The sequence below is a fragment of the Scyliorhinus torazame genome, chromosome 9 (genome assembly GCF_047496885.1).
Source record: "Scyliorhinus torazame isolate Kashiwa2021f chromosome 9, sScyTor2.1, whole genome shotgun sequence".
Taxonomy (NCBI): domain Eukaryota; kingdom Metazoa; phylum Chordata; class Chondrichthyes; order Carcharhiniformes; family Scyliorhinidae; genus Scyliorhinus; species Scyliorhinus torazame.
Window position 1 is genome coordinate 124,592,841 of NC_092715.1, and position 144,179 is coordinate 124,737,019.

General features: G+C 44.1%; 1 protein-coding gene across 4 annotated transcripts; it reads left to right on the top strand.

Annotated features, from left to right (window-relative positions):
* The first annotated feature begins 5,087 nt into the window (after positions 1-5,087).
* On the top strand, positions 5,088-115,034 carry LOC140429465 (AP-3 complex subunit sigma-1). 4 transcript variants are annotated; one of them, XM_072516492.1, is made up of 7 exons: positions 5,104-5,349; positions 46,121-46,212; positions 46,746-46,857; positions 73,608-73,679; positions 90,533-90,640; positions 107,415-107,473; positions 113,623-115,034. In XM_072516492.1, the coding sequence occupies exons 1-6, from the start codon at positions 5,281-5,283 to the stop codon at positions 107,448-107,450; spliced, it is 489 nt and encodes a 162-aa protein (XP_072372593.1). In that variant the 5' UTR covers positions 5,104-5,280; the 3' UTR covers positions 107,451-107,473; positions 113,623-115,034. The 4 variants fall into 4 exon arrangements, with proteins under 4 accessions (XP_072372594.1, XP_072372592.1, XP_072372593.1 ...); XM_072516493.1 differs by lacking the exon at positions 73,608-73,679 and having other exon boundaries at positions 5,088-5,349; XM_072516490.1 differs by lacking the exon at positions 107,415-107,473 and having other exon boundaries at positions 5,115-5,349.
* Positions 115,035-144,179: the final 29,145 nt, after the last annotated feature.

Genomic DNA, 144,179 nt, shown 5'->3' on the forward strand with positions numbered 1-144,179 from the left:
TTTCGGCTCCATAGAGGGACAAGGCAGGGATGTCCTCTGTCCCCATTACTGTTTGCACTGGCGATTGAGCCCCTGGCGATAGCGCTGAGAGGTTCCAAGGGATGGAGGGGAATACTTAGGGGAGGAGAAGAACACCGGGTATCTTTATATGCGGATGATCTGCTACTATATGTGGCGGATCCAGCGGAGGGGATGCCAGAAATAATGCGGATACTTGGGGAGTTTGGGGATTTTTCAGGGTATAAATTGAACATGGGAAAGAGTGAGCTGTTTGTGGTGCATCCAGGGGAGCAGAGTAGAGAAATAGAAGACCTACCGTTGAGGAAGGTAACAAGAGACTTTCGTTACCTGGGGATTCAGATAGCTAAGAATTGGGGCACATTGCACAGGCTAAATTTGACGCGGTTGGTGGAACAGATGGAGGAAGATTTCAAGAGATGGGACATGGTAGCATTGTCAATGGCAGGGAGGGTGCAGGCAGTTAAGATGGTGGTCCTCCCGAGATTCCTTTTTGTGTTTCAGTGTCTCCCGGTGGTGATCACGAAGGCTTTTTTCAAAAGGATAGAAAAGAGTATTATGGGTTTTGTTTGGGCCGGGAAGACTCCGAGAGTGAGGAAGGGATTCTTACAGCGTAGTAGGGATAGGGGGGGGCTGGCACTACCGAGCCTAAGTGAGTATTATTGGGCCGCTAATATTTCAATGGTGAGTAAGTGGATGGGAGAGGAGGAAGGAGCGGCGTGGAAGAGATTAGAGAGAGCGTCCTGTAGGGGGACCAGCCTGCAGGCTATGGTGACAGCCCCATTGCCGTTCTCACCAAGGAACTATACCACGAGTCCGGTGGTGGTAGCTACACTGAAGATTTGGGGACAGTGGAGACGACATAGGGGAAAGACCGGAGCACTGGGGGGGTCCCCGATAAGAAACAACCATAGGTTTGCCCCGGGGGGAATGGATGGGGGATATGGAATGTGGCAAAGAGCAGGTATAACGCAATTGAAAGATCTATTTGTGGATGGGAAGTTTGCGAGTCTGGGAGCGCTGACCGAGAAATATGGGTTGCCCCAAGGGAATGCATTCAGGTACATGCAATTGAGGGCTTTTGCGAGGCAGCAGGTGAGGGAATTCCCGCAGCTCCCGACACAAGAGGTGCAGGACAGAGTCATCTCAAAGAAATGGGTGGGGGACGGTAAGGTGTCGGATATATATAGGGAAATGAGAGACGAAGGGGAGACTATGATGGACGAACTAAAAGGGAAATGGGAAGAAGAGCTAGGGGAGGAGATTGAGGAGGGGATGTGGGCAGATGCCCTAAACAGGGTAAACTCGTCGTCCTCGTGCGCCAGGCTAAGCCTGATTCAGTTTAAGGTATTACACAGGGCACATATGACTGGAACACGGCTCAGTAAATTTTTTGGGGTGGAGGATAGGTGTGCGAGGTGCTCGAGAAGCCCAGCGAATCATACCCATATGTTTTGGTCATGCCCGGCACTACAGGGGTTTTGGATGGGGGTGACAAAGGTGCTTTCGAAAGTAGTAGGAGTCCGGGTCGAACCAAGCTGGGGGTTGGCTATATTTGGGGTTGCACAAGAGCCGGGAGTGCAGGAGGCGAAAGAGGCCGATGTTTTGGCCTTTGCGTCCCTAGTAGCCCGGCGCAGAATATTGCTAATGTGGAAAGAAGCCAAGCCCCCGGGGGTGGAGACCTGGATAAATGATATGGTGGGGTTCATAAAGTTAGAGCGGATTAAGTTCGTCCTAAGGGGGTCGGCTCAAGGGTTTACTAGGCGGTGGCAACCGTTCGTCGAATATCTTGCGGAAAGATAGATAGGGGAGAACAAAGAAGGCAGCAGCAGCAGCCCAGGACTTGGGGGGTGGGGGGTGGGGGGTGTGGCCTGAGACAAGGCAGTTGCCAATTAGGGCTAGTTTTTATTTTTTGTTATTTAATATTTATTTATTTGTTGTTGTTTTCTTTTGTTCTTGTTTAAATAAAAAAGGTCATTATTATCTGTATTGTTATAATGTTGTGTAAAGGATGCACAATGTACTGTGTTGGTTGACCAAAAATTTTCAATAAAATATTATTTAAAAAAAAAAAAAGAAATTTGGGTCAGACCCCTGCAATCTCTTCCCTTGCTTCCCACAGCATCCTGGGACACAATTCATCTGGAATCAGGGATTTGTCCTCTTTTAAGCCTACCAACACCTCCAATTCCCTATCACTCCCAATAACAACTTGCTCAAGAACCTCACAGTCTCTCTCCCTGTGTTCTATATCTACCCCCTCATTCTCTTGGGTGAAGACAGATTTCAATGTTGGTCCTAATGGGCCCTACTCTTTCCCTGGTCATCCTCTTCCCAATGATATACTTATAGAATATCTTGGGATTTTCCCTACTTTTACCAGCCAGAGCTTTCTCATAGCTCCTCTTTGAATCATAGATTCATAGAATTTACCGTGCAAAAGGAGGCTATTCGGCCCATCAAGTCTACAGCGGCCCCTGGAAAAAGCACCCCACTCAAGCCCATGCCTCCATCCTATCCCCGTAACCCAGCAACCAAACCAACTTTTTGGACTCTCATGGGCAATTTATAATAATAATCTTTATTGTCACAAGTAGGCATACATTAACACTGCAATGAAGTTACTGTGAAAAGCCCTTAGCTGCATTCTGGTGCCTGTTCGGGTACACGGAGTGTCATGTGAGAGTACCTTTAAGAAATGGGTGTTTATCAGTGATGTCAGAGTGTGGGTGAAGCTGGGCTGTCTGTCAGCTTTTTACTTTCGTTTTAGGCTGTTTGCTGCAGGGTGTGTTTTAGTTTTGTTTTCAGTGTTGGAGCTGAAGCCAGACCAAGCAGGTGTACTTCTGTTCTCTCTGCCATCAAAAGACTATCTCTTGATCATTTGGTGAATTCAGAATTATAAATCTTCTCAGTAGGGAATGTAAACCTAATGTGCTTCTGTTCAAAGGTTTCTTTTGTCTTCTGGATGTTGTTTGGGAAGTTATTAAGGATGACTTATTGTTAGGAAACCTAATGTGCTTCAGTTTAAAGGTTTTTTTGAAAGTCTTCTGGATGTTAAAAGGACAGCTTAAGGATTATGTTGTATTCTTTGGCGGTTGTATTTGAATTGATGGTTGCTAAGATGTTCACTGTATTTTTTAAAAAGGTTAACTTGAGTTCATAGAATAAACATTGTTTTGCTTTAAAGAATACTTTTCCATTTCTGATGTACCACACCTGTAGAGTGGGCCGTGTGCTCCCCATACCACAATTTGTTAAAAGTTGTGGGTCAGGTGAACTCCATGATACACTTTGGGGTTCTCTAAACCCTGGCCCATAACAGGAGGGAGAATTCAGAATGCCCAAATTACCTAACAGCCCATCTTTCGGGACTTGTGGGAGGAAACCAGAGCACTCAGAGGAAACCCATGCAGACATGTGCAGACCCAGCACAGACAGTGACCCAAGCCGGAATCGCATTTGGGACCCTGGCGATGTGACACAATAGTGCTAACCACTGTGCTCATGCCGCCCAATTGCTCTCCTAATACTTTCCAATCCACCTAACCTGCACATATTTGGACTGTCGGAGGAAACTTGAGCATCTGGAGGAAACCCACGCAGACATGGGGAGAAAGTGCAAACCCTACACAGTCATCTGAGACCGGAATTGAACCTGGGATCCTGGAGCTGTGAGGCAACAGTGCTAACCATGGTGCTACCGTGCAGCCCAATTGCTTTCCTAATTGCTTTCTCAAACTCCATCCTGCACTTTATGTACTCCACTAATGCCTCAATTGATTTGCTCCCCTTGCACTTTCTAAAATCCTTCTCATCGTATCCTGAATGTCTCTGGTCATCCTTGGTTCTCTGGGTTTGTTACACCTTCCTATTCCCTAGAGGGAACATGTTGGACCTGTACCCTCCCCACTGCTCTTCTGTAGATTTCCCCACAAGGAACTCTTTCCAGTCTGCCTTGGCCAGATCTGGCCTTATTTTACTAAAACCCGCTCTCCCCCAATCCACAACCTCTTCCACTGTTACAATTGAGATTCTTGTATTCAGGACATTTTTAAAAAACATGTCAGTTACTCTGGAAGTATCAGCCATATATGTTTGGTTATGATTACAGTAAAAGAAAGTATGCAACACAACCTGTTAATTTTTTAGGTATTGTTGATGAGCATTTGGTCATATTTGGATATTGATGAAAAGAAAGACATATCACCAAAGCTTTCCATCTTGTATTAATCAGGAAAAACACAGTAATGCCAAATTTCAATTAATCAGAACCATTTATACTACAGGCCAAAAAGGGTGCTGATTTGCACCATGGCACCGACATGCTAAATGGTTATGATCGTTTGAAATTTGGCATTCGTCCGTTTGTCCTGATGAATGCAAGACAAGCTTCAGCAACATGTCTCTCTTTCCAACAATATTCAAGTTCTGTACTGACAAACCACCTGTTTGGTCACATTGTATTCTGGGAATACATATACATCTACCATTTTATACTTTAATGCATAACATTTTTAAGATGTGGAGATGCCAGCGTTGGACTGGGGTGAGCACGGTAAGAAGTCTTATAGCACCAGGTTAAAGTCCAACAGGTTTGTTTTGAATCAATAGCTTTCAGAGCATTGCTCCTTCCTCAGGTGAATGAGGAAGGAGCTATGTTTACGAAATAAACCTGTTGGACTTTAACCTGGTGCTGTAAGACTTCTTACTGTAACGTTTTTAAGTCAGGGACAGCGCTGCGTATTGCAAGATTTTGTTATATGGCCTCTCTTTTGGAGAAGTGTAAATAAAATTGCCTGCAGTTGAGTACTTGTTAGTTTTACTTAGTGCAATACACAACACTCAGAGGATCACGAAGTCACTTCCAGCCTGGATAAGTGTAATGACGAGGAGGGTACAGCCCACTGCTGCAATTGTGGTTTAATGCGTGTGGCACGCTTTAAGCAAGCTGACCAAACGACGAATAAACGCTGCCTAATTTAGGTAGATATTTTTTTTTTTGTTGAAGATTCCCATTTCGAAACGAAATCAGGCATGCCAAAAATAACGCCCGCATGCCACTCGGTCGTTGGCATTTCGAAATAGCACAATTACTTTCTGCGGCCGGTCTTGAACGTTCGCGGCTGCCATCGCCATTAAAGGCCTTACGGATGGGGGAGTTTCCTGTGGATTCCGTTCCACCCACTCCTGTCCGTTCGTTCATGTTTCGGAGAAATTCCCTTTCGCTTCCCGCTGTCACGGGAGAAAAGCAGTCCAGTCGTCATGATTAAAGCCATTCTGATATTTAACAACCACGGCAAGCCGCGCCTCTCCAAGTTCTATGAGCACTATGTGAGTATAAGGGGAGCCGGCAGAAAGGGGCCGTTAAACTGTCAACTTCCGCGTGCGATCCGTCAGGAGAGTGACCCCCCCCCCCCCCCCCCCGCGGGGGACACGCGCTCCAGGCCACATTCCAAACCAGGGTTCGCGGCAAGAACAGCCGGAGGTGAGGATAAGGATAAGGAAGGCATCTGGCGCTTTTAAGGGGGATCGTCAATATTGGGCAATCACAGGGGACGAGCAGAGCCTCTCCACTTCACTCCAGCACTCTGCTCAAATCCCACTTGGCGTGTTTTGATTCCCAGGATTGTTTGTGCGCGTGTAGTTATTTTGTGGGATTTTTTTTTTTTTAAAGCATGCAGCATATTTTTCAAAATTGCTGAATTAATCCTGTAGTACTGTTCGAAACATTACAGAGTGTAGAATTACACAGAATACGGGACTGTTTCGAAATGCTGCTGTTCAGGTCCGCTTGCCAGCAATTCCCTTGATCTCGCAGCCCAGGGTGCACGAAATGAGACATCAGCTGCACCAAGAGTTTGTTTGACAAAGCAGCTCATGAAACATACGTAGAGGCCAGGGAAAACGAAGATCAAATTAGCTCGCGAGTTTTGAATTTATCGAAAGTTTTCGAACTTGAGTATTTTGGAAAGATACTGTGATCTTAAAGACAACAGTGGCTACCCTGTATCAGTTTGGTTTTTAATTGGGGTGAGAAGAGCGACCCAGCGACAGCAAAGTCTGATACAATGGTACATTAATAGTTAATGTTGAATTGTGTTGATGAGCGAATTGGAAAAACTCCATTATTCCTGCCAAAATAATGTTTTGGGAGACCCCAATTAGTATTACAAACAAAGCCGTGCCATTCACAAATCTAAACTGGGGATAGGGTGGAGGTGTGGACTTAAGTAGGATGTGCTTTCCAAGGGCCGTTGCAGACTCGATGGGCAGAATGCACTGTAAATTCTATGATTCTTTGCTGGCACAGTCAATGACATAAAATAGCTCTAAACTGTCCCAAAACACTTTCAGCCAATGAGATATTTCTTCTTCACTGCAGGAAACATGGCAGTCAATTTGAGCACAATTAGATAATCTGGCCTTGAATTTGTTGATGTTTGAGGATTGAATGACTTGAGCACCACAGATAACTTCCTTATCTTCAAAATAGTGCTTCGGGATCTTTTATATCCCACCTTAGAGAGCAGATATTAACATTTTTCAGTACCTCTGACAGTGCAGCATTCCCTTTGTAATCATAGATTATCATAGAATTTACAGTGCAGAAGGAGGTCACTCGACCCATCGAGTCTGCACCAGCTCCTGGAAAGAGTACCCCACTCAAGGTCAACACCTCCACCCTATCCCCACAACCCAGCAACCCCACCCAACACTAAGGGCAATTTTGGACACTAAGGGCAATTTATCACGGCCAATCCACCTAACCTGCACATCTTTGGACTGTGGGAGGAAACCGAAGCACCCGCAGGAAACCCACCCACACACGGGGAGGATGTGCAGACTCCGCACAGACAGTGACCCAAGCCGGAATCGAACCTGGGACCCTGGAGCTGTGAAGCAATTGTGCTATCCACAATGATACTGTGCTGCCCCGTACTGGAGTGTCAGCCCAGGCTTTTGTGCTCGGGTCTCTGGAGTGGGATTTGGACTCTAAACCATCTGACTGACTGAGGGAGAGTCGCTGAAATCATTCTGACAGGGTACAGAGTAGTTGAGTGATTCTGTGCAACTGCTGTTTTTGGAACAGATATAATTAGATAGGAAGATTCCAGAATGGAACCCTGGCTCAAATGGCTGTAATGTTTTTCTTTATAAAACGTGGAGGAATGGAGTAAAAGGCCTGCTAACTAGTTTTAAAACAAGAGGAAAAAAAACATTTATTAAACATGGAAAAATTGGATTATGAGATAGTACTTCTTTACGCCACCCCTTGTTTAGCAAATACACAACGATTTTAAGATTAACATGATTATGAAGTATATCTTAAGCTACAACGGTCTTAGTAACACACATTCCCTTTAAACACACATGATGGCTGTGGCCAAAAAGACTCTCCACTCCGAACCTCAGTGAATGTGGATTTCTCCTCCGAATCTCACCCCTCCCTCCCTCGATGATTGTCATGAGATTTTCTAAACTGCACTTCCAAAAGAGAACATGCTTTGAAATCTTTGTTCGCAATCATGCTCTCAAGTAATGGTTTCCATTCCAAAATACAATTCAGGCTCTCCAAAAGACACTTTTTAAACAAAGCTGGCACTCCACTTTTAGCAGAAAAATCCAGTCAAAGATTTTGCACCAACTCCTTTATGATTTCCTTGACTTGACTGCTGTACCAACTGTTCGTAATTGCTTTAACTCGCGGTTCCCAGACTGCATTAAAATGGCATCAAGCATTTAATTTACCTCTGATGTCTGCTGTCCTCTTTTAATTCTGGTTATTGCATTGTCTCTTTAACTTCTAGAATTCCCACAGTGCAGACTGAGGCCATTTGGCCCATCAAGTCTGCACCAACCCTCCGAAGGAGCACCCCATCCACGCCCTCCCTGTAACCCCACCAACCTTTGTTTGGACACGAAGGGACAATTAGCTTAACAAATCCACATCACCTACACATGTTTGGACTCTGGGAAGAAACCGGAGCTCCCGGAGGAAACCCATGGTGACACGGGGAGAAAGTGCAAACTTCACACCACACACAGTCATCAAAGGCTGTAATTGAACCCTGGTGCTGTGAGGCAGCAGTGCTAATCACTGTGGCACCAAGCTCGTCGTTAAATTCTTCTGAACAATACCTTGGCCTTTTTCTCTTAACTCCAGTAATCTGAGACAGCTTTGCTGTTTCAATTCCTGGTTATCTGAATTGTATCTTGTTTCTTAGGAAGCCTGCATCTTGCTTATTCCCATGTCCTGCCCAGTCTTTCTTTTGGTAGAGTTGAGAGATGTTCACTCCCCAGTGTTCTGTCTGCAACTGCAATATATCCAGCTAAAACTAAACTTTAAAATACTTTTTCTCCTAAAAGGGCCCTCAGTTGCTGAGCAACACCCACATGCTATACCTTTTATTTATTCTTCACACTGTAGCCCCCTCTAAACACAACAGTAACACATTTGGAACTTAACCAATCCCCGCACGTACAAACGCCTTAGTCCAGTATGAATCTAAGAAAAACATTTTTTAAAGGCAGAGCTAGACATATAATATGGCAACCATAAATGCACGCAGTACTCCAGCTATGGCCTCACCAAAGTTCCATACAGCTCCATCATTACCTCCCTGCTTTTGTAATCTATGCCTCGATTCATAAAGGCAAGTCCCATATACCTTTTTCACCACCCTATTAACCTACCCTTCTGTCTTCAGAGATCTATGAATAAACACGCTGGGGTACTGTGTGCAATTTTGGTCGCGGCATTATGTGAAGGATGTGATTGTACTGGAGGGGGTGCGGAGGCGATTCACCAGGATGTTGCCTGGGATGGAACATTTAAGTTATGAATAGAGATCCGATAGGCTTGGGTTGTTTTCACTGGAGCCGAGAGGAATGAGCCTGATCGAAGTGTACAAGATTATGAAGAGCATGGACAGGCTGGATAGGGAGCAGCTGTTTCCCTTAGTTTAAGGGTCAGTTAAGAGGGGACACAAGTTCAAGGTGAGGGACAGGAGGTTTAGGGAGGATTTGAGGAAAAATCTTTTTAACCCAGAGGGTGGTGAAGGTCTGGAATGCACTGCCTGGGAGGGTGATAAAGGTGGGTTGTCTCATATCCTTTAAAAAGTACCTGGATGAGCACTTGGCATGTCATAACATTCAAGGCTATGGACAAAGTGGGACTGACAAATCGGACTAGATAGACAGGGAAGGTGTCTTTATACAGCGTCTGTGCAGACTCGATTGGCCGAAGGGCCTCTTCTGCACTATTATTCTGTGATAAGTTTTAGCCTTCAAGGCACAGAAACATTAAGTTAAACATCCATATTTACCTTTATTTTCTGAACAAATGCCATTTAGTCTGAGACATTGTGTTGTAATTCAGGTCTTTTACACTAGTGATATCAGCTACTTTTTAACATTATGTCACTACTCAATTCATAAATTATTGTCTTATTTTATTCTTCTTAATCATTAAATTATATAACTGCATACAACTGCTCAAAATTGCTGTTTGAGTTCCCTGTGTTAGCTGTGAAAATCAAATGTTTGTGGATGTTTGCAGTTGATTTAATTTTCAATGTTTGGTGCAAATAATTGTGTGGACATAATCATCATTTTGTTTGGAGCCAAGCCATTTCTGTGAAGCACAACTTTTAACTGATATTTCCTTACTGTTTTGATGCGCATTATTTTTTTCTTTTTCTTGGGTAAAACATTACTGGATTCAAATTATCAGTTGATTGAGAATAGTTGTATGGCATGGTTTTAGAATGCTGAGCTCATTAAATTTCAAATGATCACTTTGAAATTGGAACAATTTGAGCTGATGCACAGTGTTGCTCTCCAGCATAATGTTAGGCGAGTTGGTTCTGCTGTTTCCTCTGGTCTAACATTCAGAACATTTGGAAGTTTCAAAAGTTCTTGGGTGATCCAATGTCCTTGCATATCTTGCCCACATTCACTTTAGCTGAGTTCCGCTTCTATGCTCCTCAGCCCTTATTTTTTCTCCTATTCACTTTAGTTCTGAAATTGTGGGTTGGCAATTGCAGAAGAAGGAAACCCTGGTGGTTATTTCCAAATTGGGCTACACTGCTTACATCAATTTGAATAGGGAGGTGCTGTGCATTGATGCCAACTATATAATATCACTTACTGTGACCTCAACTATTTGAACAATTTTGCTTCTATAAATAATTGGATTTTAGCTCCAGGCTAACCAGGAAAAGGTTTTGATTCCTATTGTTAATTATCATAAAGGTGCTTATTTGGTTTCCGTGATCAACGAAGGCGCGTTTTCCTATTTTTGGTTTGACGCTTGAGATGGATTATTGCACAAAATTAAGTTGGTTTTAAAAGGTATTGCAGTTATAGTAAAAATATATTTTCTCTTTTGATCAGTTTTGGATCTGTTCAATTCATTTGTGGTTTGTTTCTTTACAGTTAAGAAAACCAGTTAATTACAACAATGGCTGAAACAGCCATTAATTATTTAAGAATTAGTTTGTGCTGTAATAAGTAGCTGAATTCTGTTTCAATGTCTGCACTTTTTCATAGCATCAGTTGCGCAGATGGCAAATTATTTTGGTTTATTTCAGTTTTATTTCAAAAATTCAAAACTATTTGTTTAGTATCTGCAGAAACTGCTTTGTTAAATGGGATTTCAGAACTACTGTGATCTCTTGGATTATATTGCATTTATATTATGGGAATTATAATAGGGATGATATAAAAAGTAATCAATGCAAAGATCAGTATTACTCCAAATACAGGTGTCTGGTTCGTGCCATATTTATACTGCAGCTTCAGTGTAAACCTGAATGAGTGAGGAGTGCATTCTCTGAATTCCCCTCAAATGGATAATACTTTAAAACATGCCACCTGTTCAGTGGATGTTGAAGATTCTTTTATGTCATTGTTAGTAAGTTTTAAAAAACTGCATTAATGAGATGCAGGCATTGCTAGAAAGGCCAGCATTTATTGTCACTAATTACACTGGAGCAGGTGGTGGTAAAACCCCACAGTGCTGTTAGGTAGATAGTTTTGGAATTTTGATCCAGCGACAAAGAACTGCAACCTGTTTCTGAGGTGCATAACCTGAAGGGGAATGTGGAGGTGATTGTATTCCCATGCATCTGCTGCTCTTGTTCTTCCGGGTGATGGAGAGTCCGGGTTTGGGAGGTGCTGTGAAAAGAATTTTCGGCAAGTTGCTGCATCTTGTAGATACACACTGCTGCTCCTGTGTGATGTTGTTGGAAGAATTGCAAGTTTATGGTGGTCGATGGGGTACCAGTCAAGTGGACGGCTACAAAATCCTTAGATAACTTCTTAGTGGTATTTTTCTGCGTGCAGTTCAAACAAATCGCTCAGTAAAAGAAAAGAAAATACGTAAAAGGGCAACATAAGGTAGATTAGTACGGTTATAGGAGATGTAAGAAGAGAATCTGTGAGAGAGCTCGCAGAGTGCCATGCTCCGGCGCCATCTTGGGTTGATCGTTGCAGAATTCTCAGTCTCTGACCTGCTCTTGTAGCCGCAGTATTTACGTGGCTGGTCCCATTCAGTTTCTGGTTAGTAGTGATTCCCAGGCTGTTGGGTAATTAAGGATTCAGTAGCAATCTCATTAAATGTCCTGGGGGAGATGGTTAGACCCTCTTATTGGATATGCTTATTACCTGACCCTTGCATGGTATGAATATTACTTTCAAGCCTATCATCCCAGTCCTGTATTTTGTCCAGGACTTCCTGCAAGTGGGCTCAGACTGCTTTAATATCTGGCGAGTTATAAATGAAGCTAAACACTGCAATCATGAGCAAACACTCTTACTTTTGACCCTGTGGTGGAGGGCCGATTATTCACGAAGGAGCTGCAGGTGGTTGGGCATCAGACACCATTAGCAATGTCTTCGGACTGAAATGGTTGCCTCCAACAACCACAGCAGTTATCTTCTTCCTTTATGCTAGCTATGACCAGCTAACCACCCTCTCTCACTCTCTCTCTCTCTCTCTTTCCCCCCCCCCCCCCCCCCCCCCGGCCGACCTCCATCGCGTACTTGTTTATATTTACCAGGACTATAGAGGTTGAGCCGATCTGTTGAATGGGATATCTTATCTCTGTTTAGAGCATGCTGCTTCTGCTTTTAGTATGACGTTCTCAAGTATGTTATGGTATAGCCTCGAAGTTGATGCCTAATTTTTAGGTATGCCTGATGCTGTTCCTGCAATGTTCTTCTATTCTCCCCTGGCTTGATGGTTTGATAGCGGTAGATAAAGGGATATGCCAGACGAATTGGCTGCAAATTATATTGGGATACAATTCTGCTGATGCCCTCAGTGCCTCATGGATTTGAACTGTTAGATCTATTCTGAATCTAACCAATTCGGCACCATAATTCTGCCACACAAGATGAAGGGTGAAGACAGGATTGTCTCCATGATGACTGTGCAATGGTTACTGCTATTCATGCTTACATCATGGACAGATACATCTGTGACAGGTGGGTTGGTGAAAATTAGGTTGTGTAAGCTTTTCCTCATATTTGTGTTCACACCATAGAATTAAAAAAAAAAATAGAATTTACAGTGCAGAAGGAGCCCATTCGGCCCATCGAGTCTGCACCGGCTCTTGGAAAGAGCACCCTATCCCCATAACCCAGCAACCCCACCCAACACTATGGGCAATTTTGGACACTAAGGGCAATTTAGCATAGCCAATCCACCTAACCTCCACATCTTTGGACTGTGGGAGGAAACCGGAGCACCCGGAGGAAACCCACGCACACACGGGGAGGATGTGCAGACTCCGCACAGGCAGTGACCCAAGCCGGAATCGAACCTGGGACCCTGGAGCTGTGAAGCAATTGTGCTACCCACAATGCTACCGTGCTGCCCTGACCATCTGCCATGGTCAAGCCTGGCAGCTATGTCCATCAAGATTCAGCCATTAGTGATGCTACCATCCAGCTAGTCTTGGTGATGAGCATTGAAGTCTTTTGCCCAGAATACATTTCTTTTGTGCCCTTGCTATCCTTCGTGCTTCTTCCAAGTGGTGTTTAACATTGAGGGCAATTGGTTCATCACCTGGAGGAGAGTGAGTAGTTTAATCAGCAGTGGTTTCCTGGTCTGTCTTTGACTCGATGGGGTAGGCCATAATCAATAATTGTAATGGAGGAGTCTGGAATGTTGGCTGATTCTTTGTGTATAACTAAGGCAGGCTTTTGCTTAGTGAGACTATTGGGGCAGCTCTTCCAATTTTGACACAAGTACCCAGATGTCAGTAGAGAGAACTTAGCAGGTTCGACTGGCTGGATGCATTTTCTTCTTCGCTGATGCCAGGTACTGTGATGAATGTCACGTTCGCCGCAGAATTCGTTTTGAAATAAGGCAACAGAAATTAATACAATCAGAATTTTAATTCAAAGTGGAATAAAACCACTTCAGCTAAAGGTCATGTAGAAGTTACCACCTGCTGGGAGAAACTCGGAGCTGGTTTCAAAGGATCATTAATACAGGATAAGAAAGACCTTCCTTTGACACCATAAATTCTTTGGGATTACTCCCCTGCACCTAATAAGTATTCAAACCATGAGGACAGGAAATTCTTCAGATAAATAAATACACAAATCCTTCCTTAACTATATAACTCTTGATACTTAGAATAACATCCTCAAATAAGTGTTTGTTTTGATATCTAAGATACGTGACAGCACTGAAAAAAGCTAGATCTCTATACGAGTCCCTCTTTGCCAGTATATCTTAAGACACCTGACATTCACGCAGACACTAAGATCATTAAAACATATATTGATGATAATACATCAAATTAGCTATTTGGCTATAGGCAATTAACCAACAATAAGTGATAAGATAACAGAAGCAGTCCTTGACCGATTAGAAGATTTTATGTATAAAAAGAGGGGCATTTTGGCAGAGAGGTACCTTCTCACTCCCCTGCGGGAGTGTGGGTCAAAGTTCTGTTCTTCAAGCTTGCCTCGTCAAACAAAGACCATCATGGTTTTGTAAGTATGTTTCTGTTAAGCTTCCTGGAAATGTATTAGAAATTGATAGGAGATACTTTAGGATTTTCCATGTTTTGGATATCACATTCTCTTAAGTTAATGCGTTAGCAGATAACCAAGGACTGTTAATGGGTTTTTATATTATTAACAGATAACTAAAGACTGTTAATCAATTTATATTTTTAACTCTGCAATTCTGTATGTATCTATTGGGAGTATTTTACAATAAAAATACTTTGATTAAAATTATACTGTGCAGTCTTACTCTCAAAGTTTAAAATCCTAGACACTCATTTAGGAAGTCTTAAATGACTTGGACCCACGACGACAGAGGTAACGATTTAGTTATGAGTGACATATCTGAACTTTTCCCGTAAAAAGTAACTGAAATCCTGTTTAACTGTCTGAGACCCGGAAAAGCATTCTGCCTTCGTGAGATCTATTTTGAGTCTTAGCAGAGAAACGGATTTCCCTCTTTTGGTGGGTTAACCTAGAGCATAAGTTATTAATAAAGTATTATCAGGTCCGGAATAACTTAAATCCGTCACAGTGCTTATTATTCTTTGACTTTTCCATAGTGGTTGGATTATGATTTGAGTGGTTTGCTAGGCTATTTTAGACAGCAGTTAAGAATTAGCCATGTTGTGGGTCTGGAGTCATGTGATGGGCAAATTGAATAAGATCAGCGGACTTTCTTCCCTAAAGAGCATTAGTGAACCACAAGGATGTTTATGGTAAGCCAGTCATTATTATTGAGACTGATTTTTCCCCAAATTTAATTGAATTTGAATTCAGCAGCGACGGTGTTGGGATTTGAACTCCTGTCCCTAGATCATGAGTCCAAATCTTTGGATTACTAGTCCAATAACATAATGCTGTCTACCCATCTGGTAAAGAACTTCAGCTGCACTTGGCTACACAAAATGCAAACAATAAAAAAAATAAATAACCTTCTAAAATTTTTAAGACATTCTTGAGTGCAAGAATAAGAATACAATCGCATTTGTTATGGAATGGAAGAAAAGTCACTCTCCAAGTAATATTTAAAAATAATGTAACTTGAATAATTCAGCCTGAGTGCTCTAATGGAGATGGAATGTGGTGTTCACTGTGCTTGTTTACAGATGGAGTCATTGATAATGGTGGTTGGTAGGAGAATGTTGATGGTAATTTTAAAGGCATAATGCACAAACAGTAAGGATACATTGACTAATGTTTTACAGTAATGATGGTGAAATTGTCAGCATTCACCGTCCGTATTCTCTGAAACTGGCAGGGGCTGGTTTAGCACGGCTGAATCGCTGGCTTTGAAAGCAGACTAAGGCAGGCCAGCAGCAAGGTTCAATTCCCGTACCAGCGTCCCCAAACAGGCCCTGGAATGTGGCGACTAGGGGCTTTTCACAGTAACTTCATTTGAAGCCTATTTGTGACTAGCAATTTTCATTTAATTTCATTTCAAATTACGGAGTCCACACGTGTGGAGTTGAGCATGGGAATTGAGGGGCGTCATTCTCCGACCCCCCGCTGGGTCGGAGAATGGCCGTTGGCCGCCGTGAATCCCGCCCCCGCCCCCGCCGAAGTCTCCGCTCCCGGAGATTGGGCGGGGGCGGGAATCCGGCCGCGCCGGTTGGCGGGACCCCCCTCTGGATTCTCCGGCCCGGATGGGCCGAAGTCCCGCCCAGGAATTGCCTGTCCCGCCGACGTAAATCAAACCTGGTATTTACCGGCGGGACCAGGCGGCGTGGGCGGGCTCCGGGGTCCTGGGTGGGGGGCGTGGGGCGATCTGACCCCGGGGGGGTGCCCCCACGGTGGCCTGGCCCGCGATCAGGGCCCACCGATCCGCGGGCGGGCCTGTGCCGTGGGGGCACTCTTTCCCTTCCGCCTCCGCCACGGCCTCTACCATGGCGGAGGCAGAAGAGACTCTCCCCACTGCGCATGCGCGGGAAACTGACAGCGGCCGCTGACGCTCCCGCGCATGCGCCGGGAAACTGACAGCGGCCGCTGACGCTCCCGCGCATGCGCCGCATTTCCGCGCCAGCTGGCGGGGCAACAAACGCCATTTCCGCCAGCTGGCGGGGCGGAAATCCCTCCGGCGTCGGCCTAGCCCCTCAATGTTGGGGCTAGGCCGCCAAAGATGCGGAGACTTCCGCGCCTTTGGGCCGGCGCGATGCCCGTCTGATTGGCGCCGGCTTTGGCGCCAGTCGGCGGGCATCCCGCCGTTGGGGGAGAATTTCGCCCCTGAAGTCAGAATGTTCTGGGCAGAATGTTCATCTTCACCTCTTGGACTCTCCCTGGCAAAGTCAAGCTTATTGTGAGGTGTGCTGTTGAAGTCCCTAGAGACTGCAATCAAGTAGAAATCACTAAATTAATGAAAAGTACCCTTTTATACTTAATTTTGCACTGTAAATGGAAAGAAAATCTTGTAGCGCCTTATTGAATATGATCTAACTGGATTTTTAAAAGCTTAAGTTCATAATTACTGCTGTACACGTACACCGGTACTGAAAAACTAATTTACAATTTGTAGAATGCTAAATTTTTCATTGATAATGTTAATTTTCAAATAAAGGTTTGTGATATTTAACTTTTAAAAAAAAATGTATTTTATTCCAAACATATATGAAAAGTTACAGCACATAAACAGTTCGGGAAACAGACTTCCCAACATACAACGATGCAGTTTGTACAAATGTTTCCCCTTTTTCATCCTCTTCTCCCCCCCCATCCCCCCCCCCCCCCAACCTCGCTCCCCCCCCCCCCCCCCCCCAGCGACGAACAACTCCTCAAACACAGTCACTAACATCCCCCACCTTGCCTCAAAACCCTCCGCTGAACCCCTTAACTCATATTTAATCTTTCCCAGCTGAAGAAAGTCATATAAATCACCCAGCCAGTCCGCTACCCCCGGTGGCGTTGCTGACCTCCACTCCAATAAAATTAGTCGCTGGACAATCCGAGAAGGAAGACCACAACATCGACCTTCCTCCCCTCCATCAGCTCCGGCTTCTCCGATTTCCCCAAATATCGCCACCAAAGGGTCCGGCTCAGCCTCTTCCCCCACTATCCTTGCTAGCACCGTGTAAACTCCCGCCCAGAATCTCTCCAACGTTTCACAGCCCCAGAACATATGTGCGTGATTCGCTGTATCCAGCCCACGATCCTCTCTCTCACTCTTGCCAGTATCATATGTACCCTGTGTGCAACCTTGAACTGTATCAGGCTCATCCTTGCACACAAGGAGGTCGCATTTACACTTTGTAGAACCTCACTCCATACTCCCCAGTTTATCTCTCCTCCCAGCTTCCCTTCCCACTTCTCCTTAATCTTCACCACCCGCTCACATCCCTGTTCTCCCAGCCATATGTATATGTCTCCAATCCTGCCCTCCTCTTCCACATCCGGAAGCAGCAGTTGCTCCAGCAGGGTGTATCTCGGCAACCTGGAGAACTCTTTCCAAACCATCCGTGCGAAGTCCCTGACCTGCAGGTACCTAAACTGACTTCCTCTTGGGAGCTCTACCCTCTCCTTCAATTCATCTATACTGGCAAACCCTTCTTCAGAATACAATCCCTCACCTGAACCAGCCCCTTCTCTCCATTTCCTATACATAGATCATAGAACATAGAACATTACAGCGCAGTACAGGCCCTTCGGCCCTCGATGTTGCGCCAACCTGTGAAACCACTCTAAAGCCCGTCTGCACTATTCCCTTATCGTCCATATGCCTATCCAATGACCATTTGAATGCCCGTAGTGTTGGCGAGTCCACCACTGTTGCAGGCAGGGCATTCCACGCCCTTACTACTCTCTGAGTAAAGAACCTACCTCTGACATCTGTCCTATATTTATCTGTCCTATATACATGTCATCTATCCCCCACCGACAGAAAACCGTGGTTTTCACACAACACCATGAACACTGACATCGCCTCTGTCCTAAAGTGCCTCTTCAGCTGGTTCCAGATATTCACCGTGGACTGCACCACCGGGCTCCCTGAGTATCTGCCCGGCACCAATGGCAATGCTGCCGTCACCAGACCCCTTATGCTGGACCCCCTACAACATTCCTCCTTAACCCTAATCCATTCTACCCCCTCTCCTTCCCACCATCGCCTCACATTCTCCACGTTCGCTGCCCAATAATAATATTGCAGGGTTCGGCAACACCAACCTTCCCTGCTGCTTCTGCCTCTGCAACAGGGCACCTTCCCTGACCATGCAAAGTCTGAAATAATAGTGTCCAGTTTCTAAAACAAGGCCTTCGGTATAAAGATTGGGATGTGTCTGGAATATGGACAGGAACCTGGGCAGAATGTTCATCTTCGCCTCTTGGACTCTCCCTGGCAAAGTCAAGTACAGCGTGCCCCACCTCTTGAGATCCTCCCTAGCCTCCTCCACCAGTTTGTTAAATTCCATTTGTGAAGCATCGCCCATTCCCTCGCTACCTGAATCCCCTAGTATCTAAACCTGTCTCTAACCATCTTAAATGGCAGCCCCCCCACTAAATTGGCTCGCCGACCCAACTCATTCACCAGGAACACTTGGCTTTCCCCTACATCCCGAGATGCCCCAAACTTCCCCAACAGGCCCATTTATTCTCTCCATGCTCTCCAACGGGTTCGAAACATGCAAAGTAGGTCGTCAGCATAGGGCAACGCCCGATGCTCCTTTGTCCCCTCGTAATCCCTCTTCACTCAGCCGACCCCCTACGAGCCATTGCCAGAGGCTCCATAGCCAGCGCAAACAGCAGCGGCGACAGCGGGCATTCCTGCCTTGTTCCCCTGTGCAGTTCAATGTTTTGTCAACCCATGTCATTGGCCTGCACACTCTCCCTTGATGCCACATATAACAGGCACCCCAACCACAAACCACCCCGGGCTCAAACTCAAACCTTCCCAGGACCTCAAACAGGTACCGCCACTCCACCCGGTTGAATGCCTTCTCCGAATCCATGGACACCACTACCTCGGGTACTGAGCTCCCGATGGGGTTATAATCACGTTTAACAGCCTCCTTACATTACTAGAAAGCTGCCTGCCCCTTATGAATCTGTTTAGTCCTACGCAGCCACCCCCAGGACACAACCTTCCATCCTTCCCACCACCAACTTAGCCAGCACGTTCATATCTGTATTTAACAGCGATATGGTCTTTTCCCTTTTTTGGTATTAATGTGATCGTTGTCTGCATCATCGTCTCTGGCAGCTCCTCCTTCTCCAACGCCTCATTAAATGCCCCAAGAAAAGTGGTTCCAGATTGGTCGCGGCCTCCTTATAAAATTCTGCCGGGTAGCCGTCGGGCCCCGGGGCCTTCCCCGACTTCGTACCCCTTATACTGTCCAATACATCCCTTAGCCCCAGGAGCTCCTTTACCACCTGCCTCTTCTCTTCCTCCAACTGTGGAAACTCCAGTTTGTCTAAGAACCATCCCATGTTCTCCTCTTCACCCCCGAGGTCCGCCCTGTACAGCTCCTTTATAATAATCCCTAAACGCCTCGTTTATCTGCCCCAGCTCCAACACCACATCCCCTGCTCCAGTCTGTTTCTTCAATATTTTCTTGGACGCGACCTGCGTCTGCAGCTGATTCACTAACATTTGACTCGCCTTCTCCCCATACTCGTACTGCACCCCTCTTGCCCAACGCAGCTGTCCTACCGCCCTCCCCGTTGTCAATCCATCAAATTTCCCCTGTTTTGTTTTTCTTCCTCGCCACTCCCTCCGTGGTGGGTGCCCTCGAGTACTCCCGATCTACCTCCACTATCTCGATTATTAGCCGTTCCTATTTCTCTCTCTTCCTAAACGCTTGTGCCTTGAACGGGATAATCACTCCTCGGACCACTGCTTTTAGTGCTTCCCAAAAAGTGGCCGCTGATCCCTCCCCGTTTTGGTTCAATTTACATAACTTTAATCACAGCCCGCACTTTGTCACAAAACCCTCTATCTGTCAACAACCCCGAATCGCGCCTCCACCCTGGTCTCTGCTCCCATCCCGTTCTGTGAATGTCCAGCCATTGGAGCGCATGATCCGAGATTACTATCCCTGCATACGCTGCCCCCTCTACTCCAACCAAAAACTCCTGGCTCACCACAAAAAAGTTAATTCTGGAATATACACTGTACACATGTGAAAAAAGGAATACTCCCTTCCCTCTGGGTTCTTGGAAGTACCGCGGGCCCACCATACCCATCTTTTTGATGCACCCACCCAGTTCCTTTGCCATTCGTATCCTATCCATTGACCTGGGGCTTGATCTATTTACCCTTGACTCTAAGATACAATTTAAAATCTCCTCCCACACTCAACCGGTGTGTGGCCAAGTCCAGGATTGCTGCCACCAATCCCCTCATAAAACCTATATCATCCCAATTCGGTGTATACACCAGCACCACCGGGGTCCATTCTAATACCCCACTCACAATCACATATCTCCCACCTGGGTCTCTCACTTCCTTCGGTTTCACAAACCCCGTTTTTTTTAGTCATCAAAATTGCCACTCCGCGCAACTTTGAATCAAACGCGCAATTTTGAATCAAATCCCGAGTGGAAAACCTGACTCACCCCCCCCCCCCCCCCCCTTCCTTAGCCTAACCTGATCCTTCACGAGGAGGTGCATCTCCTGCAGAAAGACCCACCTCCGCTTTCAAGCTCCTAAGGTGCGCAAAGACCCGAGATCTCTTCACTGGTTCATTGAGCCCTTGCACATTCCACGTTATCAGCCTTACCGGGGGCTTACGCCTCCATTCCTCTCTACCGTCCGACATCCTCCCCTTTTGGCTCCAACCCCGTTTTAATTTCACTCTATACCTGGCCCATCCAAGATGGCCTCTTTCTCTGTCCCTGACACTGTTTCTTCTCCAAACTCGCCGCATTGTGTCACTCCCTCCACGGCCAACTCTCTCGGCCTTCTCCCCCACCTCACTTCCGTTCACCAGCATCACCTGCCAGCTTGGTAACTCCTGCCCAAAACCTTCTCCCACTGACCCCCAGTTTATACCAAAGCATTGCCGGGTAGAGCACCCAAAACCTGATCCGTCATCAATATAGCATCGCCTTGACTTTGTTGAACCCCGCACTCTGTTTTGCCAGCTCAGCTCCAATTTCCTGGTGTATTCGGACCTTCTTCCTCTCCCATTTACAGTTGTGCTTCTACCTGGCCCACTGCAGAATCTTCTCTTTCTCCACGAACTTGTGGAGCCTCACGATCACCGCTCACGGTGGCTCCCCTGCTCTAGGCTTCTTCTTCAGAGACCTGTGCGCTCTGTCTACCTCAGGGGCCTTGACCAGCACCCCCTCTGCCACCAGCCCCACCTGGATCCTCGAAACATACTTTGTGGCACTTGCACCTTCCATTCCTTCAGGCAGGCCCACTATCCGCAGATTCTGCCTTCTTGATGTATTTTCTTGCTGCTCCATCTTTGCTCAACGTCTTGCAAAGGTCTCCTAAGAGCTCCGTCTCCAATGCCACCACCCAATCGGTGTGGTCCGACATCACCCTCTTAATCTCTCGGATCTGTGACCTCTGTGCCTCCATACATTTTTCCACCCTCTTCATCGAGCCCTTCAGGGGTGCCCCTTCGATGGTCTTCGATCAATCCTCCTGCATTTCCTTCCTCTGCTGGCAGAACTCTCCTTGATGAAGGCCATCAACTGTTCCATGGGGGGATTTCCAACTTGCACTGACCCTTCCCCCTCCGCCATCTTTCCACTGGCTGCTGCGTCTCTGGTCTCTTCCAACTCCTTGGCCAGGTCTTTCACCTTCTGCCGAGTTTGGTAATCAGCAGACATACCACTCCTGGGAGGAACTTCTCCTCCGACCTTCAGCTACACATTTCTGTCGAAGTTGCACCCAATTTTGGGTAAAAAGAGCTCTTTTCTATACCTTCAAGCAGGAGATACCCTGTGTGCGACCACTCACACCATAGCTGCCACCTTCAGCTTCAAACTTAAAAAAAAATTTAGAATGCCCAATTATTTTTTTCCAATTAAGGGTAATTTAGCATGGCCGATCCACCTAACCTGCACACCTTTGTGATGTGGGGGTGAAACCCACACCGTCAAGGGGAGAATATGCAAACTCTGCACATGACCCGGGGCCGGGATCGAACCCGGGTGCTCAGCTTTACATTCCATCATTTATTTTGCTCTTTCAAACTTTAATTTATAAGTGAAAATTGAGTGTATTTTCCTTCCTGGATAGCTGCCTGTGAAAACCCTTCACTGCTTACTGTGCTTGATGACATCGCTGTTACTATACACTTGGTCACTTTTTTACTGGGTGCCGGATTCAAACTGACCCTGGGAAATTTATACTACAGTTGTGGGTAAATTTATTGAGGTCTGTGATGAGCGCCACTGATTGATTAGCTGCTGATCATATAACTCTGGCCTTAAATCTCCAGTAGCTTTGGATGTATCCCGACTACTAGTATCTGATATGTTGGTTTGGTAGTGGGAGAACCGTAGATGTTTACAACAAAGGAGACCATTTGGTCTCTGCTGTTTGTTTTTTAGCCAGAGTAGTTTAAAATGAATCATGCATCAATCTATCCCCAATAAGCCCTCAATCATCTTTGCTTTGCTCCATTTCCTCTCAAGTCCTTGCATATATTATCTCCCACATCTCCGCCCACCTTCCTCACAATGATTGACTGCCTCCAATTGGGGTTCTGACCCTACCTCAGCACAGCGATGGTCCCTAAAGTCACAAACGATACACTGTATGACTCGGTCCATGGTAAGCTATTCCTCCTTGCTCTTCTCGACCTATCTGCATTGTTTGACATGGTTATTTAACTCCTGATCTCTGAAGTTCCCTCCCTATTACTTTCCATGTTTTGCTCGCTAAAACCTATTTCTTTGACCGGTGTTTTGGTCATCTGTCGTAATATGTCATGTGGTTTGATGTATAATTTTGTTAATGCTTCTGTGAAGCACCTTGGAACATTAATAATGCTATATAAATGCATGTTGTTTTAAATGTGTATCTGTTTCCTTGTAAAGACATAATAGCCATTCTATCAACTCTGTGCCAAAGCATTCCACGCTTGTAAAGAATCTTTCGTAACATTAAGGGAATCGGGAGAGAGATGGTGTTAATTACAAAATATTGCAGAGTTGTATGGTGCATGTGGCAACTCATTTCTTCATCAAGAAGTATGCAGGATTCTATCAGTGTCCCAGGTCCCACCTATGAAATCCATGAGATTTGCTTTCCCTTCAGTTCTTTTCTCCTCCGATTCAAGATGTAGCTGAGGTTAGGTGTGTGATTATGTGTGTGCAGGCTTCTGGAAACGGAATGAAGCTTTAGGTATAAATCTTAAATATATTAAAATTAATTTGGCTGATTTGTTTTCTGAGTAGACCTGTTTGCATGGCTGTTCTCTGGAATGCTCCATCCCTCCGTGTAACTTGCTGGAAGTGTAAGCAGGGGGCCCTGCAGTGAGGAATCTGGGTCCTTGGTGAATGATGGAGCCAACAGAATAGCACAATTAATTCAATTTAAGGATTGTAATAGGATGAGGGTGAGAAGGAACAGGAACAGGAACAAAGTGAGAGAGAAAATAAGGTTGAGTCGAGAGTGAGGAAAAGATGATGGTGAAGTAAGAAAAGGAGCATTTGCATTTATAAAATCTCAACATTTGCCACATGAAAAAAGCTGTTTTCTGGGCCAGAGAGAATAGTGACATTACAGTCATTAATGCAATACTATTCAAGGGTACTTGTGCTATTAATTGAGTCCTGATTTGAGACCAGTTTAATGGAAATTAATGTGCAAGTCCAAGAAGTTCTAAATAATAGGGAGCCTCAGGGCATTTGTGTGAAACCAGTAATCGGTGATGAAGCGCTAGAGATCTGTAATTTGAGGTGTATTGTTTAACTTCTCCAGATGTGTTCACTGATTGAAGCATACATAAGATCTAGGCGACTTAAAACTGTTGAAGCTTTGGAGGAATATCGGCAAAGTGGGACAAATCTCAAACGCGCAATAAAGAGGGCTAAAAGGGGTCATGAAATATCTTTGGCTAACAGGGTTAAGGAAAATCCCAAAGCCTTTTATTCGTGTATATACGGAGCAAGGGGGTAACTAGAGAAAGGATTGGCCCACTCAAAGACAAAAGTGGGAATTTATGCGTGGAGTCAGATGAAATGGTTGAGATTCTTAATGAGTACTTTGCATCGGTATTCACCAAGGAGAGGGACATGACGGATGTTGAGGTTAGGGATGGATGTTTAAATACTCTAGGTCAAGTCGGCATAAGGAAGGGGGAAGTTTTGGGTATTCTAAAAGGCATTAAGGTGGACAAGTCCCCAGGTCCGGATGGGATCTATCCCAGGTTACTGAGGGAAGCGAGGGACAAAATAGCTGGGGCCTTAACAGATATCTTTGCAGCATCCTTGAGCACGGGTGAGGTCCCGGAGGACTGGAGAATTGCTAATGTTGTCTCTTTGTTTAAGAAGGGTAGCAGGGATAATCCAGGGAATTATAGACCTGTGAGCTTGACGTCAGTGATAGGCAAACTGTTGGAGAAGATACTGAGGGATAAGATCTATTCACATTTGGAAGAAAATAGACTTATCAGTGATAGGCAGCATGGTTTGTGCAGGGAAGGTCATGTCTTACAAACCTAATAGAATTCTTTGAGGAAGTGACAAAGTTAATTGATGAGGGAAGGGCTGTAGATGTCATACATATGGACTTCAGTAAGGCGTTTGATAAAGCTCCCCATGACAGGTTGATGGAAAAAGTGAAGTCGCATGGAGTTCAGGGTGTACCAGCTAGATGGATAAAGAACTGGCTGGGCAACAGGAGACAGACTAGTGGTGGAAGGGAGTGTCTCAAAATGGAGAAAGGTGACTAGTGGTGTTCCACAGGGATCCATGCTTGGACCACTGTTGTTTGTGATATACATAAATGATCTGGACGAAGGTATAGGTGGTCTGATTAGCAAGTTTGCAGATGATACTAAGATTGGTGGAGTTGCAGATAGCGAGCGGGACTGTCAGAGAATACAGCAAAATATAGATAAATTGGAGAGGTGGGCAGAGAAATGGCAGATGGAGTTCAATCCAGGCAAATGCGAGGTGATGCATTTTGGAAGATCCAATTCAAGAGCAGACTATACGGTCAATGGAAGAGTCCTGGGGAAAATTGATGTACAGAGACATCTGGGAGTTCAGGTCCACTGTATCCTGAAGGTGGCAACGCAGGTCGATAGAGTGGTCAAGAAGGCATACAGCATGCTTGCCTTCATCGGACGGGATATTGAGTACAAGAGTCGGCAGGTCATGTTACAGTTGTATAGGACTTTGGTTAGGCCACATTTGGAATACTGCGTGCAGTTCTGGTCGCCACATTACCAGAAGGATGTGGATGCTTTAGAGAGGGTGCACAGGAGGTTCACCAGGATGTTGCCAGGATGGAGGGTGCTAGCTATGAAAAAAGGTTGAGTAGATTAGGATTGTTTTCGTTGGAAAGACGGAGGTTGAGGGGGGACCTGATTGAGGTCTACAAAATTGAGAGATATGGACAGGGTGGATAGCAACAAGCTTTTTCCAAGTGTGGGGGTGTCAATTACAAGGGGTCATGATTTCAAGGTGAGAGGGGAAAAGTTTAAGGGAGATGTGCGTGGAAAGTTTTTTACGCAGAGGGTGGTGGGTGCCTGGAATGCTTTGCCAGCGGAGGTGGTAGAGGCGGGCATGATAGCATCATTAAAGATGCATTTAGACAGATTTATGAACGGGCGGGGAACAGAGGGAAGTAGATCCTTGGAAAACAGGCAACAGATTTAGATAAAGGATCTGGATCGTTGCAGGCTGGGAGGGCTGAAGGGCCTGTTCCTGTGCTGTAATTTTCTTTTTTTCTTGATTTGCGCATTTGACAGTACATTTCTGCTGATTTAATGTTAGCGCACATTTTTAAAATTAAAAAAATATTTTTTAAAAAATTCTCCTTTTTCACATTTTCTCCCAAATTTACACCCAACAATAAACAATAATCAGTAACGAATGTAATGTCAATCCCGATATTAATAACAACGATCCCATCCTCCCACCAAACTAAGCGCACATTTTTTCAAGAAGATTTAGTACTTTAAATGATCACATTTCAGAAAGATGAGTGAGAGACAAGTATGTCTGCTTGCCACTCTGTCTTCAATCTATATACCACAACCCCGTTGAGATGAAAACAAAGCAAGTAAAATGCTGGAAACGAAGTTGGGCAATGAACACCTCTGGAAAGATAAGTGGAGTTGACATTTCAGATGTGGATTTGACACGGATGCACGAAAATTCAATTAATCAATCAAGCCTTCCCACAGAAAACATGGGCGGGATTCTCCCAGCCCTGGGCCGGACCGGAGAATCCCCATGAATGGGCTACGCTGCCCCGATGCTGGCAGGTGATTTTCCGCAGAGCGGAGAATCGGCACCATTGGCACCAGCGTGGTCGGTGCGGCGCTGGTCGCGGGCCGCTCTACGCGGCTGGCCCGCCGATTCTCCGGTCCGGATGGGCCGAGTGGCCATAAGAAAAGAGCCGAGTCCCGCCGGCGCCATTCTAACCTGCTCTGGGCCGGCGGGACCTCGGCGTGGAAAGGCCGGGTGGCGGCCTGTGTGGAGGGGAAGGGGGGTTCCGACCCGGGGGGGACCTCCGATGTGGCCTGACCTGCGATCGGGACCCACCGATCGGCGAGCCGGCCTCTGTGGCTGGGAGCCTCCTTTCCTACACGCCGGCCCCTGTAGTCCTGCGCCATGTTGCGTCGGGGGCGGCGCGTTGAAGGGGGCCACTGCGCATGGCCTTGTTAGCGCCAAAATTAGTACTGGGAGCGGCCGTTCACGTCGTTGTAAAACACAACAGTGTTTACGAGGGCGTGGACACTGCCGCGGGATTGGAGAATCCCGCCCCATATATCTACAGTACTGGGATAGGCAAAAAAAGTCAGTAAGGATGTTGCTTGTGGGGAAAATGGTGCAAAGCTGCCAAAACGTAGAGGAGACGAGGCTAAACAATTAAAGCTGTTTATTTGAGCAGTGTAGTACGTCCAAGGTAACAATTACACAAGAGTTTTTCACGCAATTGTAAAATTAAGCTGATGATAGGGTAATTCATTTGTGATTAGCAGCATTTACGCAATGTGAAAACTAGATGTTCAAAGCACTCGTAAGGGGGCTGAATGTGTTTGCGTTATGGAACTGCATGTATTTGCTGAAATTTAGTTATAAGAATATAAGAACATGAGGAGGAGTAGGCAATTCACCCCCTCGAGACTGCTCCGCCATTCAATATGATCATGACTGATCTCATCTCAGCCTCATTTCCATCTTCCTGCTTGCTGCGAGTTAAAAATCCGTCTTTTGATGCACAAACTATTGCACAAAGACGAGAGTTGAATACAACTGAGGCTTTATTGCTCTACGATGTGTGGCCTCCCACAGCAGCTGGCGAAATGGCTGCTGCACGGAGGACACACACATTTATACTCTGCCTACTGGGCGGAGCCAGCAGGTTGGGACTACCGTCGTACCTGTAGTACAGGTCCTACCATACATCACCGAATATAGGTGCAACAGTGGTTGACCACATTCACCCCCTGTTAAAATTGAGTCCGGCGGGGGTGGTGGAGAATTATATACAACAACTGAATTTTACATGTACAATTTTTGTGAGAACAAAAATGTCTTTTGAAGTCCAGTGTACCAGTTAGAGATTCAACCGGTCTGGGGCCTTGATGTGCCGTAGGGAGCGACGCAGTGGTGGCGACAATGCTGATGCTGGTCTGGTCTTCGGTGACTCCGGGAGCGTGCCGAAATCCTCTTCATCCTCGGGCATGGGCAGGGGGAAGATGGATGGTCCTGGGGGGGTTGCTGCTGGGAGCGCCGGGGGGAGGGTGGTGCCGGGCCGGAGGGGTGTGTGTGTGGGGAACCTGCTGGTGCCAGGTCCCTGAGGGAGGCAGTATCCCGTCGGCCGTCGGGGTACGCCATGTAGGCATACTGGGGGTTCGCATGGAGCACTTGCACCTTCTCCACCAATGGGTCCGCCTTGTGGATTCGGACGTGCCTACAGAGAAGGACGGGTCCTGGAGCTGCGAGCCAAGTCGGGAGCGACACCCCGGATGTGGACTTCCTGGGGAAGGCAAAGAGACACATGGGGTGTGTTAGTGGCGGTGCACAGTAGTGACCGAATGGAGTGTAGTGCATCAGGGAGGACCTCCTGCCAGCGGGAGGGCGGGAGATTCCTGGACCGTAGGGCCAGTTGGACGGCCCTCCATACCGTCCTGTTCTCTCTCTCTACCTGTCCGTTTCCCCGGGGGTTATAGCTTTTGTCCTGCTGGAGGCGATACCCCTGCTGAGGAGGAACTGACGCAGCTCATCACTCATGAATGACGATCCCCTGTCACTGTGGATGTAGGCGGGGAAACCAAACAGAGCTAAGATTGTGTTGAGGGCTTTGATGACGGTGGCAGACGTCATGTCGGGGCATGGGATGGCGAAGGGGGATCTGGAGTACTCATTGACCACACTGAAAAAATACGTGTTACGGTCGGTGGAGGGGCCCTTTGAAATCCACGCTGAGGCGCTCAAAGGGGCGGGAGGCCTTCACCAGGCGCGCACGGTAGAAGTGTGGCTTGCACTCCGCACAGACCTGCCAGTCCCTGGTGATTGTCCGTACTTCCTCGACGGAGTAGGGCAGATTGCGGGCCTTTATAAAATGGTACAACCGTGTGACTCCCGGGTGACAAAGGCTGTCGTGCAGGGCCCGGAGTCGGTCTACTTGTGCGCTGGCACATGTACCTCGGGATAGGGCGTCTGGGGGCTCGTTGAATTTGCCAGGGCGATACAAAATCTCGTAATTGTAGATGGAGAGCTCGATCCTCCACCTCAGGATCTTATCATTCTTGATCTTGCCCCGCGTGTGTTATTGAACATGAAGGCTACCGACCGTTGGTCAGTGAAGAGAGTGAATCTCCTGCCGGCCAGGTAATGCCTCCAATGCCGCACCGCTTCAACGATAGCTTGGGTCTCTTTTTCGACGGATGAGTGCCGAATTTCTGAGGCATGAAGCGTGCGGGAAAAGAATGCCACAGATCTGCCTGCCTGGTTGAGGGTGGCGTCTAAGGCGACGTCTGTTGCGTCCCTCTCCACTTGAAAAGAGCAGCGTCTCGTCTACAGCGTGCATCCCGGCCTTGGCGATATCGGCTCTGATACGGGTGAAGGCCTGTTGCGCCTCGGTCGTCAGGGGAAAATGGGTGGACTGTATGAGTGGGCGGGCCTTGTCCGCATAGTTTGGGACCCACTGGGCGTAGTAGGAAAAGAACCCCAGGGAGCGTTTGAGGGCCTTGGGGCATGGGGGAGGGGGAGCTCCATGAGGGGACGCATGCGGTCGGGATCGGGGCCCAGAACTCCGTTGTGGACCACATAGCCGTGGATGGCTAAGCGGTTCGTGCTGAACACGCACTTCTCACTGTTGTAAATGAGGTTTAGGAGAGTAGCGGTGTGGAGAAGTTTAGCAAGGTTGACGTCGTGGTCCTGCTGTTCATGGCCGCAGATGGTGACGTTGTCTAGGTACGGAAAGGTGGCCCGCAAACCGTACCGGTCGACCATTCAGTCCATCTCCCTTTGGAAGACCGAGACCCCGTTGGTGACGCCGAAGGGAACCCTGAAGAAATGATAGAGGCGATCGTCTGCCTCGAAGGCAGTGTATGGATGGTCCGCTTTACGGATGGAGAGCTGGTGGTAAGTGGATTTTGAGGTCTACCGTTGAGAAGACCCGGTACTGTGCGATCTGATTGACCAAATCAGATATGCGTGGGAGGGGGTTCGCGTCGAGCTGCGTGTACCGATTAATGGTCTGGCTGGAGTCCACGACCATTCTGTGTTTCTCCCCAGTTTTAACTACTACCACTTGGGCTCTCCAGGGACCGTTGCTGGCCTCTGATGCCTTCCCGAAGCAGCCGCTGGACCTCGGACCTGATGAAGGTCCTGTCCTGGGTGCTGCATCGTCTGCTCCTGGTGGTGACGGGTTTTCAATCCTGGGTTAGATTTGCGAAGAGGGAAGGTGGATCGACCTTTAGGGTTGCGAGGCCACGCACAGTAAGGGATGGTAGGGGCCCGCCAAAATAGGCTCTGTAGGTTACACTGGAAGTCCAGGCCGAGTAGTAGGACAGCGCAGAGATTAGGGAGGACGTAGAGGCGGAAGTCGCTGAATTCTACGCCCTGGACCGTGAGTGTGACCGTACAGTACCCCCGGATCGCCACAGAATGGGAATCGGAGGCCAGGGAGATTCTTTGATTGGCGGGGTGTACCGTGAGGGAGCAGCACCTTACCTTATCTGGGTGTATGAAGCTTTCGGTGCTCCCGGAGTCCAGCAGGCAAGAGGTCACGTGTCCATTGATTTAACGCTGGTCGATGCGGTAGCCAGGTTGTGCGGACGAGACTGGTCGATGGTCACTGAGGCGCGTCGTGGTTGGTCGTCGCTGGTGTCGAATGATGGGGTGCCCGGGGGCAGGGGTCCTGGAACACTGGTGGTGCCCAAGTGCCGTGGGGGAGATAAGATGGCGGCACCTGAAGATCTTGGGGAGGACAAAATTGCGGCGCCCATGGGCCGCACGTGGCGGGGTTTGAAAAAGCTGGCAGCTCCCATGGGCCGCACGTGTTGAGCGGAGGGGAAGATGACGGCGCCCACTGGCTGCGCTTGGTCTGAGTGGGAGAAGATGACGGCGCCCACTGGCTGCACGTGGTCTGAGGGGAAGGAGATGGCGGCGCCCACTGGCCGCCAGTGGTCTGAGGGGGAGGAGATGGTGCCCATTGTCCGTAAACGTGGGGGGCGTGTGCGATAGCGGCGGTTGCGCGGGCCTGGCACACCGCGGCGAAGTGCCCCTTCTTACCGCAAGCCTTACAAAGGGCAGCGCGGGCCGGGCAGCGTTGGCGGGGGTGTTTCTGCTGGCTGGAAAAGTAACATCGGGGACCTCCCGGGGTTCGCTGGCTGGTGCGTGGTGCAGGCGTATTGGCTGGGTAAGGCCCCTGCTGGGGCGGCCGTCTGTGGGGTCCATAATGCGTAGGAGGGGTGGGCCGTTGGGGGTGTAGGTCTGGATATTGCGCGAGGCGACCGTCATAGAGAGCGCTAGCTTCTTTGTCTCTGTGAGATCGAGCGTGGCCCCCTCTAGAAGTCGCTGGCGTATGAGGTCCGACCCAGTCCCCGTAACAAAAGCGTCCCGCATAAGGAGGTTTGAATGTTCCGTGGCCGTAACGGCCTGACAGTCACAGTCCCGGACTAGTGGGATTAGGGCCCGCCAGAAGTCTTCTGTGGACTCACCAGGGAGTTGAGAGCGAGTGGCGAGTACGTGCCTGGCGAAGAGTGTAATTTTCTCTGCGTGTAATTTTCTTTGAGTAGCGTCATGGCTTCGGCGTAGTTTGGCGTGTCCTGGATCAGTGGAAAGACGTTGGAGTTCAACCTAGAGTACAGTATCTGTATTTTCTGAGCCTCCGAGTTGATGTACGCCTCGAAACCAGCTAGCCAGTGCTGAAAGTCCTTTTTGGCGTCGCTTGATTGCGGTTCCAGCTGCAGGCGATCCGGCTTGATACGGAGGTCCAGCTTCTGAAAATCTTAGAGCAATAAATTGATGCACGATCAATTGCACAAAGGCGAGAGTTGAATATTTATTGCTCTAAGATGTGTGGCCTCCCACAGCAGCTGGTGAAATGGCTGCTGCACAGAGGACACACATATTTATACTCCGCCTACTGGGCGGAGCCAGCAGGCAGGTACTACCGTCGTACCTGTAGTACAGATCCTACCATACATCACCTAATATAGGTGCAACAGTGGTTTACCACATCTTTGTCAGCCTGTTCCAAAACCTATTTGAGGCCAGCAACGAGGAGTAAGTTAAGAATAAAAAAAACAAGATAGATGAGGAACCAAAAGGCTGCGCAACCTGGGGTGGGGGGGGGGGGGGGGAAGAGAAATGGAAGGAAGGTGGGGAAACCACAAAAGGAGAGGAGGGAGCTTTTCCTGAAAAAGAAAAAGACTGCTGAAGCCAAGAAGGGCGGAGGCGGACTGTAGACCGAATGTATATAAGTTCAATTCAATGAAAGACAAAATACATTTATCTGTACGATAAAGTAAATTAATGGGGGTAAGAAAAATGTGATGTGTGTGTGTGTGTATATACAATTGTTTTTAAATATGAGAAATGCCAGTAAAAAGATTTTAAAAATAAATAAATCTGTCTCAAATTTGTTTAGTGTTCTAGTGTCAATTGCACTCTGGGGTAGAGAATTCCACAGATTTACAACCCTTTGAGTGAAATATTTTCTCCTCATTTCGTTTTGAATCTGACACCCCTTAGCCTAAAGCTGAGGTCTCTCATTCTGGAATATCCAAAAGGCGAAACATTCATTCTATGCCAACCATATCAATCTCCTTTAGCGTCTTGTATACTTCAATTCTGTGTGCAGTACTCCAGATGCGGTCTCACCAATGCGCTCTACAGTTGCAAGAGCACTTCCCTACTTTTATCCATTTGCCTTCCTTATAACCTGCTGCACTTGCATACTAACTTTCTGTGATTCATGCACGAGTTTCCCTGGCACTGAAGCATTTTGAAGTTTCACTCCATTTCGATAATAAGTTGCCTTTTTATTCCTCTGACCACATTAAATCCCATCATACTTTTGTAAATAAAAACTTTGTTTCTTATATTTTAATCAGTGTGGACTCCTCATGTCCTTATTAAACCCACTCTTTCCTTTCTGTTAGTTAGCCAATCCTCCATCCAAACTAATATCCTGTGGGATCTTATAACCTTTTATGCAGCACTTTATCTAATGCCTTCTGGAAGTCCAGATAGATTGCATTTACAGGATACCCATTACCCACTTTGTTTGTTACATCTTCGGAACTCTAGCAAATTTGTCAAACACTATTTTCCCTTCATAAAACCTTGCTGACTCTGATAGATTGCATTTTGACTTTCCAAACATCCTGCTGCTACTTCCTCGATAATGGATTCCAACAAGACATTAGACAAACAGGTCTATAGTTTCCTATTTTCTGCCTTTCTCCCTTTTTTAACAGGGATGTTTTCATTAGCCTTTTTCCAATACACTGGAACCTTTCCAGAATTCAGGAAATTTTGGAATATTATAACCAATAACTCTGCCACTTCCTTTTAAGACCCTAGGATGGGGCAACCAGGCCTTGGAGACTTATTTGCATTTAATCCGAAGAGTTTGCTCAGCGCTTTTCCCCTACTAATGTTTTAAGTTCCTTTGCATACCTGTCACTATTGGATTGGTTCTAGTGTCATCCACCATGAAAACAGGCAAAATATTGATTTAATGTCTGTCATTTCCGCATTCCTCATTAATAACTCTCCAGTCTCGTCCTGAAAGGGACCAACTTTGACTTTAGCTACACTCTTTAATTTTACATACTTATAGAATCTTTTGTTACCTATTTTTATATTTTGTACTAGATTTCTTTCATAATTTACCTTTTTTCTCTTTTATTACTTTTTAAATAACCCTTTGTTGGTCTTTAAAAGCTGCCTAATCCTCCAGCCTGCCACTGACCTTTGCAATATGGTATGCCTTAGTTTTTGCTTTTGCTTTTATCTTATCATTAATCTCCTGCTTAGCCACAGATTTCCCCCCTCTTACAATCATTCTGTTGTCATGTGAGAGTACCTTTAAAAAATGGGTGTTTATTACTGCAGTGATGTCAGAGAGTGGGTGGAGCTGGGCTGTCTGTCAGCTTTTTACTTTTGTTTTAGGCTGTTTCCTGCAGGGTGTGTTTGAGTTTCGTTTTCAGAGCTGGATAGCTGCAGTCACAGCCAGAAGGTGCAGTAGAGTCTCTCTCTGTAATCTAAAGACTGTAAATTGATCCTGGTGATTTAAAACTAATAACAGTAGTGACTTTAACCTGATGTGCTTCTGGTTAAAGGTGTTTTAAGTCTTTTGGATGTTAAAAGGAAAACTTAAAGGATTACTTAGTGTTGTATTCTTTAGGGGTTGTATTTGAATTAATGGTTGCTAAGATGTTCACTATGTTTTAAAAAGGTTAACTTGAGTTCATAGAATAAACCTTGCTTTGCTTTAAAAAATACTTTTCCATTTCTGCTCTACCACACCTGTAGAGTGGGCCGTGTGCTCCCCATACCACAATCTAATAAAAGTTGTGGGTCAGGTGAACTCCATGATATACTTTGGCGTTCTCTAAACCCTGGCACATAAATTGGGGGCTCGTCCTGGATAAAAGTTTATCTCTTGGATTGGCTTTGTGAACTTAAAGACAGTGAGGGGTGAGCATATTGTGGGTGCTTTTCAGGTGTGGTATTTTAGTTTAAGTAGGGAGTGTGTTGTGGACAATGGCTCTTTCAGAGGCTCAGAAGTTTTTGTGGGTGGAGACGGTCACACGCAGTACCTTACGGACAGAGACTAAAAGCAGACTGTTAGATTTGGCAAAAAAACATTGCAGTTAACATTACCTGACAAAATGCGAAAAGGTGAGGTCATTATGACGGTGGCTAAGAATTTAAAGTTGCCTGAGATACAGTTTGACTCATTGGAAATGGCAAAAAGTCAGTTACAAATTAAACAAATGGAATATGAGAAAGATTTAAAGCAGCTTGAGTACAAAAGAGAGAGAGAGGAAAAATAAAGAGAAAGAGAGAGAGAGGTAAAAGTGAGAGAAGAAAGGAAAACAGAAAGAATAGCCTAGCAGAACAAAAAGAAAGAGAAAGGGAAATACAGATCAGGGAAAAAGATAAAGAGAGAGAGTTTGAACTTCAGAAAATGGTCATGAAACATGACAGTCAGTTAAAATTGGCAGACATAAAGGGAAACGTACAGTTGGTGGATAGTAATGAGGATAGTAAGAAAGAATGTCATAGTCGAAGGCTTGGTGGGAATCTATTTAAACATGTCCAAGCATTGCCAAGGTTTGACGAGAAGTAAGTGGAAGACTTTTTCATTTCATTTGAGAAGGTAGCTAAACAAACAAAATGGCCAAGGACATGTGGGTATTACTGATTCAAACAAAGCTGATAGGTAGGGCTAGTGAAGTGTTTGCATCACAACCGGAGGAGGTATCTGGGACGTATGAGGAGGTGAAAAAATCCATCTTGGGTGCATATGAACTAGTGCCTGAAGTTTACAGACAAAGGTTTAGAAATTTAAGGAAAGCATTTGGTCAAACATGCATGGAGTTTGAAAGGCTCAGAGTAATTTTGATAAGTGGATAAGGGCTTTGAAAATAGACCAAACGTATGAAGCTCTCAGAGAAATTATACTTCTGGAGGCGTTTAAAACCTCAATTCCTGATGTAGTGAGAATTCATGTGGAAGAGCAGAGGGTTAAAACTGCGAGATTAGCAGCAGAAATGGCAGATAATTATGAATTAGTTTATAAATCAAACCTTGGTTTCCGACATCAGTTTCAGCCTGTGAGGGATAGAAACTGGAGACTTGAGAAATACTCAAGTGGTAAAGGTCAAGGTGATCTGATTGGAGATAATAAGGAGAGTGTACCTCAGATTAAAAAAGAAATCCAGGAGGGTGGATGAAAAGTTTCAAATGTTTTCACTGTAATAAACTAGGCCATGTAAAGTCACAGTGTTGGTGGTTGAAGAAAAGCACTGGAAAGGCTGATGTGGTAAAACAGGATAAGACAGTGGGGTTTGTTAAAGTGGTAAAGGAAAGCCCAAGTGAAGCGAAGGAGGTGCAAAAGATTGTACAGCCTGATCAAGAGGTGATTGATAAGAAGGTGCCAGATCTCATTAAAGAATTTACTTGTGTGGGTAAAGTTTACTCATGTGTATCAGGAGGAGTAGGTAAAGAAATCACAATTTAAAGAGATACGGGAGCTAGTCTATCTTTAATGGTAAGAGATGAGGAGTTATGTAGTCTGGGAAGAATGTTGCCAGAAAAGGTGGTAATATGTGGAATTCAGAGTGATAGGAGTAGTGTTCCATTATATAAGGTAAGGTTGGAAAGTCCAGTGAAGAGTGGTGAAGTGGTAGTAGGAGTAATAGAGAAACTATCTTGTCCAGGAATACAGTTTATCTTGGGTAATGATATAGGTGGATCGCATGTGGGAGTGATGCCTACTGTGGTTGATAAGCCATTGGAAAATCAGTCAACTGAAGTGTTGAAGGACGAATATCCTGGGATTTTCCGGATTGTGTAGTAACAAGGTCACAAAGTCACAGGTTAAAACAAGAGGAGAAATCAAAGAGTGAAGATGACATTGAGGGCAATTGTCAGAAACAATTTTTGATCAGATGGTTGAAAAAGAACAAGAACAGGTGGAGGATGAAGCGGATATTTTTAGTTCAGGAAAATTTGCGGAGTTACAACAAAAAGATATTGAAATATATATCAGAAAGCTTGCACGGAAGAGGAATATGAGTGTATACCAGAGTGTTATTACCGTAAAAGTGATGTCTTGATGAGAAAATGGAAACCTTTACATATGCAGGTGGATGAAAAGTGGGCAGAAGTTCATCAAGTAGTATTGCCGGTAGGGTATAGAAGGGAGGTGTTGCGAGTTTCACACGAGGTACCAGTGGGAGGTCATTTGAGAATAAGGAAAACTCCAGCTAAAATCCAAAAACATTTTTATTGGCCTGGACTACATAAAGATGTAGTTAAATGTTGTCAATCATGTCACACATGTCAAGTGATAGGGAAATCTCAAGCAGTGATAAAACCAGCGCCCTTAATACCCATTCCAGCATTTGAGGCACCTTTTACAAGGGTCCTAATTGATTGCGTCGGACCGCTTCCTAAAACAAAAAGTGGGAATCAATATCTTTTGATTATAATGGATGTGTCTACTAGGTTTCCAGAGGCCGTTCCAGTACGTAATATTATAGCTAAAAGATTGTGGAGGAGTTCCTTAAATTCTTTACTAAATATGGACTACCCACAGAAATACAATCGGAATTCGAAGAAGTTATGGATAGCTTAGGAATAAAACAATTTAAATCAACTGCGTACCATCCAGAATCGCATGGAGTGTTTGACAGGTAGCATCAGACATGAAAGACAATGTTGAGGGCTTATTGTCAAGATTATCCAGAGGATTGGGATAAAGGAATTTCATTCGTACTGTTTGCAATTAGGGACGCACCTAAGGAGTCAACCAAATTTAGTCCTTTTGAACTAATTTTTGGTCATGAGATAAGAGGACCACTTAAATTGATTAAGGAAATATTGGTGAGTGAGAAATCAGAACTTAGATTGTTGGATTATGTGTCAAATTTTAGGGAACGATTAAATGGAGCAGGTGAATTGGCTAGACGACATTTAAAAGTTGCACAACATGTGATGAAACGGGTAGCGGACAAGAAATCCAAAGTCGTAGTTTTGGCAGTGGAGTTAAAGTTTTTGTGTTGTTACCAGTGTTAGGTGAACCTGTAATCGCAAGGTTTTCTGGCCTTATCAGATTGAAAGGAAATTAAGTGAGCTGAATTATGTTGTAAAAACGCCGGACAGAAGGAAAACTCACCGAGTGTGTCATGTGAATATGCTTAAAAGATACTTAGAAATGGAAGGAGAGAAAAAGGAGGAGATTTTAATGATTCTACCTCAAAGTGACGAACCAAATCCAGATGTCTTGTGAATTTGACATACCTCAAATTCAATTGGAAAACGAGGATGTTCTTAAACATTGGGATAAATTGTTGAGTTACCTTCCGGAGGAAAAATGAGCTGTTCTGAAAGAGTTATTGATATCACATGGGTAAATTTGTGGATATAATTTGGGAAATACTAAAATGGCTATACATGATGTAGATGTGGGAAATGCTGTTCCAATCAAACAACATCCATACAGACTTTAAAATTGGCACAGGTTAACAAGGTGATTGAGAGTATGCTTAAAAATGGCATAATTGAAGTGGGTTGCAGCCAATGGAGCTCACCCATAATGATGGTACCAAAACCAGATGGTACCCAACGGTTGTGTGTGGACTCTAGAAATGTTAATGCAGATACAAGAATGGACTCTTATCCTATCCCATGTTTGGAGGATTGCATGGAGAAAGTGGGACAATCAGCTTTTATTTCCAAACTGGATTTACTTAAAGGTTACTGGCAGGTACCTTTATCCGAAAGGGCGAAGGAGATTTCAGCTTTTGTGACTCCAGATGGTATGTACCAATTCAAAGTTATGCCATTTGGCACGAAAAATGGCCCAGCCACATTTCAACGGTTACCTAACAAAGTTGTTTCAGGATTACCCAATTGTGCGGTATACATCTACGATCTGGTAATTTTCAGCCAGACATGGAAAGAACATTTAAAACATCTGATGGAGTTATTCGATCGACTTCAGGAGGTGGGTTTGGTGATAAACCTAGCCAAAAGTGAATTTGGAAAAGCCCAAGTCACTTTCCTTCGCCATATAATCGGACAGGGTCAAATGGTCACATGAGATGTGAAACCAACAGTTATTGAGGAGTTTTCAATACCCTCGAGACAAAGGGCGATTTCTTGGCATGAGTGGATTTGATCGAACATTTGTGCAAATGTTTTGTAGCGTGATTGCTCCACTGATGGACTTGCTGAAGAAACGTCAAAAATTTCAATGGACAACGGACTTTCAATAGGCATTTGACTGCCTGAAAGTTGTGAGAACCAATGCTCCTTGTGTTGGAGAATTGCAAGGGACTCTGCGATCAGATTGAACTAAAGTATCTGACTTTAAAGAAAAATGCCGATGCGTAGAGAAATGGGCGAATCGTGCAGAGACATTGTTCAAAGAGACTGTCAATCGAGAAGGATTTCAGTTGGAGGAAGGAAAATGGGAAAAAAATGGACTATATTATTATACCGGTTTGCGTGTGTTTTTTTTAAAACGAAAAGTATATTTACTGTGTGTATTTCTTAAAGGATAGTGAAAAGGTGAATAATGAAACCATCTTGAAGTTGATGGGTTTTTTTTTTCTTGGGGGGAGGTGCCATGTGAGAGTACCTTTAATAAATGTGTGTTTATTACTGCAGTGATGTCAGAGTGGGTGGAGCTGGGCTGTCTGTCAGATTTTTACTTTTGTTTTCGGCTGTTTGCTGCAGGGTGTGTTTTAGTTTCGTTTTCAGAGCTGGATAGCTGCAGTCACTGCCAGAAGGTGTATTAGAGTCTCTCTCTGAAATCTAAAGACTGTATATCGACCCTGGTGATTTAAAATTAATAACAGTAGCGACTTTAACCAGATGTGCTTCTGGTAAAAGGTGTTTTAAACCTTATGGATGTTAAAAGGAAAGCTTAAAGGATTACTTAGTGTTGTATTCTTTGGGGGTTGTATTTGAATTAATGGTTGCTAAGATGTTCACTATATTTTAAAAAGGTTAACTTGAGTTGATAGAATAAACATTGTTTTGCTGTAAAAAATACTTTTTCATTTCTGCTGTACCACACCTGTAGAGTGGGCCGTGTGCTCCCCATACCAAAATCTAGTAAAAGTTGTGGGTCAGGTGAACTCCATGATACACTTTGGGGTTCTCTAAACCCTGCCCCATAACACTGTTTACCACTGTTCATCAACTGTCCTACCTTAAGGTCTTTTTGCCCAGTCCACGAGGGCCAAACCTGTTCTCGTGCGTATGTAATCACTTTGAATTAACACTGGAACACCAGTCTGGGATTCCAGTTTATTGCCCTCAAACTGAATTTAAAATCCAAGCATGCAATTTTCACTCTCACCTCGAGGACCCTTTACTAAAGATCATTAATTAATTCCATCTCATTGCACAATGCGACATCCAAAATAGCCTTCTCCCTGGTTGGTTTGGCAACATATTGTTCCAAATATCAATTTTTAATACCCCTATGACCTCTCCCCAGAGGCTACCCTTGCCAATTTGATTAATCCAGTCTGTTTGCATATTACAATCACTCACTGTTATTGTCGGACATTACTTGCACGCTCCTAGCATTTCCTGGTTTATACTGTGTCCTACTGTGGAACTACTATTGGGAGAACTATAGATTATTCCCACCAGCTACTTATTTCCTTTGCTATTTTTTATTTCTACCCAGACTGATTTCACGTCTTGATCTCTAGTGCCAGTATCATTTCGCACTACAGCACTGATCCCTTGCTTTACTAATAAAGCTGCAACACCATCTTTATCTTTCTGTCTATTCCCCCCACTATTTAGTTTGAAGTCCTACTTATTTGATTTGCCACAACACTGGTTCCAGTACAATTCAAGTGGAGCCCGTCCCTATGGTACAGCTCCCTCTTCCCCGGTACTGTTGTCAATTTCCCATCAACTTGAACCCGTTTCTCCCATGCCAATCTTTGAGACGCTCATTTAATTCCTTAATCTTATTGACCCTATGTCAATTAGCTTGTGGCACAGGCAATAATCCGGAGAGTATTACCTTGTGTGGTTCTGCTTTTTTAATTTAGCACCTAGCTTCTCGTATTTCTTCCAGAGAACATCTTTCCTCGTTTTACTATGTCGTTGGTACTTACATGGACCATGACATCTGGATCCTATCCCACCTACTACAAGTTCCTCTGCAGCCCAGATGAGATAACCTTAATCCTGGCACCAGGTAGGCAACACACCTTTCAGGACCCTCAATCCTGGCTACAGAGAACATCGTCTATTCCCCTAACTCTACTAACTACGACTACATTTCTCTCTTCTCCCCCCATTTGAATGACTCCCTGTACCACTGTGTTGTGTCAGTTTGCTCATCCTCCTTCAGTCCCTGCACTCGACCACACAGAGCAAGAATCTCATATCTGTTGGCCAGGTCGGTGGCTGAAGCTCCTGCGGTGCTACCTCTTGAACCCTTTATCTGTTGTGACACTCTCTTGTCACTGTCCGAATTTAAGGTAGTTAATCAAAAGGGTGTGACTGCCTCCTGAAACATAGCATCCAGGTAACTCTTCCCCCTCCCTGATGTGTTGCAATGTCTGAAGCTCGGACTCCAGCTCATTAACTCTGAGCATACGTTCCTTGAGCGACCATCACTTGCTATATGTGTGGTCACTATAAACCACAATGGGGTCCACTAGCTCCAACCTGCTGTAGCCTAGCCTTGCATCCCTATTTTATATAATTAGTTTTTCAATTTGTTTTTAATTTTCCTACTGATCTTTCGTTTTCCTTTGTAATTTTTCCTACCTGTCCTTCAATCTGAAAACAAGTCAGAAGAGGTAGAAGAGAAGAAACCAATAAAAATTGCTGAATGAGTGTCCTTAATGAGTACAAGAAAAGAGGTCATAAAATTCTGAAGGAATATGGTAGCATAATGGTTGTGCTATTGGATCAGTAACCCAGAGACTTGGGAGAATGATCCAGAGGCGTGAGCTTAAATTCCACTATTGGTGAATTTAAATTCCATAATTCTGGAATTCAGTCCAATTCTCAGCTATCTAACTGTAGCCGGGGAATCACTTGCAATGGTTGACTTGTCTTCCTATTAATACTGATTTCACCCAAGGATGTGTCCATGGCACCCTCCTATTTACTCATCTACATACTGTCACAAGAATTACAAGCAAAGTTGATCATATGGCCATCGAGTCTGCTCCACCATTCAATACAATTATGGCTGATCTTGGGCTTCACTCCATTTTCCACCTGCTCTCCATTTCCCTTAATTCCCTGAGACGCCAAAAATTTGTTTATCCCAGCTTTAAATATATTCAGCAATGAAGCATTCACAAACATCTAGGGTAGATAATTCCAAAGATTTACATCCCATTGAGTGATGTTGTTTCTCCTCATCTCAGTCCTAAATGATTAGTCACTTATCCTGAGTCAATGCCCCTGTGTTTTGTTGCTGGTCAGGGAATCTAAAACAATCTCTCAGCAGCTATCCTGTTGAACCACTTTCAGAATATCGGCCCAATTTATTCAGCCTCTCATCATAGAACAATCCCTCACCCCAGGGATCACTTTAGTGTGCCTTCGGTGTACTGCCTCTAATGGGAGTACATCATTTCTTTGGAGAACAAAACTGCACACAGTATTCCACATGTGGTCTCACCAAATTCCTGTACAACTGTAGCTTCTTTGATCCTGTACTCCGATTCCTTTGCAATAAAGGCTAACATGCCATTTGCCTTCCTAACTGCTTGCTGCACCTGCGTGATAAATTTGTGTTCCTTGTATGGGTGCACCTAAGTTGCTTTGAACATAACCACTTAATGCAATATCATCGGAAAACAATGTTAGTTCTCGCATTTACACTAATGACACCCAGCTGCACCTCACCATTACTTCTCTTGATTCTTCCACTAATTTCAAATGATAAGACAGCTCACCTGACACCTAATGCTAGATGAGCAGAAGTTTCCTCCAATTAAATATTGAGAAGACTGAAAGTTGTTTACGGCCTCTGCTCCATCCTGTATTCCCTAGCCATCTACTCCATTCCCCTTTCTATTAAGTGTCTTGGCTGCTTGTAACATGGACATAAACACACATCCCACGTCATCACTAGGTGTCTTGTTCCACCTCCGTAACTGCTTAACTCTGACCTTGTCTTAGCTCATCTGCTGCTGAAACCTTCATTCATCCTTTTATTATCCCCAGACTTAATTATTCAAAAACACGCCTGGTCGACCTTCCATATTCCATCCTCTGTAAATTTGAGGTTATACAAAACTGCTGCCCATGTCCTTGCTTGTGACATGCTCTGTTGACCCATCAACTCTGTACTTGCTGACCTACATAGGTCCCAGTCAAGCAATGCCTCCATATTAAAGTTGTCATCCTTGTTTTCAAGTCTGAGTATGGCCTGGCCCCTCCCGATCTCTGCAAGAATAAAAAAAGCAGGTGAGGCAGCATCCGTGGAAAGAAATAGAGTTTACAAAATCACAAGTGTTATGGCTGTTATGGACCAGGGTTTAGAGAACCCCAAAGTGTATCATGGAGTTCACCTGACCCACAGCTTTTACTAGATTGTGGTATGGGGAGCACACGGCCCACTCTACAGGTGTGGTAGAGCAGAAATAGAAAAGTATTTTTTAAAGCAAAACAATGTTTATTCTATGAACTCATGTTAACCTTTTTAAAACATACAGTGAACATCTTAGCAACCATTAATTCAAATACAATCCCCAAGACTACAAAACTAAGTAATCCTTTAAGCTTTCCTTTTAACATCCATACGACTGAAAAAACAAACCCTTTAACAGAATCACATCAGGTTAAAGTCACTACTGAATATATTTATAATTCCGAATTCACCAAATGATCAAGAGATAGTCTTTTGATGGCAGAGAGAACAGCAGTAGACCTGCTTGGTCTGGCTTCAGCTCCAACACTGAAAACTAAACTAAAACAAACCCTGCAGTAAACAGCCTAAAACAAAAGTAAAAAGCTGACCGCCCAGCTCCACCCACACTCTGACATCACTGATAAACATCCATTTCTTAAAGGTACTCTCACATGACATGGCGCAGAAGGAGGCATTTGGTTATGGTGTCTGCACCGGCTCTCCAATGAGAGTTATGACTTGGTCCTGTATTTTTCCTCTACCGTTACACATTTTTTCTATACAAATAATCATCCAATGCCCTCTTGAATGCCTCTATTGAACTTGCCTCTCCACACTTTCAGGTAGTACATTCCAGACCCAAACTATTATAACTTGTCCTTAGTTAACACCTTTTCCAGCAGTGTCCAGAAACGAGGGTAGTTCTTTGTGTGCAAGGTTTCGGACCTGAATGTATCTAAATTTGTTCTCCATAAGCAATTCAGGTTTCCCATGTAATTCCTCCAGTTTTGCAAATCTTCCTTCAATAAATAGGTCCCTCACCCATTTTATCCCTTCCCTGAATATTGCATCTATCTTTCCTGGCAAAAAACAGATGATTCCTACAAATGGGACCAATGTCGACGTGTCCCTTAACCCGAAGTGCCGCCTCAATTGGTTCCATATTCTAAGCGAAGATACAACCACGGATTCCTAGTATATCTGCCCAGAAAGAATGGGAGTAGGGCTGTCACTAAGGCCCTCAGACTTGCCCCCACACAGGAGGCTGACTGTACCCGAACCCACTCTGATTCCTCTTCCCCTCCCCCCACCAATACCTCACCTCTCCACATTTGCCGCCAAGTAATAGGTCTGGAAGTGCGCCCCCCCCCCTCCCCTACCCCAACCACCATCACCCCACCACCACCTTCCACTCTCTTTGCAAAAGATCTTCTGAATCCTGGGAGTTTTACACGTCCACGCAATTACGAAATTAACCTGTCCAGTTTACAAAAGAATGCTTTTGGGAAGAATATTGGAAGGGTTTGGAAGACGAATAAGAACCTTGGTAGTACGTTCATCTTAACTGTCTGTATCCTTCCTGCCAGGGACAATGGCAGGAAATTCCACCTCTTCAGTTCCCCTTTCACTACCTCAACCAAACTAGACAAATTTTGCATTGTGTCCCAGTCAAGTGTTATTTGTGTGCCAAGTATCTAAATCTTGTCCTGGCCAGTTTGAATTTTAAAAGTCCCAGATTTGTACTCCTTCCCTGGGCATTAACCGGAAATGCCTCACTCTTCAACAAATTTAGCTTATATCCTGAAAACCTCCCAAATTTCCCTAACAGATCCATTATTTTGTCCATGGATTGCAGCAGGTTTGATACATATAATAGTAGGTCGTCGGCATAGATTGATATTCTGTGCTCTCTGTCTCCCCTAACAAAAATTTGCATATGTTCTGGGAGTTCTCAAAGCTGAGGGGTTTCTGGGCTGCAGTGTTTTGACACAATATCGGAGATAGTGGGGGTCAAGCTGGCACCGTGCTCTTTGGTGGCAATCTTTGGGGTTTCAGAATTACTGGAGCTGTTGGAGGGGAGGTGGGCTGACGTAGTAGCCTTCGCCTCACTGATGGCAAGGCGATGAATCCTATTAAGTTGAACGTCGGCGATGCCACCGGGAGATCTGGTCGAATTTTTGAAATTAAATATGCACTCTGGGTCGGAAGAAGGGTTCTTTGTGAGAAGAAATCTTTTTTAAAGAAATCTTTGTCGCCAGAGGGTAAGGGGAGAGGGGAGGTTTATGGGTGTGAGAGGAAAATAAGGGGTTGTTTTGGGGAGTGGGGGGAAAAAGGGGGACATTTTTTAAAAACTGTAACCTGTTGGAAGTTGATTACTTTTGTGAATGTAGCTGTGTTTCAAATACAATATATTTAAAACAAAATCTATGCACATATATACCCAGGTCTCTCTGCTCTTGTACCAGATGAAGAAGAATTGTATCCTGCATTTTAAGTTGTCTGTTCATGTTCTTCCTATCAAAATGCATCACCTCACACATTGAACTTCATCTGACACCTACCAACCCACTCCACAAACTTGTTTCTGTCCTTTGTAAGTTCTGAAGTGTCCTCCTCCCACTTTATGATGCTTCCAAGTTTCTTGTCATTGGCAAACCTTGAAATTGTCCCCTGCACCAAGATCGTATGATGATATACATCAGGAAAAGCAAGGGTCCCAAACTGCCCTCTGGGGAACTCCACTATAAACCTTACTCAAAAAATATCCAGTGACAATTACACACTGTCTCCTATTAGTTAGTGTCAAAAGAACAATAATATATCCTGAGCCAAGTAAAGGTGGTGTGCTGCAATAGGCTGGGCTGGCACAATTATAGATGCAGGCAAATATAAAGTAAGTTGGTTACCTGCCAACTTGTGCATCCTCCTCTCAATGTTTTCCTTAATGAGGCAATATTTCTCTCGAATAAGCATTTTCTTTTTCCATAGGCTTTCGGACTTAAATATTCCATGCAGCAGTGCACTGGTTCCTGCATCATTTTGTTGTGGATTCATATATCATTCTTTTAGCGTCATTCCCCCCCACCACACCATTCCCTTTTCCCTGAATAATATCCAACTAAAACTTTGGTGTTCATGCAGTGTTAAGTGGGGGGGACGGGGGACGGACAGACACTTTTTTGTGTTTGGTATTTGCTACTTTTTCTTTCTTTTGCTGTTCAGTGTTGTCCACTTTGAGCCTTGCAGCTCCAAGTGTCTGCATAAAAGATTTTATTTCAAAAGATGCATTATCCTTTTATGTCATGACAGATGCTTTTAAATAATAAATCATCCTGTTTTAATTTATAGAGTGAAGATACACAACAACAAATTATAAGGGAGACATTCCATTTGGTGTCAAAAAGAGATGAAAATGTCTGTAATTTCCTGGAAGGTGGCATGTAAGTAATGTGAATATTGTTTTGAAAAAGTCGTCTGAGCAAAAACACAGTTTGAGATAAACACTTCATGTGAACCAAAGGCACTGGTAAATTATATCTGTATAGAATATCATTGAAAATGGATACAGTATAACTGCTCACAGAAATTGAGAACCACGCTGCATATTGTGTTACATGATGTTATGCTCAGTACACCTGTTGAAGGTAACCTGATGCTACATATTGTTAAAGCCTTCCGAGTTCGGGGTGACGTTTTTTTCCAAGCCACAAGTTATGTTTACATTTTCTTATGCAAGTGGTAGGTGTGACACAGTTACTCTGTTAAGCAAGCAGCTTATCAAATCAAAAATTGACTTTCAGATCTACCTATCTAAAACGGGGGTTGTGTTTTGACAACAAATGACCTTTTTGGGACCATAGTGGAGATATTTTCAAAGTTCAAGTGCTATGCAGTTTTTGTTCGAAACATGATTTGATAAACGCTGTGCCTCCAAGTAATACATAACTTATATTCTATAATTTTCTTGTTTTAGGTTAATTGGAGGAGCAGATAATAAACTTATTTACAGACATTATGCAACATTGTATTTTGTCTTCTGTGTGGATTCTTCAGAGAGTGAACTGGGTATCCTGGACCTAATACAGGTTTGTGTGCACCTATCTCTATCAGCTTTGAGGTATCTGGTAAAGATCGTGGAGTTGATTATGAAGCACTTCAGCTATGGATGATATTCCCTTGTTGCTGATGCAAATGAGTAGAACTGCAGTAGTTGCCTGTTGAATATAATTAGACAAGTTTCTGTATCAAAACTGTAGGGCGCGATCTTCCTAAAAGGGAACAAAGTCCACATGCGAGCACATTTAGCCATGTGTTTCCTGGCACTCGCAGTGCAGAGAAACAGGTGGCTATTCAATGCTATTCGTGTTGAATAAGGGGCCTGAACCAGGAACATGCGGCCGAGGCCACACACAGCCCCGTTTTTTACAACAGGGAGCTCTGCTCACCGGAACTGGCCGTTGTATTGTAGCGAGAGATTGGGAGGCCATTTTTAAATGGCGTTCTAATCTCCGAGGCCTACAAATAAAATACCCAACCTCCCCCCAGCTCGAACGCAACCCCCCCCCCCCCCCCCAAACCCCCACAATAGGCAACCCCGGCCCAATTGTGCATGCTCAAAGTGCCAGCCTGGCGTTGCCAGGGTATACAGGTGGCACCACCCTGCCTAAAGGGTATGCAGCTGGGGGCCTCCGATTCCCTTGGAGACCCCCCACGAGTGTCGCTCTGCCTGGTCCTGTTTGTGGGGACCACTGCTGAACGGCGCTTGACCGAAGTCTCCGAGGCAATGGGATTGAATCACAAAACCTTAGGTACCTTGGAAATCTGCACATTAGAGTAAGGCTTACTGCCGCGCTCTAATGTGCAGATTTGCCAAAAAGTGATCATACCCATTGTGGGCGGGAATACCCTTGCAACCTCTCGCGAGATTGTGTTGACTCTCGCAAGGCATTGTGAGCCGGGTGGTTCCTGGGAGTGGGGTCTCCCAGCTTTCACCGGCCATGCTGTGCCGCAGCGAGATGCTTTTCTGGCGGAGCATGGCCGGAAGACCGCACTCGCAGTTTGTTTTGGACTGAAATTCTGGAGTGGCGACATTATTAATTCACTTAATAGATTGAGAAGTCTGTGTTTTGATGTTGGGCACAGTATCTGACTCCACTATTAATGCATACCATGAATAATAACACCAGGAGCTAAATACAAAAAAGGGAACCGTTTTCCAATCTTCAATCCAGAGGAAAATGTCTTTGCCGACCTACTTTGCAAGTGATTTTTCCCCTGGATTGGTACTTTGCAACTATTTTCATTGAATTCTTCCTTTTATTTTACAGATACCGTACCAGACACTTATTGTTCTGGGTTTAGTTACAGCATGAAATATTATTTATCCTGATTTCATACTTACTGCACATATAGAAAAGTACATGTGGCCAGTTCAGTGTTTTGGTTGCATTAAAGCATTGTGTGGTCCATGAAGACATTCCAGTTTGGCAGTAATAAACCCATTCCACAAGGTCAATTAGATCATTGTGAACTTTGAAATAAAATGATTCCCAGTGTTTTTGCCGTTTTATTGACTAGCTGATGATTATTGAATTTAATGATCTTTGGGTTGTTGTCAGCCTTGAGGTTTCTCTTATTCTGATGATCTTGGTTGGCAAAGATTGATTGGTTAATCATTGTATTTTGGGGGTTATAGAAAAGTACACAATGGTTAGTTGGTGTTGCAGCCAATGGACCGGTGTTAATCGGATACAGTTGATATATGTTATTGGTGAACACTTTTTCATTGCACAATATTGGATTGAAATGGCCTAAACTCTGATTTGTTCTTCAAGATGCTGATCGAGAAAACTAACTTGTACATGTTCCATGTAGTCTTCTTTCACACTATTCCCGTGAATTTGGTTTGCTTATTCTATATGAAGATTAAAATTCCCCATGATTACCATATTACCCAAAGTAACCTTGGGGAGGTAGCGCTGTGGATCCAGTGGATTGTATATACTACAGCCACAGTGCACCAGCAATCCAGTGTACATTGAATTCAAAACAACAGGAGAAGTATCAAGTGGAGTCCTCTATCCTGAATGCTGTCCATTTAAAGTATTGTTGCAACTGCGCTCATTTAAGCAAGTGGTGAGTGTTCAACCACACTTTAAACTTGGACGGGAGTTTATGGCTGTTAAGTTGAACCCCTTTGCAATATTATATAATTCTGTTATATTGCTCATGGCCCATAATGCCTCCATCTCCCCAGTTTTGGGCTATTGGTTAGGGCTTAGTCTGTCTCAGTTGGCATAGCAGTAGTGTCATACTACACAATGAAGGATGTCCTTGATATAAAGCTGAGAGATTGACATTGTAATTATTGTGAGATGGTCACTTCTACCTCCACCATTGTGCATAGTGCTATCTGCAACAGGGAGATTGTGAGGGTGAAATCCAATAGCTTACCTCCTGTTGGTTCACTCATCAGTTTGTATAAACCTAACCTGACAGATATACCCTTCAGGATGCTAGTAGCTCAGTTAATGGTGATCTAACTTGAGGACATTGAAGTCCTCCATTTAGAGTAAATTCTCTGCCTTTGCTTCCCTCAAGAGTTTCTTCAAAATCATGTTAAATATGAAGGTGTACTGAGTCATCGGTTGACGGGACTTCCGGTTGCGGCTATGCTGAGCTAAGTCGCACGTACGGCAGCTGCCGCCAGAAACTGACTTTTGGGCTCTTTTGAGGGGCCCCAGTGGCATTTGTTCGACGGTTCCCAGTGTGGGAAGGTGACAGTACGATTTCCCTGGCACTGTATGGATTGGACCAGGAGTGGAGCGGTGAAAAAAGTAATTCTGGTGCAGCAAAAAGTGCGAGGGAGGAAAGCCAAGATGGCGGCGGGTGGAGACCAGGCAGCGTGGGCGCAGTGGGTGCAAGAGCAGCAGGAGTTTCTCAAGCGCTGCTTCACGGAATTGAAAGCAGAGCTGCTGGAGCCAATGAAGGCTTCGATCGATAAGCTGGTCGAGACCCAGAAGGCCCAAGGGGCGGTGATCCGGGAGGTGCGGCAGAAGGCCTCCCGAGAATGAGGACGAGATATTGGGCCTGGCGGTGAAGGTGGAAGCGCACGAGGCGCTGCATAAGAAATGGCAGGAGAAGTTCGAGGACATGGAGAATCAGTCGAGGAGGAAGAATCTGCTGATTCTGGGTCTCCCGGAGGGAGTGGAGGGGTCGGATGCTGGAGCATATGTGGTCACGATGCTGAACACGTTGATGGGCGCGGGTGCCTTGCCGAGGCCCCAGGAGCTGGATGGGGCTCACCGAGTCCTGGCGAGGAGGCCCAAGTCTAACGAGCCGCCGCGGGCGGTATTGGTGCAGTTTCACCGCTTGGTGGACAGGGAGTGTGTCCTAAGATGCGCAAAAAAAGAGCGGAGCAGCAGGTGGGAGAATGCAGAGGTCCGTATATACCAGGACTGGAGCGCGGAGGTGGCCAAGAAGAGGGCTGGGTACAATCGGGCTAAGGCGGTTCTGCATCGGAACGGGGTGAAATTCGGGATGCTGCAGCCAGCGCGACTTTGGGTCACGTTTAAGGACCGGCGCCATTACTTTGAGACGCCGGAGGAGGCGTGGACCTTTATTCAGGCCGAAAGGTTGGACACGGTCTGAGGGGTGGTCGCGGGGGGCTACTGTGGTTACTGTGCTTTGGGGGATGTTGGGGAATGTTCTGTTCTGTTCTATATTTTTTCCTTGGGTGCTGAGTGGGGTAGGGTGAATTGGTTCGAAGGGGGGGGGGGGTTTGTGAGAGTGTGGGCGTCGGTGTTTGGAAGGACGGGGCCCCGTTGGGGGGAGGGGAGATGGGAGGCCCGAGGTGGGGGAGCTGGGATTAGGCCGCAAAAGGGAGATGAGCCAGAGAGGGAGGGGCCGGTCTGATGGAAAGCGCGGGCTTTTTCCCACGCTAGGGAAAGAAGGGGGCAGGACCGGGGGGGTGGGGAAGGGCGGTGTTGGAGAGGAGCGCCCGCTGATGGACAGGAGGGGGGTGGGGGGAGAGACTACCACACTGGGGGGGGTCGATGGAGTGGCCGGGGTCAGCAGGAGTCAGCTGACTTACGGGTGTGCTATGGGGGGAGCAACGCAGCTAGGTGGAGACCTAGCTGGGGAGGGGGGGGGGGGGGGAACTGGGTTGCTGCTGCATTGGCCAAAGGTGAGCTGGAGCTCGGAGAGAGAGTTGGGGCGGGGGCCTACCGCTGGGGGGAATGGAGAGTGCGGGAGGCGCGGGCGCGTGGCTGGCCTAGAAAAGGGGATGGCTGATCGGCAGGGGGGAGGAGAGGAGGGAGGAGAAGCCCCCTGATCCGGCTGATAACTTGGAATGTGAAAGGCTTGAACGGGCCGGTCAAGAGGGCCCGTGTGTTTGTGCACCTGAAGGGTCTGAAGGTAGATGTGGTTATGCTCCAGGAGACGCATTTGAGGGTGGCAGATCAGGTTAGGCTGAGAAGGGGGTGGGCAGGGCAGGTTTTCCACTCGTGGTTGGACGCAAAGAATCGAGGGGTGCCAATTTTGGTGGAGAAACGGGTGTCGTTTGAGGCGCTGAACATCGTGGCAGACAATGGAGGTAGGTATGTGATGGTGAGTGGTAAGCTGCAGGGGGTGCGGGTGGTATTAGTGAATGTATATGCCCCGAATTGGGACGATGCCGGATTTATGCGGCGCATGTTGGGCCGGACTCCGGACCTGGAGGCAGGGAGCTTGATAATGAGGGGGGACTTCAACATGGTACTAGATCCAGCATTGGACCGCTCCAGGTCCAGGACAGGTAAGAGGCCAGCGGCGGCCAAGGTGCTGAGGGGGTTTATGGACCAGATGGGAGGATTGGCCCCATGGAGGTTTGTCAGGCCGGGGGCCAGGAAATTTTCTTTATTTCCCACGTCCATGAAGCCGACTCCCGGATAGACTTCTTCGTTATGAGCAGGGCACTAATTCCGAGGGTGGAGGGCCCGGAGTATTCGGCCATAGCCATCTCAGACCAAGTCCCGCATTGGGTGGAGCTGGAGCTAAGGGAGGAGAGGGAACAGCGCCCGCTGTGGCGCTTGGATGTGGGCTTGCTGGCATATGAGGAGGTGAGCGGGTGGATCCGGGGGTGTATTGAAAGCTATCTAGAGACTAACGATAATGGGGAGGTGCAGGTGGGGGTGGTCTGGGAGGCGCTGAAGGTGGTGATTAGGGGAGAACTAATCTCCACTAGGGCCCACAAGGAGAAGAAGGAGAGGAGAGCGAGGGAGAGATTGGTGGGGCAGATTTTAAGGGTGGATAGGAGGTATGCAGAGGTCCCCGAGGAGGGACTACTCAAGAAGCGATGAAGCCTCCAGGCCGAGTTCGACCTGTTGACCGCCAAGAAGGCAGAGGTGCAGTGGAGGAAAGCGCAAGGGGCGGTGTATGAGTACGGGGAGAAGGCTAGCCGGATGTTGGCATACCAGCTTTGGAAGCGGGAGGCAGCGAGGGAGATTGGGGGAGTTAGGGATAAAGGGGGGAAACACGGTGCGGTGTGCGGTGGGAATAAATGTGGTATTTAGAGACTTTTATGAGGGGCTGAATAGGTCTGAGCCCCCCGACGGAGGAGGGGAGGATGCGTCGATTTTTGGATCGATTGAGGTTCCCGAGGGTGGAGGAGGAGCAGGTGGCTGGGCTTGGGGCTGGGCTGGAGGAGCTGACTTAAGGGGCTGGGGAGTATGCAGGCGGGGAAGGCACAGGGGCCAGATGGGTTCCCGGTGGAATTTTACCGGAAGTACATGGACCAGCTGGGCCCTCTATTAGTGAGGACTTTCAATGAGGCGACGATGCCCGACGATGTCCAGGGCGCTGACCTTGAAGCGGGACAAGGACCCATTACAGTGTGGGTCGTATAGGCCAATCTCTCTCCTCAACGTGGACGCGAAGCTGTTTGCGAAGGTGTTGGGTACCAGAATTGAGGACCGTGTCCCGGGGGTGATTCACGAGGACCAGACGGGTTTTGTCAAGGGAAGGCTGCTGATTCCCAATGTGCGGAGGCTCCTTAACGTAATCATGATGCCTACAGTGGAGGGGGATGTGGAGATGGTGGCGGCGATGGACGCGGAGAAGGCCTTCGATAGGGTGGAGTGGGGGTACCTTTGGGAAGTGTTGAGGAGGTTTGGGTTCGGGGAGGGGTTCATTAGTTGGGTTAGGCTACTTTACGAAGCCCTGGTGGCGAGTGTGGCCACGAATCGTAGGAGGTCGGAATACTTTTGGCTGTACCGGGGGACGAGACAGGGGTGCCCCCTATCCTCCTTGCTATTTGCATTGGCAATTGAGCCTTTGGCTATGGCTCTAAGGGAGTCCAGGAACTGGAGGGGGCTGGTCCGGGGGGTGGGGGGGGGGGGGGGTGGGGGGGGGTGGGGGGAGGAACGCCGGGTTTCGTTGTATGCCGATGACCTGTTACTGTATGTGGCGGACCCAGTGGGGGGGATGCCGGAGGTGATGCGGATCCTCGGAGTTTGGGGACTTTTCCGGGTTTAAGCTCAATGTTGGGAACAGTGAGCTCTTCGTGGTACACCCAGGGGACCAGGGAAGGGGGATAGACGAGCTTCCACTGAAGAAGGCGGAAAGGAGTTTTCGGTATCTGGGGATCCAGGTGGCCAGGAGCTGGGGGGCCCTACACAAGCTCAACTTGACGAGGCTGGTGGAGCAGATGGAGGAGGAGTTTAAAAGATGCAATACGCTGCCACTCTCCTTGGCGGGTAGGGTACAGTCGGTGAAGATGACGGTGCTCCCGAGGTTCCTTTTTATATTCCAGTGCCTCCCCATCCTGATCCCTAAGGCTGTTTTTAAGCGGGTCAGTAGGAGCATCATGGGATTTGTGTGGGCGAAAAAGACCACGAGGGTGAGAAGGGTGTTTCTGGAGCGGAGTAGGGACAGAGGAGGGTTAGCGTTACCTAATCTGTGTGGGTATTACTGGCCTGCCAATGTGGCGATGATACGCAAGTGGGTAATGGAGGGAGAGGGGGCGGTGTGGAAGAGGCTGGAGATGGCGTCCTGTGTGGGCACGAGTCTGGGAGCACTAGTGACAGCATTGCTGCCGCTCCCGCCGACTAGGTACACCACGGGTACGGTGGTGGCGGCGACTTTGAAAATTTGGGAGCAGTGGAGGCACCACAGGGGTGAGGTAGAGGCTTCGGTTTGGTCCCCGATCCGGGAGAACCATCGGTTCATCCCGGGGAGAATGGATGGAGGGTTCCTGAGCTGGCACAGGGCAGGAATTAGGATGGGGGACCTGTTTTTAGATGGGAGGTTTGCGAGCCTTGGGGCGCTGGAGGAAAAATTTGGGCTTCCCCCCCGGAAATGCCTTCAAGTACATGCTGGTAAGGGCGTTTGTAAGACGGCAGGTGAGGGAGTGCTGCTTCCACCACTCAGGATCCAGGATAGGGTACTCTCGGGGATGTGGGTTGGAGAGGGCAGGGTCTCGGCGATCTACCAGGAGATGCAGGAGGAGGAGGAGACCTCGGTGGAGGAGCTAAAGGGTAAATGGGAGGAGGAGCTTGGGGAGGAGATAGACGAGGGTACGTGGGCGGACGCCTTGGGTAGGGTTAATTCTTCCTCCTCTTGCACCAGGCTTAGCCTGATACAATTTAAGGTTCTTCGCAGAGCGCATATGACAGGGGCGAGGCTGAGCAGGTTCTTTGGGGTGGAAGACAGGTGTGGGAGGTGCTCGGGGAGCCCAGCAAATCATACCCATATGTTCTGGGTGTGCCCGGCGCTGGATGGGTTCATGAGGGGTATTGCGAGGACGATGTCGAAGGTGGTGAACACCTAGGTTAAACCGAGCTGGGGGTTAGCACTATTTGGGGTATCGGACGAGCCGGGAATGCAGGAGGCGAAAGAGGCCGGTATTCTGGCCTTTGCGTCCCTGGTAGCCCGGCGGAGGATTCTGCTACAGTGGAAGGATGCGAGGCCCCCGAGCGTGGAAGCCTGGATCAGCGACATGGCAGGGTTCATTAAATTGGAGAGGGTAAAATTTGCCTTGAGAGGGTCTGTGCAAGTGTTCTTCAGGCGGTGGAACCCGTTCCTAGACTTTCTAGCGGGGCGTTAGGAGGTGGTCAGCAGCTGCAGCAACCCAGAGGAGGGGGGGTGTACTTTGTGTTTTCTACTGTGTTTATTATTGCTTTGTATATTGGGGGAATTTGTGATGTAGTTGTAAGATGTTTATTTATGTGTTCTTTGTTTTTCTTTTTTCTGTAAGGGGGAGGGGTTTGTTGAAAATATGTAAAAATTTGAATAAAAATATTTCCTGAAAAAAAGAGTCATCGGTTGACAGACGTTGGGTAATCAACAGAAAAGGGCTTTCTTCAGCCTTGTTTGATTTGAGGCCTTGTGATTTCATGGATACAAAGTCAATCTGGAAACTGACCAGGGCTACTTACAACGCTTGTGGGTTTATATGTTGGTGGAGCAAGACACACCCAGGGATGGTGATGGAGGAGTATGAAATTTTGACCAATGCACATGATGAATCTGAGAGTACAACAATATCAGATTGCTGTTTCACTGTTCTGTCAAACTATTCTGCTAACTTGGACACTAGCCCTCAAATGTTAGTGTGAGGAGACTGCTGTATTTTGACTTAATGCCAATGTTTCATCTTGATATTCTGTTTGGGTATTGCTGATATATCCATCTGTGTTTTCCTTTTTTTGAAATTTTCTAATGATTGACATGCAAGCACACACATAGCATTTGATTGGATAGGGTCAAAACATGTAGGGCTAGTAGTCTCCATGAGAGTGCAGGAAATTCTGTTTATTTTTTCTCATATAAGACCGTGTTTTGAGTTTAATTAAATTAAATTTCACAAGTTTACTTGGCAGATTTGAATCAACATCCTAGAAGCAATCCTACAGGAATTTTGGATTATAGTTGCTGCGCACAAACAACTGATGTTCATGTGTGCTTTTTTTCTTAAAGATGCTTTATATTTCGCCTGTATCTTCATGTGCCATACACTATTCCACAAATCAGAGGGTGATTCCCAATATATTCATAATTTGGCAAAAAGTTCTCATGAAAAAGCTTCCACAAGTGCAAAGCAAACTCTGATCATGATTCTTCTTGTACCTTTGAACAGCGCAAACTGGGGCATCTTTTGTTGGTACTAAGCAAATGTTGCACTCACTCTACTGTTTTCTGGACACCGAATGCTAATAGAAGAAACTATTGGGGACTAATTACGTTGAACAAAATAAAAATTGGGACATACAGAGGCGATGTAGATAGAAGCTATCTAGTTATCATGAAACCTTTTCTGCAGACATTTAAGCTTTATTCCGAGGCCAAATCTATTCAGCAAAGTTATTACTCTTAATCACTATTTAAACCCAGTTACATCTGATTAAATAAGGTGTAAATTTTTTAATGTGTTTCTCAGTGATTTGTGTGTGGAATAGGGACATTGATGCTGTATCAAGTAATTTCACTGATCTGGAGTGGGTCATGCGTGGTGGGGGGGATGCGCCAGGAGATGCAGTGCAATGAGGGCATCCATAATCTGGCTTGTGGTGGAGCAGTCAATTACACCGTCACTTCAAGATTACCATGCTCTTTGGTGCTTACTTTAAATCCTGAAGTTGAGAGTTGGCAGTTTGATATTATATTTGCCCACAATTCCAGGTCATTGCATCTGTTACATAACAATTATCACACTTGGTTACAGATTCAATAGATCAAAAATAGATCGAAACATAAGGCACATAATTGACAACAAGACTTCAACTGGTAAATGTGGGTATACTGCGCTGGAATCAGCTATTCAGTTAATCATCTTAAAGCAGAGGCCATGTTAGTACCTAAACGTTAGAACATGCTTCAGATTCATGTTTGCTCGTAAATATGAGTGGAGGAAATTATACTATAACAAGGAGCAGATAGATTAGGATCCGTTACTTATAATGGTTTGAATTAGAAGAAGGCCTGATACATTGTGATAGAGATATGAACAAATATGAATTATAAAATCCCATGCTTCATAATCACTCTGCAGTTGATACTTTCCCCAGCACAAAGTAAACAGATTTGCTTATGTCTGAAGTGTTTTTATTCGACAGAGTACAATAGATCACAACACATTTGACAAGTTGTTCTATTCTCCTGTACCGCTATTCACTTGAATGTAATGAGGCACAAATTTTATTAGATTAATCCATTTTTGTTTTTCTAACAACAATGATTCGCTAGTAAATGGTGGTTTCTATCATTAATTCTTAAGGTTAAAGACAGTGCTCAGTTATATCTGAACCAATCCAGCCATTACCTATGCTTATGGTAGGTGAAACCTTTACCTTATTACCACTTACTCCCTCTCCAGCTGAGAACTAGTGGTACTCTGTTAAACACACATAGAAGAAACATTTGGGGTAAGATACTGAATGTACAATGAATGGATAACTTTGACGTCCATTAGCAAGAGAGGCTTGATAGCATCACTGCTGACTGAGCTGGCAGAGTTTTGAAGGACACAACAGTGTTATGAAGCCATGCTTTGTAAAAACAAAAAATGACTTCATGAATTTACTGACTGGAAACCACTAATTAAACATTTACAAGGATTAAAGCCACCGTCCAATGTCTTGAAACCTCAGTTAAGTGTGTGAACATTTGCATCACTGTACCTTCTAAATTCCAAGTCCAATCAAATGGAGACAATGGGCTAGATTTTCCGTTTTGGAGACTTAAGTCCCCACGCCAGGGTGGAAACAGTGGTCTTTTACGGCAGGAAGACTGGCGTAAAGCAGCCACCGATTCCCCGTTTTGCTGGGGGCTAGCAGGGAGGCAGCATCGAGCTCGCAGCTCCGGTTCTGAGGCCGGGCATGCGCAGGTGGTGACCTGCAGTGGGTGTGCCGTGCTCCATGGTGGACTCAGCACATGGACCTGGACTGCTAAAGTAGTGCCCCCTTCGGCCGCTTGCACGCCCCGGACAGCCTGTCCACAGTGCCCCCAGCCCCGAATGAAGCCCCCTCCCTGCCTGCGGATCAGCCCTCCCCGACTGTGGTGGCCCTGGACTGAGTCCGCAGCCGCCACACCGAGTTCACGAACGGTGTGAGCACACGTAACCCACGTCATCGGAAACTCGGCTGGTCGGGGATAATCGGTGCGAACGCCGCTTTTCAGTGGGCTGCAAATTCAAAAACGGGTGCCGCTCCCGATTTTGGCGCCAAAAGGATTCGGCGTTGGGGAGCGGGGAATCCAGCCCAATGCCTCTGCAAAGTCTCAAGGAAAAATCGTTCAGATAATCATCTGAGTACTCAACTGGGTGGAGACAAACCAATAGATGTAATCTCTTGAACAATGGGACTCTGACTCTGGCTATGAAAAGAATGTGCCCAGATATAATCTAATCATGAGTGCCAGGCAACTGGAATCTACTAGCCATGACCATATTTGATTCATTAGGTGTTGAAAGAGGGTCATGTGACAAGCCATCTAAACTTGTTTTTAAGCACCTGTTTTCTCTGCTGATCAGCAGAAGCAAATGAGACACTAAAGAAGCAAGGCCCTAAGTGGGTTGCACCCCACCCACCCCCTATCCAACTTGCAAGTTTTGAACATGCCTGCTGATTTTAACTATCCATGTGCTGTAAGCAGAGACCCTTGTAAAGCTCTGCTGTTACCAGGAGAGCAGATAAATCATCTAGCTACATTTTTAAACCACCAAACCCAGGAGGACCACCAAGTTGTGCCTGAAGTCAGCCCGAGTCATCAGTTTGAACGAGCCATACTTTAATCTAATTGGACCTTAAATTGCTGAATTCATCTTCGCACTCAATTTTGTGCATCTGTGCACATCAGTTGGAGTGTTTATTTTACTTAGACTGGGTTAACTCCAATGCTCTTTTTAAAAACTTGAATACCTCTGTGTGTCTTTTACAGTCACAGCATGTAAACAATTAAACACACATTGAATTGGCAAGCATATATATTATTATTATAACCTTTTTAATTACCATTGTGACCAAACTAGAGAGGAGGGAGCCCTTTTACCCTTCTTCACCTGATTGTAACAACTGTCAGACTGAGCCTGTAGCAAGTGCTGAGACATCTGGGAAAAGAGAAAAATCTCGTTGACCTCCTTTACTGATCAACCTTGACAGTATTGGTAGAAGTGGCCGGTGTACAGTCCTCGTGGAGGCAAAGTCCTGTTTTCAAACTGGACACGCCCTCTATTAGGTTTGGCTCTACCATCACTCTGAATGAGATGGATTCAGAACAGATGTAAATAGTGTAAAGTTGGGCATCTGTAAGGTGCTGTGTGCCCAGCTTTGTGCTCAACTGTACCATTACCATCAAGCCAGGTTTAGAGTGTGAGCATGCTGGAAGCAGTATCAGGCATACTTGGAAATGAGGTGCCAGCTGAGTGAAGTAGCAACAAAGGACCATGTGCATGCTCAACAGTGGGAGCGTCATGGCATGGATAAAATAAGCTATTCTATAACTGGTTGATCAGACCAAAACTCTGCAGTCCTGCCGCATTCAGTCGTGAATGATGGTGGACAATTGAACAACTAATTGGGTGGCTGGCTTCAGGAACTTTTCCATCCCCAATGAGAGCAGAGCCCAGCATGCAAGTGCACAAGACCTGGCTGAGTCTTTTGTAACCATCTTCAGCCAGAAGTGCAATGTGGAGGACTCTTGGCCTTCCCCAAAGGTGCTCATTACAAAAGCGAGTCTTACCAATTCAGTTCATTCCATGTGATATCAAGAAATGCCTGAATGCACTGCATACAGCAAAGGCTATGGGCCCCAAAATAATATAGACGACCTTTGCTCCAGAACCAATCAATCCTCCAGCCAACCTGTGCCAAAACAACTATAATACTAATGAGTAGAAAAATGTCCAGTTATGTTGTGTCCACAATAAATATGGAAATATTCAATCTGGCCACTTATTGTCATACAAGCCTACTGTCCGTCATCAGGGCTATAAAGCAGCCCTTCAAGTGCTCAGTTTGCATATTGCCAGGACCACCCAACTCTAGATCTTATTACAGTCTGGAACAAAACCAAATTCCAGGGGCAGAAGGACAGTCATTCTGTCCTTAACATCAACGCAGCATTTGACGGAGTGTGGAATCAAACTATTTATGTGCCAATTGTTGGCAACTTGTGTACTTTATTCAATAGTAGATATATGCTCACTAGGATCTAGGTCACACTTATCCAAATCATTTTATGCTGAACCTGTGCAGGGATCATCTCAGCATATTGGACTTAATGTGACTATAATGATCATGAGTCATGGAATGCTACAGCACAGAACTTGTTAATTTGGTTACAAATCTGCGCTGACATTTTCCTTCACAAGCCGCAAGGTCCAGTTTAATTTCCCTATTTAATTCCTATATCCGTTATACCCTCTTTTGAAGGTCCTATGTGATTCCCTTTTTAAAAATACTGACCGTGAATGGTAATTTGTGGTAGAGAATTCCACATTTTAATGACAGTCAAGTTATTCATAAAATCTCCTTTACATTTTTTCAATTATCATTGCTATCTTGCAAATCAATAGATACAGCTCTCGCTATTAATCCTATTAAACTCCATCTTACTCTTGAAGAGCTCTTTCAGCCTATCCCACAATATTATCCATTCTCTTGACAAAGTCCATAACAACTTAACTCTACGCTCCTAACTGAAACAATACCTCCCTCTTTACATTCAGTCCATTTACACGGTACTTTTTTACGGGACACCCAAAATTGTACACTATATTCCAACTGCAGTTGAAGTCTGGTTTTTTCCAAGTTCAACAATTCCATTTTTTTGTATTCTAGCTTATTGATGCAAAATCAAAGATTGTGTTAGCCTTCTTTATGTTCTTACATTTGTGCACTAATGGCCCATGTCTTCACAAGTAAGAGTTTAAAATCTTACAATTTAAGATTACCTTATTTTCTCTAACCTTGCTGCTGAAATGTCTTGCTTCAGATTTGTCATTTACATTGAACTGTCACCTATCTGCTGGCCTAAACGGTCTTTCTTCAGCCTTTCACACTTGTAACAATTTACATTGTTGTGGTTTTCTTTTTTCCACGAAATAATCGGAAGAGTCTCGGGTACAGAACAATTGTTTATAGACCAACGCGTTGGAAGAGCCCAGCTTCAGAGAAAGACCTCCGTAGCTGACTCTGCCAACGTAAAGAATCAGGTAATATTTATACAGAGTGTGGTTACATAGGCAAGAATATTGTTTATATTGGATCATGTCTGTTTTCAATTTTACATTAAACAAGTTAAGCATGTGCGTCTAGGCAGAGTGAATGTTTTCTACCATCATCTAATCTTTATTTTTCTATGGATCCCTCCCTATTTGGTGCCGGATCTGATAGATGTGTCTGGTCCTTGGGTCAAGTTATAAAAGCATGTTTGTTAACCTTTATGCTGACTGCTGTAGATTGTGTCTTAGGAACAACTGTTAAGCTCATTGAATTCTGGGTTAACTGGAACATGTTGCTTGACCCTTATGCTGACTGCTGCAGATGATGCCATGTCAGGTTTTAGCTGACATCTTTATGGAAATTGATTTAGTATACTATATTGCACTATATAGATTTAAAATCCCTTAGAATAAGTGCTAATTGCCCTAATAGATTGTTATTAATAAATACTAATCTTCCCACAACAGCATCTTAATTTATTGTCACCACATCTCCACATCTTAATTTATTGTCACCAACAAATTTCAATACATAGCTGAATTCCAAGTGCAGAACCGTCACGTAAATAATTTAAATATGAATGACCCCTCCAACAAAAAACGTTTGTGGAATATTGCTGACCTTGTATTGCCTGGTGCGATAGGAAGGGAATGCCAGACCAGGCTGCCTTCTCAAATCTTGATTCTGTACTTTCTCTCTTTGAGAATGGCATGATTAATTCTTCAAAAATGAACAGAATTTTTGCTGTGTTACGTGAATGGTTGAATATATTGCTCAGTATAAAATATCTTTTGACTTGTTTCAGAAACCGGGAAAGGAAAAACTTTGAGAATTTCCTCTAAGCACCACATCAGAAACTAATTAATTGTGGTTATGATATCAGTAGAGACCAGTAACGTTTTTCTTTCGAAATACCAAAACTTAGGTATTTACTAAAAAAAAAATGAAACCACAAGGTTCACTGTTTTAAACACAAAAATTTTATTAAAAATCAAAGAACATGAATATAAATGTTTATATTATCTTGTTTATATTATTGACATTAAAAGTCCTTCAGTTATCAAGGGTTTTAGTCAGCCCACAAAATATCAACTGACTTCTGTCTTAAAAAGCTGCAGCCTAACTGCTTGAAAAGAGAGTCACCCACAGGAATCTATTCTTTCCTCCCTCTTCTCCCCTCCCCTGTAATTAACTTCCTGTTTAGCTATCTTTTACTATTGTTTATCTGCCAGTTAGTTTGGTCACACTATGAAAGTTTTTTCTTAACAAGAAATCAACTTTAGAGAAATCTAGTTCTTAAGGGACGCGATAATCCCAACACAAAATATAGGTTTTTCCCCAAAGCATGGACCATCACAATTAAGTGGTGGGGGAAAACAACTAGGCTAAATTTTTAAAACCTTTGTGATGAAGATTAGTAAGCATTCTCAAGTAGTAATGAAAAAAGTAAAATAGGAGGAAATCTGAAATTGCAATCTGAATAGTTGCAATTCAATAACCAGTAAGTGTTTTAAGAATTTGCCTAGATTAACATTTTAAGGACATCTGGACTCATGACATTGACATCTTGTAAATGCACATCCTCCTAACGCACTGAAAATGTTTGGTTTGATATTCACTTTTAGTAAGCTCTAGCTCACTGCATCATGATATGCCACATTATAACTGTGTATACCTTGTTTGAAGCTCCCTCTGTCTCGGGAACCCACGTCCAACACCACTCCTGGCATGGTGCGAGCTTATAAAAGTACAGCGTCATGGTTCTAACTTTTAACTTGCTGTGACCTAAATGGTTTAACAGCCATTTTAATTTCAGGTATTTTATTTTTGTTGGGAGTGCTCCAAAGGCGGCTGTCTTACTGGGATGATCCTAAGTTGCCAGGGTCACTAAAGAAAAACTCATCTACTGCTAGTGTAGTCTCTTTCATGATTTCGCATCAGAAAGTAGATTGGTAGTTCTAGAGGTGTGACTTTTAACAATTTAAAATTGATTAGCTGAGAAGCTGACCTTTTAAAGGTGGATTTTATTGAATAAGAAACTAATTCTATGAAATGGATTGCACTTCCAAAATGAACAATGAAACCTCAGGCTGAGGTAGCGAAGTAAATAGAAGGTATGGAATAGAAATAAAATTAAAATCAAATTGGGAAAGGTAGAATACCCTTATCCTTTCTACTGAGCAACTACAAAGAAGGTTTCTGCACATTTATGAAAATATTTCTTAGCCAGACAAAATGGCATTATGTTCAGAACAGGCATTATGTTCAGGACAGAACTATAAGAGGCCGATTCGAGGATAATAGGGCTTGCATAGCTTACATCCATGGCACATACAAAGGACAGGTAATTCAATGTCTTGGCCAACATTTTCCTTCAATGGCCATCACCATTATTGCTGTGCATAGAATTACTGCTATACAACTATAGCAACTATACAAACTATACATGAGGTGCTTTGGGTAAGATTTGGTTAAGTGCGATATAAAGGTTGCCTTTTCTTTCCAATTGACTGTTAGTTTTCAATGTAAGCAGAAAAGGTTGGCCTGGGCAGGTGGGTCTCTTGTAAGTGACAGCATTCTTAGGATTAAAAATAAATTCACCCTTTGTAGGATGGCAATGTCACTCCCTCCAAAAGTGATTGATTGCCTGGAAACGGACGTATTTTGATATAAAATGTCTTGAGCTACTTCTTGAGCTACTGCTTTACTAGAAGCAAGCACAAGTTTACTTGCCTAAAGTTAACAAAATACTAGATAAACAGTACATTTTTCAGTAGTTCATTAAACATTAGAAGTACCACAATAATTGATTGTGGCAAGTCATTTTTACTACCCAACAAAAAAATCAAATCTATGTCCCTGATTTTAATTGGCATAGTTTTGTATATTTTTTTCTTTTAGGACCATGTTATGGTTTATGTTTAATGTCTTAGATTAAAGTCTTCATTTTTTTTCCCTTTTAAAAAAAAAAAAAATCATCTTGTGTTCTATAGCAATTTGAGGGTAAATTAACACTCTTTACTTGATATTTTGACATGAGGCTGAACCAAAACCAAGAATACTCGGCACAAATCTATGGTCACAAGCCCACAACATGCAGCTTTGAAAGCTTGCATGGCAGGTCCCTGGCGCTGTGAAGCAACCATGCTAACCTCTGTGCTACCGTGCCACAGAATGGCAAGCTTCCAGTAGCTCGAGCCTGGTTTGAATGATTCCTTGCAACTCTCACCTCGTCTGAGACCAGTTATACCACTTTAGACCTGAGAAATTAGTTTTAATGTTGTAAAACTGATGAAAACATAGACTTCATTTTCAATTATTTCCCCTGACCACTGCAACCAATCGGGTGACTTTACAAGGGACAAAAGTGGTAACGTACTAATCTGGAAATTCAGTAATCAAAAGCAAAATATTTCTTGCTAAACTTGTAGCAGTGATATTTTAATGGTTAAATTTGTTGTAAATGTCATCATAATTTGTTGTAAATGTCATCATAACATGGAACTCACTGACAGCTCTTTGCTAGAGTTGAAAACTATTCCAAGTTATCCATAAAATTAAATCTATAAATTATTAATCAGATAATGTTGAGTGCTTTTAAGAAAATGCTATCTTGGAGATCAGATTACAACAGTACAAAGGTTGTTCAGTAGTTTTTTAAACTTCTCTGTTGACCACAGTATATTATAAACAGTAGAATCTCTGTAGAACAACTATAAGAATTTTCTGGACTTGTATGTATTATTGTTCCAATTGACTTTGATTTACGGTATTGTAGTTTCACAGCAACTCCAACAAGGGGTGCTATAAGCTACAAATAGCTGCAGTACACAATCTCAATAATTTCACTCATGTTGATAAGTACTTGTTTAAAAAGTATTTTTGAGATTAAAAAAAATAAGTTTATATTATTATCTGAAAAGTGAGCATGTGCAGGGCTACATAGAAGAGGAGTGGGGAGTGGCACGAGGTGAATTGCTCCTTTGGCGAGCAACATAGATACAAAGGCTGAATGGGCTTCTTCTGTGCTGTTACATTCTGTGACACTAAAATTTGTAACTGTGCCCGGAGAAGTGGGATGTGAATTAACATTCTTCACGATATGCTTTGTGACAGTTTAGTAAATTTTTTGGCGTGATGGAATTGAAGCCAGGTACCTTCTCATTCAAAAGAGGGGACAAAACCAATTAACTCCCGGTACCCGTTTCGAAGTGGTCTGGAGAGGTCTGAATCACAGATGCATCAAAACTTGGGATCTGAACAGCATGGGATTGTGTGACCTGATCCGTAGTATTAGGAAGTTATATTTGGCAGCAGGTTACACAGGTTACAGGCTGTGACATGAAGCAGTGCATGTTGCCCCTGACGAGCTGTGAATGCCACCCACGCTGATAGGAATCCACCAGATAAAGAACAAGTCATTAGAGACGGAAGAAAATTAAATTACAAAATCCTACAAGCCCATTATTCAAAGTTCAATAAATTAAAAATATTTTAAAATATTTTTCATTTTAGAAAGGCATAAACTTTTAGGAATGATAGATGCTATGGAGAAAGTGTTCAGTGAAAATTCACAAAAAGCAATAAATGAGGAATGAAATCAAAAGCTGCCCACTTTCCTTTCAGGTTAGATCCTGCCCAATGACCCAGAATTCTTCCGAGGGCCTGCTATAACAATTACGTTCTATAATTATTATTATAATCTTTATTGTCACAAGTAGGCTTACATTAACACTGCAATGAGGTTACTGTGAAAAACCCCTAGTGCCACGTTACAGTGCCTGTTCGGGTACACGGAGAATTGAGAATGACAAAATTGCCAAACCGCTTTGGAAGTCCTGAGGATGTGTGAAGTGCTATATATTTATTTCTCTCTTTCTTACTCTCATACTCTCTCTTTCTGTTTCTTTCTCTCTTCACTCCAACACTCACTAGGTTGATCATTTAGGGCTGAAAGGGGGTTGAAGTCTTTGGAATTTTCTATCCTAGAATACGGCAATATATTTAAGGCTGAGACAGATAGATCTTTGGTGTTTTGGAGAATAGAGGGATATGGAGAGCAGGCAAGAAACTGGAGTTGAAGTTGAATATCAGCCATGATTGTATTGAATGGTGGTACAGGCTCGCCAAGTTTTATGGTCCAATCCTGCTCTGGTTTCCTATGTTATGTTCTTTATCATTTTCTTCTCTCTCTTTATCGTCAAGATCAAATTTTAAAGCCGATTTAGCCTGGATTTTTGGTGAAATTCTTTTCTCTTTTGCAAAAAAATGGACTGTCTTCACTTAAAAAAAAAGTTGTGTTTTTACGTCTACTTTATAATTGGAGGTACTTAAGTACTTAATAAATTTATGACTAGGTGTAGCTACATAAATCAGTTATATTGCTATTTTAAACTATCAAGCTGAGTGTTGCAATGTTGTGTTCGTAGATTTTTCATGAAACCATATTCCCAATTGATACTCCATGTTCTCAGTAGTAGTAACAGGGTTGTTGCAGTGATAAAGCATTCATTTTTTTTCTTGAGCGCACAATATCGGCTGTTTTTGTTAGACAAATATTGTTTATTTTCTAGAAACATTGATTTATAAATGCTGCTTAAGTCCTAGGTTTTGAGTATATCTTGTGTAATTCTGTGCCTGTTTCTGAGAGTGAAGTCAATAACTGATTATTATAAATAACTTTTGTTTTGAAAATAGTGCAGAGTATAAAATGAAGTGCTCTTAAACAGACTTTCAGTTGGTCTGTCTAATTTTGATATAGGTTCATTAGGAATGTTGATAATTGCCATTGTTGTGCCTGTTAGCACTAGAAGGTTCGCTAATTTTATTGTATTTTAGTTTTACTAAATTTCAATTGATAGTGCAGTAAAAAATATGAATTTGCAACAATAATTTCAGAAAGGCGAAAGGTGAAAATCTATGTGAAGGTGCATTTTGTGTTCTTATACCACTTGCTGGGGCATGTGTGCAGTAATTGAAATATGATTTCCAGGCAAATGAATTTTAAAGGTCATCTGCTTGATGCTACTTGAATTGGAGTAAGAGAACAGTTAGCCTGTGCACATATGTTGCTGATTAGAAGCCTTCCAAATGTGTTTTCAATAATTTGACATAAGCAGAAGTTGGATTTGGGAGTTTTCTGTACAAGCATTTGTCTAGCTGAATTGACAGAGTTATTGGCCCCAAGTCTTATTACTGAATTGCTTTCCTGTGGGATACTGCCTTCCTGTGGGATACTGCCATCATTCCACTTCATCTCTTTGATACTGTCGATACCAGAAAATATGACAACTTTTTGCATTCAAAGGCACTCCATCAGCAATCATTTGCTATCAAAAGGCATGATTTGGAATGAGACTTTAATTAGTTATCGGTGCTCATTGCCATCTTTTGACATCAAGTGCAATCAGATATGATCATTAGGCCTTCCCAGACACTAACCCATGCCCTCAACTCCTCTCCACTCAGCCCCCACTCTCCCGCTCCCTAATACCTCCTCTCTCCCTAAGCCCATGCACTCACAGTAACGTCATTGCAGTGTTAATGTGAGCCTATTTGTGAAATGAAATGAAAATCGCTTATTGTCACAAGTAGGCTTCAAATGAAGTTACTGTGAAAAGCCCCTAGTCGCTACATTCTGCGCCTGTTCGGGGAGGCTATTACGGGAATGACACTAATAAAGATTATTATTATTATATTGCCTTCTTTCCTCGGCCTCCACTTGCTCACGACTTTTTTCCTTGGCTTTCATCATGAACCTCCACTCGGTCCCCATTTACTCACATCCACCCTTTCCTCTCACCGCCCTCCCTCTCCAGGCCCCGAATTGCAGCTCCACGACCTCACTCTTGGCCCCAGACCAGTTAGCGGCAGTGACTCATAGGCAGCAGCACCATGAAGAAGCAGTACGGGAAGATACTCTGCACATAAGCTACTGGGGCTGTGGTCTTTGCATCTTCCAATCACAAAGTGATTAAAGACAGATGACTTTGATTCATATATTGCTAGCATCTGTGCACATGTTTCTGAGATGTGGTTGTATGCTTTTCTTTTGAGGTTTGACAGTGAAGAAGTGCATTGGGGACTGAAATGGTTACATTATTGGTGTCTGTTGTGCCTATGTTCTGGAGAAGTTGAATTTCCTTCTATTCAACTATGCATCTCAGATTGCTGCTGACACTCCTTGGTGAATTTGACAGAGGTTACTGTGTCATAAAATAAAGCATTTACAGGTTTCTTGACACTGTGTGGAGGATAGCATACTGGCTCACAACCACTACAGTCAGTGACAGGATTTAGAAGTGTAAACGTCAGTCCATTTTTTCTGGTGTAAAATGCCGCCATTCCCATGCCAGCGTGGAGACATAGCCCCAGAATCGGAGATCCAGCCAATAGCTTTTGCAATGTTGCAAGTGCAAAGTAAAATAAAACAAATGGGGAGGAGGGGTTAAAAGAGCAAAATCAAGATTTTGCTGGGTTGGGGCTGGCGAGCACAGTCCCGGCGATCAGCTGGTGAGCCTTCATTTGCCATGAGGAGCCCATGGGGCCTCGTTAAGTGGACCAGTTAACGTTGAATAGCGTTGCCGGGCCGAGCGCAGGGAAGCTCGCAGCAGTTGCCGTACGCTATCACACTTCGAAATCTTTCCAGAGAATCGTGTCCATTGTTGATGTCAATGATGTTTCGCAATGTAGCCAAATTTTGTTGTGATTGCTAGAACAAGAATGTTTCCTCATGAACAAGCTCTGATCGCTTCTGATGTCAGTTGAATGCTTTTGAGTACTTTGAAAGTCATTAAATGATGCTAAATGATTGCAAAATGCGCTGTGTGATTTCGATGGATGCCAATTGATTAATGTTAGTTGACGACTAAGTGGGATGTCAAATAATGGCTAAAAGATCACTTTTGGGTACAGATGATGTCAAATGATGGCTAAATTATTGCTATTGACTACAGTTGATTATAAACAAGCACAATGATGCCTGTTGAACACCAAAAATCTTCTGGAAGGAGTTGCTGAGATCTTCAGTCCACAGGACTATAATTACATAAAACCTTGTTTTCGCTCTGTTAACTCCTCTCCCCATTTGTTTTATTTTGAACCAAAGTTAGATTTGATTTACTGAAAAGAAAATAATTGTACAAAACTTCTAATTTTACTTTGCACATGCAGCTTTGCAAAAATCTATGGCTGCAATTTTCTGCCCGTTCCCACTGACCGCATCCTCTGCCCCTGCTGATGGCAAACCCCTGCCACGGCGAGGGGGGCCGGGCGGAGAGAGCACCGGGCAATGACAGGCCGCCTATGCCGCCACGAAACACACATGAGAGGCGTGGAAAATCCTGCCCATTATTTTTCAGGATGTCTAGGTGTGTGAAAAAAGTGACGTAGTATTTTGAAAGTTAATATGCCCTAGGGTTCTAGTTTCTCCTACCAGTGGAAACATCCTCTCCACGTTCACTCTATCTTGGCCTCTCAGTATTCTGTAAGTTTTGAGATCTCTCTCATCTTTCTAAACTTCAAGAGTACAGACCCAGAGTCCTCAACTGCTCCTCATATGACATGCTCTTCATTCCAGGGATCATTCTTGTGAACCTCCTCTGGACCCTCTCCAAGACCAGCAGATCCTTCCTAGGTACTGGGCCAAATCTGCTCACAATATGCCAAATGGGGTCTGACCAGAGCCTTATACAGCCTCAGAAGCACATTCCTGGTCTTGTATTCTAGCCCTCTCGACATGAATGCTAGCATTGCATTTGCCTTCCTAACTGCCGACTGAACTTGCATGTTAACCTTCAGAGAATTGTGAACAAGGACTCCCAAGTCCCTTTGTGCTTCTGATTTCCTAAGCATTTCCCCATTTAGAAAATAGTCTATGCCTCCATTCCTGCTTCTAAAGTGCATAACCTCACACTTTTCCACATTGTATTCCATCTGCCACTTCTTTGCCCATTATGCTAGCCTGTCTAGGTCCTTCTGCAGCATCCCTGCTTCCTCAACACAACTTGTCCTTCTACATATCTTTGTATCATCTGCAAACTTAGCAACAATTCCCTCAGTTCCTTCTTCTAGATCATTAATGTATATCATGAATAGCAGTGGTCCCAACACTGAACCGTGCAGAACACCACTTGTCACTGGCTGCCATCCTGAAAAGGAACATTTTATCCCCACTCTCTGCCTTCTGCCAGTCAGCCAATCCTCTACACATACCAGCTTGCTCCTCACACTGTGGGCTTTTATTTTATTTAGCAGCCTCCTGTACGGCACCTTGTCAAAGGCCTTCTGGAAATCCAAACAGATCACGTCCACTGGATTGCCTTTGTCTAACTTACTCATTACCTCCTCAAAGAATTCTAACAGATTTGTCAGACATGACCCCCTCCATTTGGCGAATCCATGCTGACTCAGTCCTATTTTACCATGTACTTCTTAGTACTCTGCAATTTCATCCTTGATAATCGACTCTAAAATCTTACCAACAACTGAAGTCAGGTTAACCGGCCTATAATTTCCTGCCTTCTGCCTCCCTCCCTTCTTAAACAGGGATGTTACAGTAGCCATTTTCCAATCCTCTGGGACCCTCTCTGCCTCCACTGATTCCTGAAAGATCACCACCAATGCTTCCACAATCTCCTTAGCTGTGTAGTCCATCCAGTCCAGATGATTTATCAACCTTCAGACCTTTCTGTTTCCTCAGCATCTTCTCCTTAGTGATGGCCACTACACTCATCTTTGGCCCTTGAATCTTTTGAAGTTCTGGTATGCCACTGGTGTCCAACTGTGAATGCAAAGTACCTATGTAGTTCCTCTGGCATTTCTTTGACTATTACTACTTCTCCAGCTTCATTTTCCAGTGGTCCAATGGCCATCCTTGCCTCTCCCCTTTTATATATCGAAAAAAACTCTTGCTACCTCCTTTTGTATTACTATCTAGCTTATACTTCTATTTCATCCCCCCACCCCCTTATTGCTTTTTTAGTTATCCTCTGCTCGCTTTTAAAGGCTTCCCAATTCTCTGGCTTCCCACTAATCCCCGTCACTTTGTATGCTTTTTCTTTTGCTTTTATGCTGTCCCTGACTTCCGTTGTCAGCCATGGGCCTTGTCCCCCACGTAGCATATTTCTTCTTCCTTGGGATGAATAGTTGTGCCTCCCGAATAACCCCCAAACCACCTGCCATTGCTGTTCAACTGTCTTCCCTTCTTGGCTCCCCTTCCAATCAACTCTGGCCAACTCCTCCCTCATGTCTTGTAGTTAGCTTTATTCAATTGTAAAACCGTTGCATCTGCTTCCAGCTTCTCTTGCTCAACCTACAGAGTGAATTCTATCATATTATGGTCACCTTAAGTTCCCTAATCAAGTCTGCCTCATTACACATCACCAAATCCAGAATCGCTTGTTCCCTAGTGGCCTCGACCTACCACAAGCTGCTCCAAAAGACCATCGTGTACACATTTCACCAATTTCCTTTCTTGGGATTCACTACCAACTTGATTTTCCCAGTCCACCTGCATATTGAAGTCCCTCATTATTATTGTAATATTGCCTTTGTTATAGACCTTTTCTAGGGGCCTGTACATAACTCCCATCAGTGTCTTTTTTCCCTTTGCGATTCCTCAAATCTACCGACCCAGATTCTACCTTTCGACCCTATATCGCTTTTTGCTATTGTTTAAGTTCATTCCTTACTGACAATGCAACTCTGCCCACCTGCCTGTCCTTTTGATGGGATGCATATCCTTGGCTATTTAGATCGCAGCCCGGATCCCCTTGCAGCCATGTCTCTATGATGCCCACAACATCGTACCGCCAATTTCAATGTGTGCAACAAGCTCACTTACATTGTTTTGTATACTGTGTGGATTTCGGTATAACACCCTCAGTTCTGAGTTGACCCCCCTTTCTCATAGTTGTCCATTTTTGTACTGTGCCTGAAGTTAGATTCCTGCCACTTTATATACTCTCTGTTCTATTGCGTGTTGTGGAAACTTTACTGACCTCTCCTGAGCCTCGGACTCTTTAGTCCTCATCATTAACCTGTACTCTCTCACCTCCTCCTTTAACTTTGATTTTCTAATTTTCTACACAACTGAACCCCCCCCCCCCACCCACTTATTTAGTTTAAAGCCCTAGCTATAGCTCTAATTTTAACTGCCTTGTCAATGATTTGCCCTCCATAAGGTTAGAAGTGGACGTGTTTGTTGATCATTGCAGAGTGTTCAATAACACTTTCAACAATTTGGAGATTGAAACAATCCTTTCCTCCCTCCAGCATGACCTAGACAACAATCCGGCTAGAGCTGGTGAGTAACCTTTGTTCAATACAAGTGCCCGCGGGGCATGTCCATCTCCAACAAGAGAGAATTGAACCATCTCCCCATAGCATTCAATGGGCAGCATGGTAGCACTGTGGCTTCACAGCGCCAGGGTCCCAGGTTCGATTCCCTGCTGGGTCACTGTCTGTGTGGAGCCTGCACGTTCTCCCCTTGTCTGCGTGGGTTTCCTTTGGGTGCTCCGGTTTCCTCCCACAGCCCAAAGATGTGCAGGTTAGGTGAATTAGCCATGCTAAATTGCCCTTCGTGTCCAAAAAGGATAGGAGGGTTAATGGGTTTGGGCGATAAGGTGGAAGCGAGGGCTTAAGTGGGTTGATGCAGACTCGATTGACCGAATGGCCTCCTTCTACACTATATGTTCTATTACCATCACTGAATCCGCCACCATCCTAGGTATTATCATTGGCAAAAACTGAACTGGACCAGTCATATTCTGCAACAAGTAACTTATCTCTGACTCTCCTGATTCCCCAAAGCCTGATCACCATATCCAAGGCAAAAACCAGGAGTTTGATGGAATAATTGCCATTTGCCTGGATGAGTGCAGCTCCAGCAACACTCAAGAAGCTCGACACCATCCAGGATAAAGCAGCCCGCTTGATTGACACAACATCCTCCACCGTAAACATTCACTTCTTCTCCACCAGCGATACAAAATGGCAGCAGTTTGCATCATCCTTCAACAGCATCTTCCAACCCCGTGATTCTTACCATCTCGAAGGGCAGATTGTATGAAAAAATGAGCACATGCAGGTTCCACTCCAAAGTGCACAACATCCTGACTTGGAACCACAGCATCATTCCTTCATCGTCACTGGGTGAAAAATTTGGAACACTCTTCCTAATAGTACTGTGGTGTACTGACACTGCTCAGACTGCAAAGGTTCAAGAAGGCAGTGCCCCATCACCATCTTCTCGCAGGCAATTAGGGATGGGCAACAAATGCTGGTCTTCATGTCACATAACCCTTTCCCCAGTACTTAAGTGATTTAATCAGGATTATTTGAAACTTCATTCATAAATTTTAAACAGGAGACTCAAAAATATATATTTGAAATTCCACTTGTATATTCACATAGTTTTCAATGAATTACTTTGACCGTTGTCCTGGATAGTTTCTCAAATTCTCTCTCTCCAAATAGCTGTTGTTCATGAATACTTTATAAAAATAAAACACTATTTGATTATTGCCATTAGTTTAGATCAAGTTTTGTGCTTTATCTGCTAGCTTTGCAAATAAAAGGAAATTATTTTTCATCTACTAACTTCAAAACTCTTTTTTAATTCTTATTTCTTTTCGCAGGTTTTTGTGGAAACATTAGACAAATGTTTTGAGAACGTCTGTGAGCTGGATTTAATTTTCCACGTAGACAAGGTAGTATTTGTTGACAATTTGTGTTAATTGCAGAAACACACGCGCCCTTATCCACCCACGCTTGTTAGATTTAGATGTAAATTTTATATGAATTAAGTGTTTGAAATGTCCCTAGCCTTTTTATAAATAGTTATGAAAATCCGGAGTAGCTTTTATTTTTAAGAAAATAAAAGAAAAATGTTAATCAATACAATTGACTACTGATTAAATTATGTACACTTCATGCTCAGACTGTACAATCTAAAATTGGCTCAGGTCTGGATATATCAGACAATGGCGTTATTTTTAAATGTTTATTTTCCACTTCCTATTTATGTAAAATTTTCACTGATTTTTAAAAAAATGTTTTAACAATTTTTATTATTTTGAACAAAATATCCAATCAAAGGGCAATTTAGCATGGCTAATCCACCTACCCTGCCTATCTTTGGATTGCGGGAGTGAGACCTATGCAGACACTGGGAGAATGAATTTTTTGATGATTGACTCTAGTTTCCTGAAACTAACTTTTATTTTATTTTATTTTTTATAAATTCAGAGAATCCAATTCTTTTTTCCAATTAAGGGGCAATTTAGCATGGCCAAACCGGAGCACCCGGAGGAACCCACGCAGAGACTGGGAGGGTGTGCAGACTCCACACAGACGGTGACCCAAGCCAGAATCGAATCTGGGACCCTGGAGCTGTGAAGCGATTGTGCTAACCACAATGCTACCGTGCTGCCCACTTGGAATCATAGCAGGTTTACAGCACAGAAAGAGGCCACTTGGTCTATCTTGTCAGTGCTGCCTTATAACCTTGCATGCACCAAGTACTGAATTTACTATAGCAGTTGATTACAAAATGGTTCAAGCAATTTGAAAGTAAAGCTACAATTGCTTATAAATACCTGAATTTCAAATTAAATTAATCTTGAAATTTGACCTGTTCATATATATTGTACATCTGTCGTTAGGGTTCGGTTAGCTCAGTTGGCTGGATGGCTGGTTCGTGATGCAGAGCAATGCCAACAGCGTGAGTTCAATTCCATACCAGCTGAGATTATCCATGAAGTATCCTTCACAACCTTGTCCTTAACCTTGCCCATCGCCTGAGGTGTGGTAACCCTCAGGTTATATCACCACCAGTCAGCTCTCTGTCACCAAAGGGAAGGGAGAACAGCCTATGGTCAGGGACTATGGCGGCTTTCATTTTGCATGTGTACAGATATATATTTAATTTTAATGTGATTTTAAACTATTTTTCTTTGACTTTTGTGCTTTATTTAAATATACTCTTAATAGCAGTTGCATAATGGGATTATAATTGTAATATTGCTGCAACCTTGAGAATATTTTAACATTATTGAAAACTAGCAGAGACCCACAAAGCATTTGCAGTCAAATTAGTTTATTTATTGCAATGGTGCTTTAAATACAGAATTTCTAGTTATTCTTTCATCAAAGTCTTTAACAGAATCAAAACATTTCTCTCTGGGGGGAAATATACATAAAACTGTCCATGTATTAAAACGGGTCTAGGAATATAATAAATCTTGTTAAGACTCAGGCCTTGTGACTTGTTTATAGTCTTAGAATAATTGGGAGCTGTTTGCGCCTTAGTTGAAAGGTAGATTTACATCTGATGGGCTCAATATTATTTGAGGAATACATGCTCAATTTCCTTGAAATCTTCCTGTTACAATTTCCGCATCTTCCAGCAAAGAAAACAGCTTCCTAACTGCATTCCTCCATGGCTTGTTTAGAAAAGCTTGCAGCAGCATTATATAGCTGCTCCTTCCATTTCTGTGGTGGGTGGAAACTCTTCGCAGTTAGACCATAAAAACACTGGAAAGTATTGACTGTTATCTTTTATTGACTATAGAATCAATGCTGATGTATTCTTCTAATTCACCTAACAACTTTTCTGTAACTATTCTTTTCAAATCTAGTGAATTTTAATTTATAGCACAAAGAATAGCTTTTAAATAATTCATATCACATTATTGTTTCCGTCATTGTGCCAGATTTAACCAGCCGCCTATGCTAACCCCTCCATCCCATCAATCCCATCTCATCCCTTCCTCATGGGAAATATCTCCTTCTGCTATGTTTGTTCCCTACCAATCTTTGGAAATAGTATGTGTGCCACAAATTCCTCTTTCCTCTGCACCCCACATGCCTCTGTGTGGCAGACACCACCCATAAAATAAACTCACCAACAGCTACACGCGTTACACTTACCAGTAAAAACAGTCCACACAGACAAAATCTGAGTATCAATTCAGATTCTATACTGTCTGTTTTCTGCGGAGATTCACACCAGGGGATCTAATTCAAGGATTCAAAATGGAATAACTAGAAGAATGAACTTTGAACAGTTCACTGTCTTAATTTGCACTCATTTAAAAATGTTTGTTCCGTTCCTATTTATGGAAATATCCTGATGATTGACTTCGATTTCCTGACACCAATTTCCAGCTGAAGAATTTTGTTCATCAAACTAGTCATATAATTGCACATCTTAGTGTGTGCTTAAGGCACCTACCTCTCTGATCTCTTGATTTTGAAACAGTTTTTTGGAAACGGTCATTTTTCAGTAACATTGAGAATGTTAATGGGTAGCTCTGGACAGCACTCGTCGTTCATGATGCTCATTGACAACGACTTGCATGCAAATGTCTGGTTTCAAGTTGCCTCTAAAGCATGAAATTCAGGAATTGCTTAGTGAGTAGTGACTCTCAGACTTTGATGGGTAAGCGAATCACATCCTAGCACAATATTGAGGACATTGTAATAGTTCAACTGAATGCAATTCCCCTTTACCTTCCGGGATCTGGGTTGTTTTCCCCTGAGTGTACGCCAAAGATGCACTTTGTTTCCCCCCCTCCTTTCCACACCCGGCCCCCAAAGGATTGCACTGTTACTTCAAACTTCCATTGGGCAATTGCCCCGCAATGGGAATTATCCAAAACTCCAATTTAAGTCACAAACTTCAGATGGTTCTGACTGCCTAACAGAAATAGTTACTCCGAAAATGTTGGAATTTAAACCAGTTCGAACTTCGATAGTAGTGATCCAACCCAAGCTGCCTTGGGACTCCCCCCCCCCCCCCCCCCCCCCCCCCCCCACCGGCCCTCCGCAGAATCACCCTATTGCCCCATGACCTCCCATGGAGCTATTCCTCCCCGATCTCTAGACTGCCCTCCCACTACCGCCTCCAATTTATCTTCTCCCAGGCTTCTCAAAGCAACTGGACCTTTACCTGCTTTCCAGCAGCTATTGCCATAAAAAGAAGGCATAGTTTTTTCCTCGGACTCGGCTGCCCCTGACACACAGCCTCAGGAACCCATTGCACTGCACCTTTCTCACCTGACTCAAGTCGAAAGATTGGGTTCAAAAGGTGCGGCTGAAATTTGGGGTAAGTAACGAGGAGCAGAGTGGCAATCCGACTGATTATCACTCCGCAGAAGGAATGTTTGTTATGCAGGCTCTTGTTATAATGTTTGCTGGGGTTGTGCTGTTAAAAGTCTGTGTATGATTAGAAGAGACCAAATATGTTGAATTGGCGAGTTCTTCCAAAATTGCTGATTGCGTCCCTGGTGATTATGATGATGGACTTGGCCTGCACCAATTAGATGTTAAAGTCAATACACAAAAATATCTATGCAGCTTTTTTTATTTTTGTTGTTCTTTCTTTCGCATTTTTGTTCTAATTTTTGATTCCAATTTTAGAATTAATTGATACTGTAATATAAAATATTTATTTTACTTTGTTTTCTAGTGCTCTTAACCTCCCTGCTTGACTCCAACTGTACCAGGAACTTCAGTTATTTGTAGAAACTAGAGAAGCTAGGATTGCTGTCCTTCGAGCAGAGGAGGTTACTGAAATACTTAATAGAGATGTTCTATTAACATGTATTGAGCCCCAACTGCCCCTGTGTCATCAGGCTCTGCCAGCTCTGGCACCTCCCCAATGCCTGCAGCACAGTGTCGACACCCTTGGCAATGCTCTTCAATGATTGGGACAGGCTCTGTAGCACCCCGCCAATAGCCATCAGCGACTGGGACAAGCTCCACAGCACCTCGGCAATGCCAACCTGAGAGAGGGAGACCTCTTCTAGTGACGCGGATTGCTCTGGAAGGCCTCTGAAATGTCCACCTGAGACTGGGACATGCGCCACAGCGCCTAATCAAGGTCCACCTGTTACTGGGTCACGTCCCTCAGTGACTGGGGCATGCTGTCGAGGCACTGAGTCATGGCCATCACTGACTGAGCTATACCTTGGACACATCTACCCATACTGCCGACGTCGTGCACCAGGCTCGCCACTGCAGTCGCCACCATAACAATGTTGGCCTCTGTGCCATGCATTCCTGGCGCCATCTCCTGTGCCCGTAGCCTCTGGGCCTCCTCCAATCGGCTATGGATCTGCTGGAGTGTCGCTGACATCTCCCGTTGAATCTCTTGGCCGCACTCTAGCGTCTGTATCAGCTCCGGGTGAACCCGGTCCAGAGGCTCAGCATTTGACTGGGTCCCAGCTGGGTCCTGGGACCCCATAGATATCCGATTGCTGTCTCAGCTGGCCGTTCCTGCCTCCACCTGATGTGAATCAGCAACTGTATGGCACTCACCAAACTGTGCCTCCGAAGCCTGTCCACTACTGTCACCCACCGAGCTATGTGACTCTGCGCTGGTATTGGGTGGGGAAGACAGCTGTGCTGCAATATGGTGGTCTCCTTTTAGCTCCCCTCCCAAGGTGTTCTCAAGGTGTTGATCCTGCGGAAGAATGGTCATGTGGTCAGTGGAAGGGATGGGTCATTCTGTATGGCATTAACAACCCACATGTGACCGGTCATCTGGGTGGAGGCTGGTGGATCCTCACCTCTGTGTTGTATGCCAGCCTCTCCTTTGGTGAAATACTGTCCTTGGCCACCACCGCGACCTCTGAGCTCCCCTCCCAAGGTGTTCTCATGGGAGGAGGGGCGGGAATGATGGGGGCGGCAGGATCACCCCCCTGCTGAAGCCAATCTGGCACGACTGTTTGAAAACCACTGTCCCTACCAGCAAAATAGCTTAAGAGTAACTTAAGGGGTCGTTCCTTGGAGGGGGTACGATGTTCGACACCCCGCGCCGGTTTGGGCCTTCTCCCATGTCACGGGAATGGCACTTTAAGAAATGTTTGTCTGCTCAAATGGCTGCAGCGATGTCAGACTGTGGGTGGAACTGAGCTCTGGCTTTTCGCTTTGAGGAAAAGCTTGGGTGTGTCTGTGTTTTCTAGTTTTGTTTTAGTGTTGGAGCTGCAGCCAGCCAAAGAAGGTGTAATTTTACTATCTCTAGATCATTTGGTGAATTCAGAGTGATAACTGCTCTCAGTAGAGAATTTAAAACTGATGTGCTTCTGTAAAATGTCTTATGGATGTTAAAAGGAAAGTTTAACGATTACTTAGTGTTGTATTCTTTGGAGGGTGTATTTGAATTGATGGTTGCTAAGATGTTCACTATGTTTTAAAAAAGTTAACTGAGTTCATAGAATAAACATTGTTTTGCATTAAAAATTACTTTAAAATCTCTGCTGCACACACCTGTAGAGTGGGCCGTGTGCTCCCCATACCAAATCTAGTAAAAGTCGTGGGTTAAGTGAACTCCATGATACACTTTGGGGTTCTCTAAACCCTGGCCCATAACAAAGTGGGGGCTCGAGGGGGATAAAAGTCTATATATTGGGTTGGCTTTGCGAACTTAAAGAAGGTGAGGGGTGAGCATATTGTGGTAGCTTTTCAGGTGTGGTATTTTAGTTTAAGTAGGGAGTGTGTGTGGATAATGGCTCTTTCAGAGGCTGAGATGTTTTTGGGGTGGAGATGGTCACATGCAGTACCTTACGGACAGTGACTAAAAACAGACTGTTAGATTTGGCAAATACATTGCATTTAACATTACCTGCCAAGGTAGCTGAGCATTTAAAATTGCCTGAGATGCAGTCTGACACATTAGAAATGGCAACAATTTCAGTTACAAATCAAGCAACTTAAACATGAAAAAGAATTAAAGCAGCTTGAATATGAAATGAGAGAAAAAGAGAGAGAAAAAGATAAGAGAAGAAAAAGACAAAGAGAGAAAAAGATTTAGAGAGGAAAAAGCGAGAGAAAGAGATAGAGAGGAAAAAGAAAAGGAGGGAGAAGAAAGGAAAGAATGGCCCGAGCAGAACAAAAAGAAAGAGAAAGGGAAATACAGATTAGGGAAAAAGAAAGAGAGAGAGAGGAATAAGAAAGAGAGAGGGAGGACAGGGAAAGAGAGAGATTTTGAACTTCGGAAAATGGCCATGAAACATGACAGTTAAGATTGGCGGATGTGAAGAAAACCGTACAGTTGGAGGATAGTGATGAGGATTAAGCGAAAGAGCTTCATAGTCAAAGGCTTGGTGGGGATCTATTTAAGTATGTCCATGCATTGCCAAGGTTTGATGAGAAGGAGGTAGAAGCCTTTTTCATTTCATTTGAACAGGTAGCTAAACAAATGAAATGGCCACAGGAGATGTGGGTATTACTGATTCAAACAAAGTTGGTAGGTAGAGCTAGTGAAGTGTTTGCATCACTCTCAGAGGAGGTATCTGAGACGAATGAGGAGGTGAAAAAATCCATCTTGGGTGCATATGAACTAGTGCATGAAGCCTACAGACAAAGCTTTCGAAATTTCAGGAAAGAACCTGGTCAAACATACATGGAGTTTGAAAGGATCAAACAGAGTAATTTTGATAGGTGGATAAGGTCTTTGAAAATAGACCAAACGTATGAAGCTCTCATTTTGGAGGAGTTTAAAAATTCAATTCCTGATGTAGTGAGAACTCATGTGGAAGATCAGAGGGTTAAAACTGCGAGATTAGCAGCAGAAACCACAGATGATTATGAATTAGTTCATAAATCAATGTTTGGTTTACGACAACAGTTTCAGCCTGAAGGATAGAAACTGGGGACATGAGAAAAGGAAATCCAGGAGGGTGGAAGAGACATGAAATGTTTAAAATGTTTTCACTGTAATAAACTAGGCCATATAAAGTCACAGTGTTGGTGGTGGAAGAAAAGCACTGGGAAGGCTGATATGGTAAAACAGGATAAGACAGTAGGGTTTGTTAAAGTGGTAAAGGAAAGCCCAAGTGAAGCGAAGGAGGTGCAAAAGATTGTACAGCCTAATCAAGAGGTGATTGATAAGACAGTGCCAGATCTTTTTAAAGAATGTACTTGTGTGGGTAAAGTTTACACATGTATCAGGAGGAGCAGGTAAAGCAGTCACAATTTTAAGAGATACGGGTACTAGTCAATCTTTGATGGTAAGAGACGAGGAGTTATGTAGTTTGGGAAGAATGTTGCCAGAAAAGGTGGTAATATGTGGAATTCAGGGTGAGAGGCGTAGTGTTCCATTGTATAAGGTAAGGTTGGAAAGTCCAGTGAAGAGTGGTGAAGTGGTAGTAGGAGTAATAGAGAAACTATCTTGTCCAGGAATACAGTTTATCTTGGGTAATGATATAGCTGGATCGCAGGTGGGAGTGAAGCCTACTGTGGTTGATAAGCCATTGGAAAATCAGACAACTGAAGTTTTGAAGGGCGAATATCCTGGGATTTTTCTGGATTGTGTAGTAACAAGGTCGCAAAATCAGAGGTTAAGACAAGAGGAGAAATCAGAGAGGGAAGATGAAGTTGAAGTACAATTATCAGAAACGATTTTGATCAGATGGTTGAAAAAGAACAAGGACAAGTGGAGGATGAGGCAGATATTTTTAGTTCAGGAAAACTGGCGGAGTTATAACAGAAAGATGTAGAAATAAACTGGATGTATCAGAAAGCATACCCGGAAGAGGAATCTGAGTGAATACCAGAGTGTTATTACCGTGAAAGTGATGTCTTGATGAGAAAATTTAGGCAGAAGTTCATCAAGTGGTATTGCCGGTAGGGTATAGAAAGGAGGTGTTGCAAGTTGCACATGAGGGACCAGTGGGAGGTCATTTGGGAGTAAGGAAAACTCAAGCTAAAATACAAAAACATTTTTATTGGCCTGGACTACATAAAGATGTAGTTAAATTTTGTCGATCATGTCATGTGTGTCAAGTGATTCGGGAACCTTGAACAGTGATAAAACCAGCACCCTTAATACCCATTCCAGCATTTGAGGAGCCTTTTACAAGGGTCCTAATTGATTGCGTAGGACCGCTTCCTAAAATGAAAAGTGGGAATCAATATCTTTTGACGATAATGGATGTGTCTACTCGGTTTCCAGAGGCCATTGCAGTACGTAATATTACAGCTAAAAAGATTGTGGAAGGGTTAGTAAATTCTTTACAAGATATGGACTACCCACAGAAATACAGTTGGATCAAGGATCATATTTTACCTCAAGGTTATTAAAAGAAGTCATGGATAACTGAGGAATAAAACAATTTAAATCAACTGCGTACCATCCAGAATCGCAGCGAGCGTTAGAAAGGTGGCATCAGACATTAAAGACAATGTGAATAATCCAGAGGATTGGGATAAAGGAATTCCATTTGTACTGTTTGCAATTAGGGATGCACCTAATGAGTCAACCAAATTCAGTCCTTTTGAACTAATTTTTGGTCATGAGGTAAGAGGACCACTTAAATTGATTAAGGAAAAATTGGTGAGTGGGAAATGAGAACTTACATTATTGGATTACGTGTCAAATTTTAGGGAACGATTAAATCGAGCAGGGGATTTGGCTAGACAACATTTAAAAGTTGCACAACATGTGATGAAACGGGTAGCTCACAAGAAATCCAAAGTTCGTAGTTTGCCTGTGGAGATAAAGATTTAGTATTGTTACCAGTGGTAGGTGAACCTTTAAAAGCAAGGTTTTGTGGACCTTATCAGATTGAAAGGAAATTGTGGTAAAAACGCCAGATAGAAGGAAAACTCACCGAGTGTGTCATGTGAATTTGCTTAAAAGATACTTTGAAAAGGGAAGGAGAGAAAAAGGAGGAGGGTTTAATGATTCTAACTCAAAGTGACGAACCAAATCCAGATGACTGTGAATTTGACATACCTCAAATTAAATTGGAAAACGTGAATGTTCTTAAAAATTGGGATAAATTGTTGAGTTACCTTCTGGAGAAAAAACGGATTGACCTGAAAGAGTTATTGATATCACATGGGCAAGTTTGTGGAGATAAGTTGGGAAGCACTAAAATGGCTATGCATGATGTACATGTGGGAAATGCTGTTCCAATTAAACAACACCCATATTGACTTAACCTTTTAAAATTGGCACAGGTTAATAAAGAGATTGAAAGTATGCTTAAAAATGGCATAATTGAAGTGGGTTGCAGCCAATGGAGTTCACCCACAGTGATGGTACCAAAACTGGACGGTATCCAAAGGTTGTGTGTGGACTATAGAAAGGTTAATGCAGTTACAAGAAGGGACACACCCTATCCCACGTTTGGAGGATTGCATTGAGAAAGTAGGACAATCAGCTTGTATTTCCAAATTGGATTTACTCAAAGGTTACTGGCAGGTACCTTTATCCGAAAGGGCGAAGGAGATCTCGGCTTTTGTGATTCCAGATAGTATATACCAATTCAAAGTTATGCCATTTGGCATGAAAACGCTCCAGCCACACTTCAATGGTTAACTGACAAAGTCGTTTCAGGATTACCCAATTGTACGGTACACACCGGCGATCTGGTAATTTTCAGACGGACATGGGAAGAACATTTAAAACATCTGTTGGAGTTATTCGATCGACTTCAGGAGGCGGGTTTGGTGATAAACCTAGCCAAAAGTGAATTTGGAAAAGCCCAAGTCACTTTCCTTGGCCATACAATCGGACAGGGTCGAATGATCCCACGGGTTGTGAAAACAAAAGTTATTGGGGAGTTTCCAATACCCTCGACACGACAGGAAATAATGCGATTTCTGGGTATGAGTGGATTTTACCGGAAATTTGTAGCGCATTTTAGTAGTGTGGTCGCTCCACTGATGGACTTGATGAAGAAGAGTAACAAATTCCAGTGGACAGCAGAGTGTCAACAGGCATTCGATGGCCTGAAGGCTGTGTTAACCACTGCTCCTGTGTTAGCCATCCCAAATTATATGAAACCGTTCAAAGTGGCTGTTGATGCGAGTGATGTGGGCGTAGGTGCGGTGCTTCTACAAGATGACAACGAAGGGCTAGAAGGGCCTATTGGTTATTTTTCAAAAAAATTGAATTCTCACTTGAAGAAGTATTCCACGATTGAGAAGGAGACTTTGAGCTTGGTGCTGGCTTTGCAACATTTTCAAATTTATGTGGCCAGCAATCCGTCTGACACAATTATCTTTACTGATCATAATCCACTGACGTTTTTGGTGTGATTCCGGAATAGCAATGCCAGACTGTTTCGATGAAGTTTATTGTTCCAGCCATTTCATTTTAAAATAATACATGTGGCAGGACGAGTAAACGTGATAGCCGATGCTTTGTCAAGAATGTGATGACGAGTTACAGGAAGAAGAACCAAAATGGACTATGTTATTATGCCTGTTTGCGCGTGTTTTTTTTTTAAACGAAAAAGTATATTTACTGTTTCTTAAAGAATAGTGAAAATGTGAAAAATGAAACCATCTTGAAGTTGATAGTTTTTTTTTTCTTGGGGGGAGGTGTCACGGGAATGTCACTTTAAGAAATGTTTGTCTGCTCAAATGGCTGCAGTGATGTCAGTGTGGGTGGAGCTGAGCTTTGGCTCTGCTTTTTAGTTTCGCTTTGAGGAAAAGCTTGGGTGTGTCTGTTTTTTTAGTTTGTTTTAGTGTTGGAGCTGCAGCTAGCCAAAGAAGGTGTATTTTTGATCTCTGCAACCTAAAGACTATCTCTAGATCATTTGGTGAATTCAGAGTGATAACTGCTCTCAGTAGAGAATTTAAACCTGATGTGCTTCTGTCTCATGGATGCTAAAAGGAAAGTTCAAAGATTACTTAGTGTTGTATTCTTTGGGGGGTGTATTTGAATTCATGGTTGCTAAGATGTTCACTGTATGTTTTAAAAAGGTTAACTGAGTTCATAGAATAAACATTGTTTTGCTTTAAAAATTACTTTTAAATTTCTGCTGCACCACACCTATAGAGTGGGCCATGTGCTCTATTAAAAGTCGTGGGTTAGGTGAATCCCATGATACACTTTGGGGTTCTCTAAACCCTGGCCCATAATACCCATTTATTGTGGGCCAACCTCTCCAGCGGGGATACAGAGGGAGCATCATGAGCCGCATGCATTCATTGTGGGGGGGGGTCCGTGAGAGATGGCCGTATGAGGGGGTAGGGAGAGGAGGGGTTTGGGTGGATGGGGTTATGGGGCTGGGGCGGTGTGGGCGGTACTGCTGCACATGGGTAGGCTGGGGCACGGAAAGGTGCTGGGTGGGGGCAGTGCCGGTGCATCCTCGGGGGGCCTGGTGGAGGTCGGTGATCTTCTTACGACACTGGGTGCCGGTCTTCCGAGTGATATTCCCTGAGCTAGCAGCCATTGCCACTTCCTCCCAGGCGGCTCTGGCAGCCCTGTGGCTGACCCTCTCAGACTCTTGGGCGGTGGATGACACGTCCCATCTGGCCTCTACTGTGTCCAACAATCTGCCCAGGCCAGAATTCCCAAATTCTGGGGCTGGTCTCCAGGTGGCATGGCTGCGAGCTGCGTGGGGTTAGCTCTGCAGGAGCAGTGTAAGTGCTGCTCTCCCTTGTTAGCAGGGGGCTGGTGAGCACGGTCTGGCGACCATCATTAACGTGAAGCCCGATGGCCTCGTTAAGTGGATCAATTAACAGGTATGGCGGTGACGACCTCGTCGGTCTGAAGCCTTGGGAAGCTCATAGCAGTTCCCGCTCGCTAACACACTAAATATTTTTTTAAAAATGCATTTTCATATTTATTCAATGTTGAATTTTCATGGACAAAATTTGTGTGTTTCCACATTTGTCTGTTATCAAAGCATTTTCTATACGAGTTGAGTGTATTTTTCCGTTGGAGTAATAATAATTAATAAGAGCAGGAGGCTCTTTTGTGAGTTTAGAAGTAAAGGTTATTTCTTATTCCAAACTTGCCCCAGAGGTTTAAAAACACATCACTCAGACAAAGATTTGATGTGATTGAAATAAATAGTTACAAGTTGGGATTAATTCAGTCTGTTTTGTAGCAGGCATGTAGGTTCTTAGTTGGCTGGAATAAAAATCTTGAAAAGCTGAGCATTCTCAATAAACTACGAGGCTTCTTAAAGTTGAATTACCAGGAAGTTCGTTCTCAGGTTCTCAAATCCCATTGTTTGTACGTTTTGGTCCATTCTTTAAACAGTATGATGTGTGAATCTCATAAGTGGTTGAGAGATTCCTTTATTAAGGTCCATGTTTCATTGGGTATTAACTGCAGGCTCTTCTGTCCTCCGTTCAAATGCTGAAAGGCACATTGTGCTGCAGTCACCTTAACAGCTTTTATGTTCACTTTTGTAAATATAACTGTAAAATTTGATAATATCTTCACTGGGCATGACAATATGTTTATATATAATATATGAACTTTAATAATTATATGTTGAATGTTACAATGCATGTTTTTCTTTATTTTTTCATGGCATGCGCAAGTCACTGGCAAGGCTAGCATTTGTTGCCCATCTATAATTGCCCTTGAACTGAGTGGCTTGCTAGACCATTTCAAAGTGCAGTTCAGAGTCAACCTCATTTTTGTGAGTCTGGAGTCACGTGCAGGCCAGTACTGATAAAGATGGTAGATTTCCTTTCATGAAGGGCATTAATGAACCAGATGGATTTTTATAACAATAAGTGATAGTTGTCACGGTCATCATTACTGGAATTTGTTTTTTAAATGCCAGATTTATAAATTAATTGAATTTGAATTCCATCAGCTGGTGGGATTTGAACCCATTTACGAGAGCTTTAACCTTGCCCTCTGGCATACTAGTTCAGTGACATACCACTGCACCATCACCTCCCATAATTGCTTTATCACAATGTTGCTGGGGTATGGGAGAATGTTAATTTCTAAAAGTATTATGTACTTATATATTTGTTCATGTAATGTGGGCATCACTGGCAGGGTTGGCGTTGTTGCCCAACACTAATTGCCTTTGAGAAGGTGGTGTGAATAAAAATGGGGTCATATTTGAAAATATTTTGCGAGGCACTACTTATAGTCCTTTTGATTTGCTTTGCATATGTTTTGTTGTTGGTATGGACTTCATCCTGTCTTACATGCAGTAACTATATTGGATGCTGAGGTCACCTTGGCGACTTGATACAAGTGCATTGGTTCATAGTCTTGAAGGATTTCACCCATTTGAAGTGGCCTAGAAGCATGTACATTGTTATGGGCCAGGGTTTAGAGAACCTAAAAGTGTATCACGGAGTTCACCTGACCCATAACTTTTAATAGATTGTGGTATGAGGAGCACACGGCCCACCCTACATGTGTGGTACAGCAGAAATGGAAAAGTATTTTTTACAGCAAAACAATGTTTATTCTATGAACTCAAATTAACCTTCAGTGAACATCTTAGCAACCATCAATTCAAATATAACCCCCAAAGAATACAACACTAAGTAATCCTTAAGATGTCCTTTTAACATCCATAAGACTTTTAAAAAAAACCTTTAAACAAAAGCACATCAGGTTAAAGTCACTCCTGAGAGCAGTTATTAGTTTTAAATCACCAAAGGATCGATTTACAGTTTTTAGATTACCGAGAGAGAGACTAATACCCCTTCTGGCTGTGACTGCAGTAATCCAGCTCTGAAAACGAAACTAAAACACACCCTGCTGCAAACAGCCTAAAACAAAAGTAAAAAGCTGACAGACAGCCCAGCTCCACCCACTCTCTGACATCACTGCAGTAGTAAACACCCATTTCTTAAATGTACTCTCACTACAGGTATTTATATACACCCATTTATAAACACCCATTTCTTAAAGGTACTCTCACATGACAACATTCAATACAGATAAAAAGTGCTATAATTATATGAATCATGTCACACTATTTTCCGATTTTTTGCTTTAGCCACTCTCAGCCCGGACTTTGGAACTTAATTTGATTCAATACACTTTTGCTAAATCAAAATTCTTCTTATATTTTTGATGTATTTTGGAAATTCTAAATAAGGTATTTTCAATACAAATTGTGTTTACTATCGGCCCATAACTTCTGTGTTCCCCAGTGTTGCATTTAAGGGGTACCCACATAAGTGTTTACTGGACAATTGACAAAAGTTCTAACTTCCTCTGGGCAATAATAATCTTTATTTGTGTCACAAGTAGGCTTACATTAACACTGCAATGAAGTTACTGTGAAAATCCCCCAGTCACCACATTCCGGTCGGTGCCTGTTCGAGTACACGGGGAGAATTCAGAATGTCCAATTCACCTAACAAGCGCGTCTTTCAGGACTTGCGGGAGGAAACCGGAGCACTCGGAGGAAATTGTCCTGGGTTGAGAACCGTCCGACAAAGCCATTTAAATCGCAAATGGTTCTACCAGTCTTACCCTGATAGTTACTTTAAAAGAATTAGAAGAAAATCAAACGTCTACTCTTTATCAAGCAACCCCCTGCCTGACTCCTACCCTCTCTGTTCTGATTCTTGCCCGTCTGGGATTCCTCCCCCCCCCCCCCCTCCACTCACACACACACACGCTTTGACTCTGCACTCCCATGTCTCACCCCATTCTGATTCTTGTCTACCCACACCTGTTGCGAGACCGACCCGAGGTGTCCACCCTCCCCCGTCTGAAAGCGCCCACCCCCAGGTCTTCCCTCACTCCTGCACGTTCTGACTCTATCCACTCGGGATGCTTCTTTCCTATCCACCCGTATTCCAACACAGCCCCACTGGGTCTCCCGTTTCATCCCTCTTTTGACTCTTCCACCCCCCCTACCCATACCCCCTGGCTCTGGTGACTCCCACAGTTCACATCCACCCACCCCTACGGGTCTCCCACCCAGTCCAACTTCACGCACCCACCATTTACCTCCCTTAATCCATTAATATCCGTTTATACACTTTATGGCATCTTGTGCCGTGTGTTGTGTCTTTCGTCTCTTCACCCCACTTATTACACGCTGGTGCAACCGGAGGCACGCTTCTGCTACTGTCTCACCCAGCCTGAAGGAGGAAAAGTTTGCCCACTTGCTCATCTTGATGAGATGAACCATGCTCCGTTTTGGCTAGTGAATACAGAAAATGCTTGAAAACCAAACAGTTCTCTATGGACAGAGAAACATGGGCTATAACATTTCAGGTCAATTACCTTTTTGCCAGAACTGATGCTTAGTATTCCTGTGTTCGTTAGTGTCCTAAAATAATCTAGGCCGTCTTCCTTTCATATAGGAAGTGTTATCATGAATCTCCATGCCCTCCATTTGGTACATGTTATAGGAACGTGTCTGCAAGTTTGAAATGCCGCATGTGGTTCCTAGAAATTAGGGGCATGATCTACCCAAATTACAACAGAATCCAGTGTTGTGCGCGTTTAACAGGGTGTTGCGCGGTGCTTGCAATGCCGAGGAAGACCACGCTATCGAACGGGACTCTGTTTCAATCCGGGTCTACAGAGGGGAACACCCCGCCAAGGCCATTCTCAGTCTCGTTTCCTGCACGGAGGAGCTTAGCTCGCCAGAACTCCTCAGTTCAGGGGGAGTTTGCGACGCCATTTTTAAATGACACCCCAATCTCTCTACCCCTAGGCCCCCCTAAAGCCCGAACTCATCCATAAGAGTTGTGGGGGGGGGGAAAGGAACCTGCATTTCTCCCCCCCCCCCCCCCCCCCCCCACCCCCAGATCGCCTTACGTCACTCAGGGCACCCCCAGGCCTGATCCTGATGTGGGCACAGTGCCACCCTGGCACTGCCAGCTGGGCACCCTGACAGTGTACAGGTGGTACAAGTAGTGTCAGGGTGCCACCCTGCCCAGAGGCTAACCACCCAGGGGCCTCCGATCCCCTTGCAGATTTTTCACCTCCCTCCCCCAAAGTGCCATTCCCTTTTTGGTCCCTTTTTGTGAGGAACAGTACTGAACGCACTCGCCTAAGATCTCCAAGGTGAAAGAGTTGGATTCCAATGCCTCCGGTAGATCGGGCGAGCTGCATGTTAGAGTGAGACTTGCTACTCACTCATATGCAGTCTTGTCAAGTACTGAACCTGCCCACAACGGGCGAGATTCCGTTAGATCTCGTGAGGAATGGCGACTCATGTAGATCATGGAAGAGGCCTCTCCCGGCATCTACCGACCATGTAATGTCCCTGTTCGCCCCAATGGGGGTTCAATGCAGCCAGTAGATCACACCCTAGAACGTTCAAAAACTTAAAATGTTCTTTGTTTGTACCCAGTCACGCCTATTGTGTTTTCCAAAGACCCTAGTTGCTTGGAAAGCTGGCAGAAGTCAATAAGAGTTGTAGCGAAGGCAATGCCAAGATATTTTTTATGTTTAATATTGGGACATATCTGTCTCGCCCAGCTGTCTGTTCTGAAAATAGGATTGCCCTTCCTTGGTTGAGTCCAAACATCGGACCTTAGATGTTTAAATATAAAACTTACTTTTATAAAAGTCTACTAAATGTGTGTTTTATTATGAGTGTGCCTGCTATTATTTTATTGACCTGAGGTATTATGATGACAAATTGTTTCCTGAATCTATATTAAATGTATACGGCCAGATTCTTTGGTCCCGCCACAGTGGATACGGGTCCCGCCATGGTGGATACGGTGAGCAAGCCAAAGATCCATTGACTTTGGCGGGACCAGAAGATCCTGCCGGCAGATGGGGTCATAAAATGGTATATTAACATCTTTTGTATAGCCTGTGCTTCTTGTGATTTTAATTTTGATTTTTTTTTTTAAGGTTCACAATATTTTGGCAGAAATGGTAATGGGAGGAATGGTTTTAGAGACCAATATGAATGAAATAGTAACTCAGATTGATGCTCAGAACAAAATGGAAAAATCTGAGGTAAGAGTTTGCACCTTGAAGAAAATATCTTTCACCTTGCATGGTTGTGGACCCTGCATGTTTCTTGTGCGTTCTGTCGCAGCTTATTCTTCATTGCCAACAGCTAGCTTGCTTGGTGTGCTAAGTAAAGCTATTGGATGACAATTTGGGTAGTTTTACTGTGTGACAAATCAACAGCAATGATGATGCATTGTAAAATGCCTCCTTAGCAGTGGGGAATATTACAGTGCAATGTGGACGTTTTGGTGAAGTCATAAGCTGCATGAATGAATTTGCATGTATATGAACCTGAAAGATTTAGTCCTTGACAAATTAGTGTTATAAACTAAAAAGTTTAAGGGGCTGGTTCATGAAAACTAGAAGTGCCCTGAGCATAAATGACTGCTAAAAAGAAAATACCCTTCTGGTAGCTTCAGCTTATCAGCTTTTCAAGACTGCTGTCTCTTTAAAATAATTTTCCATTTGCTGCTCAATGTATGTCAAGTTAGTTGGTCTTGATCTTGACAACATTTGTTTAGTCTCATTGCCATTGGATCGGTTGAGGACCCTCCAGTGCGCTGTACCCTGGCAGTAGAATGCAGAATTTCAACAGAAGACTATGCAAATCCTGGAACTGATGGCTGCAGGAATAAATCCAGACTCTCCCCAAGAACCTGTTATCGGTTGAACCAATGGGTCTCAAACATTTAACACTTCTGCAGTCAATTTGCACTAATCAAACATTCTCAATTTCTTTCCTTAACTTAATGGTTTTAAGAGATATGCTGTATTTGGATTAAATTTCAGACCTTGTTACCTCCTTCCCAGATGACAGCTATACAGTTTTTGTGGTAACTGGTTATGACTTCCTTAGCCTGAAGGTACATCAAACTGTCTCCTCATGGATTGGAGCATAGATTTTAATCCCATGCACTTTCCAACACTTGTCTTCAGTCCATTGAAAATTGGTCGAATAAAAATCAGCTGGCTTCTGTAAAGTGCAAAACCTGCCCCACAAGGTTACAACTTGGGTGGTGACAATACATATTTGAATCAAGAGAAAATGCTTGAAAATCTCAGCAAGTCTGGCAGCATCTGTAGGGAGAGAAAAGAGCTAACGTTGCGAGTCCGATGACTCTTTGTCAAAGATTTTCCAGCATTTTCTCTTTCGTTTCAGATTCCAGCATCCGCAGTAATTTGCTTTTATACATATTTGAATCTATATCTTCGTTTGCTTGACAGCTAGTTCTGACTCTCAGCATATTGATTAATATTTTCCTGACTTAAACTAAAATTAGATCTTGAAAAAGGTTTGTCATTAGTTTGACCTGATCAGTTTTAATATTGCTGCCACCTATCAATGTCTTCAGTGTTCGCTTAATCTGACCTTTAATCCAGCTCAAAGTACACTTGACATCCATTTCAGTCTGTCACATAGCCATCATGGCATGAAATAATATTGTGCAGCCATTGTTGAGCAGTTGTTTGTTTTGTTTTAATGGCAGGTAAATCTTTCTGTTTTAAGCAATGATAAACAAAGTCTTCTCAAGTGCAGCTCCATTCTACCAGAATATGATCGCTCCATTAGCCAATGTTGAAAGTTCTAACCACTAGAATGGACTGACCAAACTAGCATTCTTTTTCTCCAGAAAAGAGAAGACTGAGGGGCTGAACCAATAAGAGTGGTTGGATTTAAAACCGCTCAAGTGGAAAACCTGGGTGGCTCCATAATAAAAGTGTAAGGCATTGCCTCCTGCGTCCTGAGTCACAGAAGTCCCACATATCGGACCTCCCCCTCAGAAGTGATGCAGATTTCCCAACTGGTGGGCTGAACCCACACCTGAGACTTAAATTCTGCCCATAATCTTTAACATTAGGAAGGAGATTAAGGGTTGGAGATGGTGACAATGCTTCCACTTCTGGGCGGCACGGTAGCACAGTGGTTAGCACAGTTCCTTCACAGCTCCAGGATCCCAGGTTCGATTCCCGGCTTGGGTCACTCTGCGCGGAGTCTGCACGTTCTCCCCGTGTTTACGTGGGTTTCCTCCGGGTGCTCCGGTTTCCTCCCCCAGTCCAAAGATGTGCAGGTTAGGTGGATTTGCCATGATAAATTGCCCTTAGTGTCCAAAAAGATTAAGTGGGGTTGTTGGGTTGCGGGGATAGGGTGTAGGTGTGAGCTTAAATAGGGTGCTCTTTCCAAGGGCCGGTGCAGACTCAATGGGCCGAATGGCCTCCTTCTGCACTGCAGATTCTATAATTCTATGATTCTGTAGATGTTCAAAACCTGGGACAATATCAGATAGCTATCAATAAATCCGCCAAATAATTCCAAGAGAAGCTTCTTTACCCAGAAAGTGATAGTGTGAAACTTGCTACCACAATCGATAGTTGAGATGAATAGTTTGTACGCATTTTTTAAGGGGAAGCTAATTAGTGCATGCAGGAGAGAGGAATGAATGGAAGCTTATTCAGAAAGTATTAGATTAGGTGGTATTGGAAGAGACTCGAGGAGCATTAAACAGCAGAAGAGATTGGGCCAATGTCCTGTTTCTGTGCATTAAATACTGTTACTGTAGATTATATTTGTAAGTTGCAATGCACGCTGTTGTCACTTTCTTTCTTAACATACCTTTCCGCAAAACACTGCATTTGTTCAGTACTTCTGATCCTAAAATATAGATTTGAACTGTATTGCTGCTTTGGTAGCAAAGTGCTGAGAAGTTCTCTAAAGACACAATCCTTTCGACATGGAAATACATGCCATGTGAGTGGATCAGGTTACTATGTTTCAAAGCCTTAAAGCAAAATGATAATTCAAAGTGGATGAGAAGTGATTTCAGGTTCTACAGTGTGAATTCCCTTTTTGTTACTAGCTCAGATTGATAAGAGAAATCTCATTTGACCATCATAGAGACATAGATTTGTCACGCACTGGCCCCATTATATCAGTGCTAGATCTCTTCTAAGGCAGTGCAAATCAAATTCCATTTTCCTGCCTTGTCCTTAGCTTGCATGTGAAGCTTTCTATGCTCTTTTCATAAAGAAATTGCCAGCCCCTTGTCACTGATCCCTCAACTAGACATTTTAAAAGGTTCTGCTTAAATCTGTTATCCTTCACTGCTCCAGTGGAAATAGTCCTAGTATCTGTAGTTCCCGCCTCAAACCACAGCTTCCCATCCTTGATATCATTCTACACTGTGTACTCTATACGCTTTATACTTTAAGGTATTTCTATAATTAAACACTTTGCTCTACATGCAGTCCTGTAACTGGTCTACTCATTGCCTTTTATAAACTATGTTAGGTCTTTGCTCCTGTATTCGATTTATAAAATTTAATTTTGTAAGGGATCTTTGTGAGCTATATTTGTGCAGTGTTATGCCAGCTTTCGGTAAATTGTAGTTTATGGTACTGTCAAGTGAATGTCCCTTTAAGTGAATGTCCCTTTAAGTGAATGTCCCTTTTAAGAAAAGTGTGCTTTATCAAATGGCTGCAGTGATGTCATTGTGTGGGTGGAGCTGAAAGCTCTTTTTGGCACTGTTTAGTTTCGCTTTCAGTTGGAGAGCTGTATTCAAAGCAAGTAGATGTGTATTGATCTCTCTCTCTCTCTCTGCAATCTAAAGAATGTCTCCAGATCACTTGATGATTTCAAAGTAATACCTGTTTCTGTAAGAATGCAAACCTACTGTCTTTGTTAAAACGAGTTTTTGACTTATGGATGTTGTTTGTAAAGTTATTAAGGGTTATCTATAGAGTACTGTATCTTTTTGGGGGGTTATCAGTGTTGGTAGTTGGTAAGATGTTTGCTGTGGGTTTATAAAATGTTAACTGGATTCATAGAATAAACATTGTTTTTGTTTAAAAATACTTTTAGTTCTCTGTTGCATCACACCTGTAAAGTGGGCCCTTGTGCTCCCCATAACCAAAGTCTATTCAAAGTTGTGGGTCAAGTGAACTCCATGATATACTTTGATGTTCTCTAAACCCTGGCCCATTATTGTACTAAGCTATTTAATGCAAACATTACATGCTCATGGAAAAATTGGTACTTGTCAAAAGTGTTGTATTGAGATTTGAATAGAGGCTTGTTATTGGGATTGAGTCCAGCAAGTTGTTCTTCGTGTTGATAGTAAGGTAAAGTCGCCATAGTCCCAGAGGATCATAGGCTGCTTTCCCCTTTGAGGGGGAGAGCTGACTGGTGGTGATTTAACCTGAGGATCATCACACCTCAGGCGAGGGATAAGGTTGAGAAGGTGGGCCTTCATGAATAACCTCTGCCATATGAGAATTGAACCCACGTTGCTGCCTTTCTCTGCATCACCAGTTGTCTAGCTAAGTAAGTTAAATCGACCCCCGTAATGCCATGTTACGTGCTTATTTGACATTGCTTTATTCACCAAATTGCTGCTCAAGAAAGCCAGATATTTACGCTGCATCACAATACAATGATAATGGAGACCAGTCTTCATTTTCTGAATCTGTATTAATTGAATTTAAGAACTTAGCAACTTGGGTAGTTAAGTTCAGCAGCTCCAAAAAAAATGGTGTGACCCAGCTCAGCGGCTCAAATAAATGGTGTGACCCAGCTCTTGTTAACATTTTCCTTGGATTCCATGGGATTGTCCTTTCGATGGAATGAGCCCTAACCTCCCACCCCTTGCATATTTCTGATATGTAGATATTACATTTACTATATTTATACCTGCAGCTGCATGTAAGAGCTTCCTTGCACACTTTAATGTACTCCATCCTGTGCTCAAATTCACCATTGAAATGGAGCCGACTAACAATCTCCGTTTCCTTGCTCTGATAGTTGAGAAATCCACAAATGGGCCTGTACTGTTGTCTACCGCAAGCCTACCTTCACTGGTCAGTATATGTGTTGGGATTCCTACAGCTCCATGCACTACAAAACTGCCTTATCGGCAGTCTCGTAAATAGGGCGGAGCTGTTTGCTCTCAATGCAAACTTGATGCCAAAATAGGGCATGTCAAAGCCATCCTGTAGGATAATGATTACCCCAGTCAGATCATTGCTGTGCATCGTGCATACTCCTGAATAAGCCTAGAGCTGCCACTTTTGGACCTGAAAAGTGCCCAGTCTTCTTCAAATTAGTCCAGAAGGGTAAGACATCTCAACAATTTGAGCAACTGGTTAAGCTGGCCATATCACGCTGCTACTTTGCAGTAGCAACACAAGTGAAATTTTCCATTAACAGATTGCTGCTGTCATGCTGAAAGGCCACACAAATGAGCAATGTGGAATATGAATTTTCATCCTAAGGGATGCCAGGTATCTAGGCTGTATGACCCAAAGGCTGGCAGATCACATCAAGCAGAATGTTCTTTTAGCTGATTACAGTAGGCAGAGTACTGACTGTGCTAGAACAGACCCTGCTTCCAAAATGTAGAACATAAATCTAATATTAGATGTGATCCTGCGATCGAGCACAACTTGTTGAACAATTCCAAGTGTGCTCAGAATTACACTATCAGTTGGGTTCCTTGGAAGCTACAGATGTTCATATGCAGAGACCTGTCTGTTGCAGGCAAAAGGAAACTGTCCAGGCATTGAATGGGGGACAATGCTCCCTGACTTTCTTCATGATGAAGCCTCAACTAATCAGAGTCAACTTGCCAACAAATCCATACCCATTTATCATATTGTATAAATTTTTGCTCCCTTTGAAATTTGACATTCTTGCATTTGTCCCGATGAGTGCAAAACCCAAAGCTTTGATAGCATGTCTCTTTTTCAGTAATAGTGAAGTTCTTCTCCACAAGTAACCCATGCTGTAGAGAGCTGGGAGCTCTTGATCCTGACATTGGGTGTCAAAAATGAAAAAAAAACATGCATTATCCAACCTTGAAATGATCCACCTCACGAAGCAGCAAAGTGGTTTTTCAAAAACTGATTTTGCCTGTTGGGCAACTGAGTATCAATCCCTTGTGGGATATAAACTGATTTCAAAAGAATGAGGCATGTTTTGCTTCTTGAACATTCAATTATCATTTTTTTTCTTCTGATCTTGTTTAAGGTGAGCTTGGGCTGAACAAAAAGGTAGAAGGCTTAGGAAGTTTAGTATGTAAAACCTTTGCTGAGAATAGCTTCAGCTAAGTTCAATTGCCTAAAATTTCCTATGATTTTATCTTCTCAATCTCACATTGTTAACAAACAGAGGCTGCAAGGGAAATTGTAAATCAGGCAATTGGTCGGTACATAGGGACATAGAAAATAGGAGCAGAAGTAGGCCATTCAGCCCTCGAGCCTGGTTCACCATTTAATTGGATGTTCTACCATAATGTAATTTTCACACACTGTTCCCATATCTTTGCTGTCCAGAAATCTATCGATATCTGTCTTGAATGCACTCAATGACTGAGCCTCCACAGTCCTATGGGGTAGAGAATCCCAAAGATTTACCAGACTTGAGTGAAACATTTCCTCCCTATCTCAGTCCTAAATGGCCTATCTCTTAACTTTGAGACTGTATCCACTGGTTCTAGACCTCCTCATTTTCCCCAACCAGGAGAAACATCCTTCCTTCACATTCAGAAAACCAATAGTATAGTGTTATGGGCGAGGCGTTTTCCGAACCCCAAAATATATCATGGAGTTCAACCAACCTCACCCTTTAATGTATTTGTTGCTTTTCCCTAGGTGTGGGAATTACAATTATGGACACATGGGGTTTTAAACAGAAACACTGTTTATTTCATGAACTCAACTTAACATCTTATTCCATGAACTCAACTTAACATCTTAAATAAACATTGGATCTCTTAACACCCCTTACTTCAAAGATAACTCAGAAAATATTGCAACAATAAATAATTCCTTAAAATGTTCCTTCAAACTTCCAAGAGACTTAACACCTTTAAACAGAATCACATCAGGTTAAAGGCTTAACTATTTTAAGTATAAATCGCCCAAATGATCCAGAGATAGTCTTTCATGGCAGAGATCCAGCTCACTGCAAAACACAGACACACACCCAGCTCTTTTCCTCCAAACTGCAAAATAGCTGACCTGACCTCAGCTCCACCCACTCTCTGACATCACTGTTTTCTTAAAGGTACATTGCTTAAACATCCATGTCTTAAAGGTACTCTCACATGACACCTCCCCCCAAGAAAAAAAAATAAACCATCAACTTCAAGATGGTTTCATTTTTCACTTTTGCACCATCCACTAAGAAATGTACGCAGTAAATATACCTTTTTGTTTTTTAAAAAAACCCACATGCAAACAGGTATAATAATATAGTCCATTTTTCTTTGTTCTTCTTCCTCCAACCAAAATCCTTCTCGATTGACAGTCTCTTTGAACAAAGTCTCTGCACGATCCATCCATTCCTCTACTCCTCGGCATTTCTCTTCAGAATCAGATAATTTAGTTCAATCTGACCACAGAGTCCCTTGCAATTCTCCAATACAGAAGCATTGGTGATCACTGCTTTCAGGCAGTCAAATGCCCGTTGAAAGTCCGCTGTCCCCCGAAATTTTTTACATTTCTTCAGCAATTCCATCAGTGGAGTAATTACGCCACAAAACTCTTGCACAGCTGTTCGATCAAATCCGCTCATGCTAAGAAATCGCATTATTTCCCTTCGTCTTGAGGATAATGGAAACTCCGCAAGGAACGTGATTCGGCGGTCTCCAAATTCACTTTCGGCTAGGTTCATCACCAAACCCGCCTCCTGAAGTCCATCGAAGAACTCCATACGATGTTTTAAATGTTCTTTCTATGTCTGGAAGTTGTAAATAAAAGCAGATTGTCCCACTTTCTCCATGCAATCCTTCAATGATGGGACAGGATAAGAGTCCGTTCTTGTAACTCCATTCACCTTTCTATAGTCCACGCACAACCGTTGGGTACCATCTGGTTTAGGTACCATCACTATGGGTGAGCTCCATTGCCTGCAACCCACTTCAATTATGCCATTCTTCAGCATCCTCTCAATCTCTCTGTTAACCTGTGCCAATTTTAAAGGATTAAATCTATATGGATGTTGTTTGATAGGAACAGCATTTCCCACATCTACATCATGTACAGCCATTTTAGTACTTCCCAATTTATCTCTACAAACTTGCCCATGTGATATCAATAACTCTTTCAGGTCAGTTCGTTTTTCCTCTGGAAGGTAAATTAACAATTCATCCAATTTTTAAGAACATCCTCATTTTCCAATTTAATTTGAGGTATGTCAAATTCACAGTCATCTGGATTTGGTTCATCACTTTGAGTTAGAATCATTAAAACCTCCTTTTTCTCTCCTTCCCTTTCAAAGTACCTTTTAAGCATATTTACATGACCCACTCGGTGAGTCTTCCTTTTATCTGGTGTTTTTACCACATAATTCACCTCACTTAATTTCCTTTCAATCTGATACGGTCCACAAAACCTAGCTTTTAAAGGCTCACCTATCACTGGTAACAACACTAAAACTTTATCCCCACTGGCAAAACTACGAACTTTGGATTTCTTGTCCGCTACCCGTTTCATCACATTTTGTGCAACTTTCAAATGTTGCCTAGCCAATTCACCTGCTCTATTTAATCGTTCCCTAAAATTTGACATGTAATCCAATAGTGTTATTTCCGATTTATTACCCACCAATTTTTCCTTAATCAATTTAAGTGGTCCTCTTACCTCATGACCAAAAAGTAGTTCAAAGGGACTAAATTGGGTAGACTCATTAGGTGCATCCCTAATTGCAAACAATACGAATGGGATTCCTTTATCCCAATCCGCTGGATAATCTTGACAATACGCCCTCAACATTGTCTTTAATGTCTGATGCCACCTTTCTAACACTCCCTGCGATTCTGGATGGTATGCAGTTGATTTAAATTGTTTTATTCCTAAGCTATCCATAACTTTTTTGAATAACATTGAAGTAAAATTTGTTCCTTGATCCGATTGAATTTCTGTGGGAAGTCCATATTTAATAAAGAATTTAAGTAACTCCTCCTCAATCCTTTTGGCTGTAATATTACATACTGGAATGGCCTCTGGCAACCTAGTAGACACATCCATTACAGTCAAAAGATATTGATTCCCACTTTTTGTTTTAGGAAGCAGTGCTACACAATTGATTAGGACCCTTGTAAAAGGTTCCTCAAATGCTGGAATGGGTATTAAGGGCGCTGGTTTTATTAATTGCTTGAGGTTTCCCTATCACTTGACATGTGTGACATGATTGACAAAATTTAACTACATCTTTATGTAGTCCAGGCCAATAAAAATGTTTTTGGATTTTAGCTGGAGTTTTCCTTATTCTCAAATGACCTCCCACTGGTCCCTCATGTGCAACTTGCAACACCTCCTTTCTATACCCTACCGGCAATACTACTTGATGAACTTCTGCCCACTTTTCATTCGCCTGCATATGTAAAGGTCTCCATTTTCTCATCAAGACATCACTTTTACGCTAATAACACTCTGATATACACTCAGAATCCTCTTCCGTGTATGTTTTCTGATACATCCGTTTTTTTTCTATATCTTTTTGTTGTCACTCCGCCAATTTTCCTGAACTAAAGATATCTGCCTCATCCTCCACCTGTTCTTGTTCTTTTTCAACCATCTGATCAAAAATCGTTTCTGATAAATTGCACTTCAACTTCATCTTCACTCTTTGATTTATCTTCTTGTCTTAACCTGTGACTTTGCGACCTTGTTACTACACAATCCGGAAAAATCCCAGGATATTCGTCCTTTAACACTTCAGTTGACTGATTTTCCAATGGCTTATCAACCACAGTAGGTATCACTCCCACCTGCGATCCAGCTATATCATTACCCAAGATAAACTGTATTCCTGGACAAGATAGTTTCTCTATTACTCCTACTACCACTTCACCACTCTTCACTGGGCTTTCCAACCTTACCTTATATAATGGAACACTACGCCTCTCACCCTGAATTCCACATATTACCACCTTTTCTGGCAACATTCTTCCCAAACTACATAACTTACCATCAAAGATTGACTAGCACCCGTATCTCTTAAAATTGTGACTGCTTTACCTGCTCCTCCTGATACATGAGTAAACTTTACCCACACAAGTAAATTCTTTAAAAAGATCTGGCACTGTCTTATCAATCACCTCTTGATTAGGCTGTACAATCTTCTGCACCTCCTTCGCTTCACTTGGGCTTTCCTTTACCACTTTAACAAACCCCACTGTCTTATCCTGTTTTACCACATCAGCCTTTCCAGTGCTTTTCTTCAACCACCAACACTGTGACTTTACATGGCCTAGTTTATTACAGTGAAAACATCTGAAACTTTTCATTTCTTTTCCACCCTCCTGGATTTATTTTTTAATCTAAGGTACACTCTCCTTATTATCTCCCATCAGATCACCTTTACCTTTACCACTTGAGTCCCAGTTTCTGTCCCTCACCGGCTGAAACTGATGTCGGAAACCAATCTTTGATTTATGAACTAATTCATAATCATCTGCCATTTCCGCTGCTATCTCCCAGTTTTAACCCTCTGTTCTTCCACATGTGTTCTCACTACATCAGGAATTTAATTTTTTAAACACCTCCAAAAGTATAATTTCTCTGAGAGCTTCATACGTTTGGTCTATTTTCAAAGCCCTTATCCACTTATCAAAATTACTCTGTTTGAGCCTTTCAAACTCCATGTATGTTTGACCAACTTCTTTCCTTAAATTTCTAAACCTTTGCCTGTAAGCTTCAGGCACTAGCTCATATGCACTTAAGATGGATTTCTTCACCTCCTCGTACGTTCCAGATACCTCCTCCGGTCGTGATGCAAACACTTCACTAGCTCTACCTACCAGCTTTGTTTGAATCAGTAACACCCACATGACCTGTGGCCATTTTGTTTGTTTAGCTACCTTCTCAAATGAAATGAAAAAGTCTTCCACTTCCTTCTCGTCAAACCTTGGCAATGCTTGGACATTTTAAAATAGATTCCCACCAAGCCTTCGACTATTACGCTCTTTCTCACTATCCTCATCACTATCATCCAACTGTTCGTTTCCCTTTACATCTGCCAATTTTAACTGATTGTCATATTTCATGGCCATTTTCTGAAGTTCAAACTCCCTCTCTTTATCTTTTTCCCTGATCTGTATCTCCCTTTTTCTTTTTGTTCTGCTAGGGCTCCTTTCTTCTCTCTTCTTTCTTTTTCCTCTCTCTCTCTTTCTCTTTCTTTTTCCTCTCTCTCTCTTTCTCTTTCTTTTTCCTCTCTCTGACTCCCGTATGCAAGCCTCTTTAATTCTTTCTCATGTTCCATTTGTTTAATTTGCAACTGAATTTTTGCCATTTCCAATGAGTCAAACTCTACCTCAGGCAACTTTAAATGCTTAACCACCGCCATAATTACCTCATCTTTTCGCATTTTGTCAGGTAATGTTAACTGCAATGTTCTTACCAAATCTAACAGTCTGCTTTTGGTTTCTGTCTGTAAAGTACTACGTGTGACATTCTCCACCCCCAAAAACTTCTGAGCCTCTGAAAGAGCCATTGTTCACAACACTTTCCCCACTTAAACTAAAATACCACACCGGAAAAGCAACAATCCATCACTGTCTTTAAGTTCACAAAAGCCAATCCAATAGATAGACTTTTATCCCCCTCGATCCCCCAATTGTTATGGGCGAGGCGTTTTCAGAACCCCAAAATGTATCATGGAGTTCAACCAACCTCAGCCTTTAATGTATTTGTTGCTTTTCCGAGCACGTGGCTTTTCCCTAGGTGTGGGATTACAATTATGGACACGTGGGTTTTTAAACACAAAACACTGTTTATTCCATGAACTCAACTTAACATCTTAAATAAACATTGGATCTCTTAACACCCCTTACTTCAAAGATAACTCAGAAAATATTGCGACAGTAAATAATTCCTTAACATGTTCCTTCAAACTTCCAAGAGACTTAACACCTTTAAACAAAATCACATCAGGTTAAAGGCTTCACTATTTTAAGTTTAAATCACCCAAATGATCAAGAGATAGTCTTTCATGGCAGAGATCCAGCTCACTGCAAAAGAGACACAAACCCAGCTCTTTTCATCCAAACTGCAAAACTAAACTGCAAAATGGCTGACCTGATCTCCGCACCACCCAGTCTCTGACGTCACTATTTTCTTAAAGGTACATTGCTTAAACATCCATGTCTTAAAGGTACTCTCACATGACAATAGGCTGCCTGTCCTTAAGAGCTGATGAGGCACCAACACTGATGTGACGCATCTAAGAATACTGAGGGCAGTGAGAGTGGAAATTGAAGAGGTTTTGTCTATAATTTAAAGGTTCAGTTCAGGAATCTGATTGTTATCTGCAAAGGAAGCATGTGCAGGGCTACAGGGAAAAGGTGGGCCAGTGGCACTGGATAAATTGCTCCTATGGAGAGCTGGCACAGACATGACCAGCTGAATGGCCTCCTTTGCTGTAACAATTTTGATTTTGTGATATTCTTGTATGGGGATGAAAATGGGGACTAAAAGTATAATATATTAAGTTTTTTTTTTTGTTTGTGCAATGCTAAGCAGATACCGGTTTTTAAATCATACTTGGACAGCTAAGCTGATCAGGATTTTATTTTTTTTAAATGAAAACAAAACTTGCTCTAAACCTGAAATTAACAGCTTGAAACACTCAGAAGGTCAGGCAGCATATGTGGAGAGCTCAGAGGGATTAACATTTGAGGTAATTTTGCCTTTATCCAAAATACTACACAACGCACCACAGGATGAAGTTCTTGCAAAGAATGGACTACACATGAACTGAATTATTGGAAGGGTCATAGAAATGAACAATGTATGAATGTATTGATCAGCAGTCTTTCTTAGCTTCACCATTTTCAACCTCAAGTTGTGTTTACCATAGGAACCCTGAAGTGCGAATTGTATATAGCAGTATTGCTGCAGGAAGCATTTTAGCTATTGTAATGGTGAACATAATTTGTTTATTGATGTATCCTGCTGCTGTTCACATGGGAGTAAGCGGATGTCCTGAAGCATGGAGAATTAATTGAATTATTCAATCTTGTTCAACGTCCATCAAAATTAAGTTCTAGAATGTGTTTGTTTTTAAAAGCAGTTTTCCCATGTCTATGTAGGAAGATTTTTCCTTTACATAGTGGTAAAGACAAACTACACATGGATATTATACACTAGTATATTATAATGCTACCGCCCAAATAGTTCAAATCAGCACACAGCTGAAATTCTTGGCCTAGGAAAATGGTTTTAGAGTATGGCATCAATTTGTTTGAAGCATAGCGACAAAATAAAGTAGAAATCAAAAGGATATTAGAATGCTAGTCATTCTCTGTTATTGATGTGATCTTTGGGAAACTAGTGCATGGCTTATCTACATTGTGCATCCTCCCTACACTAAACTTCACAAAAGCTTTGTCTTTTAACAAATATGTATTGTTTCAAGGTTGTAGTTTAACTTTGTTTAAAAGTATTACTTTGCATGTGTCACTGTGTCAGTGCCCTGCAGAGCTCTATCAAGTTTATTCTACGTTACATTTGTCCAACAATGGATGATTTGGAAAACTATGTTGCAGTCATGAGTCATTCTCACTTGATGTCACTCATTTACTGGTTAAAATAGGACCAGAAAATCAGAAATTCTATCAGGTGTGTTTCTTCCAGGTGCTTCGGTTTTCTTCCACAGTCCAAAGTTGTGCAAGTTAGGTGGATTGACCAGGATAAAATTCTCCCTTGGTATCCAATGGTTAGGTGGGGTTACGGGACGGGGGAGGGCGGGGGGGCAGTTAGAGAGGGTGCTCTTTCGGAGGGTCGGTGCAGACTCAAAGGGCCAAATTGCCGCCTCCTGCACTGTAGGGATTCTGTGATTCTATGTTTACTGTGTCTAGGAACTCCTGACGTTTACTTCCATGACAGCTTCTACAAGTTGTAGTTACAATGGTGGACTGTATGGCTCGTACAAATTGCGCTCTCCTTCAGGAACCAGTTAATGTTGCAAAAATGGCTATGCTTCAATGGTCTGTTGTGACATTCTAATTTCTGTATAAATATCTCTTGAAAATTATTTTCTTTCTCTTGAGAGAGATTGGTGAAGAAGGAGTGACATTTGATTGAATTAAGGAGCTGCATGTTTATAACAATGCATTCATGTGGCAAGTTTATCACCAATGCAGCATCAAAACCACTTGGTACCAATGCTGAACTTGTAGAATAAATCAGTAACTAGGATGCAAGCCACCCTGAAGTGAAGCAGTATGAGGCTACCTCCTCCAGATCGGAGCCTGATGCCAAATTAAGACAGTATTTACAATGTAACAGCAGTGTTTGGGCAAAAATCAAATGCTTTACACTGAATCTAAAACAGGAGCATGAATGTTTCCTAAGAAAGGAGAAAGAAATTTACATTTCACCTTTCACATTCTCGGGTGATGCCAAACACTTAACAGGCAATTGCAGTACTGTCACTTCGACTTGTGGGCAATATGAAAATCAATATGCACACAGCCCAAGGACCATTAACAGCAATGAGATGAACGATCACTTGATCTGTCTTCAATATTGTTGATTAAGGGGTGCATATCGGCCTGACTTCAAGAAAAATCTATATCCTGTTCTGCAAAAACGTACTGTAACTTTACCTTTCACTTAAACCGAATTACATAGAAAGTACAAGAAGTGGAAAGAGTCCATGATGGTGTTTATTTGTAGTCCTAATTGCTGAACCTGCATTATACCTATATACTTAACGAACCTATTCTTAAATGTTGATGTAATCTCTGCTTCAATCACAAAATTCTTCAGAGATATAAGCCACTTCTGCTGTTAAAGTCAAGTTATAGTTACATGGTGGCCTGTTGGGCTCATACAAATTGCTCTCCTCTTCAGGAACCAGTTAATGTTGCAAAAATGGCCATGCTTGAATGGCCTGTTGTGACATTCTAATTTCTGTATAAATATCTCTTGAAAATTATTTTGTTTCTCTGAGAGAGATTGGTGAAAGAGGGAGTGACATTTGTTCAGAGATTGATTTGTCATCCACTCATTGCCAAAAAGGCTACAGAAAAATGCAGCGAAAGTGGAGTGGGGGGCATAGTGGGGAGGAAAATGGGAAAAGGAAATGACTGGAATAGAAAAATGAGCACATGTACTTGCCTAAAATGGCTGCATCCAACCAGCTATTTGGAAAAGTTACTTCCTAGAGGGCTCACGCAGGCTCCAACATAGCTTAAACTGCTAGCAGAAAGCCACCATTGCTCAGTGCCTTTTGGCCTCTATGCCCACTTGACAAAACTCTGCCTTTTTAATTGGTATGCTAGGGCTAACTATCAATTCTACTTGCTGTTTTCTCCAAGGATGCTTACAACCTTGTCCAGGATAATCTTGGGAAATAGTAACTGTAAACACCGATTCTCAGTTTTCGTTTGATGTTAAATTCAGTAACGTAATAACTTTAGTACTTTACAAATACATACTGGCCAAGTTGCTATAGTCAGTTTTAAGATGTGAAGCATCAAGATTCATGGGTGCAACCACTTTGCACAAGATCAACTGCCTTATCAATAATACAGGTGAGTGCTACATTTATAGGCTGTGTTCCTAAGACTGGAGGGGTGATCTAAAAGCAGCTTGAGAGTGATTCAAGAGTTCATTACAATAAGATTATTGACGCAAGTAATTTTGAGACAGATGTATGAAATTTACATTAAAAATATTTTTCTATTATAAATGCCTTAATAAAATGTTTTCTAAAAATATATATATATTTTTCCAACATGTACTTCCTGTTTTTAGGGCATACACATTAATACTTCCATTTGGTGATTAGATCATGGGGGTAGTTTTTCAAATTGACCAGAATACTCTGAAGTTTGTTCTGGCTGGAATCAGTTATTACTGTTCTTGCTGCCCATTGTGAAGTGCTTCTGCCATTTGTTACATGAACAAAGAAAATGCAGCAACTGAAGTGGTCTTTTTTTAGTGTTTATTTAAATATAGGTAATTGATTTGTGGTAGAAAATAGATGACTTTAAATTCTTGCGATATAGCCATTGAAGGGGAACAGGGGTGTGAAATGCTATCCTGAATTCTTTCTTGCTGGAATTTTAGTACTTGGATGTACTTATCTTCCCTCTCCAATCACTTATCCAACATTCTATAAATATGCCTATATGTTCCCCAGTAACTTGTTCTGCTACACTGTGCTGTAGCTGGGAGGTACTCTAAAGGTAATGTCTTGCAGTATATGGGCATGATAAAAATTGAACCAAGTTTCAGACTTATCAGTAAAATACAATACTCAGTGCTGAATGGAATTAAAAGATGGCCTGACCATTCCCTGATGATCGTCGGTAAATGTACTATACAGTCCAGGAAGATGCCAGGTTCAATCCCAGGTCTGTTATTAGCTGATCTCTAAATGAATCCTAAAATTGGTTTGGCATTTCTGGGCCGGTTAGAGAGAAAAAAAATAATATTTACCATTCCTGATTGCTATTCAGTGACCTTGATTGGGAAATATTCACAGAGATATCAGGGAGGATAATAAATTTATTCTGGGTTGATAGTCAACTGGCACTTGCTGGGCCACAATTTTTAAAAACACATTGCTTCTTGGATGAAGTACTGGGCAGTTGACACAATAGTCCTTCTTTGAGAAAAACAAATTTAAGATTGTGGTAGTAGAGCAGTTCATTCTCCACAATTCATAGATAACGGAAGATGCATTTTGTCCCCTGTCAGTGGTCTTGAAATTATTCTTCACTTCTCCAAAACTTATGACATTTCTAGCTATTTCCATTCTTCTCTCTTACAGACCTTTATTTTTCAGTCTCCCAGACAGGACAGATAGATACTGTTACTATAATCTCTCAGGTACTGCAGCCTTTAAATGGCCCCCATAATTCCTTTTCTTGTCGTTCGCAACAAGAAAGCAAAATGATGTCATCAGAGCAATGGGCCACTTGTGGGGTAACTATGGGAAGATAGCTTCATATGTCTCTTGGTAGGGACATTAAGGTTCAGATGCTAAATTCTTAAGATGATCTTAATTCTTCCTATAGGTTTCTCCTCATTTTGTTCTACTTGCAGACTTCATTTTGTTTTCTCTTTCTAATAATTGCATGCATACAATATAACCTGTTGTATCATCAGGCTAGCAACATGAATCTTTCTCGGCTGTCATGAGCTTCATCCATTCATAGGTGTCCCCTAAGAAAATTTAGACGGGATTGGAATAAATTGTAGTTGTCATTAACAATGATTTTTCACCCATATATAATTTGGATTAAAACAATTGAGGTGGCAAAATGCTGCATTATTTATTCCGATAAAAGGCTGTTTGTCTAAAGCCTGCTCGACATCTTTTCTGAATAATGATGATTTCCTGCTCGTAATTTTTATTTTCTTTCAAGCTGTGAAATTGCTTTGAATCCATCGGATTTGTTTAAACAGTTTTTCTTCAGTCAATTACGTCTTCAGTGAACTGTTACCTGTATTTTTATTGGAGTAATTTTATTCAATGTACTTAATTTTTAAAAAAAAATTCTATCATACATTTTATAATGTCACCTCTTCGTGTATTCCATAATGCTACCCTTTTTTGTGTGTTCTCTCTGCAATTATTTTAATTATTTTGCATTGATCTAGTTTAATTTGTGACATGCTGCTAATTCGTATAAAGACCATTTGATAATTATAATAAAGAAATTCCATCAACCCTATGTACTACCCATATAACTTTGAGCCTGACATTTTTCTAAATGATTTTTCAGTGTGAGCTGTGAGTAAAGCATTAGTTCTATGCAGCGCTTGTTCTGCCATTGGCTGAACTTTTATTACAAATGAATTTCTAGAGTGGTTAAAGCTGTTGGTGACTCTGTTGCTTGAACTCTGCATGAGCCTGCCTTGTGATAACTCTTTGTCCATTTAACATTTGGTGCACGACTTTAAAAAATTATTAGAATAAATGAATATGTCAAGCAGGGTATTTTATGGGAAAACCTTTTATGGTTCTTATGCATTGTGACAAGTTGCTCAAATGTGTCTTTTAAAAAATACCTTCAACTGGGGATCTAGGTTAGCTTTCAATTTATTTTTTGGTCAAACGGCAGGACTTCCTCCAAGGTGCATGTCGAACACTGTAACCGAGAAGAGTGTTCTGCGGGAAAGGCAGAAAATGCTGGAAATATGCAAACGTCTATCAGCATCTGATGTTCTGAATTCTGTCCTTTGTCATAAAATTCTGTCTGATGAATGCATGCATACCAAAAGGTGATGCTTGTATCTGCTAACCATATGTTCCAAGTGATTTCTGAACAGGAATAGGCCATTCAGCATTTCGAGTCTGCTCTGCCATTCACTGAGATCATGGCTGATCTGTGGCCTAACTCTATATACCTGCCTTTTCCCAATACCCCTTAATTATTTTGTTAAGTAAAGGTATTATCTATCTCGTATTTAAAATGAACAAATCTAACATCAATTGGCGTTTGTGGGAGAGTGTTCCAAACCCCAACCACCCTTTATATGTAGAAGAGCTTCCTAACGTCTCTCCTGAATGGTCTGGCCCTAATTTCTAGACTATGCCCTCTAGTTCTAGAATCTCCAACTAGTGGAAACCGTTTATCTATAATATCATGAAGAGTTTGATCAGATCACCCCCTAATCTTCTACGTTTTGGAGAAATTTGTATAATTTCTCCTCATAACTTAACCGCTGAAGTCCAGGTATCATTCTTAAACCTACATTGCACTCTCCGAGATCAAAATATCTTTCCCACGGTGTGGTGCCCAGATCTGCTCACAGTACTCCAAATGGGGTCCAACCAAGGTTTTTTTACATATGCAGCATAACTTCTGCATCCTTATACTCCAGTCCTCTAGATATAAAGGCCAGCATTCCATTAGCCTTCTTGGTTATTTTCTGCGCTTGTTCGTGGTACTTTAAAGATCTCTGTACCTGAATCCCCAGGTCTTTGGACATCCAAGCAATTTGGCTTCATACCATCAAGAAAGTACCCTGATTTTGCTCCAAAATGGATAAACTCATATTTGCTTACATTGAAATCCATCTACCACAGTTTTGCCTATTAACAGAGTCCATCAATATCCTTTGTAATTTTATGCTGTCATCTACACTTGTCTACAATGCCACCCAACTTTGTGTCTTCGGCAAATTTGGGTATATGATTTTCTATGTCATTATCCAAATTGTTAATGAATAATGTGAACAATTGAGGCCCTAACACAGGTCCCTGTGGATCACCACTTGTCACATACTGCCAATTTGCGTACATACCCATTATGGTCACATACTGCCAATTTGAGTATCTATCCATTATCTATACTTTCTGTCGCCTGCCAGTCAACCAATTTCCCAGCCATGTCAGTATTTTGCCCTCAATTCTTTGGCCTTCTACCTTAGTTGACAGTCTCTTATGTGGGACTTCTGGAAGTCCATATAAACAACATCTTCAGGCATTCCCATGTCCACTACCTTAGTCACCTCTTCAAAAAATTCAGTTAGGTTTGTCAGCCATGACCTACTTGTCATCAATCCATGCTGACTCTCCCTGATTAACTGAAAATTTTCAAGGTTTTCAGTTACCCTCCCCTTGATTATAGACTCCAACAATTTCCCCACTATAAATGTTAGGCTATGTTTTCCTCTTTGCTCTTCTTAAAAAGCGGAGGGACAAGATTAATTTTCCAATCCAAAAGGACGACTCCTGAATCTAGGGAACTCTGAAAGATTATAGTTAGGGCATCGACAATGTGCTGCCATACTTCTTTAAACATCCTCTGATGGAAATCATCAGGTCCTGGGAAACTTTAGTTCCATTAATGTCCTCATTATCTGTTTTACTTACTTTCATTTTATTTAGTCCCTGTCCCCGATCCACAATTAATTAATATGTCCTCAGGACGTCCGGCAAGCTATCCTCTTCTATTTTAAATACCGAGGCAAATTAATTATTCAACATGTCTGCTATTTCCCCATAGTCATTAACAATCTACTTTTATTGATTTTGCAAGTTTCCTTTCATAATCCCTTTTAGTAGCTCTTATAAGCTGTTTTGTAGCCCTTTGCTGATCTTTGTATCTGTCCCATTCGGTAGGATCTGTGTTGTTTTTTGTATTTTTTAATCCATTTCTATTAGTTTTATGCTGTCCCTTATTTGTCCATGGCTATTTTTTCTGTGAAGTGGAGCTTTTCCCTCTCTGGTAGATACTGGTTCTGAATTGATCCTTGGCACTTTTTAAACCAGGCAGTTCTATTTGACCTTCATTTTTAATCAGAATAACTTAGTTGATTCCATCAGTGGACAAAATGTTGTCATTTTAAATCCTGTCCAAAAATGGTTAGTCTTCTTAAGTAAAGTTGAAGTTTTACTTGAAGCTGTGATAAATAGAGGAAAGCAGAACAAAAGTGGTCATCATTGGGATGTGGTTGAAGACAGCACTGTGAAATCTTGCCTCCATTTGAGCAAAATAATGAATAGCCCAGGAATATTTTCTTTTGCATATATGGTGATGCCAGTTAGATATTTACTAGCAAAGTGAGTTTTGACCATCTTTAGTTGATAGATATTAAATTCACATTTATCTCTGATAAACCCATCGTAGGATTGCTTGGAAAAAATAAACCAATCACTTGCCGATTGTTGGAGCAGTATAAATTGGTGGAATTTTTATGGCGGTTCCATGATATCCCACTCAAAGATCAATGGAAACTTTGGAGAATTGGTAATTGCTGCCAAGGGTGACATTGACCTGTGCTTAAAAAAACACCACAAACATCTAATACCAGTAACATTTTCCTACTGGAGCAAAAAGGAGAAGTAGAATCCACACACACATACATACATACATACATACATACACACACATACACACATACATACATACACACACACATATACATACATACATACATACACACACATACATACACACACATACATACACACACATACATACACACACATACATACACACACACATACATACACACATACACACACATACATACATACACACACATACATACATACACACACATACATACATACACACACACACATACATACAAGACCTTGGTTTAATGTCTTGAAATTTTTAGGTTTTGAAAGTTGCTATATAAATGCAGGTGAGTTTTTGCTTTATACTTTTATATACTGATTTTTCTTTTCTATTTCCAGAATAGTCATTTATGATGAATTGACTAGTAACATATAGGTTCATGCAGCACAGGAATCCATTTCGCCCACCACGCCTACACCAGCTCTCGTAAACCGCTACCAGTTACTCCCACTCCCATCTCTTTCCACACAGCCCTCCAGCATTTCCTTGTTAGGTAGAGATTCTTTTTAGAGACCTTTCCATTTATCTAGATCTTGGTGTGCCAGGGACAATTTCAAAGTTTCCGGATAATACAAAACTTGAAAGTATTTACACTGTGAAGAGGACAGCATGGAATTTCAAAAGGACATAGACAGGTTGGTGGAGTGGGCAGATAGGTTGCAGATGAAGTTCAATATGGAGAAGTGTGAGGCGATTCATTTTGGTAGGAAGAACATGGGAGAGACAATATAAAGGGGTCCAATTCTAAAGGAGGTGCAGGAGCAGAGGGATCATAAGTATACATAAGTCTTTGAAGAGACAGGCAGGTAGAGGGAGCAGTTAATAAAGCATACAATATCCAAGGCTTTATTAATAGTGGCATATAGTACAAGAGCAAGCAGGCTATGCTGAACCTGTATAAGACACTAGTTGGACCTCAGTTGGAGAATTGTGTACAGTTCTGGGCGTTTCACTGTAGGAATGTTGTGAACCCTTTGGAGAGGGTGCATAAGAGGATTACTAGAATTATTCCAGGGATGAGAAACTTCAGTTATGAAAATAGATTGGAGAAGTTGGGACTGTTCTGGAGGAGTTGGGACTGTTCTCCTGGAGGGGAGAAGGTTAAGAGGAGATTTGATAGAAGTGTTCAAAATCATGATGGGACTGGACAGAGTAGGGAGAAACTGTTCCCCCTCGTAAAAGGATCGAGAACGAGAGGGCACAGATTTAAAGTGATTTGCAAAAGAAGCAAATGTGAAGTGAGAAAAACTTTCACACGAGTGGTTCGGGTCCAGAATGCACTACCTTGTGGTGAAGGTTCAGGTCCAGAATGCACTGCCTTGTGGTGAAGGCAAGTTCTATTGAGGCATTCAAAAGGTCATGAGATAATAATTTGAATAGAAACAATATGCAGGATTACCGGGAAAGGCAGGAGACTGGCACTAAGTAATGATGCTCCGTTGGAGAGCTGGTACAGACACAATGTGCTGAATGATCTCAGGAACAATTCTGTGATTTTGTGAATTGCTTCCACCAGCAAGCAATGTATTTCAAATCATAACAAACATAAAGGAATTTTTCATTATTTACAGATGGACACAATCATACTAATTTCATCATAGAGATCGAAAAGGTTTATAATAAAATGTTGCAGCTCTTTTAAGTAAGCACTCCCGTGTAATCAACTTTGCAATAATAAAACTGTGACAAAATCACGTAACAGCTTCTATTTTGTAGAAATGACCATACTAAGATATCCCATGGTTACACATAACACAATGCAAAATTGAAACTTTCAGTTCATTGTCAGAAATATTCTTGGGCTACTAAGTGAATTACATAGTTAAACTTGTGTTTGTTGCAGTAACGCAGTTAGTTTATTACATTTTGGGTAGTTCAGATGTCTGAGGCATGGTTTCAAGTCTGTCTGAAAAGAAATTATGAATTTAATTTGTTAAAAATGTTGAAGATCAATTCAGAAATTGGGAGAGGAACCATTTCCACTTTTTGTTCTTGACAGTAAAGGTATGTATAAAGGACACATTTGCAATTCTGAAAATTATGAATAATGGAATCTTTCAAGTTTTTTCATTGGCAGAATTGATTACTGAATTTGAATTGCGTTTGTGTACTCATCTACTAATTACCTTTCTTTTGAAATTTACACACTTTTTTATATAGGCTGGTCTAGCAGGAGCTCCAGCCAGAGCTGTATCAGCAGTAAAGAATATGAATCTGCCTGAAATGCCTCGAAATATTAACATCGGAGATATCAGCATTAAAGTGCCAAACCTGCCCTCATTTAAATAAAAAATATACTCAACTTCCAGTTTGGGCTAGTTTCAGAAAAGGTTTACCATGCAATTGTCTACCAAATAAAAATATCTAAATTGTATTGAAAAGTATGTTGGGAAATTTTATTCTGAATTGCACCAATGAAACAAGAACATTCATTTTGCTTGATTTGTTTTAAATCTGATCATTTTTCTTTGAAATGTCACATTTACAGCTACATTCCGGTGCTCTATGAAGTGACTTTTATTGTGTGCTGGCTGCTATTTACGATAACTTATTTAAGATGATGGTGACTTTGTACATTCTACGCTGTTAAACTATTCTTTGTATATCTGATGGATTCCATATAAACAGAAAAGCAAACACTGGCCTTTTTTGGGGGATATTTGTATTTATTTAGAGGTCTGTTGTATAGGAGCCAAATAAGCTTGTATGTTAAGTTTTTCAGTTGCAGTGTTTTGATGGCTTAAAAATAAGTTTTATCAGAACTTCAAATGTGCAGGTTATATCATCCTTTCCAGCCCAGCAATTGTTACAGAATCCAGCTTCAGCAAGCCAGTCAGTTACAATATTTTGCTGACAGTGTATTCATGATAACATTTATGTATGTTTGTAGTTAATGTCAACAGCCTTGGACAAGGTTAAGGCAGACATCATCATGAAGTTTGGCATTAGATTTTAAAACACAATGTAATCAGAACAAGTTTTTTTTTTTCCAAGTAATCTTTTGGCTTGCCTGGGATGGAAAGGATAAAAGTCATCTTAAGTATTAATAAACACTGGTTTATGACCGGTACGTGCACAGTTGATGTAGGTTTGACCCGTAGGCTGAGTTGTTTAATTTTTATAATGGAAATGTTAGTCCATTGAGCACAATGTTAACCCTATGCATTACTTGTACAAACATCGAACAATTGTGAAATATTCATTGTTTAGAAATAGAACATGTATTTATGATTTGCAGATTACTTGAAGTTAATGGCAAATATTTGCAAATGACTAGTAATCAGGTGAGAAAAAAATACTGAAAACTTACTGAACTGAAAGGGAATGATTTGAGGGATATTTGCATTGGTATCATTTGTAATGCCTAGTTATGGGGCTAAATACCACAGCTTGTAATGTTTTTCAGATCAACATATTTACAATCTCGAAAGAACATTCATTTTGTATTAAATTTAATTTCAGTACAATGTATGCTAAGTAGTGAGTTATTGATATTGTGCAGCAAAACAAAGTTGTAACTATCAAAATTTTTGTTTCATGATGAATAAAGTTGTAGTTATTTTTTGCCTTGATGGTTTGCAGTCTGAAGTTACTGGCATCAACCTTTGCACCACAAACTGAAATTTCTCTTCCGGGTTGCCTGGAATGCGATCCCCACATGGGATGGAGAATTGGGCATTGGGGGAAAATCGCAATGCTCTGGTTCCCCACTGACTATGTGAATGAGGTCCTTGAAGCACACTGGCAGGGTATGTAAATAAATATACCCGTAACCCTAACCCCTCCCCCGACCAGGAGGACGTTCGAACCTCCATCCTGCACCACATGCCGGTAACCATACCAGCCACCATTGCCGGGTGCCCTGGCCACAGATCACTGGCTACCCACCCCCCTGGGCTGCATGAGTCAGAATGTCTAACACTGTCGTCTCGTGTTCGGCCTCTTATCCCCCCCCTGGAGAAGGCCGCACGCAGCCACGGGGACCAGCAGCCCCTCACCGTGAAGAAGCAGGGGGTCCTGGACGTGGTCGGCAGCCCAGACTCCCAAAGACACTCACCTCGGTTGGGCACTTTAGTAAAGAGGCTCCTGAGACACTATCTGGTGCACACGGCACAGTTGACCCGGTGCAGCATTGGAGGTAGGATGGAGAATAAACAGTCCCATCCATAGTAGAGATGTAGTCACAGAACCAGGAACTACATGAGGGGTTGTCGACCAGCATCCAATACCTGACGGTGCAGTTGGGGGAGTCCAACCGCGTGCAGCAGCAGGAGGTGATGCCAACAATGTGAGCCACCCAGGCCAGCACCACACAAATGGCTTTCACGGTGGAGGCATTGGGGTGACATTTTCAGCTATGGATCAGCATCTCCAAGGCCTGGGGCATTCTGTGCAGGAGCTGGCCGAGTCCCAGGGCAGGGTTGTCGCCTCAAAGGCGACCATGTCTCAGAGCCACCTGGAAATCACAACGGCGCTCCTGGGCATGGCCTAGTCACAGCGGAACATGGCTGGGAATGTTGCCGGCATTGCCCGGGCACTGGGCAACGTGGGGACAGCCTTCGGGGATAGCTCCCCTCGCAATCCCGTCCCGTGGAGTAGCCCGGGGACCATTGGGCACCCTGAGGGAGGAGGAGGTGGTGGGGCCCATGCCAAAGTGAGGTGTATTGAGGTGCCTGTGACTGCGCGGATGCACCTGTGCACCAAGGTCTGAGATCCCAGACAGGACCTCACTCAGCGCCTGGAAGGAGCCCGTGGCATAGATGTTCAGGGCGACCGTCACCTTGATGGCCACCGGGAGCGGGTGTTATCCCCCACACCCCAGCGGTGCCAGGTGTGCCATCATCTGACAGATATGTCGCACTGTCTCTCTGCTCAGCCAGAGTCTTCAACGGCAAGCCCGGTCTGGCAGATCCTCGAATGACATGCGGTGCCGGTAGAGATGAGGCCTCATGCGGCGCCTCCTTGGAACCTCCTCCTCCAACTCCTATTGGGTGGCCTGCTTTCCATCCTGGTGGAGCTGCCTCCTGTTCTGTTGCTGCACACTCCGCTGCTGCTCGTTCCGCTGCTGCAGCATCCTTCTGCTCCTCGAGCAGCTCCAGCTCGTACAGCCGCAGTGCACCCCCCCCCCCCCCCCCCCCCCCCCCCCCCAGGGCTGCGGTGACTAGGAGGAAGGCCATCATTACTGGTTGTATTCCAATATCCATTGTCTGCAGGGGGGTGAAAGGCCAGCATGTTGGCATGGTGCACACATCTGTGCCCAACAGTCAACCCAGCTACATGGTGGCCCTGGTTGGCACTGCAGGCTCTACCCCTGCATGTCCCTCCCCCCCCACCCCCACCCCCTCCCCGCACCTCTGGCACTATGGGGGCCTCTGGCCCTGGCACCCATTCTTGATGCCAGGGGTACTGTTTTCTGGCACTGCCCCCACCAGGAGTAGGTACTGTGGCCTCCGTCAGGACTACTGTGGGTACCCTGGGTGGGCCACCGGCAGGTGGCGGCCGGGTGGGGTGTGGCAGGGGAGTGGGTTCAGAGTGACACCGACGTACGGTTGGTGTCACTCTGAAGAACCAGGGCTCAGGGTAGGTGGTCAGTGGGGATGGCTGCCTTGCAGGCCACGATAATGGCGGTACGTGCCCGGACACCACCCCAGTCCCATGGGGTGTCATCCCAGCCAATCGCCCTGTTACGCTCGTATCCCCCCCCCCGGCCTTCCTCCCCCCACTCCAGCCAGCATAGCGAGTGTCCGCGCTGGCAGCCTGCAGTCACTCCTCTCTGGGTCCTACCTCCTCTCTCCTTCATCAGCCATGACGCCGGTTCCAGGATTTTTAAAGCACAATTGAACCACGCCGTGGGGAACTCGGCCCATCGGTGGAGGAGAATCGCAGGGGCCCCAGAGAATACTGGGTCAGACCCACTAATGATATGGAAAGGGTGTTTTTTGTACATGCGTTCCAAGATGGCACTGCCAAAGGTCAGGGCCCTAGGGGGGCATGCCCATGAAAGGAGGGTGATGGGGGTTTGAAGGATGGGGTGTGCAGGGCAGCTAAGTAGGGGCTACTGGGAGGTTGGAAATGAAATGAAATGAAAATCGCTTATTGTCACAAGTAGGCTTCAATGAAGTTCCTGTGAAAAGCTCCTAGTCGCCACATTCCGGCGCCTGTTTGGGGATGGCTGATACGGGAATCGTACCCACGCTGCTCGCCTTGTTCTGCATTACAAATAAGCTGTTTAGCCCACTGTGCTAAACTAGCGACTGTGAGGGGGCTTGGAAAGGCCTGAAAAAGGGGTACCCCGAGGGACCCCATAGTGGGGTGCCCTCACTTGGAGGGTTGTGGGGTTGGGCCCATGTGTGTGGGGGGGGGGTGACATTTCCCTGGATAGAGGGTGTGGGGGACGCACAAGCTCACTTAGAAATCTGGGCACCCTTTCAAACTGGTGGCCCAATCTCTGAGTTCAGCTCCCCAGTTCTGAAAAAAACTTGAAATATGGGCTAAACTGGTGAGAACCTTCCCAGGGCCCAAAAACGTTACTAATAGCTGGATTATTACACCCCGTCAGCCGCAAGAACGCCACGGGCAAGACACGGACAATGGAGAAGTCCATTGACCTCGGGCTGGCCCTCTGGTTGCTGGGCAGATGCGGCCGGAGAATCCTGCCCTGCTGGGCAGATGCGGCCGGAGAATCCTGCCCTAAGTTTCATTGGACAGCAGTCAGGAACCTGCCGGCAGAGCCGTCGGGAAGCTCCCTGAAAAACCCGTCACAAATGAACTTAGAAATGTTTTCATTGAATTCTGCCCCTTATGTCAAAACAAACCCGAATTTAAATACAGAATTAAACTCAAAGAAATAGCTTTACAATTAACAGTTTAACCGTTCTTAGCCCACGATCTACACCTGCCACTATATTCTAATTAAGCAACCGAATACAGTTCAAATGCAACCTATAAAGTTAGCAATCAGGGTCAGGATTATTTGCTTATCTGTTCAGACCTTTCAGGAACAATCTGAAAATCCTTCTGTCTTGTCAAGGCTCCAATCATATGACAAACTGTTGTTCAATTTAAAATCTTCTCGCAGACTGCAAAATTATAGACAGACTTTGCTCCTCCTATTAATTACATTATCTGTATCCCAGTAAGTTGTCCTATGACCTGCGTAGCTAGGACTGAACACCACTTCCTCATAAATTTTCTACACCCCTGGGAATCTCCAGCAATCAAAACAATATGCCACTAGCCATCTATCTGTAAACAAGTAAATGGTTAGAAACAATGGTTACCTCATTTTTATGACTAAATTACAACTTTAGTAGACACTGTAGCCACCTAAAGTGGCCAACTCACGATTTAAAATGGCGAACGGCAAAGGCTGATGGGAAAGTCAGCCAACAGGACAAAATCCAGCAGCTGCAGGTTTGCTGTGTATTTACCTCTGCAAAACCCAGACAACATCGATACCAGCGACCATCAGCATAACAAAGTGAACAGCCATCTGCATACTGATGAGCAATCCCCGGGAACAATAAGTAACATTTTGACACACAAAGCAAAGCCAGACTCCTCGGCGCCAGCAGGAGCCAACACAAAGGAGGTGAACGAGCACCTCAAGACCGCCCATCGATCAGGGAACCGCTCCAGTATTGGAGAAAATCGAACCAAGCGATTGGGACAAAGTCCAATCACTTGGGATCAGGTACAGGGTCCGCCCCGAAAGGCGGGAAGCCCCTGGGGACTATAAGAGTTGAGCCCCAAGTTCAAATCACTCTCTCTTCAGCTCTTCACTCGTCACCTCTCTTCACCGCTCTCTTCTTCCTGCCCGGGTTACCCAGCAAAAGGAACCAACATTGGCTGTGACCGGCGCAGTGACTCCAGAGATCATCAAAGCCAGTAAGTCTTAATTCAACACTCGCTACAAGATAGGCGCTCCTAGCTACCAATCCGTACCAACTGCGAATGCCGCAGACTCAGAACCGGAACGAAAGGCCATTTGTTCCCCTGACCTGGTGGGCCAGTTCAAAGTTAAGTATAGACCTGTTAGTTATAGAAGTAGCTTAGACGTAGAATTTGTGCATGAGTAGTGATTACTGTGTATAATAAATGTGCTTTGATTTAAATCTTACTAATTGGTGTATTGGATTATTGATCATGACTCAGACTTGAACCTCGTGGCGGTATCATAAAGATACCTGGCGACTCGAGAGCAAAGGTAATAAAACAGAGCAACTGAACCAAGGAGAAAATCAGCAACAACACACTTGTCATGTGAGAGTACCTTTAAGAAATGGGTGTTTATAAATGGGTGCGTGTATAAATATCTAGTGAGAGTACCTTTAAGAAATAGGTGTTTATTACTGCAGTGATGTCAGAGAATGGGTGGAGCTGGGCTGTCTGTCAGCGTTTTACTTTCGTTTTAGGCTGTTTGCGGCAGGGTATGTTTTTGTTTCATTTTCAGAGCTGGATAGCTGCAGTCACAGCCAGAAGGTGTATTAGAACCTCTCTCTGTAATCTAAAGGCTGTAAATCAATCCTTTTGTGATTTAAAACTAATAACTGCTCTCAGTACTGACTTTAACCTGATGTGCTTCTGTTAAACATTTTTTTTAAAGTCTTCTGGATGTTAAAAGGACAGCTTAAGGATTACTTAATGTTGTATTCTTTGGGGTTGTATTTGAATTAATGGTTGCTAAGATGTTCAGTGTATGTTTTAAATAGATTAACTTGAGTTCATAGAATAAACATTGTTTTGCTTTAAAAAAAATACTTTTCCATTTCTGCTGTACCACACCTGTAGAGTGAGCCATGTGCTCCCCACACCACAATCTATTAAAAGTTGTGGGTCAGGTGAACTCCATGATACACTTTGGGGTTCTCTAAACCCTGGCCCATAACACACTGCATGTATTTTAAACCAAGGCTTTTAATGAACATTACTGCCACAAAAATTAAATAGAATATATTTCAACTTCTGCATTCATCCCACTTGCCACTTGTCAGCCCAACCCTGGATATTATCCAGGTCTTGTTGTATTTGGACATGGACTGCTTCAGTGTTCAGGGGGTTGTGAATCGTGCTGAATCATCAGCGAACATCCTCGCTTCTGACTTTTTGATGGAAGGAAAGTAATTGATGGAGCAGCTAAGATGGTTTAGCCTAGGACACTACCCCGAAGAACCCCTGCAGTGATGCCATGGAGCTGAGAAAACTGACCTCCATCAACCTCAATCATCGTCCTTGTGCATGATACAACTCCAACCAGTAGATAATTTTCTGTCTGATTCCCATTGACTCCAAATTTGCTAGGGCTCCTTGATCCAGTCACTCTCACACCTCTGAGATTATTCTCCTTTGACAACTTAGAACCAAGGCTGCAATGAGGTCAGGGGCTGAGTGGCTCTGGTGAAACCCAAATTGAGCATCAGTGAGCAGGTGTTTGCCAAGTAAATGCCGCTTGATAACACTGTTGATCCCTCCCGCCATTTCACTGATGATAGAGTGTAGACTGATGGGGCAGTAATTGGCCAGGTTGGATTTATTCTGCTTTGTGCACAGGACATACCTGTGCCATTTTCCACAGTGCCAGGTAGATGCCAGTGTTGTAACTGTCCTGGAACAGCTTAGCTCGTGGCTCATCAAGTTCTGGAGTACAAGTCTTCAGTATCATTGCCAGAATATTGTCAGGGCCATAGCCTTTGCAGGATCCAGTGCCTTCAGCCATTTCTTGATATCATGTGGAGTGAATTGAATTGGCTGATGATTGACGTCTGTAATGCTGGGGACCTCTGGCGCAGACCGAGATGGATCATCCACATTGGCCCTTCTAGCTGAAGATTGGAACAAATTTTCAGCCTTATCTTTTGCACTGATGTGCTGGAATTCCCCATCATCAAGCAGGGAGATATTTGTGGAGCCTACTCGAGTGAGCTGTTGCATTGCCACCATCATTCACAGTTGGACGTGACAGGACGGCAGAGTTTGGATCTGATCCATTTGTTTGTTGAATTAAATAGAAAGAAATTGACCTGAATTAGTGCCAGAGAGTAACTAAGTGAATTGCACAAAAATGAAATGGCCACCACAGCAGCAAAGAATGCTCGTCTCCATAGTATGAATTGGGCGGTTAAGGATATCACCGAGGCATTTTGGAAGTTTAAACATAAATGCAGATTGGCATTTACCTTTGTTTAAAAGGGAAAAGGGAACAAATGAAGATGAAAGATCAACTACATCTCTATGCGGCAGATGAGAAAGATTTAGATTTCATAGACCATAGAATTTATCATAGAATTTACAGTGCAGAAGGAGGCCATTCGGCCCATCGAGTCTGCACCGGCTCTTGGAAAGAGCACCCTACCCAAGGTCAACACCTCCACCCTATCCCCATAACCCAGTAACCCCACCCAACACTAAGGGCAATTTTGGACACTAAAGGCAATTTATCGTGGCCAATCCACCTAACCTGCACATCTTTGGACTGTGGGAGGAAACCGGAGCACCCGGAGGAAACCCACGCACACACGGGGAGGATGTGCAGACTCCGCACAGACAGTGACCCAAGCCGGAATCGAACCCGGGACCCTGGAGCTGTGAAGCAATTGTGCTATCCACAATGCTACCGTGCTGCCCCTTTTTATTTGTTTAATAGTGGGAAGATTGAGGATGATGAGCACGATTCTCCGGAAAGATTTTAAAGTGTGGTAGCGAACCGGATCTGCCGCAAGGTTCCCGGCGCTCAGCCCAGCGAGGCCGGCAACGCTATTCAACGTTAATGAGTCCACTTAACGAGGCTCCATGGGCTTCACGCCACAAATGAAGGTTTGCCAGCCATTGGCCAGGACTGTGCTCACCAGCCCCTGCTAACAATGTCAAGCTGCACTTGCACAGCCAACCATAGTCAGCTCGCAGCCATGGCACCAAGATGACCGGCCGCAAGATTTAGACACGCAGACCAAGCGAGGATCCTAGATGCATTGGAGGCCAGGAGGGATGGCCTGTTCCCGTGAGGGTCCCGGAGGGTGAGCCGTAGGGCAGTCAGTGCCACCTGGTACGAAGTGGCAGCGGCCGTCAGCTCGGAGAATGTGACCAGGAAGACTGGCCTCCAGTGCCGCAAGAAGGTCAACTACCTGCACCGGGGCAGCATGGGCGAGTTCACACCACAGCCTCCCCCTAGACCGTGCATCCCCCCCCCCCCAACTCTATAAGGCCCCCACCCCACCCTCCCTTCACCCCCCTCTGCCTTCACCCCCCTCTGCCTTCAACGCCCCCAACCATAGTGGGCCAGATCTCGAATAACGACGAGTCAGAATACAGGAGGGAGATAGAGAACCTAGTGGAGTGGTGTAATGACAAGAATCTACCCCTCAATGCCAGCAAAACTAAACTCTTACCAACTTTTACAGATTCACCATAGAAAGCACCCTATGTGACTGCATCACAGCTTGGTATGTAAACTGCTCGGCCCAAGATCGAAAGAAACTTCAGAGAGTCATGAACACAGCGCAGTCCATCACACAAACCTGCCTCTTATTCATTGACTCCATGTAAGACCATAAGACATAGGAGTGGAAATAAGGCCATTCGGCCCATCGAGTCCACTCCTCCATTCAATCATGGCTGATTTCAACTTCATTTACCCGCTCTCTCTCCATAGCCCTTAATTCCTTGAGAAATCAAGAATTTATCAACTTCTGTCTTAAAGACACTCAACGTCCCGGCCTCCACCGCCCTCTGTGGCAATGAATTCCATAGACCCACCACTCTCTGGCTGAAGAAATTTCTCCTCATCTCTGTTCTAAAGTGACTCCCTTTTATTCTAAGGCTGTGCCCCTGGGTCCTAGTCTTCCCTGCTAATGGAAACAACTTCCCTACATCCACCCTATCTAAGCCATTCATTATCTTGTAAGTTTCTATTAGATCGCCCCTCAACCTCCTAAACTCCAATGAATATAATCCCAGGATCCTCAGACGTTCATCGTATGTTAGGCCTACCATTCCTGGGATCATCCGTGTGAATCTCCGCTGGACCCGCTCCAGTGCCAGTATGTCCTTCCTGAGGTGTGGGGCCCAAAATTGCTCACAGTATTCTAAATGGGGCCTAACTAATGCTTTATAAAGCTTCAGAAGTACATCCCTGCTTTTATATTCCAAGCCTCTTGAGATGAATGACAACATTGCATTTGCTTTCTTAATTACGGACTCAACCTGCAAGTTTACCTTTAGAGAATCCTGGACTAGGACTCCCAAGTCCCTTTGCATTTCAGCATTATGAATTTTGTCACCGTTTAGAAAATAGTCCATGCCTCTATTCTTTTTTCCAAAGTGCAAAACCTCGCACTTGCCCACGTTGAATTTCATCAGCCATTTCTTGGACCACTCTCCTAAACTGTCTAAATCTTTCTGAAGCCTCCCCACCTCCTCCATACTACCTGCCCCTCCACCTATCTTTGTATCATCGGCAAACTTAGCCAGAATGCCCCCAGTCCCGTCATCTAGATCGTTAATATATAAAGAGAACAGCAAAGTACTTATTCAGTTCCTCAGCTATTTCCTTGTCTCCCATCACAAAATTACCAGTGTCATTTTGGAGCGGCCCAATGTCAACTTTTGCCTCCCGTTTGTTTTTAATGTATTTAAAGAAACTTTTACTATCATTCCTAATGTTACTGGCTAGCCTACCTTCAAATTTGATCCTCTCTTTCCTTATTTCTCTCTTTCTTATCCTCTGTTTGTTTTTGTAGCCTTCCCAATCTTCTGACTTCCCACTCCTCTTTGCCACATTATAGGCTTTCTCTTTTGCTTTGATGCATTCCCTAACTTCCTTTGTCAGCCATGGCTGCCTAATCCTCCCTCTGATAACCTTTCTTTTCTTTGGGATGAACCTCTGTACTGTGTCCTCAATTACTCCCAGAAACTCCTGCCATTGCTGTTCTACTGTCTTTCCCACTAGGCTCTGCTCCCAGTTGATTTTCGTCAGTTCCTCCCTCATGCCCCTGTAGTTACCTTTATTTAACTGTAACACCTTTACATCTGATTCTACCTTCTTTCTTTCAAATTGGAGATTGAATTCTACCATATTATGATCACTGCCTCCTAAGTGTTCCCTTACTTTAAGATCTTTAATCAAGTCTGGCTCATTACATAACACTAAGTCCAGAATGGCCTGTTCCCTCATGGGCTCCATCACAAGCTGTCCCAAAAAGCCCTCCTGTAAACATTCAATGAATTCCCTTTCCTTGGGTCCACTGGCAGCATTATTTACCCAGTCCATCTGCATATTGAAGTCCCCCATGATCACTGTGACCTTGCCTTTCTGACATGCACTTTCTATTTCGTGGTGCATTTTGTGCCCCCGGTCCTGACCACTGTTAGGAGGCCTGTACATAACTCCCATTATGGTTTTTTTGCCTTTGTGGTTCCTCAACTCTACCCACACAGACTCCACATCATCTGACCCTATGTCGTTTAGTGCTATTGATTTAATTTCATTCCTAATTAACAAGGCAACCCCGCCCTCTCTGCCCACCTCTCTATCTTTTCGATAGGTTGTGAATCCCTGGATGTTTAAATGCCTGTCCTGAACCCCCTGCAACCATGTCTCTGTGATGCCTACCACATCATACCTGCCAGTCACAATCTGGGCCACAAGCTCATCTACCTTGTTCCGTACACTGCGCGCATTTAAATATAGCACCTTTAATTCTCTATTGACCGTCCCTTTTTGTTTTCTTAGTGTGGTGGACCTTGGTTTACTGAGCCTTTCCATACACTGTGTCATATTTTGTGGGATGGGGACAATCGTAACCACTCTTGAGTTTTGTCTGTTCGTGTTTTTTTGTATTCCTAAGCAGCTACGCTCCCTGCTGATTACTTCACCTCTTGGTTCCCTGACTTTCTCTTCCCCCCCAATCTTTAGTTTAAAGTCCTATTGACCACCCTATTTACTCTTTTCGCCAGAACACTGGTCCCAGCTCGGTTCAGGTGGAGACCATCCCAACGGTATAGGTCCCCCCTGTCCCAAAACTGATGCCAGTGTCCCATGAAAAGGAACCCCTCATTCCCACACCACTCTTTCAGCCACGTGTTAACTTCCCTTATTCTTGCCTCCCTATGCCAATTTGCACGTGGCTCGGGCAGTAATCCGGAGATTATGACCCTTGAGGACCTGTTTTTTAATTTGAATCCTAGCTCTTTATAATCTCTAAACAGGTCCTCTTTCCTAGACTTGCCTATGTTGTTGGTACTGACATGGACCACAACAACTGGATCCTCCCCCTCCCTCTCCAGTATCCTTTCAAGCCGGTCAGAGATGTCCCGCACCCTAGCACCGGGCAGGCAACATACCATGCGGGACTCTTTATCCTGCTCACAAAGGATACTATCTATCCCCCTGATAATAGAATCCCCTACAACTACACCTCTTCTGGGGAAAATGGGCAGCATAATCAAAGACCCCTCCCACCCGGCTTACTCACTCTTCCAACTTCTTCCTCGGGCAGGAGATACAAAAGTCTGAGAACAGAAAAGAGTGGCTAAGGTAAACATTGGTCCTTTAGAGGATGAGAAGGGAGATTTAATAATGGGAGATGAGGAAATGGCTGAGGAGCTGAACAGGTTTTTTGGGTCGGTCTTCACAGTAGAAGACACAAATAACATGCCAGTGACTGATGGAAATGAGGCTATGACAGGTGAGGATCTTGAAATGATTGTTATCACTAAGGAGGTATTGATGGGCAAGCTAATGGGGCTAATGGTAGACAGGTCTCCTGGCCCTATTGGAATGCATCCCAGAGTGCTAAAAAGGATGACTAGGGAAATTGCAAATGCTCGAGTGATAATTGACCAAAAATCACTAGACTCTGGGGTAGTCCCGGCGGATTGGAAATTAGCAAACGTGACACCACTGTTTAAAAAAGGAGGTAGGCAGAAAGGGGGTAATTATAGGCCAGTCAGCTTAACTTCGGTAGTAGGGAAGATGCTGGAATCTATCATCAAGGAAGAAATAGCGAGGCATCTGGATGGAAATTGTCCCATTGGGCAGACGCAGCATGGGCTCATAAAGGGCAGGTCGTGCCTAACTAATTTAGTGGAATTTTTTGTGGACATTACCTGTGCGGTAGATAACGGGAAGCCAATGGATGTGGTATATCTGTATTTCCAGAAAGCTTTTGAGAAGGTGCCACACAAAAGGTTGCTGCATAAGATAAAGATGCATGGCATTAAGGGTAAAGTAGTAGCATGTATAGAGGATTGGTTAATTAATAGAAAGCAAAGAGTGGGGATTAATGGGTGTTTCTCTGGTTGGCAATCAGTAGCTAGTGGTGTCCCTCAGGGATCAGTGTTGGGCCCACAATTGTTCACAATTTAGAGAGATGATTTGGAGTTGGGGACCAAGTGCAGTGTGTCCAAGTTTGCAGACGACACTAAGATGAGTGGTAAAGCAAAAAGTGCAGAGGATACCGGAAGTCTGCAGAGGGATTTGGATAGGTTAAGTGAATGGGCTAGGGTCTGGCAGATAGGGTACAATGTTGACAAATGTGAGGTTATCCATTTTGGAAGGAATAACAGCAAAAGGGATTATTATTTAAATAATAAAATATTAAAACATGCTGCTGTGCAGAGAGACGTAGGTGTGCTAGTGCATGAGTCGCAAAATGTTGGTTTACAAGTGCAACAGGTGATTAAGAAGGCAAATGGAGTTTTGTCCTTCATTGCTAGAGGGATGGAGTTTAAGACTAGGGAGGTTATGCTGCAATTCTATAAGGTGTTAATGAGGTGTCAGTGAGGCCACACCTGGAGTATTGTGTTCAGTTTTGGTCTCCTTACCTGAGAAAGGACATACTGGCGCTGGAGGGTGTGCAGAGGAGATTCACTAGGTTAATCCCAGAGCTGAAGGGGTTGGATTACGAGGAGAGGTTGAGTAGACTGGGACTGTACTCATTGGAATTTAGAAGGATGCGGGGGGAATCTTCTTGAAACATCTAAAATTATGAAGGGGATAGATGGGGGCAGGTTGTTTCCACTGGCGGGTGAAAGCAGAACTAGGGGCCAAAGCCTCAAAATAAGGGGAAGTAGATTTAGGACTGAGTTTAGGAGGGACTTCTTCACCCAAAGGGTTGTGAATCTATGGAATTCCTTGTTCAGTGAAGCAGTTGAGGCTCCTTCATTAAATGTTTTTAAGATAGTTTTTTGAAGAATAAAGGGATTAAGGGTTATGGTGTTCGGGCCGGAAAGTGGAGCCGAGTACACAAAAGATCAGCCATGATCTCATTGAATGGTGGAGCAGGCTCGAGGGGCCAAATGGCCTACTCCTGCTCCTAGTTCTTAGGTTCTAACATGCACAGACTCAAAAACAGCTTTTCTCCACTGTTACAAGACTCCTAAGCGTCCCTCTTATGGACTGACCAGATTAATACTACACTCCTGTATGCTTCATCCGATGCCGGTGTTTTATGTATTTACATTGTGTACCTTGTGTTCCCCTATTATGTATTTTCTTTTTATTTTCTTTTATTTTCATGTACTTAATGATCTGTTTGAGCTGCTCGCAGAAAAGTACTTTTCACTGCACCTCGGTACACGTGACAATAAACAAATCCAATCCAATCCAATCCAACCCTTCCTTCACACACTCTGTCTCCAACCACTGTGAACCATGTGTGTGGCTAACGATGCCCTCTCTGTGTCTGCAGGAGAAGCTCTCCCATAATGCCCGGGATAGGGCCCAGACTGGCGCCGGGGTGCCGGGCATAAGAATTCTCACGACCTTCGAGGAACGGGCCTGGTGGTGATGGGGTGGCCAAGGATAGAGCGGTCACGAATGCAGAGTTCGGCACATGCCACAGAGGTAAAGATCCACCGGGCCCCACCCGAGGACCTGTCAAACATAAGTTGTTATTGCCTTACTGACTGATCCATTCCTCTCACTGACCACATGTCCATTCTCCCGCAAATCCTCCAGCCGACAGCGCCTGCTCATCTGGGGTAGCCCCCTCCCCTGCCTCCCATGAGACCACTTTGGAGGGGAGCTCCGAGGATGCCACAATCACAGCTGTCCTCCCCACCCTCCGCCAGCACAGCTACACGCACGTCATGGGAAACGTTAGTGGTCAGGCTTCTGGTCCACGCTTTGGTGAGAACCACACAGTTGCTTATGCACATCAGGCGAGACAGCAGTCGGAGATCTGCTGGATCCCAGGACCCAGCTGGGTTCCAGCCATATGCTCAGTCTATGGAACAGATATACCCGGAGCAGATGGAAATGCTAGGGAGTGGCCAGGAGAGTCACAGGGAGGTGTCAGTGACACGCCAGCAGGTCCATAGCCGATTGGAGGAGTCTCAGAGGCTAAGGGGGCAGGAGATGTCGCCGGCAATGCGTGGAACCGAGGCCAACACTGCTGGGGTGGCAACTGCCTGGTGCATGACATCAGCACCATTAGTGAAGATGTACAAGGAGTGGCTCAGTCGATGACGGCCATAGCTAAGGAAACTTGGCACAATGTTGGCACAATATCCGACTTGCTGGGGGTTGTGACTCAGTAACAGGCTGACCTTGATGAGGGACATGTCCCGCTCTCAGATGGGAATGGCTGAGGTGCTGCGGAGCTTGTCTCAGTCTCAGGTTGGCATTGCCAATATGCTGGAGAGCATATCCCTATCACTGAGGAGCATCAGCGAGGGCGTCAACACCATGATGCAAACATTGGGGAGCCACCAGGGCTGGCAGGGCCAGATGATGCCGGGGCTCGAACCAGCTGCCCCGAGTTGAACTCTGAGGCCCTATGGGCACTGAGCAGGAGGAGAGGGCGCTGGGTGTCAACCCAGACCCGGCCCATGGAGTGAGGGTGGGCACCACTCCCTCCGAGTTCCACACCTCTGATGAGGTCGCGCCTCGAGATTAGCACACGGGACAGGGTGGCAAGGCTGTGCATGTGCCATCAACAAGTGAGCTGGGACCCTCCGGCACCAGAGTCCCAGAGAATGCTCACCAGGGCCATCGAAGACCACGGAATGTGGTGAGCAGCTGGCCGCCCCACCTCCGACATGCATCCTGAGGACACAGCTAGATGTAGCAATACAGAAAGGAAGGCTAAGCACGTTGAGGATCACTGAACAAATTGGGGAAGGGGGGAAGAGGGTGGGGAGTAGCTCATCAGCGAGGGTGTTGGGGGAGAGTGGGGTGGTACCATGGGAGACTGGGGCATTGTTGGACACCTGTGACAAATTAAAAACCCTTCACCACAAGCAGTACGATGCCTCCGTCAATTTCTTTCTTCCGCTATGCGGACCGACTTCCGAACCCATGGCCCATCTTTCCAGGCATTCTCCCCCTCACCGGGCACACTGCGTGCAGCTGGTGGGTGTGAGCGAGCACTCACAGGCAGGGAGGGGTCAGACTATGGCATAGATTGAGGCTCAGCTCTCTGCGGGTTATCATCACCCCCCTGCCCTGGGCAGTGACCTGCTGACGGTGCTGACATAGTCCCAGCACCCTGGAGTGATGTGACGTGTGCCTTGGGAGGGTGGGAAATGTGTGTGTGTGGGGGGGGGGGGGGGGGGGGGGTGGTGGTATGAAGTGGGTGAATATGAGAGCCTCCCTGACCTGCAGCCACTGGCTGGTCCTCCAGTTCATCCCTGGGCTCATCCATCATCCGGGGTCCCAGCCAGACAGTGCTCGTACTCCTCCTTCTCGGAGATGGGCACCCGTTCCTCTTCCCCAACCTCCAGAATATGTCCCCCGATGGCGGGGCAGGTTGTGGAGTACACAGCAGACCACCACAAAGCGCAACGAGGCAAGACAATCGCGACCAATGATAAAAACCCAAGGTTTTTGAAAAATTCAGAACACTTTTCCAGTCAGTGTCCATCAGATCCACCGATATAAGAACATAAGAACTAGAAGCAGGAGTATGAATCTCAAAGTCTGAGGCAAGAACCAGATGTGCCTTTTGACAATATCTTAGTGAGATTGTGAAATGAAGAAAATAACTATAAATTCAAAGAAACAGATGAAAGGCAGATAAATCAACTCAGCTGGGGCTTTATACACACTGATGTGCAAAAGATCTTTGATTAGAAAGGAGAAGCTCACAATATTGCAGGCTGTTGATAGTGCCAGAGCACATGGAGAGACGAGTAGACAGATGAAGATGCTGAATATCCAAACTGATTGTGTTTTGGTTAGTTAGTTAAGACAATGGAAAAGCAGCAGTGTCGATACAGTAATCAAACTGCTGAGCTTGTGGAAACCCAAATCACTGAGAAAAGATGTCCAGAATAAAGAAAGAAGATGGTAAAAGAGTTACCAGAGGCAAAACAACAGCGAAAATGAAAAAAGAAACCAAAACATCATACCTTGGAAGAAGATGAGTATGAGGTGTTAGGATACTGCTTAAAATCTTTTTTCAGTTCTGAGTTCCCTTTTTATTCCCATCCCGCAGTCTGCTTTGATCTACAATCTTCTGATTAGCTGCTATATAACATTACTGCACCATTTGGGATTTCTGTTAATCTACAGATTTTAGGCAGAGTTAGAACTCCCCTGTCTATTTGGGCCAGGCCAAAACATCCCCTTTATGTTGTGTGGAAGAATCTGCGATGTCATTTGATTGACTTGGCAAGCAGCCAATCAGTGGATATGGAATTTTCAGCCTTCTCCTATCATGACCTGTGGTTGGTGAAGCCAGTCAGAAACTTTGAGGAAAGAAGGCGGGTCTTCTGGAGAGTTCCATCTTTTGTTCAGTTCTGGAAAGCAAGCCAGTTAGTGAGGACCCTGAAGGCTCTCTCTCTCCTCACTCAGCCAGACAATTTTATTTTATTTTATTTGATTTGATTTATTGTCACGTGTACTGAGGTACAGTGTAAAGTACTGTTCTGCATACAGTCCAGACAGATTGTTCCATGCATGAAAAAACATAGGACATACAAATACATAGACACAGACATCGGGTGAAGCATACAGAGTGTGGTACTACTCAGTAGAGAAGATGTGCAGCACGGTAGCATTGTGGATAGCACAATTGCTTCACAGCTCCAGGGTCCCAGGTTCGATTCCGGCTTGGGTCACTGTCTGTGCGGAGTCTGCACATCCTCCCCGTGTGTGCATGGGTTTCCTCCGGGTGCTCCGGTTTCCTCCCACAGTCCAAAGATGTGCAGGTTAGGTGGATTGGCCATGATAAATTGCCCTTAGTGTCCAAAATTGCCCTTAGTGTTGGGTGGGGTTACTGGGTTATGGGGATAGGGTGGAGGTATTGACCTTGGGTAGGGTGCTCTTTCCAAGAGCCGGTGCAGACTCAATGGGCCGAATGGCCTCCTTCTGCACTGTAAATTCTATGATAAAGAGATCAGTTCATAAGAGGATCATTCAGGAGCCTGGTAGCACCAAGGAAGAAGCTGTTTTTGAACCTGCTAGTACATGTTCTCAGAATTTTGTATCTCTGCCCGATGCATTCTTGCCCAATCTGGGAAGACTTTCTTGTTTAGAGGGGTACAGACAGCCATCAGAACTGGGAAAGAGACCTTGAAATTGAAAGTGCAGGCTGTTTGTTTTCCCAAAGACCAGTAACCTTCGAACTGTGTGTGTCAGGGCTGGGAAGAGCTCAAAATCGAAGCTTAGACTGAGAATATTCCTTAAAGAATGGTCAGAGTTCCGGTGTAGAGTTGAGACATAGGAAACAAAACCTGTAGATAAAAGCAAATTACTGTGGATGCTGGAATCTGAAATAAAAACATAAACAGAAAATCAGACCCGCTGTCAGACCTGCTGAACGGTCCAGTATTTCCTGCTTTTGAAACAAACCCGAGTATTTACTCAGGCTGACTAATGATGTCAGAGGGAGGCAAAAGCTCCATCTGGTGGTAGAAAGGCAGAAGTGCAGACATCTGAGCATCCTGGCCGGGATTCTCCCTTCTGGGGACTAAGTCCCCATGCCGGCGGGAAAACAGGCGGCAACCATTCCGCCGTCAACAGCCCCTGAAAGTACGGAATGCTCCGCACTTTCAGGGGCTAGGTGGACGCCGGAGGGGTTGGCGCCACTCCAGCCGGCGCCGAAGGGGCGGCGTGATCTCACGATGCATGGAACGGCTGGTGTGGTTCCGCGTATGCGCAGACCAGCCGGCGTATTTTGGCGCATGCGTGGGGGGTTCTCTTCTTCGCGCCGGCCATGGCAGAGCCATACAGTTGCCGGCGCGGAAGTAAGAAGTGCCCCCACGGAACAAGCCAGCCCACAGATTAGTGGGCCCCGATCACGGGCTAGGCCACCATGGGGCCCCCTCCGGGGTCGGATCCCCCCCCCGAGGACTGCCCCCGCCGACTTACCTGCCAGGTCCCACCGGTACATGAGTTGAGTGATTCACGCCGGCGGGACTGGCCAAAAATGGATGGCCGCTGGGACCATTGGGGCCCGGAGAATCGCCGGGGGTGCCGCTGCCAACGGCCCCCAACCAGCATAGCGGGAATCCCGCCCCCGCCCAAAAAAAGGCATCGGAGAATACAGCAGCCCCCCGGGGATTCTCTGACCCAGTGGGAGGTCGGAGAATCTTGCCCCCTGTGTACAGCATCATCTGGTGACTGACGACAGGAACCGCACTGATCTGAACACCCTGGGCCCAGCTCCATCTGGTGGTGAAGAGCGGAATCACACCAACCTGGAATTCTTAGGAAAACGCCATCTGAAGGACAGAATTGCACCAACTTGAACCTCTTGAGTAACCCCATTTCCCAAAGGCTGCTTCACAAACTCATCTCAAAACTACCTTTTAATCCCTGTTTGTTTATTCCTCACCAACCCTTACCTTGTGTCTGGGTGGACGGTGGGATGGGGTCTTGGGATCAGGTAGTCTGGTAGGCCATTATCCTGTTGTTTCCTTATATGTTCATCTTTTCTTTTTATTAATCATCTGTTTGTCAATATTTTACTTATAAATCTGGTGCCTGTCACTCATTGGAGCAGTCAAGGATTAAATATCTTCGGAAAATACAAATTATTGGTTAACTGACTTATGTTGGGACTTTGTGGCTGGAATTGACCGCGCACTCGCCCAGGGTGTCATAACAGAGGATGCAATAGATAGTAATCATAAATGGCATGACATTTCTGAATGTAACAGTTCCTAGAGAAAATATATTCACACAACCATTCGGACCAGAAAGTGGTGAAGAATAAACCCTGCAGCCATAAATCTGAAGCGAAAGCTTGACACTGAAATACAGAGTAGTATCATCCTGCTCAGAAAATCTTTCCAGAAAAGTTGAAAGAAAATGGTTACCAAAAGAGAGATCATCTGAAATTGAGCACCATCATGCGAATGGCTTATGGGGGAAACTGAGATCTGACAGCAAGGGACAACTCAACTCAGAGGGGGAGGCAGTGAAAATCTGGTCCAAATGTACCCAGATTGTTTTAAGGAGACAGTTCGATGCTTTGAAGATTGAGTATTGCATCATTATTGATCCAGAGAAGAAAAAAACGATTATTTATCCCCCACATAAAATTACCAATATAGTTAAAAGGAAATCTTGAAAGAGAAATGTAAGAGAAGGGAGAAAAGCGAGTCACAAGATTTGGTGAATTCCACCATGAGAGGGAAGTCACATGGACAGCCACGAATTTGCCTGGATCCCAAAGATCTTAATCAAGCAATAAAACACAATCACTACCCTATTCCGACACTGGAAGAGCTCACATCAGCTCTGGATAAAAGCAAATTACTGCAGATTCTGGAATCTGAAACCAAAGAGAAAATGCAGGAAAATCTTAGCAGGTTTGGCAGCATCTGTAGGGAGAGAAAATAGCTAACGTTTCGAGTCCAGGTGATCCTTTGTCAAAGCTGATGAGCTTTGTCAAGCTTTGACAAAGGGTCATCTGGACTCGAAAGGTGAGCTCTTTTCTCTCCCTACAGATGCTGCCTGACCTGCTGAGATTTTCCAGCATTTTCCCTTTGGTCACGCCAAAGGCAAAATTTCACAGCAAATGTGATGCCAGAAACAGATGCTGGAATATGGAACTTGACAAGGAATCTGCACTGTTGATGAAATTCAACACACCCTTTTAATAGTACAAATTTCTCCATATACAACCAGCTGGAGGTTCCCCTCCAAATCGCTCACTATCCGGACTTGGAAATATATCATCATTCCTTCACTGTCACTGGGTCAAAATCCTGGAATTCCCTCCCTAACACACTGTGGGTGTACCTACACCTTGGATTGCAGCAGTCAGAATACAGCTCACCACCACATTCTGAAGGACAATTAAGGATGGGCAATAAATACTGGCCTAGCCATATCCCATAACTGATTTTTTAAAAATCTACTTTTTGCCCTGACTGACCCAGGATGTGACCTAGCAGAAAGACGAGACATACAAGGAATGTAAAGGAGAAGTCAGCATAGCTGATGATGTCCAGATATATGGTGTAGATGTAAATAATCATGACTGCCACCTACATGAAGCCATGGAGAGAACCAGAAAAGCTGGAATCAAGCTAAATGCAGACAAATACCTGAGTTGGAAATGTAGTAAATGTCATCAACATTACCAGCAACATCACCAACAAGTGAGACAATATCAACAGTATCATCAAAAGTGGTGCTACATCAGCATCATCACCAACAAGTGACACATCGGCAAGAGTGAGTGCAGCTCCTGTAATACCAGCAGCAACACATACAGCATTGCCAGTACAGTGCACCAAATTCAGCACTGCGTGACGACCAAATTCACAAGTTGAAGACTATCACCTATTGAAATTATAAAGTCTATTGCTAATGTTTTATAAAGTCTATTGTTAATGTTTTATAAGGTTTTGTTTCACTTTGCTTAATATTAATGTTTAATGATGGGAACAGTTACATTAATATAGAGGCATAATCTTCAAAAGAAAGAGATGTTATATTATACTACTATTATGGTGTAGCCACCTGGGTTGGCCACTTCCCGACTTAAAATTGAGAACCGCAAAGACTAAAGGGAAATTCAGCCAACACAGGCAAAAATGAGCAAGTGCAAAAATCCTGTGTATTGAAACTTGCAAAAACCAGACAGCACTGAAACCAGCAGCCATCTGCATAGTAATGACCGATTCCAAGGCACAATTGCAACACTTAAGGTGAATAAAGCCAAGCCAGACTCCTTGGCGCCAGCAGGAGCCAAGAAAAAGGAAGGCCAACGGACATTTAGGGACCGCCCAGCGATCAGGGAACAACTCCAGTATTGGAGAAATCGATCCAAGTGATCGGAACACAGTCCAATCACTTGGAACCAGGTACGGGGTCCGCCCCGAAGGGTGGGAAGCCCCTGGGGACTTTAAAGTAAAGCCTCCAAGTTCAAATCGTCCTTCTTGGCAGTGTCACTCAACAACGCGAATCAACCCCTGAGAGTGAACTGCCCATGCGGCCATATCAACCAAGTAAGTCTCCAGTCCACACTCGCTACGAGATAGGTGCTCCGAGCTACAAGTTCATACCAGCTTTTGAATCCTGCAGACTCAGGACCTGAACTAAAGGCCATTTGTTCCCCTGACCTGGTGGGCTAATTCCGAAGCTAAGTATAGGCCTTTTAGTGATAGAAATAGTCTAGAAAGTAGAGTTATATGCATAAGTAGTAACTTACTGTATATAATAAATGTGTTTTGATTTGAATCTTACTAATTGGTGTGTTGAGTTATTGATCAGTACTTGAACTTGAACCTCGTGGCGGTATCATAAAGATACCTGGCGACTCTAGAGCAAAGGTCAAACAAACAGAGCAAATTACGAATTAAGAGCCAACCAGAAGTTAGCAACATATTACTGGCGACATCCTAACGGGACCCGACTTAGAAGTGGCTTAACCATTCCGGGAGAACCCAAAATTTGAATTAGAATCCAATTGGGAACAGAAAAACTACAAGTGTTCAAGTAGTTCTGATCAATCCTCATAATTCTGAAGCATGTTAATGCATGCGTAACTAACAGGGCTATAAGGTAAAACTGATAGATTTTTGTTGCGAAAAACTGTCGGGAGTTTGTATTCCGGAAAATAGCGAAAGCCATACCCGTAATTACAGTACCGCCTTAGTACCCCTCGTTCCAAATTTGAAGAAAGTATTTAGAGAGGAAAGATGGCAATGCAGGCAATGCAATGCCTCATGAACCCTGAAGAATTTGTGGTCGCAGCGGCCAGCAGTAGAGAAGGACAGTGACCCATTTGGGAAGAGGAAATCAGGAAGTACCTCAAAGGGAAAGGATGGCCCCTTTGGAGCAAATTCTGTGACAGTGAGGAAACAGGACCCGGGAGTATAGGATATACTTGGTGGGAAAACCTGCCAGAGATTCATAAGAATAGCTTGGGAAAAAATGGGTGAGGAAAGAATGGGTTTTAAAGAGATTGTCCCGTTCCTGGGAGCAATCTGTCCAAAACAAACCCGCAGTTAGGAAACCCGAGGAACAACAGGTAGAAGCAGACATCCAAGCGGTGAAAACGCACCAGAACCCCGCATGGGTGAACGAAGGCAGGAACAGCCCCCCACAGAAACCACAGGAGTATTACAACTGTGGACACTTAGGTCACTTTGCAAGAGAGTGCAATGCCCCAAGAAAGCCACAGAGAGCCCAGCAGGCAGGCACTCTGAATAAGAATAGGACTGAGCCCATACATAGTGTAGGCACCCGTTCAGACCTGACGGAACGGACTGACTGTGTTCGGGCTCCCCCAGTTGGGTCTGCAACACCCTTTGGGATAGGTCTGGCCGACCAGTAGTTGCAGCAAAGATACGGGGACAGTCCATCGAATTTCTCTGGGACACAGGAGGGTCCCGCACCACAATCAATTCCTCCACCATGTTTCAGAAAGACATGTGGCCCACTACAGCCACAATCACCCTCAGTGGTTTCACAGGCCACTCACAGCAGGGACACATCACAGCCCCTGTACCCATTCAGATTGGCAATATAACGACAAAGCATCCCATAGTTTTAGTCGATCTACCCCACACAGCAGAACACATTTTGGGAATTGACTTTATGAACTCCCACCACCTTTCATTTGATCCAGTAAACCAATGTGTCTGGAAAATGGCAAAATCCGCAAGAGCCCCCGCAACGCCCACAGTAGATGAGTATGCAAACAAGATTAGCGCAGTCGGCGATTTCTGGTTTGACCCGACCACGATTTGCACAGACAAGCAGGTTAGGGAAGTTCTGCAGAAGCACAGGACAGCATTCGCGACCCACAAACACGACTGTGGCCGGATGACTGGTTCCGTTCAAATCACAGGACCTGACCCTAAACCCCAAAAGCAATACGGATTTCCCCAAGAGGCAGAGGGAGAAATCGCAAAAGTTATAGACAGCTTATTAGAGCAGGGCGTACTCAGATCAGTAGCCTCTACTAATAATGCCCCGATTTGGCCAGTGAGAAAGCCTGATGGATCATGGTGACTGACCATCGATTACCGGGAACTCAACAAAGTCACCCCCGCAGCAGCCCCCACGGTAGCCACAAGTCCCGAGACCATGCTCAAACAGGGACTCAATTCACTATATTTTACGGTTTTGGACGTCAGTAACGGATTCTGGTCCATTCCATTGGCAAAAGCGTGCCAATACAAATTTGCCTTCACTTTTAAAGGTCAGCAGTACACATGGACATGCCTGCCACAAGGATTCCACAACTCCCCCTCCATTTTCCACCGACAGCTGGCAAATGGTTTATCAACATTTTCTCGCCCCGAATGTCTGGTCCAGTATGTGGACGACCTATTACTGCAGACAGACACCAAGGCAGAGCACATCGCACTTCTGTCCAAACTCCTGGAACTCCTACAACAGACTGGTTGCAAAGTAAACCCAAAAAAGCCCAGATTTTGGAAAACAAAGTGATATATTTGGGTACAATTATCACGCACGGTAAACGCGAGATTGAGCACAAAAGAATTGACTTGATTGCCAAATTGCCCTTTCCCCAGAATGATTCAGCCCTCCGGTCGTTTATAGGACTGGTTGGCTACTGCCAAAACCATATGGACGGTTTCGCCAGCAAGGCAGCACCCCTCTCGGAACTCCTAAATAAAGGAGCCCTTTAGGAATGGCTTCCGCAGCATACGGATGCTGTGGATGCTTTGAAAAGAGCCCTCATTGCAGACCCCGCACTACAGGTTCCAGACCCGCTTTCCCCCTATGCTATAGAGATAGCTAGCACCGACCGCACCCTTTCGGCCATGCTCCTCCAGGAACGGCACGAACAGTTAAGACCCGTGGCTTACGCATCCAGACTTTTAGATCCTGTGGAGCAGGGATTTGCGGCCTGTGAGAGGCACCTGCTCGCAGTATTCTGGGCAGTTCAGTATTTTTCCTACATAACCGGACTAAACCCCATCACAATCCTCACGGAAAAAACCCCACCCAACTTTTACTTGACGGACGACTTAAGGATGGTACAGTTAGTCAGATTAGAGCAGCTAGATGGACCCTTCTTTTGCAGGGATGGGACATCACTGTTAAGTGGACCAAGACCCACAATGTCTTAGCCGATAACCTTCAGTACCCAGGCACCCCCCACAAATGTGAAATCATCTCACCCCACCACAACACAGGCCCCTTTATTGCGAAAACACCCCCCAGAAAGAAAGGTAGTCCACCCCAGAGCCCCCAGCCCACAGACACGTGCGAACCCTTAAGGATATATGTGGATGGTTCTTTCACAGTATTAGACGGGAGGCGCATTACAGGATGCGGCATATATGTCGAGGATGTGCAGGGACGTGCCCTAGAAGAGATCTCCTTAAAGCTACCACTTAGGCACGCAAGCGGCAGAACTAGCAGCCGTTGCGTACATTGTGGATCACCCAGATTCCTTCCCCAGCCCAGCAGACATATACTTAGACAGCCTCTATGTCTGCAACAGCCTTACAGAATTCCTACCCCTGTAGAAAGCAAGAGGATTTGTTTCCGCAGAAGGAAAACCCCTCCTTTCAGCCCCATTGCTCCGCCACATTTTAGAGAAAGCACAGGACAGGACCTTTGGTATTGTTAAAGTTCGCAGTCACCACCGTTCCTCCCCCCTGGAAATGTAAAAGCCGACGCACTGGCCAAAACAGGTTCCAGGCATGGATATTTTTGAACACCCCCTGAAAGCGCACCAGTGAATGCAGTTCAGGTCTCGAAGACTAATATCGAGGATTTAGTGCAGGCCCAGAAGCAGGATAGCAATCTCAGGGAGATTTTGAAAGGACAATTTACAGCACCCTATGATAGGTTTAAAAATTCACTGACCACACATGACGGTGTGGTGTTAAAATACATCCTTTATGTGGTTCCTGAACAGGACAGGAATCAACTTATTTGTTTGTTCCATGACAGTCATAGACATCAGGGAATTGATCCCACGACAGCCCACCTCAGGCAGCTCTGTTGGTGGCCAAGTTTAAAAGAAGATGTAACGCACTACGTTGAGAATTGCCTTATCTGTGCCCAGAACAATCCGAACAGATACGCAAAGAAAGCTCAACTTAGCCACACCCGCCCTGTTAATGGCCCCTGGACTAACCTCCAGATCGATTTTACAGGACCATTGCCCCCTTGCAGGAATGTTTACAAGTACGTATTAATCGTCATAGACACTTTTACGAAATGCGTCGAGGCATTCCCATCCAGAACTAACACGGCAAAGACCACAGCCAAGATCTTAACCCACCACATCTTTACGAGATGGGGACTCCCCTGCAGCATTGAATCCGACCAAGGTTCCCATTTTACGGGACGTGTCATGAAGAACGTCCTCACGATATTTGGCATTACCCAAAAATTCCACATCGCATACAACCCCCAGTCAAGTGGTATCGTGGAAGGCATTAATCGGACCCTAAAAGCCACCCTCAGAAAAATGGTCCAACAAAACAACACCACTTGGGATTCAGTCCTCCCTTTTGCGCTGATGTTTTTGAGAAATACTATTTCAACATCCACAGGTTACACCCCACACACTCTCATGACCGGACGTCCCATGAAAGGCACAGAATTTTTATTAGGATTGGACTTGACCAGCCTCGAAGTGACGGACCTCATAGACGAGAACGCAGTCAAACAGTTAGTTGAAAATGTGAAAATGGCTCAGCTAGCAGCCGCAGTAAGATTAGGCACAAGGAAGAAACAGAGCAAGGCCTGTTTCGACAAGACAGTGCATGCAACTGAGTTTGAGGTAGGACAGCAGGTCATGCTCTCAATTTACAACCCCAGCACATACCTGTCACCTAAGTATTCGGGTCCGTACCTCATTGCGGACAAAGTAAGCCCCTCCATTTATAAGATTAAGTACCCCAACGGAAAGACTGCGTGGTTCCATATTAACCAGCTTTAGGCATATGGCCCACAGTCCAACCACGCACACCACGTCATGCTCGACGCAGCAGACCACACCCCACCCACAGCCAACGTATCCCTACCCTCCCCCAACATGCCCACTACATCCATGGACTCGCCCTCGACTCCACCCCCGACCTCCAGACTCCGCCCCGGAATGCCCACAGACAGCAGCAGCAGCGACAGCGACTGTGACTCAGACAATAGCCACAGCACGCCTCCCTACTATCCCCAGGCAACAGGACCCACACCCAATGAATCTGACCATGATTCGAGTGATCCCTTCCTCATCACATTCCTCAACAAACCCCACCAAAGACCACCGCACTACGACGACCCCGACTCCGTCCCCACAGAACTAGACACCACCTTTTGGCACCGCGATAATTCATACAGGCTCGTCTAGAATGATGAGATGGACCCCAAATCGCACCATGCAGCCCTATCAGCCCTTATACATTCGAGAGTATGGCATCCGGGAGAAGATGATGACTTTGAGTCTGACTCCCAAAGCGAGAACCCCTTTGCAACCCTGTTCGCAACTGATAACTGAGGTGTCCAGATGATGTTTTAAAAGGAACCGCTTGAGAGAAACGGTGTCCTTTCTGATGGAACCTGCAGCATGTTGTTTAATGTTGTTTGTTACTGTTATTATTATGTGTTGTACGTAAGATCGGAAATTTTTTCCATGGCCCCACGCCATATTTGTCTGCCGAAACCTATGAAACCTTGCCCGCACGCTCATCGGCAGAAACCGCTGAGAGCTTGGCAGATCCCCGTTCATAACTGCTCTTCTGGTTCGAAGGTAGAACCTTTACGGCAACCCCCCACGATGACTACATTTTTGCCCATTCTTGCCGGTTGCTCAGGCAGTGGAGAAACGGCATTGGTCTCCGCCCTCCCCGAGGACTCCCCTCTGGTCAGCTCTGCTCGGGTAGAGCACACACGGCATCGGTCACCGTCCTACCCGGGGATTCTATCCAAATCTTACCCGTCGCTGCCCATACGCACCTCATTTCGGCACTTTTGGTTCAAAAAAGTTTTGTTGTGTTTTCCGGCAACCCTTAGGTTGCCATCCCTATGCTATTTACATCCTCAAACATTTGGATGGTAAATCGCACAGCCTGCGAGACGGCTCGCACTGTTTCAGTATTTTTAAGTGTGTCTTGTCCTGAATATTCGGTTAAAAAAAAAAATGAGGGAGTCACACATGGTGACAAATTATGAAGGGAGAATTGGCACTAAAGGACAGACATACTAACAGACGAGATATTAACCAAGATAGTAACAGAAACTATGTTTGATCCAAAGAACCCCAGAAGCTCCAGGAAAAGAGACAAAATGGAAAAGAAGCAAAGAGAAAGAAGAACAATGAGGACTTCCTCCGTGTTGATCACCGCCATTATGATGTGTATTCGGTTGCATGCGAACGCGAACCCCCTGACCCCAACCCCTCCAGCCGTTAATGATTCACTTCCCCATAGCACCCAGAGCCCAGTAACAGGCAACACCACACCATCATGGTGTGATAAGCTCATAACATGGTACTCCCTTTCCTACGTAGTCGAATCCCGAATAGTGTTGGCGATACTCTGCAACATCATGCAGACTATCCGCATGAGAAAATGGCGAAGGAGAGCCTACCGCCTCGCACCCAAGTATACAAGATAAGATCCACTATTTTCGGTTATCACCAGGACCCCGAACCTCTTGATCTACAATAAAGATCTTTTGTAAATAAAGAAATGGAAATATTGTACACCCCTGTGCTTGACTGCCAAGCCAGGAAAAATGTGAATGCTGCTATTATTTTGTATTGTTTAGGAAGTTAATATGACTGAATGTTTAGTGAGTGTAGTTTATTGAGGACAGTTAGAGGTACCGTTTTTTAAATTTTGTAATGCATGTCCCTGTTTTGACAGAGCGCCACTTAGAATGTTTGTTAAAAATTTTCATTGCATAGTTATGGTCAGTGTAGAGGCCATGGAGGAGTGCTCGCTGGGTCAGGGAATGAAGACAACGCAGTTATGTGATCCTTCACGCTTCGCATTAGGGATCACAAGGAGGGTGTGTAGCCACCTGGGTTGGCCACTTCCTGACTTAAAATGGAGAACTGCAAAGACTAAAGGGAAATTCAGCCAACACGGGCAAAAATGAGCAAGTGCAGAAATCCTGTTTATTGAAACTTGCAAAAACCAGACAGCACTGAAACCAGCAGCCATCTGCATAGTAATGACCGATTCCAAGGCACAATTGCAACACTTAAGGTGAATAAAGCCAAGCCAGACTCCTCGGCACCAGCAGGAGCCAAGACAAAGGAAGGCCAACGGACGTTTAGGGACCGCCCAGCGATCAGGAAACAACTCCTTTTTTGGAGAAATCGATCTAAGTGAACAGAACACAGTCCAATCACTTGGAACCAGGTACGGGTTCTGCTCCGAAGGGCGGGAAGCCCCTCGGGACTATAAAGTAAAGCCCCCAAGTTCAAATCGTCCTTCTTGGCAGGGTCACTCAACAACGCGAATCAACCCCTGAGAGTGAACTGCCCAAGCGGCCACATCAACCAAGTAAGTCTCCAGGCAACACTCGCTACAAGATAGGCGCTCCAAGCTACAATTCCATACCAGCTTTTGAATCCTGCAGACTCAGGACCTGAACGAAAGGCCATTTGTTCCCCTGACCTGGTGGGCCAATTCCAAAGCTAAGTATAGGCCCTTTTGTGATAGAAATAGTCTAGAAAGTAGAGTTATATGCATAAGTAGTAACTTACTGTATATAATAAATGTGTTTTGATTTGAATCTTACTAATTGGTGTGTTGAGTTATTGATCAGTACTTGAACTTGAACCTTGTGGCGGTATCATAAAGATACCTGGCGACTCTAGAGCAAAGGTCAAACAAACAGAGCAAATTACGAATTAAGAGCCAACCAAAAGTTAGCAAATATTGACAGCAACAAATGGGCCAGGGTTTAGAGAACACTAAAGTATATCATGGAGTTCACCTGACCCACAATTTTTAATAGATTTTGGTTGTGGGGAGCGCAAGGGGCCACTTTACAGGTGTGATGCAACAGAGATCTAAAGTATTTTTAAAACAAAAACAATGTTTATTCTATAAATCCAGTTAACATTTTATGAACCCACAGTAAACATCTTACCAACTACCAACACTGATAACCCCCCAAAAAGATACAGTACTCTATAGGTAACCCTTAGTAGCTTTCCTAACAATATCTATAAGCCAAAACGCTTTTTAACAAAGACAATAGGTTTGAATTCTCTAGAGAAACAGGCATTACTTTGAAATCATCAATGATCTGGAGACATTCTTTCGAGAGAGAGAGAGAGAGAGACACCTTTTTGTTTGAATGCAGCTCTCCAACT

Bases quoted from the DNA above. Each gene is read 5' to 3' on its own strand.
- LOC140429465 (XM_072516490.1), top strand. From the start codon at position 5,281: ATGATTAAAGCCATTCTGATATTTAACAACCACGGCAAGCCGCGCCTC. The intron at 73,680-90,532 runs GTAGTATTTGTT...TTTTTTTTTAAG, and splicing joins TAATTTTCCACGTAGACAAG to GTTCACAATATTTTGGCAGA. The intron at 90,641-113,622 runs GTAAGAGTTTGC...TTTTTTATATAG, and splicing joins ACAAAATGGAAAAATCTGAG to GCTGGTCTAGCAGGAGCTCC.